This window comes from Pan troglodytes, chromosome 15 (genome assembly GCF_028858775.2).
Source record: "Pan troglodytes isolate AG18354 chromosome 15, NHGRI_mPanTro3-v2.0_pri, whole genome shotgun sequence".
Taxonomy (NCBI): domain Eukaryota; kingdom Metazoa; phylum Chordata; class Mammalia; order Primates; family Hominidae; genus Pan; species Pan troglodytes.
Genome location: NC_072413.2, coordinates 19,073,252 through 19,215,515, shown reverse-complemented (window position 1 = coordinate 19,215,515; position 142,264 = coordinate 19,073,252). Strand labels below are relative to the sequence as shown.

General features: G+C 44.5%; 5 protein-coding genes, 1 long non-coding RNA gene, 7 other non-coding genes and 2 pseudogenes across 19 annotated transcripts; 7 read left to right on the top strand and 8 right to left on the bottom strand.

Annotated features, from left to right (window-relative positions):
- Positions 1 to 6,206: 6,206 nt before the first annotated feature.
- On the bottom strand, positions 6,207 to 7,178 carry EDDM3B (epididymal protein 3B). The gene has a single exon (XM_016926903.3). The coding sequence runs from the start codon at positions 7,158 to 7,160 to the stop codon at positions 6,717 to 6,719; it is 444 nt and encodes a 147-aa protein (XP_016782392.2). The 5' UTR covers positions 7,161 to 7,178; the 3' UTR covers positions 6,207 to 6,716.
- Positions 7,179 to 28,787: 21,609 nt separating this feature from the next.
- On the bottom strand, positions 28,788 to 31,346 carry EDDM3A (epididymal protein 3A). Its single transcript, XM_001142179.6, has 2 exons — positions 31,241 to 31,346; positions 28,788 to 29,670 (listed from the first exon to the last, which is right to left on the bottom strand). The coding sequence occupies exon 2, from the start codon at positions 29,642 to 29,644 to the stop codon at positions 29,201 to 29,203; it is 444 nt and encodes a 147-aa protein (XP_001142179.3). The 5' UTR covers positions 29,645 to 29,670; positions 31,241 to 31,346; the 3' UTR covers positions 28,788 to 29,200.
- Positions 31,347 to 40,661: 9,315 nt separating this feature from the next.
- On the bottom strand, positions 40,662 to 41,564 carry LOC129136952 (epididymal secretory protein E3-alpha-like; annotated as a pseudogene).
- A 10,407-nt stretch (positions 41,565 to 51,971) lies between these two features.
- On the top strand, positions 51,972 to 56,048 carry LOC741597 (exportin-6-like; annotated as a pseudogene).
- An 18,062-nt stretch (positions 56,049 to 74,110) lies between these two features.
- On the bottom strand, positions 74,111 to 89,759 carry RNASE4 (ribonuclease A family member 4). Of its 4 annotated transcripts, none has more exons than XM_009427361.3 (2): positions 89,622 to 89,759; positions 74,111 to 75,351 (listed from the first exon to the last, which is right to left on the bottom strand). In XM_009427361.3, exon 2 carries the CDS (start codon positions 75,332 to 75,334, stop codon positions 74,891 to 74,893), a length of 444 nt encoding a protein of 147 aa, XP_009425636.1. In that variant the 5' UTR covers positions 75,335 to 75,351; positions 89,622 to 89,759; the 3' UTR covers positions 74,111 to 74,890. The 4 variants fall into 4 exon arrangements, with proteins under 4 accessions (XP_009425636.1, XP_063648809.1, XP_063648810.1 ...); XM_063792739.1 differs by lacking the exon at positions 89,622 to 89,759 and adding an exon at positions 85,533 to 85,621; XM_063792740.1 differs by lacking the exon at positions 89,622 to 89,759 and adding an exon at positions 85,514 to 85,598.
- Positions 80,506 to 89,753, bottom strand: ANG (angiogenin). Of its 4 annotated transcripts, none has more exons than XM_009427387.3 (2): positions 89,622 to 89,753; positions 80,506 to 81,145 (listed from the first exon to the last, which is right to left on the bottom strand). In XM_009427387.3, exon 2 carries the CDS (start codon positions 81,125 to 81,127, stop codon positions 80,684 to 80,686), a length of 444 nt encoding a protein of 147 aa, XP_009425662.1. In that variant the 5' UTR covers positions 81,128 to 81,145; positions 89,622 to 89,753; the 3' UTR covers positions 80,506 to 80,683. The 4 variants fall into 4 exon arrangements, with proteins under 4 accessions (XP_009425662.1, XP_009425661.1, XP_009425660.1 ...); XM_009427386.5 differs by lacking the exon at positions 89,622 to 89,753 and adding an exon at positions 85,533 to 85,620; XM_009427385.4 differs by lacking the exon at positions 89,622 to 89,753 and adding an exon at positions 85,514 to 85,616.
- A 533-nt stretch (positions 89,760 to 90,292) lies between the features above and the next one.
- On the bottom strand, positions 90,293 to 90,364 carry TRNAP-UGG (transfer RNA proline (anticodon UGG)). Its single transcript has one exon. It is a non-coding gene; the product is annotated as a tRNA-Pro (tRNA).
- A 654-nt stretch (positions 90,365 to 91,018) lies between these two features.
- Positions 91,019 to 91,107, bottom strand: TRNAY-GUA (transfer RNA tyrosine (anticodon GUA)). The gene is given in 2 exon segments: positions 91,019 to 91,054; positions 91,071 to 91,107. It is a non-coding gene; the product is annotated as a tRNA-Tyr (tRNA).
- Positions 91,108 to 92,606: 1,499 nt separating this feature from the next.
- TRNAT-UGU (transfer RNA threonine (anticodon UGU)) lies at positions 92,607 to 92,679 on the bottom strand. The gene has a single exon. It is a non-coding gene; the product is annotated as a tRNA-Thr (tRNA).
- Positions 92,680 to 107,557: 14,878 nt separating this feature from the next.
- LOC134808274 (uncharacterized) lies at positions 107,558 to 119,935 on the top strand. Its single transcript, XR_010150875.1, has 4 exons — positions 107,558 to 110,259; positions 113,970 to 115,749; positions 116,112 to 116,264; positions 116,543 to 119,935. It is a non-coding gene; the product is annotated as an uncharacterized LOC134808274 (long non-coding RNA).
- TRNAY-GUA (transfer RNA tyrosine (anticodon GUA)) lies at positions 111,103 to 111,196 on the top strand. The gene is made up of 2 exons: positions 111,103 to 111,139; positions 111,161 to 111,196. It is a non-coding gene; the product is annotated as a tRNA-Tyr (tRNA).
- Positions 114,341 to 114,434, top strand: TRNAY-GUA (transfer RNA tyrosine (anticodon GUA)). The gene is made up of 2 exons: positions 114,341 to 114,377; positions 114,399 to 114,434. It is a non-coding gene; the product is annotated as a tRNA-Tyr (tRNA).
- Positions 116,836 to 116,929, top strand: TRNAY-GUA (transfer RNA tyrosine (anticodon GUA)). The gene is made up of 2 exons: positions 116,836 to 116,872; positions 116,894 to 116,929. It is a non-coding gene; the product is annotated as a tRNA-Tyr (tRNA).
- A 1,322-nt stretch (positions 119,936 to 121,257) lies between the features above and the next one.
- Positions 121,258 to 121,351, top strand: TRNAY-GUA (transfer RNA tyrosine (anticodon GUA)). The gene is made up of 2 exons: positions 121,258 to 121,294; positions 121,316 to 121,351. It is a non-coding gene; the product is annotated as a tRNA-Tyr (tRNA).
- An 11,355-nt stretch (positions 121,352 to 132,706) lies between these two features.
- On the top strand, positions 132,707 to 133,702 carry OR6S1 (olfactory receptor family 6 subfamily S member 1). Its single transcript, XM_528694.3, has one exon. The coding sequence runs from the start codon at positions 132,707 to 132,709 to the stop codon at positions 133,700 to 133,702; it is 996 nt and encodes a 331-aa protein (XP_528694.2).
- Positions 133,703 to 142,264: the final 8,562 nt, after the last annotated feature.

The window sequence follows — 142,264 nt, the reverse complement described above, 5'->3', positions numbered from 1 at the left end:
CCAGCACTTTGGGAGGCCAATGTGGGCAGATCACCTGAGGTTAGGAGTTTGAGACCATCCTGGCCAACATGGTAAAACCCCGTCTCTACTAAAAATACAAAATTTAGTCAGGCATGGTGGTGGGCACCTGTAATCCCAGCTACTCGGGAGGCCGAGGCAGGAGAATCTCTTGAACCTGGCAGGTGGAGGTTGCAGTGAGACAAGGTTGCGCCACTGCACTCCAGCCTGGGCAACAAGAGTGAAAGTCTGTCTCAAAAATAAAATAAAATAAAAAATAAAAGATTTTTGTTGGGGCTTCAAAAGGAAAATATGGAAGGTTCTAGTAAGCTTTCTGTTGCTAATAGAAATGGGTAGATTGATTTCTTCCTGGCTGGAAGTTTCCCTGTATGGGGGTTTATGGAAGCTAATTTACACATCCCAGTGCTAAGGGGCTGTCTCGTTTCAAACAGGAAAATACCTTTGAAGGGGATCAATGGCAGCTGAATTTTCAAGAGGCTCCGGTTAAGTTTAAATAGCGTTTCTTTCTGCAGCTTCTGTCTGTTCAGACATTTTCAGTTTAAAATAATTTTCATGCCACTATAATCATAACAGATTTGTTACTTGATGCACAACAAATGGATATAGTAAGAAAACAGGGATTGAAAAAGAGAGAGTTTAATTTTCATAGGGCAGCCAAATGAGTAGATGGGAGGTAACCTACAATTTGGTTTTGGGTTTGGGGATAGGGTTTTTAAGGAAGTCTGGACAAGGGCCAAAATGTGAGGATTTCTGATTCATCAAGAAGTGAGAGGTGAAGTCATGGGACAGGGACATGAAGAAACTCAGCATTCATGTGCCAAGCCAGTTCCTTGGTAGGGGTCTTTAGACTGGTTAGCATTAGCTGTTGCACTGGAATTCAGGATCAGAAAAACACCTTAAGCAATTCTTAAGCAAAAAGGTTTCATGATTCTAGTATCGGAGATTCTACCTATAGGAACAATCAGGGAGTAGGTGGTCAGCATGCTACTTGGGAAATTAGAAGCTACAGGGAAGTGGGTTGAAGTGTACCAGCATGCTATGATTAATGTGCAATTCTGCCTAGAGCCTGGCTTGCAACACTCCATAACTCTGCAAGGGCAGTTTTGCCATATTGGTGGGCTGTGAATCCCTTCAATCTGTCATTAGAAAATTGCAAATTAAAACAATGGGATAATACTACACACCTACATGAATGACTAAAATGCAGTGAAAACTGACATCATCAAAGCCGGTAAGGATGCAAGCAGCAAAAATGCTAATTGACAGGACTTTGAACCTGGAGGCATATTTTGGGGTGACATATTCTTGTTTCCTATGAGACTTCAGTTAGGCTAGCTTGGATCTCATAACCATCGCTTGGCTCAGTAGAGGGGACTGCAGACCTTAGTGGACAGCCTCACCAATACTACACACAAAACAGGAAGGGTAGATACCTAAGGAGAGTCCATATACAGCCATCCAAATAAGGGGTGGACCACCGGGAAAGCCAGAGAAACAACACAAAGCTATTACTAATTGCCCTTAAATCTACTTTCCTCCTATACTATTTTGAACAACCATCTGCTAACCCTTTAATAAAAGCAAGTTTTAAAGAGTTACTTAAATGAGGTATTTGTGAGAACCTACTATAGGAGACCAGAATATGCCACCCCAAAATATGCTTCTTTAGTATGAATATTATTTTGAACTGCTTATTTTGAGAAGCAGTATACACAAGACAAGCTCTGAAAATAGAGTGCACGTTGCTGTTTTGTAAGGGACATTTGCGTTTATAAGGGAAATCTTCATTTGTAAGGATGTCTCCCTTTCTTCACCAGAAAGAGAAAGGTGACTCTAAATCAAAAGAAACCCTTATCAGCGGAGAAGGTACTGACTTAAATCTGCATGAGAAAGCTTTCCCTTGTTTACTGTACTTTTCCTGGTCATCCCCCTGTAAGTTGCTCCCCGACAGGCTTCTTCCTTTGCTTTAGCGGAAGGCATTTAAGCCCAAGTTCTAGCCACCTCTTTGAGTTGCTTTCTGAATTTCTCTCATGTATGCATGAGATGCACATGTTACTAAACTTCCATTTTTCTCTTGTTAATCTGACTTTTGTTTTGGTGGCCCCAGCCAAGAACCAAAGGGGTAGAAGGAAAATTTTTTCCTTCCCTACATACATTTTGAAGAGCGTTTGTCAACTGAGAAAAACAAACAGTATTGTTTCTTCTCATATGTATATTGATCCTACATGCAGAGCTACTGGTTTAATACTAGTCTCTTCTGAGTTTGGTTGGTAGAGATTGTCATCCCCAGGTGTCTGCTCCTCCCCAGGTGCACTCAAAAATTGCAAAGCTGAGGAACTTCCTTATACGCTGGCTACTAGAGTTATAGGAAAGTGTGCAGTCACTTAATAAATAATGTTGACACTTTGGTTTTTCTTTAATTGTTTCAAGGCCAGAGTCATTCCACATTGTAGGAATCTGAAGAACACAAGGTACTTTACTGTTTAGCATTTTCCCTGGCCCATACTGCTCCAGGGAGAATTGTATGAAGTAAACATTTCTTACTTTGCATCTCACTCCTGCAATTAGCAAACAGAATTTCTCGACCTACTTGTGAACCCAATTTTTTTTTTTTTTTTTTTTTTGAGGCTGGCTGGAGTGCAGTGGCACAATCCACTCAACCTGCTTGTGAACCAATTTTTTTTTTTTTTTTTTTTTTTTGAGGCTGGCTGGAGTGCAGTGGCGCAGTCTCAGCTTAATGCAACCTCCACCTCTGGGTTCAAGCGATTCCCCTGCCTCAGCCTCCTGAATAGTTGGGACTACAAGTGCGTGCCACCATGCCTGGCTAATGTTTTTCTTTGTATGTTAGTAGAGATGGAGTTTCACCATGTTGGCCAGGATGGTCTCAATCTCCTGACCTCATGATCCACCTGCTTCAGCCTACCAAAGTGCTGGAATTACAGGCATGAGCCACCGCACCTGGCCTTCCCAACACTTTTTTATCCCATTTATTTCCTCTTTCCTACAACAAAATTTAAGTCTTAAGCTCCATTCTTGAGCAGTATTGCAGTTTAAAGTCTTCCAACCCCTGTCCTGTCTCTACCATGTAAAAATGGTTATTTTCAGATAAAATTATTTGTGCTAATATATTCTACTTGAGGTGTTGTCCTTAGGAAATGTAATGCTTTAGTCCATCTAATATACATTGATCTTCTTGGAAACATTTTTCTTGTTTTTTGAGATAAGAGTCTCACTTTGTTGCCAGGGCTGGAGCACAGTGGCGTGATCTCAGCTCACTGTAACCTCTGCCTCCTTGGTTCAAGTGATTCTCATGCCTCAGCCTCCCAAGTAGCTGGAATTACGAGCATGGGCCACCACTCCTGGTTAATTTTCTTATTTTTAGTAGAGACAGGGTATCACCATGTTGGCCAGGCTGGTCTCGAACTTCTGACCTCAAGTGATCTGCCTGCCTCAACCTCCCAAAGTGCTGGAATTACAGGCATGAGCCACCTCACCTGGCCCTTAGAAACATTCTTTTTTTTTTTTTTGAGATGGAGTCTCGCACTGTCACCCAGGCTGGAGTGCAATGGCGTGATCTCGACTCACTGCAACCTCTGCCTTCCGGGTTCAAGCGAGTCTCCTGCCTAAGCCTCCTGAGTAGCTGGGATTACAGGCACCCGCCACCACACCCAGCTAATTTTTTGTATTTTTAGTAGAGATGGGTTTTACTATGTTGGCCAGGCTGGTCTCGAACTCCTGACCTCGTGATCTGCCCACCTTGGCCTCCCAAAGTGCTGGGATTACAGGCACCCGCCACCACACCCAGCTAATTTTTTGTATTTTTAGTAGAGATGGGTTTTACTATGTTAGCTAGGCTGGTCTCGAACTCCTGACCTCGTGATCTGCCCACCTTGGCCTCCCAAAGTGCTGGGATTACAGGCATGAGCCATCGTGCCTGGCAGAAACATTCTTAATGAATTGAGTCCAGTAGGGATATCTATAGGTCTGTGGTTGATAAAAGAGGAGTTCCTTTTTTTTTTAATCCTAGGCAGGTATAGCTTCCGTACAAATGTCAACAAAAAGAGTCAAACTCCATAAAATATTTAAAAAGGTTTACTATGAGCCAAATATGAGTGACCATGGCCCCAAGGCACAGTCTCAGGAGGACCGGAGAACATGTGCCAAAGGTGATTGGTTTACAGTTTGGTTGTATAGTTTTTAGGGAGATATATCAGTCAATACATGTGATGTATACATTAGTTCAGTCCAGAAAGGCAGGACAACTTGAAGCAACGGCTTACAGGAATTAGTTGAATTCAAAGATGTTCTGATTGGCAATTGTTTGAAAGAGTTGTTATTATCGAAAAGACCTAGACTCAATAGATAAAGGATGTCTGGGTTAAAATAAAGGGTTGTGGAGACAAGGTTCTTATTATGTAGATGAAGTCTCATAGGTGGCTACCCTTAGGGACAATAGATGGCAAGTGTTCCCTATTCAGACCTTTAAAAGGTGCTAGACTCTTAGTTAATCTCTTCAGGATTGGGAGGGCCTAGAAGGGGAAAGATCTGGTTATGTTAACAGACATTCCTTACAGATGCAACTCTTCCCCACAGAAGACGGCTTTGCAGGGCCATTTTTCAAAATAAGGCAAAAAATATTTTGGGATAAAATATTTTGATTTATTTATCTGTCATTTGATGTTATGGCAGAGTTGGGTTGGAAGGTAAGCCACATTAAATTACTTATTTTCACAGTGGTGACATGCTTTAGTTCCACTCAGATTTTGGGGTATTGGCAGAACTGACTGGGTATAAGACATGAATTGTACAGAGTTAAATAAAACCCACCTAATAATATTTTATGGTTTTCAGGGTGTGATGCTCCAAGCCCCTTAGGTAGGAATTTGGGCAAGAGAGAAAAAAAGGTCAGAATTCAGTCCTCACAGATGACAGCCTGCTGTATTTTTTGTTTGTTTATTTGTTTTTGTTTTTTGAGATGCTCTGGTTCTGACACCCAGGCTGGAGTGCAGCAGCACGATCTCAACTTACTGTAGCCTCTACCTCCCGGGTTCAAGTGATTCTCTTGCCTCAACCTCCCGAGTAGCTGAGATTACAGGTATGTGCCACCACACTCGGCTCATTTTTTGTATTTTTAGTAGAGACAAGGTTTCACCATGTTGGTCAGGCTGGTCTCAAATTCCTGACCTCAAATGGTAAACTCTTGACCTCAAACTCCTAACCACCCACCTCGGCCTCTCAAAGTGCTGGGATTACAAATGTGAGCTAACATACCCAGCATGTATTTTTATTTTATAAATCCCTATCTCTAGAGTTAGGGAGATCAAATGATTGATGAGCACTTGTTATGTTTGTTTATCAAAGTCAGAATGAAAGTACTAAGCCAAATAATGAGTTGAGAAAAGAAGCAATTTTCACTGAGCATCTACTATGAGCAAGAAACCATGCTACATGTTTTACACCCAGTGAGTTCTGCCAATGCCCCAAAATCTGAATGGAACTAAAGCATGTCACCACTGTGAAAATAAGCAATCTAACGACCCAGTTGTTGGAACTCTAAATTATTTTTAACCTTAAAGAAATGTGATTTGGGGGCTTCAGTCACATGCCAGGCCACTGTAACCAAGGCAGCTGTAACCGTGGTTTCTATGTTTATAGATTAAACCTTCTTTCTTACCTGCATTGTTCGGTGAAATGTTGTAAATTACTGAAGGGTACAGGGGAAGACTCCTTCCCTCTCCACTGCTGATCTTCATGATAGAGTAACTTCCCTCTCCTCTTAGAAAGACTTCATCGCTATCACATTAAGATGGAATGTTAAATACACTCTTTTAAATTGGAAAGGAAATGAAAACAAGCTATAAAGAAAAGAAAAGAAGACTTGGGGGACAAACTGTAACTGATTAATTTGTTGTAACTCTTAAACCAGCTGTTATAGAAATTGTTGTAATCCTGTTAAATTCTTTTGTCTTTTTCCTACATAAGCAAGAACTTAATTTTCAGCTTTGGAACACTGACTCCATTTCTGTGGAGTCTGTGTGTTACCGAATGGCCACTCCTAGCCTTTTGCTTGAATCAACTCTTTAAAACTGGATTCTGACACTTTTGATTATTTCAAATTGATGCTGCAATCAATGCCTACATCACAACTTGTCTTGAACTAAGCACACAATCATTCATACCCTCATCATATACACAAACATATTACATACATTAGATATGCACCCATAAAATGCACCTTCAATCCCTTGCACAGCATCAATCACATGCATAGTCTAGATCACACACACCCATATCAATCACACTATACTCACTCCGTGCACATAACATATATGAATGTCACACACATTGGAGTCATATAATTTATTTAGGGAAGGGAAGATTGTTCAGCTTGGGTATGTATCAAGAGAGTCAATATCAGGAAAGTCTTGGGTTAGTCAAGAACAGATGCCATATGAGCTGAATGTTGACAAAAGTATAAGAATAAATTAGGTAAATGAAGTCAAAAGTGTATTCCAGGCAGAGAAACAACACAGGCAAAGTTATGGTATCAAGAAATTATGCTATTCATAACTCTAAGTATTTGGAAAACATTGACAAATAAATGCAAGAGGGGAGTGGTAGGACTATAGATGGAGGCAGGGGCCGCTACTTAAAAGCACTGAATACTCTACCAATACCTGAGGATGTGCATAGACTTTCTAGTTGCTGATAGGTTCTACCATCTTTAGGTCTTCTATGCTATCAACATACCCGTCCATGCTACAATGGAATTCAATGTAGTTGAAGCTCCTGCTCTCTGTGTAGCTATTTTTGGAATTCTCCTGGTGACACTTGAGTACTTTGAGAGGATTCTGGACCCATACATACGCATTTCGGAAGCGATCCATCCAGTTGTCACTAGTGCATATATGCTCGATTTTGTACCATGAGATATAGATAAACATGTGAGAGCTCTTTTCTTTCAGAGCTTCATTTTCTCTCATGAGGACATCACATTTGTACTCTCTGAATTCTCGACTTGGACTTAAGTAGTGCTGTTTCATGAATTCTCTCCAAGAAACTTCTTTGCTCTGTACAAGCAGTGTGCATAGGATGCAAAGCAGGGCCAAGAGTGTGCCCCAGATCTTTAGAGACGATGCCATCTCAGTCACCGGGGCCACCTGCGTGTCCACGGAGAAGAGAAAGAAAAGCATTATCCAGACAATGCCCAGAGAGCTGAACTCCACCTTAAAATTCCTTCCCCACCAGGCAGGCACTTGGGTGCAATTTTACTATTTGGTTCCCCGATGAGAAGATGATAATTCTCATTAGAGAATAGAGTTTCTAAGAACTAAAAACACGCTTCAGCCTGTGTAAGCGAAACACATAATTAGAAAAAATAGATGAAGTTCATTTTGAGAATTCCAACCATCTCCTCTCATCCCTCTCTTACACCCAACCTGAGGAGCCAATCACCCTCCAGGTGGCTCCTTTTTACCGGACCAACTCTCAGGAGATCATGTGTCCAAAAGAGAATGATATTTTAAGGTTTATGTCCTTGAAGTGGAAAGGGTTGTCAGATTTTAGGGAAATGTAGAAAATGAGTAACTACTTGGGAAGTGGTTCCTAGGTAGGAAGGCTTCAATTCGCTAAAATGACAGCCTAGCCTGCAATTACTTCTTGCATGCTTCTCCAATTACTTAATGATGCTTCTCCAATCTTGACTTCCTTATAACACTTTCTCCAAAGCCTGAGTGGAACGTATGTTCATTACTAACTACCCATATTCCTTCTCAGGGGTCATTCCCCTAATTATCACTATTACAAATGATCTTGGTTTGTCAGAGCTGCCCTTTGAAAATGTCATCATAAAAGAACTCCAGTTTTGAGGTTTTTGTTTGTTTATTTATTTTTGAGACAGAGTCTCACTGTGTCACCCAGGCTGGAGTGCAGAGGCACAGTCTTGTCTCACTGCAACCTTCGCCTCCAGGGTTCAATAGATTCTCTGTCTCAGCCTCCCACGTAGTTGAGATTATAGGTGCCCGCCACCACACCCAGCTAATTTTTGTATTTTTTTTAGTAGAGACAATGTTTCGCCATGTTAGCCAGGCTAGTATCAAAATCCTGGCCTCAAGTGATCTACCCACCTCGGTTTCCCAAAGTGCTGGGATTCTCAGGCATGAGCCACAACACCCAACCAGAATTCCAGATTTGAAATATTCCTGTAATCAATCAAGTACCAAGACTAAAAGAGCCCCCACAGTGGCTTCTGTGGTGATAGCATGGAGTGTGGGGATCTTTTTGAAAGAGTCTACCGTTTAAACTAGTGCTCTGTCCTCATTTACCATGAGAAGTGTTCCCGCCCTTACTGAATCTCTAACCTGATTCACAACTCTGAGCATTGGTGTCCTCAGATGGACTTAATAATAGCTCCCTACAGACCTGCAAGAGTCTAATGAGACGCATGTATTTGAGAGCACTTCTAATGATGTCAAATGTCCACATCAGACACAGAACAAAGGGTCGGTACTTCCTATCTGTGGAACCCTGTCCTGATGATAAAGACCTACAGAGGATAGAAGAGCAGGATGTAAGCGGTTTTAATGCATTGTGTTTGAGAAGACTGGGGGTGAAGGAAGGGAGGGGCAGGGAAACCCTGTATCAGTGGGACTGAGGCTGACCAGAATTCACACCTTTGTTTTCCATGATTTGAATCCTTCTCCATTTTTTGCTATCTAAAAGTTCAATCAGCCTCCTTTCAGTGCTCCTGGCTGTCCCCCAAACATCCTCAGCAGAGCCCTTCTTACCCTACTCAGACTCCAAGTTCAGGTCACTGGTTATAGTTGGGATCAGTGTGTGGATCTGAAGAGCAGAGTCTGAGTCCTCCTTTCCTCAGGGCCCTGGAAATCTGCAGCAGTGGAGAAAGGAATAGCAGGGGGAGCTGCAGGGCTCCAGCTGATTGGTAGTGGAGGTGGTGATGGGGAATAGCCTTATTATGTGAACTTGTTCCTGTATCTTCTCATCTGGAACACTTGAGTTTATTCAGACAGTGGCCTCAAGCAAAGGCTACAAACATCAAAGGCTGACTCCAGGGCACAGAAGAAGTGCAAGACCCTAGAGTGAGGTGACCCCAGAAAGGGGTTATCTGGTGCTATCAGTAGACAACGAGAGACCTGGCTTCTGCACTCAATTTCTGACAAAGTGCTGGGAAGTCCCTGGAGGGTTATGCTATGTTACATAGAAACTTCTCTGAAGAAAGCCACTTATAACATTGTGAACTGTGGGACTTTCATTGAGAGGTGAAAGAGTATCTAGTGAAACTGGTGGCCAGATAGATACGATTAGGTAGCCAGTATCTGAAGTTTTACTAGGCAGTTTGTTATTGTCGATGAAAAGAGTCAGCTGGGTGTGGTGGCTCACGCCTGTAATCCCAGCACTTTGGGAGGCCAAGGCGGGAGGATCACCGGAGGTCAGGAGTTCAAGACCTACCTGGCCGAGGTGGTGAAACCCCATCTCTACTAAAAATACAAAAATTAGCTGGGCGTGGTGGGGGGCACCTGTAATCCCAGCTACTTGGGAGGCCGAGGCAGGTGAATTGCTTGAACCTGGGAGGCAGAGGTTGCAGTGAGCCAAGATCATGCCATTGCACTCCAGCCTGGGCAACAGGAGCAAAACACCATTTCAAAAGAAAAGAAAAGAGTCAAACTCTGTAAAATATTTGAAGAGATTTATTCTGAGCCAAATATGAGTGACCATGGCCTATGACACAGCTCTCAGGAGGTCCTGAGGACATGTGCCCAAGGTGGTTGGAGCACAGCTGGTTTTATACATTTTAGAGAGGCATGAAACATCAATCAAATACATTTAAGAAATACATTGGTTTGGTCCAGCAAGGCGGGACAACTCAAAGCTGATGGGGAGTGGGGGGCCTCCAGGCTATAGGTGAATTTAAACATTTTCTGGTTGACAACTAGTTTTGTCTAAAGACCTGAGATTGATAGAAAGGGAATATTCAGGTTAAAATAAAGATGGTAGAAACCAATTCTTTTGAAGTCTTATAGTGGCTGCCCTTAGAGACAATAGATGACAAATGTTTCCCTTTCAGATCTTAATTAATATCTTTAGGATTGGAAGGTCTGGAAGAAAAATATTTAGCTATGTTAATAGAGATTCTTTACAGATGCAAATTTTCCCCCACAAAGAACAGCTTTGCAGGGCAATTTCAAAATGTGGCAAAGAAACATGTTTTGGGGCAAAATACTTTTTCTTTTTTGTCTGGTAATGTTATGCCAGAGTCAGGTTGGAAAGTAAAACATGATATACAGGGTTAAATAAAACTCATCTGATGAGAATTGATGATTTGTAGGGCATGACTCCCCAGACCCCTTAGATAGGAATTTGGGCAAGATTAAAAAAATCAGAGTTTAGTCCTCATTAACAATAACCTTTGCTGACGCTGTAGTGCTTACTGCCTTAGTAAAATGTCAGGTAGCCTAGCCATAGTTTCCACAATGTTCCTACATATCACATCTGACTCTGAAGTATGCGTCACAAGGTGTTGACCTAGTTGTTTTTCAGGAACTCAAGACTCAGCCCTAAACTCAGCTCACGCTGGTCAAGACCACCAGCCCTTAAACTGAGTTTGTGTGAGCATCCCATGGGTGACCTTTCCATATCACATCTAGAATTTCCACCACGTTTCATACCAACTCCCCCTAAATTGGTATATGCAACAGATATTGTTCCAGTAACAGTAACCAAAGGTCTCACTTATGGATAATGTAAGATAATTGAATGTATTTTCTTTTTCTATTTATTTATTTATTTTGGAGACAGAATCTCCCTCTGTCACCCAGGCTGGAGTGCAGTGGAGCAATCTTGGCTCACTGCAACCTCCATTTCCCAGGCTCAAGTGAATCTCCTGCCTCAGCCTCCCAAGCAGCTGGGACTACAGGCGGGCACCCCCACACCCTGGTAGTTTTTTGTATTTTTGGTAGAGGCGAGGTTTCATCATGTTGGCCAGGCTGGTCTCGAACTCCTGACCTTAAGTGATCCGCCCGTTTCGGCCTCACAAAGTGCTGGGATTACAGACGTGAGCCATTGTACCTGGTCTTGAATGTATTTTCTATCAACATCTGCAAGGCCACTCCTACCTGAGCCACCTTGGTTGAGTTTGTCACTGGACCACCTAGCTATTAGAATGTCAGAATATTCCGTTTATATCCAGAACTTTTCTTCATACTTCAACTCCTGTCAAGCAATCATTGAATAATAGGGAATCATGTGCTGATAGACTCTGTGGGGCACGGGAGAGATTGTTCTTATGGAACTGAACTGGGGTCTGATCGTCCAGCACAGTAAGATCAAATATTCACACCAAGGTCTGCGGCAGGAGAAAGGAGGGAGTTTATTTTCAAAGCAGCAAGCAAGGAGAACCTTGTGGCTCACACTGAAGACCTGACCTCTCTGATGACTTCAGGTAAGGGTTTTTAAAGGCGGGAAAAGGCCGGGTTCGGTGGCTGATGCCTGTAATCCCAGCACTTTGGGAGGCCGAGGCAGGCGGATCACGAGGTCAGGAGATCGAGACCATCCCGGCTAATACGGTGAAACCCCGTCTCTACTAAAAATACAAAAAAATTAGCCAGGCGTGGTGGCGGGCGCCTGCAGTCCCAGCTACTGGGGAGGCTGAGGCAGGAGAATGGCGTGAACCTGGGGGGTGGAGCTTCCAGTGAGCCGAGATAGTGCCACTGCACTCCAGCCTGGGCGACAAAGTGAAACTCCGTCTCAAAAAAATAAATAAATAATTAAATAAAGGCGGGAATAAATTTCAGGAAAGCAAAAGTTACAGGCAAAATAGTAAACTAAAATGTGGAGATTACACATTAGTTTGGCTGAATAAGGCGAGGTATTGAAGCAGGGGCTCACAGGTCATAGGTAGATTCAAAGATCATCTGATTTGCAATTGGTTAAGGAGATGAAAGTTTGTTTAAGAATGGGGGCCAGCAGAACAGAATGTTAGCTTTGGATCATGGGTGTGACTTTCTCCAGGCCACTAGAAATAATTTAGATGAATGGTGGTGAGAGTTTAGTCCTCAGTTTCCCCCTTATCTGAGGTCTATGTGCCAGCAGATCTGTTTGTTGGGGGTCTGAGTTTCTGAAGAACTCAGGGATGTATGTTAAGATGCTATTTTTAGTTTCTGTAGGGAACCAAACATCCCCTGATTCTAACTTCCCTGGCTATTGTTTTAAGCTAGCATTACCTTCTTGCTTATCTAGTTCCTCTTTTTTCTTTTCAAGGCTAGCAAAGAAATTGAAGATTTTCGTTTATTTCCATGCTGGGTTGGGGAGGGTGCCCTGCTCGCCTCTAAGATAGATCCCTGCTCTGTCTTATTGCCTCAGAGCAGGTTCTATGCATCCTCCTACTCTCTAGGTCTTTTGATGATAGGGAAGAGATGAAGGAAACAATTCTGGGCATCTGGATTTGGATGACTTGAGAGGCGATTCTGAGGGAAAATCAGTCGTTTGTCATGTGCCCACACATCCAGAGCTCTTTCCAACAAGTGTGCATTATCTATTGAAGACTTAAATTCGAGTAGTGACTCAAGGAATGTAGAGAGAGGTGGGAAAGAGAAGCTACCTGAGCCAATGTTTGAAGAAGCAAGCTAAGAAAGAGCTCTATAGCTTTTCAAGACATCATATCTGATGATGTATTCTAGTACATCAGTGAGTAATTTTGAGAATTTTTAGAAGTAATGCATTTGAAAGTAGTTTTAAAACAATAAAATGTAACCAAATGCAGGCTTGGCTGCTTGCAAAACCAATAACAAGGACAAGATGCAGTGAAAAGAAAGAAGCTTTATTGCAGAGCTAGCACTGGGGAAGTGGCCATGGCTTGTGCCTTAAAGGAACCATTTCAAACTTTAGCCTGGGGAGAGGGGCTTACAAAGGGAACTTGCAGTGGGTGGCATGCAAGGAGTGGTGCTGGGTACAGGTCCATGCGTCTCGTTCTGGTGGTTATCTTGAGTCATGGTCCACCTGGAGCATGGGCTGGCATCATCCCCACAATGGCCGGGTTGTTGACTAACTGCTTTGAGGTAATCTCTGGAATTTTGCAGCTGGGTTTCCATGCCTGTAATCTGTCTCAAAATTAGTCCCTAGAACTTCTAAGTAAGCACATATTTAGATACAAGCCTACAGTCAGATAAATGTATGTGACGTAAGGGAGTGTACAGTGGGAAATGGCGGGGGAACAAAGACTCTTGGTATGTTTCAAAGCTATATATTAAGACTGAGGAGGGGAAAAAATTTCTGCAGTTTGCTTCAAGGTTATATCTTGAGACTAAAAAAAAGAGAGAAAAAAAGAAAAAAGTTTTAAAATGCATTTTCTTTCTTTCTTTCTTTCTTTTCTTTTTCTTTTTTTTTTTTTGAGGTGAGTTTTTGCTCTGTTGCCCAGGTTAGAGTGCAGTGGCACGATCTTGGCTCACTACAACCTCCACCTCCTGGATGCAAGTGATTCTCCTGCCTCAGCCTCCCAAGTAGCTGGGATTACAGGTGCCCTGCCACCATGCCCGGCTAATTTTTGTATTTTTAGTAGAGATGAGGTTTCACATGTTGGTCAAGCAGGCCTTGAACTCTTGACCTCAGGTGATCCACCTGCGTAGGCCTCCCAGAGTGCAAGGATTACAGGCCTGAGCACCGTGCCTGGCCTAAAATGCATTTTTGAAGTCCAGTTACTTGGTTACAGCTCCCTACTGTCAAATCCCATCCATTTCTATGTGAAGTGGTCAATGCAGGCGATCTGGCTACTGCCTGCTGAAAAGAGGCATAATTAGGAGGTAATGGGATGGAATCTGCTTACCTGGAGTTGGAAATATTCTTGAATTCCCAGATTGACAGTGGGAACTTGCTGGAGCATTTTGGTGTGGGGAACTAAGAGCTGCTGAGAAGTCTGTCTTGCATCCCCATACAGACAGCACAATAGCAATAAAATCCATAGCAGCTGAAGAAGACACTGAGTAGAAGGCCAATTAAGCGATGTATAAGTCTTCCATGCACTAGGGAGTTGACTAAAGCGTGCCATCACAAGGCCTTGGGATGAGGCATCTATGGTGGAAATATAGTTATTTAAGGCCTTCATAGCTAGGGTTACACTGTGGGAATAATCTGATACACACACACACACACACACACACACACACACACACACGCAAGACTCAGTCTTAGTTAATGCACATGTGCCACCTTGGGCTGCAGGCAGGATATCTAAGGCCATACAGTTCTTTAAGGCTGTCTAATCTGTGAGGTTTCTTCAGGGAGAAAGGTGATGGAAGAGTGAGTGTTATTAAAGGCAGCAGCCATATGCTTAGCTACGGCCTCTACTTGTAATTTTACATCTATGGCCGCCTCCTGGGGGGTAAAACCACAAGGGTGTCCATTTCTGATGACAATATCTGGCTTTTATGCTTTCCCAATTGGCAGGGAGAGGATCCAGATGGGACAGGATATGTCCCGGTAAGGGTGCCCCCAGTGGCATCTCCTGGTTCCATTATAAGGTAAGTAACGCAACCATGAGTGCCGCAGGCCCATAGCCAACCCCAGGTGGAGGGATGGGCCCCAGTATGAAGATGGGCATTATTCTGCTATCCTAGCCACATACCATCAGTTAGCTGGAGAGATTGGCTACATTGTTGAGGATGTAACCATCCCATATGGTGGGCTATGGTGTGCTTGACCCATTACTTGTATTTGTACTGCGGTCAGACATCCCATGCCATCACATACAACATATCCCAAGGTGGGGGTACTGTTAATCTATTCATAGAATAGGCAAATAAGGTGTCTCTGAGTTTCCTTGTAGGAGGGGAACCCACTGTGGGAGGTGCTATGATCATAGAAGGGGAATGGGTATGAACTCCTATACCAGGTATATAAATGACTCCAACTGCTCAGGTTGGTGGCTTGTATGCACCATGGCAAGCATGCAGTGCAGGAAAGGAGTAGTTCCCACAGACCCAGCAGTCTGTTTTATTTTGAAGAGAAGCCACTGTTTGTAATGCACTAGGTCAGCAAGAGCCTCTCTCCCATAGCGTGTCCCTTCGTGCAGATGCTTAAAATTGGGTAAACTAAGGCCTCAGGGAGTAAGATCATCCTGTAAGCATTTGTTTCCCAGAGAGAATTAGAATCTGTTTTATCAAACTCCAGGCCCTGGTGCATTTTTTATGTTGTTCAGTGTAATGAGGTTTGAAGTCTGATAAGTTCAAATGGGATATTAAGGCCTCCAATATTTTTGCTTCCCAAAACATCAGGCTGCCTGATGGCCTTTGGTTGTTTGCAAATTTTTTTTTAGACGGAGTTTTGCTCTTGTCGCCCAGGCTGGAGTTCAATGGTTCGATCTTGGCTCACTGCAACCTCTGCCTCCCAGGTTCAAGTGATTCTCCTGCCTCAGCCTCCTGAGTAGTCTGGATTACAGGCACCCGCCACCATGCCTGGATAATTTTTTTGGTATTTTTTAGTAGAGATGGGGTTTCACCATATTAGCCAGGCTCATCTCGAATTCCTGACCTCAGGTAATCCACCCACCTCAGTCTTCCAAAATACTGGGATTACAGGCATGAGCCACCTGCGCCTGACCGGTTGTTTGCAAATTATCTTTCTTGTGTCCGGGGCAGTGCATAACGGAGGTGTGGGCAGGCAAGGCAACTCCTTCTAATAGGGCCAGAATTTCCACTGGGTGCTTAATGTCCTTGTCTCCTGATGTCAAGAGGCCTCTTTCTTCCCAGATGGCTCCATGAGCATGTCCTTTCATGAAAGCGTAGCTGGAATCAGTGTAAATGTTTTCTTGCTTCCCCTGGGACAGTTTAAAGCTCTGGTAAGAGCAATTAACTCAGCCCTTTGTGTGGAGATAAGGGCATGGGCTTGTATTACCCTGTTGGTGGTCACCATGACATACCCAGATCTGTGTTGTCCATCTTTCATGAAACTGCTCCCCTAGGTTACAGTTCTCAATCTGGAGCATCCAGTGGCTGGTCTGACAGGTCCTGCCTGCTGGAATAGACTGCATGAACAATTTCTAAAATGTCATACTCTAACCTGGAATCAGGTTCAGTAGCTGGGAGCAGTGAGGAAGAGTTTAGAGCCATGGAGGTTTGCAAGGTGATATTTCAGTCATCCAAGAGGATGGCTTGGTATTTCCCCATTCACCCCACAGAGAGCCAGTAACCTCCCTTTTGTTCTAGCAAAGTCAACACCTGATGGGGCACAAAGACAGTGACCTGCTGTCCCAGGGTAAACTTCTCTGCTTTCTGTAGGTTTCACAAGTGACTGCCAATGCTTGAAGGCAAGGGTCCACCCTTTAGTCATTTGATTCAATTGTTTAGAAAAATAGAGTATTGGCTGTGGTGTGTCTTCAGCTTCTGGATTAGCACACCTAGACTGACCTGTGCTTTGTTTCTTATAAACGTAGAGTTTGAATGGCCTTTGGGATTCTGGCAATCCCAGCACTGGGGCTGATACTAGTTTTTCCTTGATGATATTAAATCTGTGTTGGCACTTGGCCGTCCAAGGCAGGGGCTCAGAGTCTAATCCCTTTAGGGTTTCATGAAGGGTCTTAGTCATCAGTCCAAAACTAGGACTCCAAATCCAACAGAAGCCAGCCATGCCTAAGAATCCTTGCAGTTGTCTCCTATTTTCAGGAGCTTTGATGGCTCCTCTTGCCTTTCTTTAACCTGAATCTGAGATAAGTTTACTTTTTGTTTACAGATTTGTAAACAGACACTTTGTATCCACTCTGGGCCAGGTGGTTTAGAACTAGGATGGTGTTAGACAAACATTTTTCCTGCTTGAGGCTATCTATAAGTAAGTCATCTACATAGTATAGCAGGACTCCGTCAAGTTTTGTTTTGAGACGGAGTCTCACTCTGTCACTCATGCTGGAGTGCAGTGGCGCAATCTCAGCTCACTGCAACCTCCACCTCCTGGGTTCAAGCGATTCTCCTGTCTCAGCCTCCCAAGTAGCTGGGATTACAAGCACACGCCACCACTCCCAGCTAATTTCTTGTATTTTTAGTAGAGACAGGTTTCAGCATGTTGGTCAGGCTGGTCTTGAACTCTTGACCTTGAGTGATCTACCTGTCTTGGCCTCCCAAAGTGCTGGGATTACAGGTGTGAGGCACCGTGCCTGGTCGTTCTTCTTGTTTTTTGAGACAAGGTCTTGCTCTGTCATCCAGGCTGGAGTAGTGGTATGATCATGGCTTACTGCAGCTTCAAACTCCTGGGCTCACATGACCCTCCCATCTCAACCTCCCAAGTAGTTGGGACTACAGGCATGTTCCACCATGCCAGGCAAATTTTTTGTTGTTGTTTTGAGAGAGTTTCACTCTTGTTGCCCAGGCTGGAGTGCAATGGCATGATCTCAGTTCACTGCAACCTCCGCCTCCCAGGTTCAAGTGATTCTCCTGCCTCAGCCTCCTGAGTAGCTGGGATTACAGGCATGCGCCACCACGCCCAGCTAATTTTGTATTTTTAGTAGAGATGGGGTTTCCCCATGTTGGTCAGGCTGGTCTCAAACTCCCAACCTCAGGTGATCTTCCTGCCTTGGCCTCCCAAAGTGCTGGGATTACAGGCATGACCCACTGCTCCTGGCCCAAGGCCAGTTTTTTAATTATTTGTAGAGACAGGGCCTCACTATGTTGCCCAGACAGGTCTTGAACTCCTGGGCTCAAGCAATCCTAGTGCTTCAGCCTCCCGAAGTGCTGGGATTACAGGCATAAACCACTATGGCCAGCAAGGAAGGTCACTTCGGTCTTTAGGTCCTGCCATTCAAAAGTAAACAATTGTTGGGATGCAGAAAAATGCATCCTTTAGATCCAACACTGAAAACCATCTGTAGTTTCCAGGTATAGCAGTAAAATATATGGGTTAGGTACCATTGGATGAATATCCTGGACTATTTCATTAATAGCTCTCAGGTCTTAAATCGATATTCATTGGAATGTGGCTTTCTTACAGGCAGGATGGGAGTGTTATATAGGAACTTATAACGACAGGTCAGTCCATTTTCCAGAAATTTTTGTAGGATAGATTTTATCTCTTCTGAGGCTTCCTTTTTTAATGGGTGATTTTTTTTTTCCAGGGCACTCCAGCCCCCTCTTTTATCTCCATGTGCACTGGCTGCATGTTTCTTGCTTTTCCTGAGACCCCCGTCTGCCCAAATGCAATATTCACTCTTTTGCAGACTTCTGGGGAAAAAGCTTTTTCCTTTTTCATCTCAGGGTGAGTGAGTAGCATCTATAGTCGCAGTGTCTGGTGGGACCTGCAGGTATAGTTGCTGTTTTTCTGGGGAAAAAGTTACTTGAGCACTTAATTTGCATAGTATGTCTTGTTCTAGCAGGAGAATCAGCCATTTTGGCATATAGAGAAGGCTGTGCCTTAGTTCCAGGTTTTCCAGTTTGCATTCTGAAGGTTGTAAGAAAGCCTTTTGTTGCCTTCCTCCTGCAACCCCTGTCACAGGCACAGTCATTTTGGTGCTCTTTGCCTCTGGGGTGTTAGGAACTGAGTAGGTCACTCCCTTTTTGACCAATAAATCAATTAGTTTGTTCCCCACTGTCAATTGCACCCAGGGCTTTTGTGAGGAAATTCCTCATTCTCTATCAGAGCTGTAGTCCTGGTTCCACCATCTGCTGGTGGGTCCTTTCCTTCGCGCTTTCCTCCTTTTTTGCGGCCCTTGGCTCCCTTCATTTTGGGGCAGTTAACCTTCCAGTGGCCCTCTTCCTTATGATAGGTGCATTGGTTGTGGCCCAAAGGCTTACCCTGACTTTTCTGGCATGGAGCCTTCTCTGCTCATTCCACATATATGGTGCCTGACTTGTATTTCTTGCCATTGTACACTGTGAAAGCAATGTCAACTAGCTGAGAAGGGGTAATTCCAGTGCAGCCTCTTTTCTTTTCTAGCTTTCTCTTTATAGCAGGGGCACTCTGCTGAATGAAAGTCTTATATACCAACCTCGAATTCTCAGGGTCTTCTGGTTTCATATCAGTGTATCTGCAGAAGGCTTGGTAAATGCATTCTAAGAATTCAGAGCGGTCCTTATTTGCCTTTGAATGACTGTCTGAACTTTATTGAAGCTCTTTTGGTTTGGCGCCCCCTCCTGATTCTGACCTGAATGCATGCTTGGTAGTGTTCCAGATGGGTCATGTCCCCATCTCAATTAGGATCTCAATTAGGGTTTGTACCTGGAATTGCCCCTGCAGGATCAGAGATATTGTTTGTCTCATGGAGGTGATGGGCCTCTTCATTTGCCTTCTCTATTACTAGTCTTCTTTCATCTGTGGTCAGAAGCATAATAAAAAAGACCAAACATCTGCCCAGGGGGGCTGGTGGGTAGCAAAGATGGATTCAAAGAGATTAGTCATTTTCTGGGGGTCTTCTCTATAAGGTGGTTTGGAGCTTTTCCAATTTAGCAAGTTGGATGTTGAAAATAGGCTGTAAGTCCAGTAATGTCTGACAGATGGCACTTCTATGTGTGAACCACCCATAGGCATCTGCCTAAGTGGGAATTGCCCTGCTCCAGTCACAGTATTGCCCTGTCCAAACAGAGTGCCCTGTTGCGTCTTGGAGGGACAGACCATTCCAACTCCCTCATCATATTGAGATGGGGCAGTAGCCCCTTCCTCCAAATTTGGAGCATCATGTGGTGATGGTGAGGCAGCCAAGTAGCTGTGGAGAAGGTGGTGCAGCAGCCATGGCGGCAGGAGCTGCTGGGGCAGCTGGGTTTAAAGCATTTAAAAGAAATCTTTATCCCTTTGTTCCTGCATCTGGCTATCTGGCTTATGAAAGACCCTCTTCTCATCTCTTTGTACAGCCAGCAGAAGCCCCCTGCCCCATCCTGAATCCTGATTTTGCAATAATATGAGAACTTGGAATAAGGCATTTCTTCCCATTTCCCAGATCTCTGACAAAATAATTCTAACTGAATTAAAGTCCAGTACAGGGTACTCCTGTTCAGAGGCCAAATTCATCACCCTATCTGTAAGAAGTCTAAACAGTATCGTAGGCCTGGTGAGGTGGCTCACGCCTGTAATCCCAGCACTTTGGGAGGCCAAGGTGGGCAGATCACCTGAGGTCAGGAGTTTGAGACCAGCCTGGCCAACATGGTGAAACCCCCATCTCTACTAAAAGAGATTAAAAAATTAGCCAGACATGGTGCCTCGTGCCTGTAATCCCAGCTACTCAGGAGGCTGAGGCAGGAGAATCTCTTGAACCCTGGAGACAGAGGTTGCAGTGAGCCAAGATTGTGCCACTGCGCTTCAGCCTGGGCAACAGAGTGAGACTCTGTCTCAAGAAACAAACAAACAAACAAAAAACAATATTGTAATAATGAGCTCCTAGCTATAAGCCCTCCAGGTAGCGAGAATGCGACTCAGGGGCTTCTAGAGGGCATTGAGACCTTGTTGCCCATTCTGGCTTGGTTCCTGTACCTGTACCACTTGACCCTGCTGAAACAGTGGTGACACCTTCTTGTCACCGCTTTGTTTCTTCTGCTCCTGTACTCGTCATCTCCCATAACTAGACTTCTAGAAGTTGGATGGATCTTCCTGACCTCACACAACCAATGTGAGTAAAACCACTCACAGTTCCAATAGGCACGATTGTGCAATTCCTGCCACACAGCAAAAACAGTCAGAGAGATCAGAGAATGAACTTCTTGGACAGATAGGGGGAGACTGGCAATAATATCCGCTACCACATCAACCTTGTCCCACGTTCAGCTGTTGCTGTGCTCAGTGCTCTGATAAAGGATGACTGAATGGCAACAAAGGGGGATGGCAAATCAGAGACAAAAAGGGGAACAAGGGTTGGAGCTGGGATTACTTAACGACTTACCCCAGGTGTTTTCAGCCTTGTTTTCACACAGACAGCATTGAGCACTGTAAGCAGGGTGACAGGCCCACTTAGATAACCTGCAGAAGAGTCCACACACTTCTTTTCCCCCACAAGGTCTGGCACAGCTGTAAGATATACTTTGGGGTCCTAGAAAGATGACTTAGTCAAAGTGGTAGAGATTGTCCCCCTCCAGGGCTAGGTCCCTGGATTGACCGGGGACTTATGCAGGTCACCTTGCAGAGAAAAGAAAGAAAGAGAAAGAAGGCTGGGCCTGGGGGCTCACATCTATAATCCCAGCACTTTGGGAGGCAGAGGTGGGCAGACCACCTGAATTCAGGAGTTTGAGACCAGCCTGGCCAACATAGTGAAACCCCATCTCTACTAAAAATACAGAAATTAGCCGGATGTGGTGGCACTCACCTATAGTCCCAGCTACTTGGGAGGCTTAGGCAGAAGAATTGCTTGAACCTGGGAGGCAGATGTTGCAGTGAGCCGAGATCACACCACTGCACTCCAGCCTGAGCAGCAGAGTGAGACTCTGGGGAAAAAAAAGAGAGAGAAAGAGAGAGATAGGTATGGGCCCAATGTAGATGCTGCACACTCACACAGTCACAGATTCAGACAGTGCACTCCCAGATAGATCCCAACTGAGAGGGGCTACATACAAATCCTGAACGCTTTTCTCAACCTCAGATGGCCCCACGAAGAGCCAAGTCCAAACAGAACAGAGCTCACATGGTGCCACGGATGGTGTACACACCCAAATGGCATCACAAGCAGCTAGGTCCAAACAGAACAGATCCCAAGTAGCATCACAGAAGAGGCAGAGGGGATCCAGGTGAACTCTGGTTGACTTAGCTAGTTCTGAAGTCCATTGACTTCTTTAGATGTCACTTTCCTTGTACCAGAGAAGGATAGTAGGTAGCAGACACTGTGACAGGGAGAGAAGGGAGGTTTCTCGAGACAAAGGTATCTCAGCAGCTTCAGGGAAATTTCCTAGTGCCCCAGCGATGGAGTCAGATAGCCATGAGCAGCTGGTATTCGTTAGTGTTTCTTGTCCCATCTCATAGCATGAACGGTTAAGCCCTGGCACATTTCTGCAGCCAATTGCCTCACTTGTTGGAAACCAGATCAACCGGCTCAGACCACTCAAAACACACAGTGTTTCCCGTATGGGCCACCAAATTTGTAACCAAATTCAGGCTCGGCTGCTTGCTGTTTGCAAAGCCAATAAGAAGGATGAGATGCAGTGAAAATAACCTTATTCCATAGCTGGCAGTTGGGGAATGGCCAAAGCTCATGCCTTAAAGGAACCATTTCAAATTTTAGACTGGAGAGAGGGACCCTAAAAGGAACTTGTAATGGGTGGCATGCAGGGAGTGGTGCTGGGTACAAGGTCTATGTGTCTTGTTCTGGTGGCTATATTGAGTCGTGGTCCACCTGGAGCATGGGCTGGCATCATCTTAACAATGGCCAGGTTGTTGACTAGCTGCCTTAAAGTAGCATCTGGAATTTTGCAACTGGGTTTCCATGCCTAGTTCTGCCTGAAAATTAGCCCCTGGAACTTCTAAGTAAGCACATAATTAGATACCAGCTTACAATTAGATAAATGTGTATAGTATAAGGGAGTGTATGGTGGGAAAGGGAGGGAAACAATCTTAAAGTATGTTTCAAGGCTATATATTAAGACTAAATAGGGAAAAAATAAACTTTTTTTCTTTTTATTCCCTGAACGCTTCAAAAATATATTCCAGAAAACTTGAGGGACTTTCACTGGGCTTATGCCTTACTCCCTGAACTTTGTTAAGCCTCCTGTGCTTTGGCACTCCTTTACAGAGTCCAGCCAGAATGTGATCACAATAATGCTTGAGCTTGGGCCTCTGCCCAGTGTTAACATTTTACCTGGGGCAGCTGTGGGCACTGCAACCTAAGATGACCTTACCCGGTTACTGGGGGAGTCAGCATGCAAACACTTGTCTCTGGCTTTTTTAAGACCATTTGTCACTCCTCAGAGAGTAAAAGTGTGTTTAACAAAGTTTGAACATTGGCTCAGGTAGGATTGTGGGATATAAGATATAGAAGAAAACAAATATAGAAAAGAACAAATTTTCCATTGGTTTTGGACCATCTCAACAGGTGACAATACTATTTTTCTTTTTTTTTTTTGTGATGGAGTCTCGCTCTGTTGCCAGGCTGGAGGGCAGTGGCACCATCTTGGCTCACTGCAACCTCTGCCTCCCGGGTTCAAGTAATTCTCCTGCCTCAGCCTCCCGAGTAGCTGGGACTACGGGCACATGCCGCCATGCCTGACTAATTTTTTTTTTTTTTTTTGTATTTTAATAGAGATGGGGTTTCACCATGTTGCCCAGGCTGGTCTCAAATTCCTGAGCTCAGGAAATTCGCCCTCCTTGGCCTCCCAAAGTGCTAGAATTAAGGCGTGAGCCACCGTGCCCAGCCGACAATACTATTTTTCAAATTTAACAGATCAGAAATAGAGAATAGAGATTGTACCCAAATGAGCCCCATGGGTTGCCCTGTGTCCTCGTCAATGCCTCCTCTAGGAAATTGTTGAAGGGAAAATTGTCCTGCTGGAGCTGAAGTGGCTCCCCGGCCAAATTGGAACCTCTGACAGGTGTGAGAAGGGGAAATCATTCCTGCATCTCATCATTCATGGCCTCTTGGTCCCTGGTGGGGACTATGACTCCGGTGCCAGTGGCCTGGCCATAGCTCCTTCACCAGGTGAAGGAGGGAGCACCGACAGCTCATTTAACTGATCTAGCAAAGTATCATCTTCCCTTTCCTATGACTCCAACAGTACAGGCTTAGTAACAGTCTCCTGTACCATAACTTTACATTTTTCTGTATCAGCTTATATTGCCAAAGCAACGCAAAACACTGTCCATAAGGGATTTCTTTCCACTTTTCTTCCTTGTTACAAAAGAGGTCTAGATGCCAGATGACATTATAACTAAGGAACCCATTTTTGGCCACTTTTCCCCCACATTCTGATGGATGAAGGGGCCAGGTTGTATTACAAAAGTAAATGTTTTTTTCTTTTAATGGGTTCTTAGGCAATGGATGCCCAATTTTGTGAAATGCAGCCTAACAGCCTGCCTGGGAGAACAAAATTAGCATTTTTCATATTAACCAAGGTAAAATTACAATTAACATACAAAAAAGACACAAACACCAGTTGCTCCACTCAATATCTGAGTGCCTTTGATCCACTCCATGTGGGGAGGGATGACCTCTAGCCAGCAATGCAGTGAATGGTCACTCGTGATGAAGAGGGAGCAGAAGGCCACCCTGAACTAGGCCACCAAGCTGCTGCTGGTTGGTCCGTTGGCACTCACCAAAAGCAACTGCGAGGCAGTGAGGATGGGTTCCCTGAGTCAGGCCTACTGAGCTTCAGCTAGTGATTCCTTTAGAATGCCCCCTGACACACAGGTAAATGGGACAAACAAGAACAATAATGAGACCTCACAAGTCAGAAATCAGATTTCAGAACTGAGACCAAGAGGCCCAGGAGTAGTTCCCCTGGACAGTGCCCTGTGGGCTCCTTCCAAGTGGGAAAGATGCCCTTGAGCAGGGAGGGCCCTTTGTATATGTGGAGGAGGGTCAATGGGACCTCCAAAGAGGTGACAAAACCTCTAAGAAGTCCAGCAGATCAGGAGAAGGAAATGGGGATGTTGCTTGTGCTTGGGAACACGCAGCAAAGATGTCTTTCATTTCCAGAAACCATTCCTCCCCTGCAAGCAAGCCTGAGCTGAAGGTTGGCAGTGCCATGCTGGCAAGAAAGATTCCAGAGACTTCAGTGGATCTCCAGGTTCACCGCAGTGGCAAGAAGGCATTAAACCAGAGACAAATGCCCATGAGGAGCCTCCAGGCTAGCTCTTGTTAGAAATTAGAAACAAGATTTGGCACTGCAAAAGGAATTGCAAATGGAAATTTTCTCAGCAAGGCAAATTTACTTCTACAGAAGGATGCAGCTTATGCCAGTTATGATTGCAAGAGCACACTGAGCGGAGTAGGGCAGGGGTTTTTATTCCTAATGCAATTGGTTCTTACTGCTGTGTCCTTTCTCCATTGGCTGGGGTTGGAACGCACAGTCTAAACTGACCCCACTGGCTAATGTTTGAAATTGAACACAGCTATCTAGGCAGGAAGGGGAAGGCTATCCCTTATGGCACAAGGCATGTCTAGGCTTTTCAGGGCATGTCAGTGTGTGGAAAGGGTTGTTTACAGCACGGGTAACTATAGAAACTAGAGAAACAAAGAACCAGAAGAACAGAGAATTAAAACCTTTTGAAGAGGAATTTATCATCTCTGACACTCTCCACTAAATTGTAACCACAATAGATTCATTGCCTGGTGCCCAGCAAGTCAACATACCAAATAATGGCGATAGAGGCAGAGAAATAGTGTAATATTCCTAGGCAGTCAAACAAGGGGATGGGAAGAAAACTCAAATTTGCCTCCCTCAGAGGTTTAAGGGTAGGGTTTGTAAGGGGTTTGGACCTGGCTGAAGTGTGGGGATTTTTGATTCATCAAGAAGTGAGGGATGCAGTCATGGGGACAGGGGGATGAAGAAACTGTAATCTTTTGCTGAGCCGATTCCTTGGTGGGGGTCTTTAGACTGGTTGACATCAGCTGCAACACTGAAATTCAAGATCTGAAACACCTTACAAAATTCTTGGCTGGGCATGATGGCTCTCACCTGTAATCCCAGCACATTGGGAGGCTGAGACGGGTGGATCACTTGAGATCAGGAGTTCAAGACCAGCTTGACCAATATGGTGAAACTCCATCTCTACTAAAAATACAAAAATTAGCCAGGCATAGTGGCAGACACCTGTAATTCCAGCTACTCAGGAGGCTGAGGCAGGAGAATCCCTCGAATCTGGGAGGCGGAGGTTGCAGTGAGCCGAGATCACACTACTGCACTCCAGCCTAAGCAACAGAGGGAGACTCCATCTCTAAATAAATAAATAAATAAATAAATAAATAAAATACTGGGAAAGGCAGAGAAACAACACAAAGCCAATATGCGAATTGCCTTTAAATGTATATCACTTTGTATAACACATTCAGCTGATATACAAAGCTAATATATTAATTGCCCTTAAATGCACTTTCCTCTTGTACTGTTTTGAACCACTATCTGCTAACCTTTTAGTAAAAGCAACTTTTAAAGAGTTACTTACATGAGGTACTTGTGAGAACCTATTTTAGGAGACCAGAATATGCCACCACAAAGTATGCTCTGTAGCGCAAAGATTATTTTGAACTGCTTATTTTGAGAAACAGGATACACAGGAAAGCTCTGAAAATAGAGTACACGTTACCCTTCTGCAAGGTAAATGTGCATTCATAAGGGAAACCTCCATTCTTATAGATGTCTCCTTCTCTGTGCCAGAAGGAGAAAGGTGACTCTAAATCACAAGAGACCCTTCTCAGTGGAGAAGGTACTCGACTCAAATCTACATGACAAACCTTTCCCTCATTTACTATAATTTTCCTGGTCATCTCCCCGTGACTTGCTCCCCACGGGCATTTTCCTTAGCTTTAGCTGAAGATGTCATTTAAGCCCAAGTTCTAGCCACCGCTTTGAGTTACTCTCTTTCTCTCATGTATACATGAGATACACATGTTACCACATTTCTGTTTGTTTTTCTCTTCTTAATCTGGCTTTTCTTATGGGGCCCCAGCTAAGATCCTAAAAGGGTAGAAGGAAAAATTTTTTCCCTCTCCTACACTATATTTTGAAGAGCATTTATCAAATGAGAAAAACAGTATTTTTTCCCCATATGTAAATTGATCATTGATGAAGAGCTACTAGTTTAATACTAGTCTCTTCTGAGTTTGGTTGGTGGAGATTGTCATCCCCAGGTGTCTGCTCCTCCCCAGGTGCACTCAAAAATTGCAAAGTTGAGGAACTGCCTTTGGTATATGATGACCAATCTAGATACACTGACTACTCATTGAGGCCAGAGTTCTAGGAAAGTGTGCAGTCACCTCATGAATAATGTTAATACTTTGGTCTTTTCCCTGATTGTTTCAAGGCCAGAGCCCTATGTTTCTATGAAGCAAACGTGTTTATTATCAGATAAAATCATTTGTGCTAATGTCTTCTACTTGATGTGTCATCCTTAGGAAATGTAATGCCTTAGCCTGTTTAACGTGCATTGACCTTCTTAGAAACATTCTTAAGGAATTAAGTCTAATAGAGACATCTGTAAGTGTGTGGTTGATGGAGGAGGTGTTCTTTTTCATCCTGGATGTGTATAGCTTTTATACAGATGACAGCCTGCTCTATTTTTGTATGAGAAATTTCCATCCCTAGCGTCAGGGACAGCAGATAATTGATGGGTTCTTATAGTGATTGTTTATCATAATCAAAATTAAAGTACAAAACCGGTGGGTGAATGGGAAAGGAAACAATTTTCACTGAGTACCTATTATAAGCCAGAAACCATGCCACGTGTTTTATACCCAGTCAGCTCTGCCTATACCCAGAAATCTGAGTGGAACTAAGCATGTCACACTGTTAAAATCTACAATTTCAAATCTAAGTTGTTGGAACTCTAAATTATTTGGAACCTTAAAGGAAAGTGATTATGGTGCTTGAGTCATGTACCAGGCAGCTGTAACTAAGGCAAGTGTATCTTGCCTTCTCTGATTAGAGATTAAGCCTGTTTCTTACCTGCATTTGTGAAGGGGTCCAGGGAAGACTCATCCCCTCTCAACTGCTGATGTTCATTATGGATTAACTCCCCTCTTCCCTTTCTCATGCAAAGACTTCATCGCTTTCACATTGTCTTTTTGTTTTGTTGTTGTTGTTTTGTTTTTGTTTGTTTGTTTTCACGACAGGGTCTGGCTTTGTCACCCAGGCTGGAGTGCAGTGGCACAATCTCGGCTCACTGCAACCTCTGCCTTCTGGGCTCAAGCCATCCTCCCACCTCAGCCTCCTCAGTAGCTGGGACTATAGGCACATGCCACCATGCCTGGCTAATTTTTGTTTCTCTTTTGTAGAGACAGGGTTTCGCCATGTTGCCCAGGCTGGTCTCAAACTCCTGAGCTCAAGCGATCCAACCATCTCGGCCTCTGGGCTTTCACACTGTCTGAAGATAGAAAGTTAAATACACTCTTTAGAGTTGGAGAGAATTGAAAAACAACTATAAATAGAACAAGTCATGTGGTGGGGGGACAAAAGTGTAACCAATTAATTTGTTGTAACTCTTGAACCAGTCTGGTATAGAAAATGTAATCCTTTCTCACTTCTTTCTCTTTTTCCTACATAAAAAAGAACTTAACTTTTAACTTTGGAGTACTGACCCCATTTCTCTGGAATCTGTGTGCCACAGAATGTCCATTCCCAGCCTTTCACTTTAGTAAACTCTTTTTTTTTTTTTTTTGAGATGGAGACGGAGTCTTGCTCTGTCGTCCAGGCTGGAGTGCAGTGGCGTGATCTCGGCTTACTGCAACTTCTGCCTCCCAGGTTCAGGAGATTCTCCTGCCTCAGCCTCCCATAGCTAGAACTACAGGTATGTGCCACCAAGCGTGGCAAATTTTTGTACTTTTAGTAGAGACAGGGCCTTACCATGTTGGCCAGGCTGGTCTCAAACTCCTGACCTCAGGTGACCCACCTGTTTCAGCCTCCCAAAGTGCTGAAATTATGGGCATGAGTCACAGTGCCCAGCCCACTCTTTAAAACTGGATTTTGACCCTTTTGATTATTTCAAATTGCTACCACGATGAGTGCTTACATCACTACTTGTCTCCAGTTTAGCACACAATCATTTATATCCACATGATATACATAAACATATCACATACATTAGACACAGACACATAAAGTGCACATTAAACCCCTTGCACAGCCATAGGCAAAAATAGCCTAGATCACCGATACCCATACCAATCACACGATACATACTCTGCACACATAACATATATAAGCGTCACATACGTTAGAATAATATATTTTATTTAAGAAAAGGAGGGTCGTTCAGCTTGGGTAGGTATAAAGAGAGTCAATATCAGGAAAGTCTTAGGTTAGTCGAGGACAGATGCCATATGAGCTGAATCTTGGAAAAAATGTGGGTGTAAATTAGGCAAATTAGGACAAAATTGTATTACAGATACAGAAACCACACAAAGATTTGGTATCAAGAAATCACGAGGTACATAAACTCTAAGTAGTTGGAAAACACTGACACATAAATGTAAGCGGGGAGTGGCAGGGGCTATTGATGGAGGCAGGGCCCACCACTTTGGAAGCACTGAATACTCTACCAATATCTGAGGATGTGCATAGACTTTCTAGTTGCTGATAGGTTCTATAATCCTCAGGTCTTCTATGTTATCAACATATCCATCTATGCCACAATGGAATTCAATGTAGCTGAAGCTTCTGCTCTCTGTGTACCTATTGTTGTACTTCTCCCAGTGACACTCGAGTACTTTGAGGGCACCTGGGGCCCATACATATGCATTTCTATATCGGTCGCTCCCCTTCTCATTGATGCATGCACGCTGAATTTTGAACCATAAGCTATAGATGAACATATGAAAGCTCTTGCCTTTCAGAGCCTCTTTTTCTCTCATGAGGACATCACATTTGTACTCTTTGAATTCTCGACTTGGACTTAAGTAATGAAGTTTTATGAATTCTCTCCAGTAAATGTTGTTACTGTATACACACAGCCTGCAAAGGATGCAAAGCAGGGCCGAGAGTATGCCCCAAATCTTTAGAGAGGATGTCATCTCAGTCACCAGGTCCACCTGCGTGTCTACAGGGAAGAGAAAGAAAAGCATTATCCAGACTATACTCAGAGAGCTGAGCTCCACCTTAAAATTCCTTTCCCTGCCAAGCAGGTACTTGGGCACTATATTGCTATTTGGTTCCATATTAGAAGATGATGATTCTCATTAAAGAATACAGTTTCTGGGCTGGGCACAGTGGCTTATACCCGTAATCCCAGCAGTTTGGGAGGCCAAGGTGGGTGTATCACCTGAGGTCAGGAGTTCGAGAAACACCGTGGCCAACATGGTGAAACCCCATCTCTACTAAAATACAAAAAGTAGCTGGACATGGTGGCTGTAGACCCAGCTACTCGAGAGGCTGAGGCAGGAGAATCGCTTGAACCTGGGAGGCGGAAGTTGCGGTGAGCCGACATCACACCTCTGCACTCCAGCCTGGGTGACAAAAGCAAAACTCCGTCTCAAAAAAAAAAAAAAAAAAAAAGAAAGAATACAGTTTCTAAGAACTAAAAATATGCTTTAGCCTGTGAGAGCCAAACACAAATTTGGAAAATATAGATAAAGTACCTTTTGAGAATTTCAAATATCTCCTGTCTACCCTGTCTTCTACCCAATTTGAGGAGCCAATCACTATCGAGCTCTCTTTTACCAAATAAGCTCTCAGGAGATCATGTGTCCAATAGAAAAATGACATTTTAAGCGTATTGTCTGCAAAGTGGAAAAGATTGTTGCATTTTAAGGGAATGTAGAAGATGAGTAACTACTTGGGAGGTGGTTCCTAGGCAGAAGGCATTGATTCTGGAAACCACAGCCCAGGCTGCAATTGCACTTCTCTGAAAAATGATGTTTTTCCAACCTTGACTTCCTTATAACACTTTCCCCAAAGTCTGGGTGAAATACGTGATCATTATTAACTATCGGCATCCCTTCTCAGAGGCCACTTCCCTAATTACTGCTATTACAAATGATCTTCATTTGTTAGAGCTTATTGACAATGCCATCATAAAAGGACATCAGTTTAGAACTGTTGCTGTAATCAATCAGGCACCAAAACTAAAACAGTCCCCCACAGAGCTACTGTGGTCACAGCATAGGATGTACGGTCGTTTGAAAAAGTTATCTCTTTACCAGCTATCTGTCCTCATTTGCCATGAGGAGTATTCCTGGCCCTACTGAACCTCTAGCCTGATTCATAGCTCTGAGTATCGGTGTCCTCAGATAGGCCTAATCACAGCTCCCTACAGACCTGCAAGAGTCTAATGAGATGCAAGCGTGTGAGAGCACTTCTAAAGATGTCACATGCCCACATCAGACACAGGGTTCCTCATCTGTGGAACCCTGTCCTGGTGATAAAGGCCTACACAAGATAGAAGAGTAGGATGCAAGCAGCTTTAATGCACTGTGCTTAGGAGGACTGGCGGTGAAGGAAGGGAGGGGCAGGGAAAAGCCTGTATCAGTGGGACTGAGGCTGACCAGAATTCAGACCTTTGTTTTCCATGATTTGGATCCTTCTCCATTGTTTGCTATCTAAAAGTTCAATCAGCCTCCTTCCAGTGCTCCTGGCTGTCCCCCGAGCAACCTCAGCAGAGCCCTTCTTACCCTACTCGGACTCTGAGTTCAGGTCACTGATTGTAGTGCGGATCAGCGTGTGGATCTGAAGAGAAGAGTCTGCGTCCTCCTCCTTTTCTCAGAGCCCTGGAAATCTACAGCAGTGGAGAAAGGAATAGCAGGGGGAGCTGCAGGGCTCCAGCTGATTGGTAGCGGAGGTGGTGATGGGGAACAGCCTTATTATGTGAACTTGTCCCTGTATCGTTTCATCTGGAACACTTGGGTTCACTCAAACAGTAGCCTCGAGCAAAGGCTACAAACATCAAAGGCTGAGCCCTGGGCACAAAATGATTGCGAGACCCTAGGTGACCCCAGAAAGGGGTTATCTGGTGTTATCAGGAGACAACTAGAGACTTAGCTCTGCTCGCAATTCTAACAAACTTCTGGGGAAGTCCCTGGAGGGTTATGCTATGTTACATGGGAACTTCACTGAGGAAAGCCACCTTTTTTTTTTTTTTTGAGACGGAGTCTCGCTCTGTTGCCCAGGCTGGAGTGCAGTAGCGAGATCTCGGCTCACTGCAAGCTCCGCCTCCCGGGTTCACCCCATTCTCTTGCCTCAGCCTCCTGAGTAGCTGGGATTATAGGCACCTGTCACCACGCCCAGCTAATTTTTTGTATTTTTAGTAGAGACGGGGTTTCACCGTGTTAGCCAGGATGGACTCAATCTCCTGACCTCATGATCTGCCTGCCTCAGCCTCCCAAAGTGCTGGGATTACAGGTGTGAGTCACTGTGCCTGGTCTTTTGCCTTTTTTTTTTTTTGACAGGGTCTTGCTCTGTTGCCCAGGCTGGAGTGCAGTCACACAAACACTGCTCCCTGCAGTCTCAACCTGCCAGCTCAAGCAATCCTCCCACCTCAGCCTCTTGAGTAGCTGGGACTATAGGCATGCAACACCATGCCTGGCTAGTTTTTTGTATTAATTTTTGTAGAGACAGGGTTTCACCATGTTGGCCAGGTTGGTCTTGAACTCCTGAGCCTAGCTAAGCCTCAACACATCAACCTCTAAAAGTGCTGGGATTACAGGCATGACCACTTGGTCAGGCCAGAAAATCACTTTTAATGTTGTGAATTGTGAGACCTTCATTGAGAGGTGAAAGAATATCTAGTGAAAACAGTGGCCAAATAGCTATGAATGATTAGGTAGCCAGTATCTGAAATTTCTCTACTCAGTTTTCTAATTATAACCTTTAGCTGTTTGGTGACACTGTACTGCTTACTATTAAAATGTCACATAGCCTAGCCATAGTTTCTACAATGCTACTATATGTAACATCTGACTGCGAAGTATAGGTCACAAGGTGCTGGCTAAGTTGTTTTTCAGGACCTCAAGATTCAGTCCTGAACTCAGCTCAAACTGACAAGACCACAACTTCTTCAACTGAGTTTGTGCAAGTGTTCAATGGTTACTTTTAACATCACAGCCAGAATTTTCCACCATATTTTCCATGCCAACTCCCCACAAATTGGCAAATGTGACCAATACTGGTTCATCAACACTAGTCAAAGTTACGATTTATGAATAAAGTAAGACTCTTGCAAATCTTTTCTAACAACACTTCCAAAGGCTGCTCCTAGCCAAACCACCTTAGTTGATTTTCTCACTGGGCCACCTTATTGTTGGAATGACAGAAGGTTCAGTTTATATCCAGAACTTATCTTCAAACCCCCACTCCTGTGAAGCAGTCCTTGAGTAATAGAAAATCATGTGCTGATAGACTGGATGGACGGGAGATAGTCTTAGAGCAGGTTCTGTGCATCCTTCTACTCTCTAGGTCTTTGGGGGACAGGGGAGAGCAAAACAGGAACAATTCTGGGCCTCTGAATTTGGATGATTTGAGAGGCGATTCTCAGGGAAAATCAGTTTTTTGTCATGTGCCCACACATCCAGAGCTCTTTCCAACAAATGTGCATTGTCTTCTATTGAAGACTTAAATTCAAGTAGTGACTCAATGCATGTAGAGAGGTGGGAGAGAGAAGCCACCTGAGCCAATGTATGAGCCAGTGTTTCTCAAATACTTGATATTCCACTTTTAATATGGAAAAAAAATATCATGGACTCCAAGCATACATCCATGAACTCTCCTATGAGCTTTTTGGATATAAACCCAAAGTCCTAAAGCTTTTTGGATATAAACCCAATTAGGAGGCCATCTAAACTAAACTGGGGAAAAGCATATTGTTATATTTACAGAAATTAGCCACTATGAATGCAGCCCAGGAAGGTAACCCAACCAGTATTTCTGGAAACCACCTAATGGGTCTACTTCCTAGGGTTGTCTACCAGCTTGTGTAACAGAAGCTCCTTGGGCAGTGACTTTTGATTTCGGTTTTTAAGGAGGTATTCCCCTTTAAATATAAATTTAAAATCACTTGAAAATTATGTTCATCCTTTATTGTCTTTGATTTTAATTATTTTCTGTTAATTCCTTGATATGTCCTTTTATTATTATTATTATTATTTTTGGAATGGAGTTTCACTCTTGTCGTCCAGGCATGATCTCAACTCACTGGAACCTCTGCCTCCTGGGTTCAAGTGATTCTCTTGCCTCAGCCTTCTGTGTAGTTGGGAGTACAGGTGCGCACCAACACATCCGGGTAATTTTTGTATTTTTAGTAGAAACAGGGTTTCGCCATGTTGGCCAGACTGATCTCAAACTCCTGACCTCAGGTGATCCACCCGCCTTGGCCTCTCAAAGTGCTGGGATTAAAGGCGTGAGCCACCGCGCCAAGCCAATATTTCTTTTGTTAGCCACTATTCAATTCTTAAATGTTTGTGAACTACTGTTTCACAAAACCATAAAAGTGACTTAGGTTCCTCATTCAGGGGATGACAACATCTATAGGTGTCTTAATCTGTGATCCACGGACTTCCAAGGGCTCCATGGATGGAATTCATAGGATCAGTGCAGTAGTGCAGTGCAGAAAATTACATCTCTATTTTCACTCACCCATATTGAAATGTAGGGGCTGGGCATAGTGGCTCACACCTGTAATCCCAACACTTGAGAAGGTCAAAGTGGGAGAATCACTTGAGCTCACGAGTTTGAGACCAGCCTGGGCAACACAGGGAGAAACCCTATCTCTACAGAAAATTAAAGCAATTAGTTGGGTGTGGTGGCACATGCCTGTAGTCCCAGCTACTTAGGAGGCTGAGGTGGGAGGATCACTTGAGGCCAGGAGTTGGAAACCAGCCTGGTCAACATAGTGATAACCTGACTCTACCAAAAAAAAAAAAAAAGAAAAAATTTTAAGGCCAGTAGTGGTAGCACGTGCCTGTAACCTCAGCTACTTGGGAAACGGAGGCAGGAAGATTGCTTGAGCTTAGAAGTTTAAGGCTGGACTGAGCTATGATAGCACCAGCCTGGGTGACTGAGTGAGACCCTGTCTCTCAAAAACAAAACAAAACAAACATAACAAAAACTAAAAAAACCCCCAAAACCCTAGCCCCATACTCCTTGAGACACAGATGAGAAGATGAATATAGGCATCAGGCCACACACCTATCGTGGTTACACGAGGATTCCCTTGGAGAGAGATAATGGTGGCTGTATTTTCACAATGCTATGCTTTAGTCAGTTAAGAGAAGTCCAGATAAGATTTCTTACACGAGGACCAGCAAGGTCTGTTGAGTATAAAGACTGGAGGAAATCAGACAACAAAAACTGAATACTTCCTCATACCTCTTCTCTCAGGTGGTATTGTTTAAGACTCAGCAGTGTGGTTCCCTCATATACTTTGACTGGTCCTGGGATTGCAGACTTAGCACTATCTGGTTTCCCATCTGCCCAGGATGGGAATCAGTACCCACCTCTTGTAGGAATTCTTCAGGGATGAGAGAGAAATTCTGAGCCAGTTGCTGCAACAATGCAGCTTGCAAGGTACGGGCTTGATCTGGGGACACTGTAATATTCACCCATCCTGGGGAAAAGGTAATATTTGCATTCAATTCAGTCAAGAGATGATGTCCCAAGAAATCGATAAGGTATTCAGGCATATGTAAGAAGTGATGCTTTAGGCAAGTCTGTCACAGTTGGAAATCTAGGGGTTGCAGGAATGGTTCTTTTAGGGTCTCCTCTAAAACTGCCTTCACTTTCATAGTTTCAGAAGACAATTTGAACAAGTGTGTGTTTAATACTGAGTAGGTGGCACTGGTATCTACTAGAAAGGCTAAAAGTTGATTTCTCAGCATCATAATGACCCAGGGCTCCACGTGGGAAATATGGAGGGTACTAGCTGGGTCAGAGGCTGCCCTCGGGCCCCATCATTTTTGATCCTTATTACAGAAGTTCTCAGCCCCAGATCCCTGAGATATTTCAGGCATTTGGTGAATTGGAAATTGATTTTCCCATTATTGGCCCCTTTGTGGTTTGGTCAGTCTTTTTTCCAATGGCCTTCCTGTCTGTAGTTGGCACATGGAGTTCAGTAAGTAGAGTGTTTCTACTTATAGGGAGCCTGGGTCCCAGGGGGTCCTAACTTATGTGGGGCTCCTATGGTGGGTCCGTGCCATGGTCCGAGGGTTCCTTAAGCAGCTGCTAGCAAGGTGGCTTGCTGCTACATGTTTTATAGTTCTCTTTGGTTCAGACCAGGTCTCTGCCGGTGAACACCCTTGTTTCTACTATTTGAGACAAAGATATGTCCAGTGCCCCTTCAACTTGTTGCAAATTTCACTGGATGTCAGGGACACTCTGGCTAATAAATGTCATGTTTATCATCTTTAAATTTTCTGAGGCCTTCGGACCAATATCAGTGTATTCCTTGAACACTTCAAAATGCAGTCCAGAAAACTTGAAGGGCTTTCATTGGGCTTATGCCTTACTTCCTGAACTTTCTTAAGGCTCATCTGCTTGGGCATGCCCTTTCAGAGTTCAGGTTTGAAAATTGGTCCAGGTAGGATTATGGGATATAGGATATAGAAGAAAATAATATAGAAGAGAACAAATTTTCCATTGGCTTTGGATCCTCTCAATAGGTAGCAATACTATTTTTCAAATTTAATAAATCGGAAATAGAGAATGGAGAGTGTACCCAAATGAGCCCCATGGGTTGCCCTGTGTCAGCGTCAACACCTCCTGTAGGTAATTATTGAAGGGAAAATCGTCCTGCTGGAGCTAAAGTGGTTCCCTGGCCAAATTAGGTCCTCTGACAGGTATGAGAAGAGGAGGCCATTCCTGCATCTCGTCATTCCTGGCCTCCTGGTCAAGTGCCGGTGGCCTGGCCATAGCTCCTTCACCAGGTGAAGGAGGGAGAGCCAACAGCAGTGAGCCGAGATTGCACCACTGCATTCCAGCCTCAGTGACAGAGCGAGACTCTGTTTAAAAACAAACAAACAAACAAACAAACAAAACAAAACAAAAAAACAGATTTCAGAACTGAAACCCAAAGAGCCCAGGAATAGTTCCACTGTACGTCCCTATGTGCTCCTTCCAATTGGTAAAAATGTCCTTGAGCAGGGCCCTTAGTGAAGGAGGGACAACAGGACCTCCAAAGAGGTGACAGGACCTCTAAGAAGGCCAGCAGATCAGGAGAAGGAAAAGAGGATGTTGGAACACTTACCAGAGATGTTTTCCCATTCTGGAAACCATTTCTCCCCTGCAAGTGATCCTGAGCTGAAAGTTGGCAGTGCCATGCTGGCAAAAACTCCAGCTACTTTGGTGAATCTCCACGTTTGCTACAGCAGCAAGAGAGCATCGAACCATGGACAAATGCCCATGAGGAGCCTCCAGGCTAGCCATCCACTAAACTTTAACCATAATAGATTCCTTGCCTTATGCCCAGCAAGTCAACATGCTGAGATAATGGTGATAGCAGCAGAGAAATAGTGTAATATTTTTATGACACCCAGACAAGGAGATGGGAGGAAAAGTCAAATCCACCTCTCCAAGAGGTTTAGGGTAGGGTTTGTGAGGGGTCTGGACAGCGGCTGAAGTGTAGGGATTTTTGATTCTTGAGAAGTGAGGAGTGCAGTCTTGGGACAGGGAGATGCCAAAGGTGCATTCTTCTGAGCCAGTTGCATGGTGGGAGTCTTCAGACTGGTTGGTGTCAGTCTTTCCACTGGAGTTCAGAATCTGAAATGCCTGAAGCAATTCTTGAGCAAAAAAGACCCACGATTCTTGTTTGTGAGTTTCTACCTATAGGAACAATGGGGGAGCAGGTGGTCAGCATGCTATGTGACTCTTGGTTAGTTAGCAGCTGCAGGGAAGCTGCTCCAAGTGGACCAGCATGCAATGATTAATGTGTAACTATAATTTTTCCTACTTTGATGAGCTGTTAATCCTTTCAGTGTATTATTATCATTAGAGAACGGCAAATTACACAATAGATGTGATAATACTACACATCTATTAGAATGGCTGAAATGCAATACAAACTGACATCACCAAAGCTGGTGAGGATGCAGAGCAACACAAATACTAATTGACAGGACTTTGTATCTGGGGCATATTTTAGGGTGCCATATATTTATATCCTACAAAAGAAGGTTCAGTTAGCCTAGCTTGGATCTCATGACAATTGCTTGGCTTAGTAGAAGGGACTGCAAGCCTTACTGGACAGCCTCACCTATAAGGTCCACAAAAGAGGAAGACAGGTCCCTAAGGAAATTAATATGCAGCTATCCAAATAAGGGATGGATATCAGGAAAGCTAGAGCTTATAAAGCTCTGATATTTATCCCTGATTTGGGTAGCTGCATATTCATTCATTTCTGTATCAGCTTCACATTCCACTGATATACAAACCTAATATACTAATTGCCCTTAAATGCACTTTCCTCCTATACTGTTTTGAATTACCATCTGCTTACCCTTTAGTAAAAGCAACTTTTAAAGAGCTACTTACATGAGAAATTTGTGAGAATCTACTATAGGAGATCAGAATATGCCACCACAAGGTATGCTCTGTAACGTAAAGATGATTTTGGACTGCTTATTTTGAGAAACAGTATACACAAGACAAGCTCTGAAAATAGAGTATGCATTGGCCTTTTGTAAGGGTAACGTGCATTCATAAGGGAAACCTCCATTCTTATGGATGTCTCCTTTTCTGTGCCAGATAGAGAAAGGTGACTCTAAATCACAAGAGACCCTTCTCAGTGGAGAAGATACTGACTTAAATCTGTATGACCAAACTTTCCCTCATTTACTATATTTTTCCTGGTCATCTCCCTATGACTTGCTCCCCACGTGCATTTTCCTTTGCTTTAGCTGAAGATAGCATTTAGCCATCTAAATAGCTGAAGATGGCACTCTAGCCACCTCTGTGAGATACTCTCTGAGTTTCTCCCATGTATACATGAGATACACATGTTACCACATTCTGTTTGTTTTTCTGTGAGTGTGTGGTTGATAGAGGAGGTGTTCTTTCTCATCCCGCGTGTGTATAGCTTACATACAGATGACAGCCTACTGTAGTTTTGCATTAGAAATCCTTGGCATGTACGAGGTCCCCAGTTCACTCTCCGGCACCTCTACCAGTTTTGGGCTGGGTGTGGTGGCTCACACCTGTAACCCCAGGACTTTGGGAAGCCGAGGCGGGCAGATCACTATCACTTGAGGTCAGGAGTTTGAGACCAGCCTGGCCAACATGGCGAAACCCCGTCTCTACTAAAAATACAAAAAAATTAGTGGGACCTGGTGGTGCGCACTTGTAATCCTGAGTTACTCGGAGGCTAAGGTAGGAGAATTGCTTGAACCCAGGAGGCAGAGGTTGCAGTGAGCCGAGATTGCACCATTGCACTCCAGCCTGGGCAACAAGGGCTAAACTCTGTCTCAAAAAAAAAAAAAAAAAAAAAAAAAAAAAAGAAAAAAGGAAAAAAAAAAAAAGGAAAGAAAAGAAAGAAATCCGCATCTGTAGGCCAGGCCTGGTGGCTCACGCCTATAATCCTAGCATTTTGGGAGTCCAAGGCAAGCAGATTCCCTGAGCTCAGGAGTTTGAGATCAGCCTCGGCAACATGGCAAAACCCTGTCTCTACTAAAAAATACAAAAAATTAGCCAGGCATGGTGGCTCACGCCTATAATCCCAGCTACTAGAGAGGCTGAAGCAGGAGAATCACTTGAACCCAGCAGGAGGAGATTACAGTGAGCTGAAATCGTGCCACTGCACTCCAGCCTGGGTGACAGAGTGAGACTCTGTCTTAAAAAAATAAATAAATAAAAAATAAAAGAAATCCCCATCTCCAGAGTCAGGGACAGAAATGGTTGATGGGCACTTGTTATGTTTGTTTATCAAAGTCAAAATTAAAGTAGAAAACCAAAGAGTAATATGAGAAAGGAAAGAATTTTTACTGAGCAACTACCATAAGCCAGGAACCATGCCACGTGTTTTATACCCAGTCAGCTCTGCCTTTACCCAAGAATCTGAGTGGAACTAAGCATGTTACCACCGTGAAAGTAATTCATTCAAAATGTAAGCTGTTGGAACTCTATATTATTTTGAACCTTAAAATGTGATGATGGGCGGAGCGTGGTGGCTCATGCCTGTAATCCCAGCACTTTGGGAGGCCGAGGTGGGAAAATCACCCGAGGTCGGGAGTCTGAGACCAGCCTGGCCAACATGGTGAAACCCAGTCTTCACTAAAAATGCAAAAATTAGCCGGGCATGGTGACACGCCCCTGTAATTCCAGCTACTCGGGAAGCTGTGGCAGGATAATCGCTTGAAACCTGGAGGTGGAGGATGCAGTGAACCAAGATCTGGCCACTGCACTCCAGCCTGGGTGACAGAGTGAGACTCTGTCTCAAAGAAAAAAAAAAAAAATTGATGATGGGGCCTGAGTCACATACTAGGCAGCTGTAATCAAGGCAGGTGTACCTTGGTTTCTCTGATTAGAGATTAAGACACTTTCTTACCTGCATTGTTGTGTGAAATGTAAAATGACTGAAGTGGGCCAGGGAAGACTCATTCCACTCCATGGCTGATCTTCATTATGGATGAACTCCCCTCTTCTGTTTTTGATGTAAAGACTTCATTGCTATCACATTGTCTTGAGATGGAATGTTAAATACACTCTTTTAAAATTGGAACAGAAATGAAGCACAGCTATGAATAAATGAAAACAAGTCATGAGGTTGGGGACAAATCTGTAACTAATTAATTTGTTGTAACTCTTGAACCAGCCTGGCATAGAAAATATTGTAATCCTTTTGAATTTCTTTGTCTTTTTCCTACATTAGCAAAAACTTAACTTTCTCTGGAGTCTGTGTGTCACAGAGTGGCCATTCCCATCTTTTCACTTTAATAAAATCATTAAAACTGGATTATGACCTTTTTGATTATATCAAATTGTCAACACAATCAGTGTCTACATCACAGTTTGTCTCCAGCTTAGCCTATAATCATTTACAACCTCATGATATACACAAACATATCCCATGCACAGACACAGTCACATAAAATATGCCGTAAACTCCTTGCACAGCATAAGTCACAGGCAAACATATCCTAGATCTCACACACCCATACCAATTACATGATACTTACTTTACGCACATCATATGTAGAATGTCACACATATTGGCATAATACGATTTATTTAGGGAAAGGAAGATCATCCACCTTGGGTAGGTTTAGAGTGAATATCAGGAAAAATCTTGGTTAGTAAAGATCAGATGCATTACGAGCTGAATCTTGACAAACATGTAGGAGTAAATTAGGTAAATGAAGACAAAAGTGTATTCCAGGCAGAGAAACAACACAGGCAAGGTTATGGTATCAAGAAATCATGCGTTTCATAATTCTAAGTTTTGGAAAACACGGATGCGTAAGTGCAAGTGGGGAGTGTCAGGGGCTATTGATGGAGGCAGGGGCCACCACTTGGGAAGCACTGAATACCAATCCCTGAGGATGTGCATAGACCTTCTGGTTGCTGATAGGCTCCACCATCCTCAGGTCTCCTATGCTATCAACATACCCATCCTTGCCACAGTGGAATTCAATGTAGTTGAAGCTCTCTGTGTAGCTATTGTTGTACTTCTCCCACTGACACTCGAGTACTTTGAGGGCACCCTGGGCCCATACATAGGCATATCTATATCGGTCATTCCCATTTCAATAATGCATATACAATCCATTTTGTGCCATAAGCTATAGATGGACATATGAGAGCTCTTGCGTTTCAGAGCTTCTTTTTCTCTCATGAGGACATCACATTTGTACTCTTCAAAATCTTGGCTTGGATCTAAATAGTGCAGGGTCATGAATTCTCTCCAGGAAACGTCCTTGCTGTGTACAAGTAGCCTGCAAAGAATGCAAAGCAGGGCCAAGGGACTGCCCCAGATCTTCAGAGAGGATGCCATTTCAGTCACCAGGGACACCTGCATGTCCACAGGGAAAAGAAAGAAAAGCATCATGTAGACAATGTCCAGAGAGCTGACCTTTATCTTAAAGTTCTGTTTCCTGCCAATGCAAGCACTCAGCACAATTTTACTATTTGGTTCCCTGATTAGAAGATAATTCTCATAAGAGAATAAAGTTTCTAAGAACTAAAAGTATGCTTCATCTTATGTGAGCCAAACACAAAGTTGGAAAAAAATAGATGAAGTTCATTTTGAGAATTTCAAACATCTCCTGTCTACTCTGTCATCCACCCAACCTGCACTGGGTAGAATCACCCAATCACCCTCCAGCTGGCTTCTTTTCATCGGATCAACTCTCAGGAAGTCATGCGTGCAATAGAAAATGGCATTTTAAGCTTTTTGTCTGCGAAGTGGAAAGGGCTGTAACTTTTTTTTGCACATTAAATATTAAAGTTTATTAAAAATTGCTCATATTGAAAAACAAAGACATCAATTATACCCACCCCCGCCAACACACAACACATACACAATCCAGACACGATTATGTTGCTAGTGTCAGCTCAAAATTATTAATCAAATACTGAAATGTAGATAAGTTCCAGAAAATAGCAAGCAGAGCCTAGAAAACATTTATAAAGCTCTTAGTTGTCATGGCAACAGATAAACTCTGGTATCTGAAATTGTAGAAATCAGAAGTTCAACATTCGTGTGACATTACTTTTCTATGGTTTGTCAAGGGATAAGAGGGAAACTTTTCCAATTAAGTTGTTCCAGGGCCTTCTTGAATTTAACAGATGGCTGTTGCAAAGACATTAATTGAGGTTGTAGGACAAGGGATACGTGGATATTTCCGTTCCCAAAAGAAGTGAGCAGATCTAAAGGCAGAGACTGACTTCCAGGTTAGGCAGCCTGCAGAGCTAGTGCTGATCCATCCTCCTCTATCATGCCCCCCATGAGAGCCATAAACACATGGATGCTGGAGGCAATGCTGTTTTTTGATTCCTGTTTTCATGCATTGCTCACAAGCTGCAGATGCATGCCATGGGCACTGTTGCCTGCCCTCCCCCTCTCCTTGCTCTCCAGGACTGTGCCTTTGCTAATGTACCAGTCAGGATGCTTTTTCTTCCTTTCTTCCTGTCTGGGTCTTCGTCAGCATCTTCTGAGTAATGAGGCTGCTGCTGGGCGGCTCCAGAGACTCCACTTTGGTTCCATCTGGCTGGGGAGGTCTCACAATCATGGCAGATGGCAAAGAGGAGAAAGTTACATCTTATGTGGATGACAGCAGGCAAAAAGAGCAGGGCTGTCACATTTTAGACGAGTGTAGAAGATGAGTGACTACTAGGCAGGTGGTTCTTAGGCAGGAAGGCTTTGATTCTCTGAAATCACAGCCCAGGCTACAATTACACTGACTCTGCAAAATGATGCTTCTCCAATATCTTGACTTCCTTATAACACTTCTCCCAAAGCCTGGGTGGAACATATGATTACTACTAACTACCCGTATTCCTTCTCAGGGGCCATTCCCCTAATTATCACTATTACAAGTGATCTTCATTTGTCAGAGCTGCTTATTGACGATGCCATCGTAAAAGGACACCAGTTTAGAAATATAGCTGTAATCAATTAGGCAAAAAGACTAAAAAAGTCCCCACCGGAGCTACTGTGGTCACAGCCTAGGATGTATGGTTGTTTGAAAAAGTTACCTCTTTAAACCAGCTCTCTGTCCTCATTTGCCATGAGGAGTGTTCCTGGCCCTACTGAACCTCTAACCTGATTCACAGCTCTGAGCATCGGTGTCCTCACCGATGTAGGGCCTAATAACAGCTCCCTACAGACCTGTGAGAGTCTAATGAGATGCACGTATGCGAGAGCACTTCTAACAATGTCAAATGCCCACCTCAGACACAGAACAAAGGGTCGGCGCTTCCTATCTGTGGAACCCTGTCCTGGTGATAAAGACCTACACATGTTAGGAGAGTAGGATGCAAGCAGCTTTAATGCATTGTGGTTGAGGTGACTGGGGGTGAAGGAAGGGAGGGGCAGGGAAAAGCTTCTATCAGTGGGAATGAGGCTGACTGGAATTCAGGCCTTAGTTTTCCATGATTTGGATCCTTCTCCATTCTTTGCTATCTAAAAGCTCAATCAGGCCGGGGGCAGTGGCTCACACCTGTAATCCCTGCACTTTGGGAGGCCGAGGCAGGTGGATCACTTGAGGTCAGGAGTTTGAGACCAGCTTGGCCAACATAGCGAAACCCCATCTCTACTAAAAATACAAAAAAATTAGCCTGGCATGGTGGCGTGTGCCTGTAACCCCAGCTACTCAGGAGGCTGAGGCAGGAGAGTCACTTGAACTCGGGAGGCGAAGGTTGTAGTGAGCCAAGATAGTGCCACTGCACTCAAGCCTGGGTGACAAAGCAAGACTCCATCTCAAAAAATTAATACTAGGCCGGGCGTGGTGGCTCACACCTGTAATCCCAGCACTTTGGGAGGCCAAAGTGGGTGGATCACTTGAGGTCAGGAGTTCGAGACCAGCCTGACCAACATGGTGAAACCCCATCTCTACTAAAAATACAAAATTACCTGGGCGTGGTGGCATGCACCTGTAATCCCAGCTACTAGGGAGGGTGAGGCAGGAGAATTGCTTGAACCTGGGAGGCAGCAGTTGCAGTGAGCCAAGATTGTGCCACTGCACTCCAGCCTGGGCAACAAGAGCAAAACTCTGTCTAAAAAAAGAAAAAAAATTAATACTAACAAATAAATAAAAATAAAAGTTCAATCAGCCTCCTGCCAGTGCTCCTAGTCATCCCCCGAGGGTCCTCAGCAAAGCAGTTCTTACCCTACTCAGACTCTGAGTTCAGGTCACTGGTTATAGTGGGGTTCAATGTGTAGATCTGAAGAGCAGAGTCTGCATCCTCCTCCTTTTCTCAGAGCCCAGCAAATCTGCAGCAGTGGAGAAAGGAATGGCAGGGGGAGATTCAGCGCTTGAGTTGATTGGTAGCAGAGGTGGTGATGGGAAACAGCCTTATTATGTGAGCCTGTTCTTGTATAGTGTCATCTGGAACACTTGGGTTCACTCAGACAGTGGCTTTGAGCAAAGGCCACAAACATCAAAGACTGGCTTCAGGGCACAAAAGAACTGAAAGACCCTAGGTGACCCTGGAAAGGGGTTATCTGGCACTAACAGGAGACAACAAGAGACGTGCCTCCTGCATTTAATTTCTGACAAGCTTCTGGGAAGTCTCTGGATGACTAGGCTACATTACATGGGAACTTCACTGAGGAAAACCACATTTAACATTGTGAACTGTAGGGCCTTCATTGAGAGTGAAAGAATGTCTAATGAAACCAATAGCCTGGTAGCTATGAATGATTAGGTAGCCAGTATCTGAAGTTTTTCTAGTCAGCTTATAACTATGACCCTTAGCTGTTTGCTGACGCTGTAGTGCTTACCATTAAAATGTCACGTAGCCTAGCCATAGTTTCCACAATGTTCCTATATATAACGTCTGACTGTGAAGTATGGGTCACAAGGTACTGGCTGAGTTGTTTTTCAGGAACTCAAGATTCAGTCCTGAACTGAGCTCAAACCAGACAAGACCACCTGCCCATGTGAGCGTCCAAGGGGTCACCTTTCCACGTCACAGCCCAGATTTTTCACCATATGTTTTGTAACAACTACCCTAGAATTGGCAAATGTGACCAATAGTGGTTCATTAAAACTAGTCAAAGGTGCAATTTATGAATAAAGCAAGATACTTGCATATGTTTTCTATCAACACCTCCAAGGGCTGCCCCTAGCCAAGCCATCTTGGTTGATTTTCTCACTGGACCACCTCGTTGTTGGAATATCAGAATGTTTACAACCAGAACTTATCTTCAAAGTGCAGCTCTCAAGCAATCCTTGAATAATAGGGAATCATGTGCTGATAGACTGGATGGAAGGAGGATAGTATTAGAGCAGGTTCTGTGCATCTTTCTATTCTCTAGTCTTTGGGGCACAGGGGAGAGCAAAAAGGGAACAATCCTGGGCATCTGAATTTGGATGACTTGAGAGGCAATTCTGTGGGAAAATCAGTTGTTTGTCATGTGCGCACACATCCAGAGCTCTTTTCAACAAGTGTGCACTATTTATTGAAGACTTAAATTCAAGTAATGACTCAATGAATGTAGAGAGAGGTAGGAGAGAGAAGCCACCTGAGCCAATGTGTGAAGAAGCAAGCTAAGAAAGAGATCTATGTGAAAGTAGTTTTTAAGCAATATAGCATTATGCTTATCTCTACTGCTGATAACATTATATGGTTATACTACCTCAGCCATGTCAACTAGTTAATCTAGTGTTTCTCAAATAAGTGATATTCCACTTTCCCACTTTCCTTTTATTTTATTTTATTTTATTTTTTTTGAGACAAGGTCCAGGATCTCCCTGTCTCATCCAGGCTGGAGTGCAGTACAGTGGCATGATCTCAGCTCACTGCAATCTCTACCTCCTGGGCTCAAGCAATTCTCCCACCTCAGCCTCCCGAGTAGCTGGGACCACAAGCATGCACCGGTCATACCCAGCTAATTTTTTAATTTTTTGTAGAGATGAGGTTTTGCCCAGTATTGTCTCGAACTCCTGAGCTCAAGCAATCCACCCACCTCAGACTCCCAAAGTGTTGGGATTACAGGAGTGAGCCACTGCACCCGGCCAGATATTCTACTTTCAATGTGGAAAAAAATTTATTGTGGACTCCAAGGGATACGTCCATGAACTCTCCTATGAGCTAAACCCAAAGTCCTAAAGCCTTTTGGATATAAAACCAATTAGGAAGTAAGCTAAACTATGCTAAGGGGAACAGTATTCTATTATATTTGCAGAAATTAGCCACTGCCAATGCAGCCCAGAAAGGTAGGTTAGCCAGTATTTCTGGAAACTGCTTAATGGGTCTACTTCCTAGAGCTGTCTACCAGTTTCTGCAACAGGAGTTCCTTGGGTAGTGACTTCTGATTTGAGTTATTTTTTTTTTATTTTTTTTAATTTTTTTGAGACGAGTCTCGCTCTGTCGCCCAGGCTGGAGTGCAGTGGCGCGATCTCGGCTCACTGCAAGCTCTGCCTCCCGGGTTCACACCATTCTCCTGCCTCAGCCTCCCGAGTAGCTGGGACAACAGGCGCCCGCCACCATGCCCGGCTAATTTTTTCTATTTTTAGTAGAGACGGGGTTTTACTGTGTTAGACAGGATGGTCTCAATCTCCTGACCTCGTGATCCGCCCGCCTCGGCCTCCCAAAGTGCTGGGATTATAGGCATGAGCCACTGCGCCCGGCTGATTTGAGTTATTAAGGAGATATTCCTCTTTGAGTATAAATTTCAAATTACTTGTTAATCACATTTGTTCTTTAAACATTGCTTTTGATTTGAACTGCTTTCTATTAATTCCTCGGTATTTTATTTTGTTAACCACTATTCGATTCTTAAATTTAGGTGTACTACTGTTTCACAAAACCATAATAGTGACTTAGGTTTCTTTATGCAGAGGATGAACACGTCTATGGGTGTTTTAACCTGTAATCCATGAGATTTGAAAGCCTCTATGGGTAGAATTCATAGGATCCATGCCGTGGTGCAGGGCAGAAAATTACATCTTTTCATTCACCCATATTGAAATTTAGCAATTATTTTACCAATGAATGTAGAAAAAATGGAAATCATAGACTTTTTATATCCATTTATATTTGTTGCCAATATCTCAAAATATTATTTCACATTGATCACTGCCTCAAAATTATAGTAGTAATTAGACCTAAATTTAGGTCTTAGTACTTAATGCATTAATAAACACATACAATACTATACTATCTCATACACTTTAAATGTTTGCTATTTGATTTCCTTTGAAATCCCATGTATTTTATTTTTTGCATTTAATTATATTTTTCAGAGAACAAGTATTATTGTTCTCTTTTTCTCAGTTGTTATTGTTCTCAATAACTGTTTGGCTTCATCAGAATGCTGAAGGGGTGCATGACACAGAAAAGGTGAACACCCTTCTCCTAGGGGATGGCAGAGTAACACAATGAAAGAAGTCTGATTCCTAAATAACTTGCACTGCTTAGAGAGGAACTCTCAAGTGAGAGGAAAATAAAATATTTTGCTTTTAAACTACTGAGCTGTTTTTGCAGCTCAGCCTTATCCTAAGTAACCCCATTGTGATTATCTTGATAGCAGTGTTAAATATTTTCTTTTACTGTTAATGATATTATAATTCAACTCTGTCTTAACTATTTTAACCAGAAATGGAATATAAATATTTCAAAGAAAAAAAAGACAACACACTAGTTTGTTTTTGTTAGGCTTTGGGTGAATTTCTAAAGTACCAGTAAAGCTGCATTCAGGCAGAAATGCACTTATGCCCTCATAATTCTCTAACCCCCAAGGCCAGCTCTAATATTGTCTCTCCATCTTTCTCTCTCTCTCTCTTTCTTTCCTTCTCATTCTCTATGTCTCTCCCTTGCTCTGTTTCTCACACTTGCTCTCAGGAGACCAAACAGTTTGGAGGAACTTAAGGAAAGGACATGACCACAGACCTTCTCTGTAAGTTAGATATTGACAGAATACCAAGAATGATCATGATAGAACAATAGGGAACAACAAAGCTCACCTGATTGGGTCAGGTGTATTAAACACATATATATCTGATCAGTTAGCCACCTTATACTAGAACGTGAAGAACCCAGTGAAAATGCTCAAGTGTCCTTTTCGGATTCAATCAGGACACTATGTACAAGTCTTGGCTATGTTACAATTAAAAGTAAGAGTGAAAGGAGTGACTTTGAAAAGGAAAAGTGGTGGTGTCTGGGACACAATTGGGGGATAAATGTGTCAATAGAATATGGGCAGAGGGCATAGAGACAGGAATAGAAAATAAATTCCACCACAAGTGAAATAATGTGTCCAGCAAGGATTACTTCTTTTAATTACTCTAGGAAAACACATTCTGTTCCTCTATTCTCACACAACGCTTCTGACACCAGATGCATGGGTTTTTTCCACATCAAGCAATTCTCCAACTCTCCAAACATTAGCTTGGTGCCCTAAAATTTAACCCAATTCTGACTTTATCCACTTGGAGTTAGCATTGGATCTCACAAGTTAAGAGCTCAGTCCCATAAGATGCCTCCTACTTTAGATGCCACTGGCAAGTCTGGGCCTCCAGTACTTCTGACCAACCAGCTATAAATTGGAGGTTCCAACCACTCCTTCCTTAGATTTGATAATTTGCTACAATGGCTCATAGAACTCAGCAAATCACTTTATTTACATTTATCCGTTTATTATCATGAGCACAACTCACAAACAGCCAGATGGAAGTGGTTCATAGGGCTAGGTATGGGAGGGGAAAGGTGTGGAGCTTCTGTGGCCTCTGGGCATGCCACCATCCCAACACCTCTATGTATTCAGCAACCATCCCAACACCTCTATGTATTCAGCAATCTGGAAGCTCCTCAGATTGTATGTCCGAGAGTTTTTATGGAGCTTGATCTCCAGTCCCTGCCCCCTTTCTAAATGTCAGTGGGTTGGCTGAAAGTGTCAACCTTCTAATCCCTGGTCTTTCTGTTGCCAGCCCCATCCTGAGGTCATGTAGGGGCCCCACCTTAAGTTACCTCATTAGCATAATCTCAGGCATGATCAAAGGGTCTCATTATGAAAAACAAGACACTCCTACTTAAGCCAAAATAGCCTGCTTCAAAGATGAATAGCCTCATCCTTTGCTTTGTTCAATATTTAACCATATACTTGCTTAAGAGATCCAGGGGGCAATCTTGAAATAAACCAAGTAAGAAATTGAGATTGTAGAGTCCTCCTTCTCAGAAAAATCACTGAGTAGTTAATCCATAACCTGGTTGCAGTCATGGTGATGCCAGCCAGACCTCCAGGTAGTTGATTACTGAAGATAGTCGTCAGAATGAGACACACAGCCCTGCATCCTGCACCACTCCTGCTCATAGTTTCCATGCCTCCTTTTCCTTTAAAATCCCTTTGGCTACCCTAAACATTTGACATAGTCTTTGAGGCACTAGTCCACCACCTCCTCAGGTTGCCATCTCTTGAATAAACCTGCTTTTCCTTCCACCAACCCTTGTCTCTTGAGTTTTGCTTTCAAGTGGTGAGCAGCTGAATCTGAGTTTTGTAGGATACAGTAAATTCCTTTTCAAAGTTTAGCCTGTTAACTTCCTTTAAAATTCAAGAGGGAGAAAAATTGTTAAGTTCAATGAGCTCTGTGTTCCTCTTCAAAGAACCAATATGTCAGTATGTTCAGCTTCCCTGTTCTTTGTTCTCCATCTTAAAGTTTAACTTCCTCGTTCTTTACACCTCCTTGCCTCTAGTTTCAGTAAACAACCCCCTCCTAGCCTCTATCACCTGTTCTGTCCTTAGGCATCCTTAGTCACCTGTTCTGTAACTGTCCTTCTTCTGAAACTCATCACCCCGCCACTCCGGCTGGTACCCTCGCTCTCTTTAAAATAGCCAATCGGAATTAGCTTAGACTGTGTGGTCCAACCCTAGCCAATAGGGGAAAGACACAGCAGTAGGGACTAGCTGCGGGGTTAGGAATAAGACCCCCTTCCCTTCCCCTTTCCGTTCCCCTTCCCCTTCCCCTTCCTCTTCCCCTCCCTTGTCCGGTGTGCTCTCACCATTGCTCCATCTGCGAGATGCCCCCTTCTACAGAAGTAAATTGGCTTGCTGTGAAAACTTTTGCCTGAGTGCTATTTTCACCCTGCGGCACCGAGCATTTACTTCCAACAAATTTGGGGGCCCGCCGGGGATCCCATTCTCCTCTGGGGAAAAGTCTCTGATCACCGCTCGTGAGGAGACGCATCCCGCTGCCTCACTGCGGCAGCCTCAGGGGTAAGGAATCGAGACCCACCCAGCGTGAAGAATAAACTCGGACTCTCAGCAAAGCGGGAAGAAAAGGACTACAAATAAATACCACGGCAACCAGGTAACTCTGTGCACAGACCAAGATAAGAAAAGCTGCGGGGGCGGTGAAGTATTTCCTTGGTGGTAGTGACTAAGATAAAAAAAGCCATGGGGGTGGTGAAGTATTTCTTGGTTGGGACACACCAAGGTAACAAATGCTGCAGGGGTGGTAAAGTATTTCCTTGGTGGTGGGGACATCCTGGAGGTTGAAAGTGTGTGGCTGAGATACACAACTGAGTGCAGAGCGAGTGCAGAGTCCAGATCTGGTTCTGCCTTGACCTCATACAGCTTAAAGGTGGCTTGCCCATTGTGGGGTTTATACCGACCTGCTCTAGTGGAGAGATTGAGCCCTACAGACTCGCCAGGTTGCAAGAAATCTCTAGTAAGAGAGATTGAGCCCTGCAGACTCAGGGAAAAACACTTTCTCCAGGATGGCAAATACAGCAAGTAAGACAAAAGATAGGAAAGACCATGATCATGATAATATCCCTGTGGTAGTCCCCTAGGCCTAATGTTAGAATATTGGAAGGGTAATGGAAGGACCCAACACAAGAAAATGATAAAATAGTGCTGTTTTATTTGGACTAAAGTACCTTCCTGTCCCCCAACCAGCTGCCACCCCAGACTCTTCCCTAAACCTAAAAAAAGGAGCTTAAACAACTCTTAGATGACCCTTATGGAGTGGCAGATCAAATTGATCAGTTTTAGAACCCCGGTTATATACTTGGGCTGAGTTAATGTCTATCTTAGGCATCTTATTCGCAGGAGAAAAAAGGAGCGTGATACACGGGGCCGCCATGACCATTCGGGAACATGAACACCCTCCCAGTCAGAATGTCCCAGCGACTGAACAAAATTCTCAGCCCAGGATCCTTAATGGGATAACAACAATACAGCCCATTGAGAAAATATGAAAGACCTTAGGGAGATGGTAATAAAAGGAATTCAAGAATCAGTGCCCTGTGCCCAAAATCTTACCAAGGCCTTTAATATAAAACAGAGAAAAGATGAGGGACCAATAGAATTTTTAGAAAGGCTTAAAGAGCAAATGAGAAAATACGCTGGCCTAGAATCAGAAGACGCTCTTGGGCAGGGAATGTTTAGAACTTCATTTTGTCACTAAGAGTTGGCCAGGTATTAACAAGAAATTACAAAAGACAGAGAACTGGAAAGATAGACCTATAGAAGAGCTTCTGAGAGAAACCCAGAAGGTATATGTAAGAAGGGATGAAGAAAAACAAAAGCAGAAGGTGAAAATTCTGCTGTCCACCAAACAACAAAGTACCCAGGGGGTCAGAACCTATAAAGAACCCACTCTCCAGGCAACATAAAGGGTACGAAAGAGTAAAGCTGGGAGACTCAAAGGTAGAGAGAAAAAAAAATCTTAGAGGAGACAGAAGTGAAATATAAAAAACAATCAGCTAGTATCAAATTTATGTTAATTCTGGAAACAGGGACAAATCTATTAGAAAGAGATTTAACGCTAAAACTAGGCTTAGGTCTCCAGATCAATCATGGAAAATTCCTCCCCCTCCCTAAACTTGCTCACCACCACAGACAAAGAACACATTCATCCCGAGGTATGGCCAAAAGACGGGAATTGAAAGTTACAGATTCCTCTGATTCATGTTAAATTAAAAACCCCTGGGGAAGTAGTAAAGCGAAAGCAATACCCTATTCCTTCAAAAGCCAGGGTAAATTTAAAACCTCTGATTGAAGGTCTTCTCCGTGATGGGCTTCTTGAACCCTGTATGTCTTCCTATAACACTCCAGTGCTGCCTGTAAAAAGGCAGATGGCTCATACCGGTTAGGGCAAGACCTTAGAGCTATTAATCAGACACTCCAAACTACACAGTCTGTTGTTCCCAATCCTAATACTATTATCAGTAGGATCCCATACAGCCACCAGTGGTTTACAGTAGCAGATTTAAAAATGCTGTGGTCGGGGGCGGCCGTGCGGTACGAGCGAGCGGCTCCAGGGCGGGCGCGCTCAGGGATGCTCTAGGGGGCGGCGGCAGCAGCCGTGTGGGCTGAGGCGGCGAGGACAGCGCGGGCCCCTGGGCCTCTCCCCTGAGCCGGCTGCCCCGGCAGCGCAGCCAAGGCCCCGTCAGCCTCTGCCCCTTCAGCCTCCGGGCCGAGCCCGCCGCCACCTCTGCCCGCGGAGGCCGGGGAGCCCCCGCCTGCGCCCGCAGCCTCCCCCGCGCAGGGTTCGGGCCGGGCGGGGGTCCCGAGCTGCTGCCCTCCTCGCCAGCAATCGAGCCCCATTTCCTGCTTTTTCAGTTTCCTTGTGGAGGGGCCGGTGGGTCTAGATGACTTGTCTCAGGGGCCCCCGATGAGGCGACCCAGGCAGCCCTGCCCTTTTTAGAGGATCCCCTCAGGGCTCGGTGGGGAAGGGGTTGTCTTTGCATGGGTAGGGGACTTCCCTAGTCTGCCGGGACCATGACCTGAACTGGGCGAGTGGGAAGTGTCCAAAGCCCAAGAACCAGCTCATCTGAGCCGCCCCCTCCCCAGCCAGCATGGCATCTGAAGAAGCCTCTCTCAGGGCATTGGAAAGGCTGAAGACAGAACTTTTTCACGATGGTACGACCAATGAAAGAAAACGTGAGATAGAGGAGCTTCTTAATAACTTTGCCCAGCAAATAGGAGCCTGGAGATTCTTCCTGTACTTTCTCTCCAGCACTAGGAATGGCTATGTAATGATGTACAGTTTAACAGTTTTTGAGAATCTGATCAATAAAATGTGGCTTGGGGTCCCATCTCAGGATGAGATGGAAATCCACAGCTGACTGCCCAAACTCCTTTTGGCTCACCATAAAACCTTACCTTACTTTATCCAGAGCAAGCTCTGCAAAGTTATTGTTGATATTGGACGTCAGGATTGGCCCATGTTCTACCATGACTGTTTTACTAACATTTTGCAGTTGAACCAATCCCCTGTGACAACCCCCCTTGGGCCGATCATGTTGAAGACAACTTCAGAGGAGCTGGCTTGTCCCCATGAGGACCTCAGTGTGACTTGGAAGGAGGAGTTGCAGAAGCTGCTACTGGACCAGGTGCAGACAGTGCTTGGGCTGCTGACCGGTATCTTGGAGACTGTCTGGGACAAAGACAGTGTTACTGCTGCCACTCCACTACCCTCCCCGACCTCAGGAGAAAGTGGTGACTTAACTGAGTAACCTGTTGCAGAGTCCTAGTTCAGCCAAACTGTTGAATCAGCCAATTCCCATCCTTGATGTGGTGAGTGAGTATATCTGTTCCCTGGCCTTGGAGTGCCTGGCCCATCTCTTCAGTTGGATTCCTCTGTCTGCCGGCATCACCCCATCCCTCCTTACCACCACCTTCCACTTTGCGTGATTTGGCTGTGACATCCGTGCCAGAAAGATGGCGTCAGTTAACGGCAGCAGCCAGAACTGTGTCTCGGTTCAGGAGCGGAGCCGGCTGGGGGTCCCGGCCATGCCCTGCATCAATGAACTCACTTCCAAGAGCTGTGTGCCGATGGAATTCGAGGAGTATTTGCTGCTTATGTTCCAGCAGACTTTCTACCTCCTGCAGAAAATCACCAAGGATAACAATGCCCACACAGTGAAGAGCAGGCTAGAAGAGCTCGATGAGAGCTTTATTGAGAAGTTTACTGACTTTCTTTGGCTCTTTGTGAGTGTTCACCTAAGAAGAATCGAGTCTTACTCCCAGTTCCCTGTGGTGGAGTTTTTGACACTTTTGTTCAAGTACACATTTCATCAGCCTACTCATGAAGGTTAATTCTCTTGTTTGGATACTGGACACTCTTTTTGGACTATCTGACAAATAAAATTAAAAGTCATCTTGAAGACAAGGAAGCAGTTCTCAACAGGTACGAAGATGCCCTGGTGCTCCTCCCCACAGAGGTGTTGAATCAAATCCAGTTCAGATACAACCAGGCCAGCTGGAGGAGTTGGATGACGAGACTGTGGATGACGACCAGCAGATGGAGTGACAGCGGTACTTACGGCAGAGCTTGGAGGTGGCGGTCAAAGCGATGGAGCTCCTGCCCACGCACACGTTGTCCACACTGTTCCCAGTTCTTCAGGGCAATTTAGAAGTTTATTTGGGATTACAGCAATTTATAGTTACTTCAGTGTCAGGACACAGGTTGAACATCATGGCAGAGAACGACTGCTGGTGGCTGCACTGCTCCCTGAGAGACTTGAGCTCCCTGCTGCAGGCCATGGGCCACCTGGCTGGGTACTTTATTGAGGATGTGTTTGCTGCATGGTTCAATGATGCCCTCACAGTTGTGGAGAGGTTGGTCAAAGTCACTCTGTATGGATCTCAGATAAAGTTGTACAACATTGAGCCAGGTGCGGTGGCTCACGCCTGTAATCCCAGCACTTTGGGAGGCCGAGGTGGGTGGATCACAAGGTCAGGAGACTGAGACCATCCTGGATAACATGGTGAAACCCTGTCTCTACTAAAAACACAAAAAATTAGCTGGGCACGGTGGCACGTGCCTGTAGTCCCAGCTATTCGGGAGGCTGAGGCAGGAGAATCACTTCAACCAGGGAGGGAGAAGTTGCAGTGAGCTGAGAACGTGCCACTGCACTCCAGCCTGGGCAAGAGAGCAAGACTCCGTCTCAAAAAAGAAAAAAAAATTGTGCAACATTGAAACTGATGTGCCATCAGTATTGAAACCTGACCTCATTGATGTACGTGCTCAGTCCCTGGCTGCGCTGCAGGCTTACTCTCACTGGTTAGTGCAGTATTGCAGCGAAGCTCACCAGCAGAACACACAGCAGTTCGTGACACTCATCCCTACTACCATGAACGCAATCACACCTCTAATCAGCACCAAGTTCTCGAAGCAGCAAAGTCTACAGTCTACACCTTTTATCTAACTCTGTCTCTCCTTCTGTTCCTATACCCATTTATTAGAAAATCTAAATATGACACAGAGTTAGACCCATAAATCTTTCCGCTTTATAAAACTGTTATTTCATGTTCCTTTTTACTTGTAGCCCACATGCATTCAAATACAACTTTACTTTTTTAGTTATATAAGTTCCACATGCTCACTGTGAAAAAGCAAAATACTGTTCAGATTTCCAGACTAAAAAGTTGTGATACCTTTGAAACATTTTCCTTCACGCGGTACACACAGTTGGGCATTGGTTGTGCAGGCACACCTCGTTTTGTTTGGATCTGGGCAAATAAATTGAAAATATTAATTCAAATAATGGAACTCATTTCACTGCACATATCATTAAGAAATTAGCCCAAGCACTAGACATAACGTGGGAATACCATACTCCTTGGCACCCACCTTCATCGGGAAGAGTAGAAAGAATAAATCAAACCCTGAAGAGTCACTTAACCAAATTAGTCTTAGAGACTCAGTTGCCGTGGACTAAATGCCTTCCCATTGCCTTGCTAGGAATCTGAACCACTCCTCAAAAAGATGTTGGCCTATCCCCATATGAGATGCTATATGGGTTGCCCTATTTACACTCCACTGCTGACATTTCCACCTTCGAAACAAAAGATCAGTTTCTCAGACATTATATACTTGATTTATCTTCCACTTTCTCTTCCCTTAGAACTAAAGGTCTTTTAGCACAGGCACCATCCCTGGAGTTCCCAGTACATCGACATCAGCCTGGGGATCATGTCCTCAGCAAAAACTAGAAGGAGGAAAAGCTCGAACTGGCCTGGGAAGGACCTTATCTAGTGCTCCTAACTACTGAAACCGCAGTCCAGACAGCAGAAAAAGGATGGACCTATCACACCCAAGTCAAGAAAGTGCCGCCCCCTCCAGAGTCGTGGGCCATAGTCCCAGGGGAAAACCCTACCAAACTAAAGCTAAGAAATTTTTTTTTTTTTGAGACAGAGTCTTGCTCTGTTGCCCAGGCTGGAGTGCAGTGGTGCGATCTTCACTCACTGCAACCTCCACCTCCCGGGTTCGAGCAATTCTCCCGCCTCAGCCTTCCGAGTAGCTGGGATTACAGGCGTGTACCACTACGCCTGTATAATTTTTGTACTTTTAGTAGAGACGGGGTTTCACCATGTTGGCCAGGCTGGTCTTGAACTCCTGACCTCAAACGATCCACCCACCTCGACCTCCCAAAGTGCTGGGATTACAGGCATGAGCCAAGCTAAGAAAAATTTAACTCTCTTATTACTCCTTCTTCTTTCCTCACTCTATTGCTGACCACCTCATTATTAATGTAACAAAGTCAATTTCACCTCAAACTATTACATTTGATGCTTGCCTTGTTATACCTTGTGGAGATTTGTCAAGTTAAAGACAGCTCTCCACTTCAGAAAAGTACCTCTGTCCTTCCCGGCTCTCCTCAGACTGGACATTAGTGAATGGGGATCATTTAGTCTGGAGAGATTTCAATAAAGACCCCAGTATCAGCTGGGAGTCTTGCCCCTGCAAGACAGAGCTTTTATGCCGCAGTTGGTCCAACATTCTGTGGACCACTAAAGAGCAAGGATGAGCTGCCCCAACCAGTGGTTGTAATTTCCTAAAGTCATATATTCATTTTACTAAAGGAACAGCTTCACCTAGCTGTCAGCTGAACCGTGCAATCCAATATAGGTTATTATCTCAAACCCTCAAAGCTCTTCCCCTTCTCTAAGCCAGTTCCCTTCTTTAAGCCGGTTTTATGGTGTGGGGGCTGAGGTTTCAGGAACAGACCCTATCAGATCCTTTGAAATACACTTCATTGATCCTCTGCCGCCTACACCTTCCCTTAAGCCTTCTTCCAAAAGCTCTCACAACAAAACTGTTGTTCTCCTCCATCTAATGACAAGACCAAGGTAGTTATTATAGAAGTTAAAGACCTAAAACAAACTTTGGCAATTGAGACAGAATATCAAGATGCTAATGCCTGGTTGGAATGGATCAAACATTCCATCCACACTTTAAACAAAAGCAATTGTTATGCTTGTGCGCACGGCAGACCAGAGGCCCAGATTGTCCCCTTTCCATTAGGATAGTCCTTTAGTCTACTAGGCATGGGCTGTATGGTTACTTTTTTCCAGGATTACACAGCCTGGGGTAAAAAGTCGTGTCAAGCTCTCTCTGCTGTATCCTGAAGTTCAATACCCTGCAGGTCAGCCCCCAAGGTCCATCCAGCTTCTGTCTCCTGACACTAAGTTCACTTCGTATCTCTCACTACAGGGAGGAAACTTAGCATTACTTGGAGACCTAAAAGGATGCAGTGAGCTTAAGACTTTCCAAGAGCTTACCAATCAGTCAGCCCTTGTTCATCCCCAAGCATATGTATGGTGGTATTGTGGTGGACCTTTACTGGACTCTCTGCCAAGTAACTGGAGCAGCACTTGTTCTCTAGTTTAATTGGCTATCCCTTTCACCCTAGCATTTCATCAACCAGAGAGAGGAAAAATACAACATCATAAAACAAGGGAAGCTCCTTATGGGTCTTTCAACTCCCACATTTATTTAGATGCAATTGGAGTCCCATGAGGAGTACCAGATAAATTTAAAGATCAAGATTAAATAGGTGCAGGATTTGAGTCAAGATTAAATAGCTGCAGGATTTTGTGGGTGACAATTAATAAAAACATAGATTGGATAAATTACATCTATTATAATTAGCAGTGGTTTATTAATTACACCAGGGATGCTGTCAAAGGGATAGCAGAACAATTGGGGCCCACTAGCCAGATGGCCTGGGAAAACAGAATGGCCCTAGATATGATATTAGCTGGAAAAGGCAGTGTTGATGTTATGATTAAAACTCAGGGCTGTACCTTTATCCCAAACAACACTGCCCCCACTGGGAGCATAACAAGGGTCTTACAAGGACTTACCGCTTTATCCAATGAATTAGTTAAAAATTCTGGAGTCAATAACCCTTTCTCAGGATGGCTAGAAAGGTGGTTCAGTAGATGGAAAAGATCATAGCCTCAATTCTTACTTCTCTTGCAGCCGTAATAGGTGTACTCATTCTTGTTGGGTATTGTGTCATACCATGCATCCGTGGGGTAGTGCAAAGAAACAGCACCTACTAAAACCTCCCTTAACTTTCCTCCACCTTATTCAGAAAAGCTTTTTTCTTTTAGAGGATCAAGTCAAGCAGCAAAGCCAAGACACGTTAAAAAGGTTTGAAGAGGAAGGCCTATGAAAATTGAAACGGGGGGATTGTAGGATACAGTAAATTCCTCTTCAGAGTTTAGCCTGTTAACTTCCTTTAAAATTCAAGAGGGTGGCTGGGCGTGGTGGCTCATGCCTGTAATCCCAGCACTTTGGGAGGCCGAGGCAGGCAGAACATGAGGTCAGGAGATTGAGACCATCCTGGCTAACATGGTGAAACCCTGTCTCTACTAAAAAATAAAAAAAAATCAGCCGGGCGTGGTGGCGGGTGCCTGTAATCCCAGCTACTCAGGAGGCTGAGGCAGGAGAATGGCGTGAACCCAGGAGGCGGAGCTTGCAGTGAGCCTAGATTGCACCACTGCACTCCAGCCTGGGCGACAGAGAGCGAGACTCCGTCTCAAAAAAAAAAAAAAAAAAAAAAAAAAAAAAAAAATTCAAGAGGGAGAAAAAAATCATTTAAGTATAATGAGTTCTGAGTTCCTCTTCAAAGAACAAATACGTCAGTATGTTCAGCTTCCCTGTTCTTTGTTCTCCATTTTGAAGTTTAACTTCCTTGTTCTTTATGCCCCCTTGCCTCTAGTTTCAGTAAACAACCCCCTCCTAGCCTCTATCACCTGTTCTGTCCTTAGGCATCCTTACTCTCCTGTTCTGTAACTGTCCTTCCTGCTGAAACTACTCACCCCACCACTCCAGCTCATACACTCACTCTCTTTAAAATTTCCAACTGGAATTAGCTTAGACTGTGTGGTCCAACCCTAGCCAATAGGGGAAAGACACAGCAGTAGGGACTAGCTGCATTAGGAATAAGACACCCTTCTCCTCCCTTGTCTGGTGTGCTCTCACCATTGCTCCATCTGAGAGATGCACCCTTCTATAGAAGTAAATTGCTTTGCTGAGAAAATTTTTGCCTGAGTGCTATTTTCACTCTGTGGCACCGAGCACTTACTTCCAACAGTTTGGTTACATTTTCTATCACCCAGCGTGGGGCTATATGTCTCTACTGGTCTAGCGTGCCTGGTTTCCGATGGATGGAGCAATTGGCTGTGGCATCATGCCAGGGCTTACTCATTCATGCTACCAGGCAGAGCAACAACTTCTCATGAGGATTAGCTGCTCGTGGCTAGCTGACCCCCCAGCTGGGATTCTAGGGTTGTCCCAGCAGCTGCCAAGAACATCTTTTCCCTCCTTCCCCCTCTGTGGCATCAGCTGCCTGCAATGCTTTATTAGTATAAGGAAAATGATAGTTGAGGAAGTTGACAGGATTCAAGACTGGGTAAATCAAACCAGTTTGCATGCTAGAAATCCTCTGTCTCTGCCATTTGGGCTTTATGCCATTTGGACCTGACATAGGTCTTTTGCAGTATCAGTTAGTCTAAGATTTATTAACTTCCCAGCCTCCTTCTACAGGAATTGGTTCAGGAGTACTCTGTGTTGATCTGTGTGTTTGTGTTCTTTTGATCTCTCCCCTGAGAATGGGCAACTTGACTTCCATTCCATCTAAGTGGCCACTGGGCTGTATATTGGCTTATTGGAAAGCTTATAGCTATGAACTCATAACAAAAAAGATAATGATTTTTTTTCATTGTAACACTGTTTGGCCTATGTATGTGTTGGAATCTGAAAAATGGTGGCTACTGAACAGTGATTTACATTAGTACACCTTATTACAGTTGGCGTTATTTTGCCTGAGATCTGGGAAATGAAATGAGATTCCATGTGTTTAAGCATTTATTACATAACAAAGACTCAGCACATGAGGGGTCTATGTGAATGATGTAGAGAAAAGGGAAAAAGAGATTTCTCTTTCCAGATAGTAAGACCCAAAAGGAAGAGGATATTGATGATATGGGCCTCATAAATATCTTAAATTTCCCCTCCCATGTGGTACTGGGGGCACCAGCCCTCCCAGGATCACCAAATGTAGCCCAGGACCCGGAGGGGCCAAGGTGTCAGCTCCTCTCCCCAGGATGGGGAAGGAATAGAAATGGCTGCTCCACTTGCAGATTTTACTTGGGACCCCAACAATGGAGGAATGGCCCTGTCCAGTCATTATAAAAAGCATGTGTTGGCAGGGTTAAAGAGAGGAATGTAAAAGAGCTTCAATAAAGCCAGGGCAGTTCTCCCAAAGGCAGATGAGAACCCCTGTGAATTTCTGGAGTGCATTTACCAGGTTTACCACAAGTGTATGGACTATGATCCAGAAGCTCCTGAGAATATGAGAATGGTAAACGTGACTTTCATCCAATATTAAACGAAAACTGCAGAAACTGGAGGGGGTATTTGGAATAAACCTTTCCCAACTGCTGGACATTGCCTTCAGAGTATATAATGCCAGGAAGGCCAAAAAGCTAAAGCAAGCCATGATATACTTGGAATCAGTGGAAAGAATGTATATCCGAAAAGGAAAAACCAGGCACAGGGAGGTGGCCAGAACAAAACTCTAGGTAATGATCAGTCTGCCCCCTGCAAGGAGGAAGGTCATTGGAAATCTGAGTGCCCCAAATTAAAGAAAAGACAGGGAAACCAGAAGAAGGGAGACACAGTGACAGAGAAGAAACATACCGGCTGATGGTAAAGCAGGACTGTAGCTCAGATAGTGAAGGAGGCCCAAATCTTTTGGAGCAGGTTGTAATTTCCCCACAGGAACCTCAGGTACGATTGACAATGGGGAACAAATTGATTGACTTTTTAATCAATACTGGTGTGACTTATTCAGGCAGAAACACTAAAGAAACTGAAAGTACTAGGAAAACAGTGCCTGTGTTGGTTGTCGCTGGCAAGATGCAGCAAAAAGCCTTTCTCCAGACCCTGGAGAGTCTGGAGACTGCTGGATACAGAGATCTGGAGCTCAGACAGTTTCCTCCATATGCTGGAATACCAAATTCCTTTGCTGGAGTGAGATTTGCTTTGTAAACTAAATTGCCATGTGACTTTTTCTCCAGAAAAACAACAACTTCATCTGCAGGTCCTGCCAGAGCAAGCTTTGCAGCTGCAGATGCTGCTCACACACCCCGAGGAAGAAAAAGAATGACCCCTGCCAGCAATCTGTGAGCAAGTAAGTAGTCATGAGGGCAGATGGGACCACAGGTAGTGCTGAAAATACACAGCCTGTGTGCACAGAAATAAATGAAGGGGCCAAGGTATTCCCCAAACACAGTGCCCTCTAAAAAGAGAGGCTTTAGAGGGGATACAACCTATATTACAGAAGTTTCTAAAAAATGGACAAATATGTCCTTACAGATCTCCATACAATGCCCCTATCCTGACTGTTAAAAACCCACACTCAAATGAATATTGATTTGTACAAGATTTGGGAACCATGAATGACATTGTTCAAGACATTCACCCAACTATGCCCATCCTTTACACCTTACTAACTGATAAACCAGGGCAGTATGGGTAGTTTTTGGTATTAGACTTAAAAGATACTTTTTTTTTTTTTTTTTGCATCCTGATTGAAGAGAGGGACCAGATGCTGTTCAACTTTGAGTGGCAAGACCTGGAAACAAAAAACACCTTCCAATATTGTTAGGCTGTATTTTCTTAAGGTTTTAAAAACTCACCCACCATCTTTGGCAAAATATTGGCAAAGGGCTTCAGAGATTTTCGACTAGATGATGGGGTTCTGCTAAAATACTTGGATGACTTGTTAATCGCAAGCCAAGACTATGAGAGGTGCCTATCTAACACTATCTTAATCTTAAATTATTTGATATAATACGGACATAACTTGTCACCTCAGAAAGCTCAGATTTGTAAACAAGAAGTGACCTATCTTGGGTTCTGACTTAAAAAAAGGAAAGCAGAGCTTGATGTCCGACCAGAAGCAGGTGATAGCAGCAATAAAGCCCCCTGGGAACGGAAGACACTGGGGGGGGTTTTAGGTGTGGCAGGTTTCTGCTGAATCTGAATCCCTAATTTTGGACTCATAGTCAAACCTCTCTACAAGGCTCTAAAGGGATTAGATTCAGGAGCCCTAAACTGGATGGCTGAATGCCTTCAGGCATTTGATACCATCAAAAAAAAAAAAAAAAAAAAAAAAATTAGTGTCAGCTCCAGCATTAGAACTGCCCAATTCTTGAAAGCTATTTAGACTCTATATCCATGAAAACCAGGGCACAGGACAGGAAATACTAATTCAACTACGTGGGAATTCCCCACAACCCATAGCCTACTTTCCCAAACAACTGGAGCAGATTACCAGAGGATGGCCACCTTGTCTTCAGGCCGTGGCAGCTATGTGTGACATCTTACAGGAAGCAGAAAAATTCACCCTAGGACAGCCCATTACTGCATTTGTGCCTTATCAAGTGTTAACCTTATTGTAACAAAAGGGAGGTTACTGGATGACAGCGGGGCATATGGGCAAATACCAAGCCAGCCTATTAGATAACAGAAATGTTTTCTGCAAACCACCACAGTCTTGAATCCTGCCACCTTGCTCCCAGCCACTGAGTCCAACTATGAACTGGAGCATAATTGTTTAGAAATTCTTGATGCAGTCTATTCCAGCAGACCAGATCTGTCAGATCATCTGATGGCCACTCCGGACTGGGAGCTATACACTGACTGAAGCAGTTTCGCAGAAGGAGGACAACGCCAGGCCAGGTATGCTCCAGTGACCCTAGACAAAGTAGTAGAAGCCTATGTCCCCACTGCTGGTACTTCAGCACAAAAAGCTGAATGGATCGCTCTCATCAGGGCCTTAAAACAGTCTCAAGAGAAATGGGTAAACATTTACACCTACTCCAAGTATGCCTTCTTGGTAGTGTATGCCCGTGGGGTCATTCAGAAAGAAAGGGGATTCTTAACCTCAAGAAATAAAGACATTAAACACCTGCTGGAAATTTTAGCTTTGTTAGAGGCGGTTGTTCTGCCAACTCAAGTTGCTATTATGCACTGCCAAGGCCACCAAAAGGATGACTCCCCAATAACCAAAGGGAATCAAGTGGCTGATAAAGCTGCAAAGCAGGCCACTCAAGAAACATATTTACTTGGGACCTTAATACTCCATTTAGACTTGTCAGAATTTAAACTCCACTACACTGAATGAAATAAAGAATGCACACATGAGTGGACATTGACCAACACAGACCCTCTTTCCTCATGGAAAGCTAACACTCATGGGATATTACTCTCTGAGGCCCTGGTATACCCTGTCCTGAAAGACCTGCATGAGGGGACACACTATGGCAGAGATGGACTGGCTCACCTGGTGTAGCCATATCTCAAAGGGCCACACCTTCAAAAGATCATTCAAAAGATTATATAAGCATGTTATCTATGTGCCCCAAATGATCCAAGCACTGCATGGAACTCTTCCCAGAGGAGGGTATAATACAAAGGAATATGACCATTCGAGGACTGGCAGGTTGATTTCACCCAGATGCCCAAAACATTGGGAATTATAAGTGCCTACTAGTGTTTGTAGACACATTTTCTGGAAAGGTTGAAGCTTACCCGAGCAAGAGATTGAAGCCTATCCAAACAAGTCTGAGATAGCTGCAGAAGTAGCTAAGGCTCTGCTAAAAGAAATCATTCCTCGATTTGGACTTCCTTACTCCATACCAAGCAACAATAATCCTTCTTTAATTTCTGAGATCACACAAAGGATAAGCCAAGCATTACAGATCAAATGGAAATGACACTCTTTCTGGAGGCCACAATCAACTGGAAAGACTGAAAAGATGATCCACATGCTAAAAAACAAAAACAAAAACAAAAACAAAACAAAACAAACAAACAAAAAAAAACAAAAAAAACCCCTGGCAAAACTCTATCGGGAAACAGATTTAAAATGGTAAAGGGTTTTACCTATTGCCCTGTTATGGATTGGGGTAGCACCCTGAAGTGGGCTTAAATTAAGCCTTTTTGAAATTGTGTGTGGGAGACCCTTCTGAACTTCTTGGCCAGGGACCCCACCCTTGGACTTAATAAATTAATGAAGAATTAAACAATATGTACAACAACTAAGACATAAATCTCTAACCCTGCACAAGTTTGTTCTTTTTGTTCTTTCCAGTTTTATGTGTCTTACAAAAAAGCCCCTTCACCCTTTTCATCCAGGGATAAAGTGCTGCTAAAATCTTGGTAAAAACAAGGACTGGACCAACAACAGCCAACCAAAAAGTGGACAGGTCATTATGATGTTTTATTAACTACTCATTCATCTGTTAAGCTGGCTGGAGTCAAACCATGCATACATCACATTTGGGTAAAAATTGCCCCTCCCCGACCTGACACAGCAGACAATCAACCTGGTTGGACTTGTGAGCCAACTGGAGAACTGAAGCTACTGCTTAAGAACAATCTTTTTGTAGTATAGGATTAAATTTCTGTTAGTCTTTATCGTAATGAGTAAACTTTTTTGACATCTGCTAAAACTAGTCTATTTCTACAGTGGGCATAACATTATGCAGATAGTCTACACTAAGATGCTTGCTGGGTATGTGGATTGCTACCCATCTCTAGCACTTCTGGGCTACTTTAGTGAGTATCACTCCTGCAGGGGACTGATTAGATACATTTACAAACCTATATGAAAAACTGTTCATGGGAAAATCAGGACCTTGGTACCTTAAGGTAATATTTTTTTAAAATGGCCTGGCATTAATATAACGCTTCAGAACCCAGATCCTGGAAAACTCTTCATTATAACCGGACTATCCAAAGGACCTCTGAGTATGCAATCCCTCTCTTAAAGAAGTTTTCCTAGATGGCCCCCAAGATTTTGGCTACTAATAACCATTAGACGGTAGGTGAGTTTTAATCAAATTTGGGACGATTACCTCTGGATGATCTCCACTATTAGTCACTTAACCCAAATTGCCCCTTCATGTTGGGAACAAAGGAATCACTCTTAGAATCATTGGCCGAATGTTACTAAAAATGTGGATAGGATGCCTCTACATCAATATGAACATTCTTTAGTGCTATATTAGACAAACTTGTTTACCACTGATTGGACACAGACCCAAAATTTGGTGGCTGGTCCCCAGTGGAACTCAATAGTTATGTGGAACTAATCTTCGGCCATGTCTACCTGATGGATGGATAGGGCAGTGCACGTTAGGACCCCCATAGGTCCGGGGCTGATTAACAAAAACCACCAGGCAGCCTGCACACTTTCCAGATGTGTTACACCAATGGACCAGGCTGGTTTTCCCTTCGTACGACCATCTCCTGTCCCTTGTTTAAAAGCATCATCTGGCATATTGAGGCACTTACAAATTATAGCAAGTGCTGAAAGACACATTTAAGGGCATCTCATTAGTAACCTCTGAAATGACTATGATGGGAAAAGTAGTCTTGCAAAACCACATGGCCCTTGATGTACTCACAGCTGTTGGGAGGGACCTTGACCGATAATTGAAACTAAATGTTTTGTATATATCCTAGGTAATTTGCGAAACATCTCCTTAGCCCTTCAAGACATGCACAGACAAATCAATGTTATGTCTGACCCCGCAATGTCCCTAAACCAGTGGTTATCTTCATGGTTTGGATACGGACCTACTTGGTGGAAAAAACTGCTAGTAGTTCCAGCTATGATTATAGGAATAGGTATATTCTCTATGGGTTATACTCTTGTTGCACCATATGTGTGATATTGCAAGATCGCATTTTCCTTAATTGGAAAGGCTCCTAACTCCCAGGTCAATGATGCTGTAAAAAATCACTTCCGTAAGTCGAGGAATGCATGAATACTTCCAACTCCAGGTAAATAAATTCCATTCTTCAGCTCCCTAGTGATGCCCTCATTCAGCAGGAAGTAGCTAGAAAGAAATTGACACCTGATCTCCCATAGAAATGAAACAGGAATTGGCGGTGGGGAGTTTGTAACTGGAATAATCAGCCTGCTTCAAAAATGAATAGCCTCACCCTTTGCTTTATTCAGTATCTAGCCATATCCTTGCTTAAGAAACCCAGGGGCTAATCTTGAAATAAGCCGGGCATGAATTTGAGATTGTGGAATCCTACATTCTCAGAAAAATCACTGAGGGGGGTTAATCCGTAAGCTAGTTGCAGTCATGGTGATGCCAGCCAGACCTCCAGGTGATCCGTTACTGAAGATAGCCATCAGAGTAAGACATGCAAACCTGCACCCTGCACCACTCCTGCTCATAGTTTCCATGCCTCCTACTTCTTAAAATCCCTTTAGCTAGCCTAAAATTTTGAAATAGTCTTTGAGGTGCTAGTCCACCATCTCCTCAGGTTGCTGGCTCTTGAATAAACCTGCTTTTCCTGCACCAGCTCTTGTCTTGCAAGCCTTGCTTTTGAGCAGTGAGCAGTGATCAGCTGACCCTTAGTTTGGTTACACTATCACTCAGGAAATTCCAAGCATTTTAGAAGCTCTGTGGCAGGAACCAGGAACTAAGTTCAAATTTATTTTTTATTATACCACAGGTCCCAACTCCCATGACTACCTGGATGGTGACAAAGACGAATTATCTTTTCATCCTTCTTTCTCACTCTAAATATACACAGACATGCTATTAGGAGGGAAAACTTTCCCTCTACCAACTTTGGTTCAGTGGGTGGGAGCCTGTGAATTAACTATAGACAGGTTAGCAGGGGGAAAGAAAACAAGTTGTATTCATAACTTGTGGAAGCATTCAGATGAAGAGGCTTGATGAAGAGCTAGAGATAGAAGTTTAGTTATCAACTCATAGGGGAAAAGAAGGAGGGAGAAATGGCTTCTATAGGAAAACAAATGACTTTTGGGAAAGACAAATAGAAGCTTTGGATAAAGTTTTACACAATTTTCTTGGAATATCTCCTGTCTGGGTGAAGTCATCCTCACATGGTTAACAAGAATCCTGGACAAAAATATAATTATAAGTAAGTGTTAATCAGGCTACACTTTGACCCACTTCCTTGTAACCAAAAATCACGAACACTAGCTACTGACAATTTGCATTCTCATTGTTCCCATAGATAAGATCTTTGACATTAGAATCATAAGGCTTTTGTTTAAGAATTGTTTATGCAGATCCTGAATTCCGGCAGAACAGCTGACATCACCAACTTTAAAGAGCCCAACAGATGAACTGATCAGCATGAGAATACTGTTTTTTCATCTCTCTGTCCCATGACTTCACTCTGCATTCTTCAACCAATTAGTGATCTCTTATTTCCACCTACTCCAAATCCTTAAAAACTCCAGCCTCAAACTCTTTGAGGAAATGGATTTGAGGTTTCCTTCCATCTTTTGGTTCAGCAGCCCTGCAATTAAACCTCTTTCTCTGCTGCAACCCAGTGTCTTGGCATATTGACATGCTGTGCACATCAGGCAAAAGACCTATTACCATTACATGAGGACCCCTCTGGAGGGAGATAATGGTGGGGGCATTTCTGGGAGGCTCTGCTTTAGTCAGGTGAGAGAAGTTCAGGTAAGATTTCTTTCTGTATCTGCTGTAATTCAAATGTTTTCAGTTTTGTCAGTTTTGCCCTTAAACATGTGCACGCGCACACACACACACACACACACTCACACTTCCCTTCTTAAGCAGCTAGCATCTTCATGTATCTCTGCTCCTGTCATGTGCGTCCGTGTGAAGAGACCACCAAACGGGCTTTGTGTGAGCAATAAAGCTTTTTAATCACCTGGGTGCAGGCAGACTGAGTCCCAAAAAGGAGTCAGCAAAGGGAGATGGGGTGGGGCAGTTTTATAAGATTTAGGTAGGTAGTGGAAAATTACAGTCAAAGTGGGTTATTCTCTTGCGGGCAGGGGCAGGGGTTACAAGGTGCTCAGTGGGGAGGTTCTGAGACTCATTGTCTAGGAGGAGGAATGTCACAAGGTTAATTGATCAGTTAAGGTGGGGCAGGAACAAATCACAATGGTGGAATGTCATCAGTTAAGGCAGGAACTGGCTATTTTCACTTCTTTTGTGGTTCTTCAGTTGCTTCAGGCCATCTGGATGTATACGTGCAGGCTTGGGCTCAGAGGTCTGACATTTCTTGTCTTCTTATATTAATAAGAAAAACAAAACAAAATAGTGGTGAGGTGTTGGAGCGGCAAAAATTTTGGGGGGTGGTATGGAGAGATAATGGGCAATGTTTCTCAGGGCTGCTTCAAGCGGGATTAGGGGCAGCATGGGAACCTATAGTGGGAGAAATTAAACTGGAGAAAGATTTGGGCATCAAGGGTGATATTGTGGGGTTGTTAGAAGGAGCATTTGTCATACAGAATGATTGATGATGGCCTGAATGCAGTTTTGTATGAATTGAGAAACTGAACGGAAGACACAAGGTCTAAATAAGAGAAGGAGAAAAGCATGTATTAAGGGACTAAAAATTGGGAGGGCCCAGGACATCCAATTAGAGAGTGCCTAAGGGGGTTCAGCATAATTATTTGCTTGGTTGGTGAGTTTTTGGGTTCTATCCTTGAGTTTTTTTTATGTTGTCATATACTAGGCCAGAGTGATTTAGGTAGAAACAGCACTCTTCATTTAAAAATATACAGAGTCCCCCTTTTTCAGCAGTGAGTAAGTCAAGGGCATGATCCTGTTTTCTTATATTAATAATAAGAAAAACAAAACAAAATAGTAGTGAAGTATTGGTGTCATGAGGGGAACAGGAAGCTATTGGGTCCCATTTGCAAATTGATTTTTGGGGGTAAGGAAAACTAGTGTGCATGTGCCTGTCTCATTAACAGGTAGACACATGCAGGTGGAGGAGCCACAGGGGAAGAAGAGACCTTGTGTAAGGAGAAACTGGAAATGTAAAGTGAAAAGATGAGAAGGAGAAAAACTGGCCATGAGGGACAGAAGTTGAAACGCCAGCTGCTTGTTTAGCTACCTTATTAGCATAAGCATTGCCCTGAGCGATGGGATCTGATGCCCTTTGTTGGCCTTTGCAGTGAATGGCCTCAGTTTTCTTGGAAGTAGAGCAGCTTTAAGAAGAGTTTTTGTTAAGGAGGCATTAATGATGGAGGACCCTTGTGTAGTGAGGAAACCTCTTTCTGCCCATATAACAGCACGGTGGTAAAGGTTGTAGAAGGCATACCTGGAATCGGTATAGATATTGACACATAGTTCCTTTGCAAGTATGAGGGCTCGAGTTAAGGCAATGAGTTCAGCTTGTTGAGAGGTAGCAGAAGGGGGCAGGCCCATAGCCTCAATGATAGATGTGGAAGACACTATAGCATAGCCTGCCTTTGCCAGTGATTGGCAATTGGACCTGGAAGAACTACCATCAATAAACCAAGTGTGGTCTGGGTAGGGAACAGGAAAGAGGAAAATATGGGGAAAAGGGGAGAATGCCACGTGGATTAGAGGGATACAGTCATGGGGCTCAGATGCAGTATCAGGAATAAGATGAGAGGCTGGATTGAAGTCTTGGACTAGGAACAATGGTAATTGTGGGAGACTCAACAAATGGTGAGTACAGTTGAAGGAGCCGGGGCACAGAAAGTATACGTGTCAAGTGTGAGGAGGAGAATAGATTTTGAAAGTTACAGGAACAGTAGAGAGTAAGTGGAGCATAGCTTGTAATTTTGAGGGCTTCCAGAAGTATTAAAGCTGTGGCTGCCGCTGCATGCACACATGAGGGCCACCCCAGAATTGGGAGGTCAAGTTGTTTTGATAGAAAGGCAGCAGGTCACGGGCCTGGCTCCTGTGTGAGGACTCTGGCAGCACAGCCTTGTATTTCAGCTGTGTGTAAGGAAAAAGAATGGGACGAGTCGGGGAGTGCTAGTGTGGAAGCGGTCTCCAGGGCCTTTTTGAGAGAGTGAAAAGAAGAATGGGGAAAAGACTTAGGGTCTATGGGATCAGTTAAGTTGCCCTTTCTGAGCTTGTAAAGTGGTTTCGTTAGGATAGCGACGCCTGATATCCAGAGTCGGAAATATCCAACAGTGCCTAAGAAGGAAAGGAGTTGTTGTTTGGTGGTGGGGACTGGGGTTTGAGAGATCAGCTGGACACAATCAGCAAGGAGAGCACATGTGTTTTCATGAAGAATTATGCCGAGATAGGTAACAGATGAGGAAGAAATTTGGGCTTTGGAGGGGGATACATGATATCCTTTTGAGAACAGATGTTGGAGGAACAGGACGGTGTCCTGTTGAGAAGATTTGTAGGAGGGGCTATAAAGTAGAAGGTCATCAAAATATTGAATAAGGTGAGAAGCAGATGGACAGAAAGAAAGTAGATCATGAGAAAGGGCTTGACTGAAGTAATGGGGGCTGTCCCTGAAGCCTTGTGGCAGTACAGCCCAGGTAAGTTGCTGAGGCTGATGGGTGTCAGGATCAGTCCAGGTAAAACAAAGAGAGGCTGGGATGAGAGGTGCAGGGGAATAGTGAAAAAAGCATCTTTAAGATCAAGAACAGAATAGTGAGCTGTGGAGGAATTTATTGAGGACAAAAGGGTGTACGGGTTGGGCACCACAGAGTGGATAGGCAAAACAATTTGGCTGATAAGGCGCAGATCCTGAACTAACCTGTAAGACTTGTCCAGTTTTTGGACAAGTAAAATGGGAGAATTGTAAGGAGAGCTTGTAGGCTTTAAAAGGCCATGCTGTAACAGGCAAGTGATAACAGGCTTTAGTCCCCTCAAAGCCTGTTGTGGGATGGCATACTGGCGTTGAGAGGGGTAAGGGTGATTAGGTTTTAAAGGGATGGTAAGGGGTGCATGATCGGTCACCAAGGAGGGAGCACAGGTATCCTATACTTGTGGATTAAGGTAGGGAGACAGAACAGGAGTATGTGAACTGGGGAAAAGGGTGGCAATGAGGTGTGACTGTAGCCCAGGAATAGTCAGGGAAGCAGATAATTTAGTTAAAATGTCTCAACCTAATAAGGGAGGTGGGCAGGTGGGGATAACTAAAAATGAGTGCATAAAAAATGTTGTCCAAGTTGGCACCAGAGTTGGGGAGTTTTAAAAGCCTGGCCATCAATATGCACAACAGTTATGGAGGCAAGAGAAACAGGCCCTTGAAAAGAAGGTAATGTGGAGTGGGTGGCCTCCATATTGATCAAGAAGGGGATGGACTTACCCTCCACTGTAAGAGTTACCGAAAGCATCTGTGATGGTCCAGGAGGCTTCTGAGATAATTGAGCAGCGTCAGTCTTCAGCCACTAAGCCAAGAAGATCTGGGAAGGAGTCAGTCAGAGAGCCTTGGGCCAGAATTCCAGGGGCTCTGGGAGTGGCAGCTGGGCGAGTTGGACAGTCCGGTTTCCAGTGGGGTCCCGCACAGATGGGACATGGCTTAGGAGGAATCCCAGGCTGCAGGCATTCCTTGGCCCAGTGGCCAGATTTCTAGCACTTGAAGCAAAATCCTGGGGGAGGAGGTCCTGGAGGAACACCTGGCCACTGCAGTTCAGGCATTTTGAAGTTCTTCTGTGCTGGAGATCTGGCTGGGGCTTCTCTCACAGTGGAGGCAAGTAATTGCAACTCAGAAATACGTTGCCACTTGGCTGCCTCTTCTCTATTATTGTACACCTTGAAGGCGAGGTTAATTAAGTCCTGTTGTGGGGTTTGAGGGCCAGAATCTAATTTTTGGAGCTTTTTTAATGTCAGGAGTGGATTGACTAATAAAATGCATATTGAGAATAAGACAGCCTTCTGGCCTCTCTGGGTCTAGGACAGTAAAGTGTCTAAGGGTTGTTGCCAAATGGGCCATGAACTGGGCTGAGTTTATATATTTGATTAAAAAGAAAAAAGCCTAAATGCTAACTCATTTGGGAGAGGTTGGATAAAGAAAAAGGAGCATTAACCTTGACTATACCTTCAGCTCCAGCCACCTCTTTAAGAGGAAATTTTTGGGCAGGTTGGGGAGAGCTAGTCATGGAATGAAACTGTAAGCCGGACCGGGTGTGAGGAGGGGAGGTGATAAAAGGATTATAGGGTGGGGGAGCGGAGGCTGAGGAAGAATCTGGACCTGGCTTGGCCTGGCTGGTGAGCAGCAGCCTGGGGAGGAGGGAAGAGGTCAGATGGATCTGTAGAAAAGGAGAATTCAAAGGACTCAGAGCTTAGGGTGGAGACTGAAGAAACAGACAGGAGAGAAAGAAGAAAGATTTGGGACAAGTCACATTGGGAGCAGAGACTAGGGAGGGACTGATGTGTAAAAGAATGCCTGGATGTCAGGCACCTCAGACTATTTCCCCATTTTTCGACAAAAATCATCTAGATCTTGTAAGATGGAGAAATCAAAAGGGCCGTTTTCTGGCCATTTGGAACCATTGTTGGGTTTGTACTGGGGCCAAACGGTATTGCAGAAGAAAATAAGGCATTTAGGTTTTAGGTCAGGTGTGAGTTGAAGAGGTTTTAAGTTCTTAAGAACACAGGCTAAGGGAGAAGAAGGGGGAATGCAGGGTGGAAGGTTGCCCATAGTGAAGAAGTAAGTTTAAAGAGAAAGGTAGAGACACAGCGAAGGGGGTGGTGAGCAGCCCTGGGCTATAACGTGGACGATCAGCCAAAGCAGGCATCCCGCAATTGACTTGCCATCAAGGGAATGTGGGTGAATGACCAAGGCAGGTGTCCCCACAGTGATCAGACACCAATGGAATGTGGGTGAATGATCAGGGCAGGCATCCCCACGATGATCAGACACCAAGGGAAGACTGTCTTCCCGAGTCCGTGACTGGTGTCGGAGTTTTGGGTCCATGGATAAAATGTGTCTCCTTTGTCTCTACTAGAGAGGAAAGAGAACTGGAATTGGAAGGACAGGGAAATTGAAGGGTAGCAAGAGAGGCTGGAGAAGACAGTGAAAAGACCGCTTACCCAATTTGAAATGGGTGAGATGTTCCTTGGGCTGGTTGGTCTGAGGACCTGAGGTTGTAGGTGGATCTCCTCATGGAGTGAGGGCAAGGACAGGGGACCAGTCTCCTGAAGGAGTCCCCCTGTCCCGGGTCTTCGGCACTAAATGCCACACACGTCCATGTGAAGAGACCACCAAACAGGCTTTGTGTGAGCAATAAAGCTTTTTAATCACCTGGGTGCAGGCAGACTGAGTCCAAAAAAGGAGTCAGCAAAGGGAGATAGGGGTGGGGCAGTTTTATAGGATTTGGGTTGGTAGTGGAAAATTACAGTCAAAGTGGGTTATCCTCTTGCGGGCAGGGGCGGGAGTCACAAGGTGCTCTGGTGGGGAGCTCCTGAGTCTCATTGTCCGGGAGAAGGAATGTCACAAGGCTAATTGATCAGTTAAGGTGGGGCAGGAACAAATCACAGTGGTGGAATGTCATCAGTTAAAGCAGGAACTGGCTATTTTCACTTCTTTTGTGGTTCTTCAGTTGTTTCAGGCCATCTGGATGTATATGTGCAGGCTTGGGATCAGAGGCCTGACAGCTCCCTAATTTGCTTCTAAATATTCTAAGGGAGAAGGAAGAGCTGTGAGAATTGTCTTTGAGAGGAATCATTCTCTCTGGAGTAAATGAGACAAATCTTCTGTGTTGTGGTCATGGATCTGATAGTTATTAGTCTTTGACCAGAGTTTATGAGGTTATTAAGGTGCATGCATGTTTATAAACTAGAGAAGAATTTAAAAATCGGAGAAAAAGAAATAATACCATAGCACAGTCTTCTCAGGTACCTTCAGTTTAAGTCCTTTATTACAAGGAAAACATAAAAAATCTTTCAATCAGTAAGAGCACATAAGTCTTAATGATCTAGTACATTTTTTAGTACTTTGACTTACTAGGGTGATTCAAAGTTTCAGGAAAAAGAAAATTCCCAGTATCATTTTCTTAATCTTATTCAACCCAAACATAAGAATGCCAAAAAATACAGAGCTCACATTTTGCTGGCATACATTTCCAAATTTTTAATGCCTCCCTGACAGGTGAATTTTAAGGATAAAAAAAGCAGACACTTTCAAAACATTCCTTGTGATGAAGTAGAAAAAGCCCTGGATAAGTGGCCAGCTACACTGGATTTTTGTCTCAATTCTTCCATTAACTTTATAGTCTTCAGCAAATCCCTTAACTTTGAGCTTCTATATGTAGTGACATCATTATAAGTGCTGTGGTATTAAAATGTGATAAACATAGATGAAAGCATTTTGAAATGTTTGAAATACTACATAAATATACATAATAACTAAATTCCACAGGATAGGATCTGAGAGAGCTAAGCTGACCAGTATTATAAAAGGAAGCTTATTACAGAAAAGCCCAGCCTCATTCATTATAGGTTTATGTCTCCATTTCTCTTTGGTGCAATGTATTTAATAGAATGAGTTATATAGAGAAAAAGAGTAAGAAATGAGCTGAGGAGACAGAGCCTGGGACAGCTCAAATGCATTACTCACTGCTATTTAAGGAGTTAAGTGTAAGGTCAACCACTCGCGATAATCCCTACACGGTGGCATCTAACCGTCAAAGTGCACAGGCACCTGTGGGTTACCCTCACAGGCAATGACAACACGTCTAGTGCTCGCCATGGCCCGATATCTGCAGTTGGGTGCCCTGGAACTTCCTGTGTCCCTGCAATCTGTGACCTTCACTACACCCTCATGGCAGTTCATCTTGCCGTTCTTGCATTGGATATTGGTGGTGCTGCAGATACTACGAATGTTCCAGATATCTTCATGGATGAAGGTGTTGAAGCGCTTGCAGTGATACAAAGTCATCTTCCGTCTTTGCATCATCAAGTTGCAGTAGCGATCACTGCCACCTGTCTCCTCAGGGTGCACGTGTTGCCGCAGGAATCGCTGGTACATGCCATCCTGGCCATAGGAGGGCTGGACCAGCCCCAGCCCCAGCAGGGTCAGCAGCAAAAGCAGAAGCAATGAATGGGTCCTCTGCAGAGCCATCAGTATCTTAGAGGTGCCTAGAAAAGAAAGCAAGGGGCAGGAGAAATAAGGTAAGAACTGGGCACTGGAAAAAGGTGTTGAGAATAGTAAGCTGGCATCCTGACTCCATAGTCTCCTCTTTCCTCCTTCTTATATGCACCATCTCCCCACTCATCTCTGCTACTTTTCCCACCCTTGCTTCCTCAAGAGTGAGTAGTTTGCAAACATGATCTTTTCTGAAAGCAAGACCTTTCTCATTTACAGAGAGAAGTTGCTGTAGCCAGTACAATGACACAGGGCAGGGACTGACTGCGTGGCTGCCAGGCTTGTGTGGTCAGAGTATAAAAAGAGAGAAAAAGGTGAACCTACATGAAACTGCAGTTGTGTGTCTCTTGGGGGAATTCCGTAGGTGTATGATCTTTGGGGAGTGTTTGGTTCCCGGGAGGCTCCAATTCCCGACAGTTTGGATGGACTCAGGATAAGTCACAGAAAGTTTACAAACTACTTTTAATACCTTACATCTGGGAATCTAGGTGGAGGAAGAGGACAGAGGAATATTTAGGCTTTGCCTTTCCTCTCATATGACTTGTTTTTCTTTGTCATTAATTTTATTATTTTTCTTTTCTTTTTGGTCATGTGGCTATTATTCTAATTTGATTTAAAATCTATTCTAATTCTAGAATAATATATGTTATACATTAATTTAAAATGTATTATTCTAATTCTAATGTAAAATCAGGTCCTTTTGGAAATCCTTTTACTTCTATTTAAAAAAAAAAAGCAAAACCAGAGTACCCAGATACAGTTCTTAGAAGACAGTTGATAATAGCTACTGTTTGAATGAACTAATAAGTGAAATGAGTAAGCTAATGAACAAATGCAATTAAATGGATAGAGTAAAGGTGTTTCCCAGGCTTATGAAATTGACTAATAAGAGAAGCTAAGAAATGTTTAAAAAATAAATTTAAACAGCACAATATCCTCAAAAGAAAACTTGGATTGTGTCTTCTTCTCCTTGCTGTTTCTATGAATAACCTAAAAAATCTAGGCCATGGAGATACATTGCTTTGTCTTGCATCTATTCTTGATGTTCCTCCTGTCTTGTCAATAGTTGTTGGTAGCTGTCTGTCTTCTCTGGTTGCAGCATCATTGTGTTGTCACCTCTTGGCAATGAAAAATAAGCATATATTTTATAGCATTAAAAAAAAGCCAGAGCAGCAACAAAAAAAGCATTGCCATGTAGTTTCAGAACATTCATTGCTTTCGTTGACAGATTAAAGAAAGGAATCCAGGCCTATCTTAGTCTACACCCTGTGGTCTTTCCACTATCCTCTACTGCCTCTCTCATCCCACGCCCCAAATATTCAGGATATCAAAGACATTTATGCTCAGAATTGCTACTTCCCAGCAGCAGAGTTTAATCAAGATTGGAGGTGGACTCACTCACCAACTGACTAGCCAGATGCTGCCATCTGGCCGTCACTCCTGGAATTGATGTGAATTGTAAATCGGCTTGATTCTTGCAGTGTAGCAGGGCTGATTCACTACAGCAAAGAAAAATCATCCCTGATTCAATAGGAAGTGAGCAACGCAAATTAGCAAGGGCAATGTTTTGAGAGTCAGGCAGCCCAACTCTGTATGTGCCGTCCAAGGACTGACCCCAGTTGAGCTCCTAGTTTGATGTATATGGGTACTATTGTCTTTTGATTTCAAATTCTCCTTCGTAATGGTGGATCACACTGTGTGAATGACTGAAATGGCTTCCAAACGACCTGTACCTTACTTTGTTCTGCTGAAAGGCTACCTTTTCATTATTGATAATGAAAGCAGTATCAAACATGGATATTGTTCTTTTAAATGCCATCTCCTATATCCATAGCCATCTTTTGCCTTTGCACATAAAGATATCAAGCTGTATGTCATATCTGTGTGCCTGCAGCTGTAGATGTGAGATACAGTGTTAGGAAGAGAGGGAAGTAAAGAGATTGTGGGAGGAAGGGCAGATGTTTGATTTCCTTTTTGCCCCAAGAACAATGCATACAACTTCTGAAGGTATACTTAGTACTTGGATTATAGCTTCAGCAGATCAATATACTTTGGTTTGCTTTTCCGGTGGCACCTCGAGTTTCCATGGTTTTATCTACTTTCTCTCATCCTGATTCTTTGTGACCAAAAATATGGTTTAGCAAGATAACTAGCTACAGAGAAAACCTCACCTATGCATGCGAGAGCAGACCCAGGACGTCAGCTTTTCTACACTACTCAAGTAAACAAGACATAGAGAAATATTTGAGGACAGCAGGCCAGTGTGGATACCAATGGGTGCATCTCAAAGCTGTAGCTACAAGAGAAAATTGAATGATCTCCACATCATCCCAACACACACTTTTGGGTCAGGATTTTCCCCAAACGCTTTCTCCATTGCACCACCCTGACTCACAGTAAGAACTTCTTTTGACACTGTGGTCTAAAAGACTGAGGCTGTGACCATGAGAAAATTACTTAATCTCTCTCAGCAGATTTCCTCATAAGCAAAATGAGCATGTAATACCTACCTCTTAGGGATGTTATGAAAAGAAAATCAATCTAAGTGCCTATAACAAGGCCTAGCACATGGTAAATGCTCAGTAAATGTTGGCAATTGCTGCATTTTTTTTTTTTACCACTTCCATTTTTCTTGGTTTCCTCTGCTTCTGTCAATCTGGATAAAATAATGAATGACTACAGAGTTGCATATATTATTGACTCCTCTTTATTTCGTAGAGCTAACTGTATTCTCAAGATATTGGAAGTCTGTTTTTAAACTATAAAATATCTCAGCTACTAGATTCCTAGAAAAATTTTTCTTCTCCAAATTGCATGGAATTTTCTTCCTTGCATGTCACTATTCTTCAAAGCACTTAGCATTTTGGAGTGTTCCTTCTTTTTCCTTGCAAAGCCAACAATCACAGCTGACCAGTACTTCAATTCTTCAATTGATTCACTCAGGATAAAATGACCTGCCTGTGACTTGACATTTTATTTTAAACAGCTTGTGGTTGTGATAGAACAAGAGGCCCAGACCAAAAAGGACTAGGAATGCTTGCTCAGCTGCCAGTACCATCGGCAGGTCAGGAAACACCCCCATCCCACTGCCATGTGATTTCCTATGAAACAGCCATTTCCCTGAACACCAGAGCAAACTATGGGATGACAATGCTCCAAGCAGATGTTTGGAGAAGATGTGAGTTTTCACAGCTTATGATGTGATCAATATAATAACGGTCCATGCCTTTCACTTGCCCTATCAAGGCCCTGAGTGGCAGCAATGATCTTGAGTAACTTTGCCTCACCTCAAGGAAATAGCACTGGTTGGAGAACTTGAGAAAAGGGCCCAAATAGTTTACCAGAAACTGGGACTTTCTCATTTCCTGAGAGGTTTTTGAGATTTGGTAATATGGCAAATTTTCTAGTGACAGAGGTTTGGAATACTTTTTCCTATTTTCTTAAGGAATGACAGTGTTTTCAGTTTTGAAATAGACTAACCCAGGTTGCACATACCAGCAACCTACTTCTCAAACCCATTCCTAAATTTGAATACTTTCAGTGAGGCTGGGCTCTCCTAGGTGGTACCTGGACAATGTTCTATAACCTGAGTATTGGGGAGCCACGGCTTTTGGCCCATTTCAGGGCAATACCAGGAGCAGGAGAAGCCACCATAGGGAATACTGAGACCACAATAATTATGTGTTCACAAGGCAGTGAAACTGGCGATTTATAACTAATTTATTGGCAACCACTTTCTAAATAAAATATCCAAGTACCTGTTAACAGAAATTAGTTAACAGGAAGCTAACCACTGAGTCTGTAGATTGAACAGTGTATTTTACAAAGAGTGTGTTAACCTAAGTTATGTTAACTTAAAAACAAATCTTGAGAATTGAGGAAGAATAAGGGATAAACTGGGATAAACTGGGATCTTTCTTTCTTTTTTTTTTTTGAGATGGAGTCTCGCTCTGTCGCCCAGGCTGGAGTGCAGTGGCGTGATCTCGGCTCACTGCAACCTCCGCCTCCCGGGTTCAAGCGATTCTCCTGCCTCAGCCTCCCGAGTAGCTGGGACTATAGGTGTGTGCCACCATGCCCAGCTAATTTTCACATTTTTAGTAGAGACAAGGTTTCACCATGTTGTCCAGGATGGTCTTGATCTCTTGACCTCGTGATCTGTCCGCCTCAGCTTCCCAAAGTGCTGGATTACAGGCGTGAGCCACAGCGCCTGGCCGGAATCTTCTATAACTTCCCCAAAACATCACACTTGCCAGACATTAGTTGATAAAGTAAAAGATTACAGAGGAAATAATGTAATTGGTTTTTGAATTTTATATAAAATAACCATGACAAGAGAATATCCTGGGGGCATTCCATTCAAACATCAAAATTATCTCTCGCTTAAGACAAAAGGTGGCTACCCTGAATGAATTTTGGTATTCATGCTGGATTACATATGTGTATATGTGTGTGTGTCTGTGTAAGAGTGAGAGAAACTATAATAATCTGTTGGTATGTTGGTACTTGGTCCTTGGAAACTTCTCTCCAAGGTCTCATATTTGTAGAAGTAATATTAGCTTATTATTTGACAGAAAAAATAATTTGCCTATCTTGGAAATTCTGCTTAGTAGCTACGAGCCCTGGAATTTTTCCATCTCTCTCTGTAGATCAACATACCATACTTTCCTTCACAGAGAAGTAAAGTCTACCTCCCTAATGACTTGTAAAAACTGACTGATAAGGAAAAAGTGGCCCGGCTCAGTGGCTCATGCCTGTAATCCCAGCACTTTGGGAGGCCAAGGTGGGCGGATCTCCCGAGGTCAGGAGTTCAAGACCAACCTGGCCAAAACGGTGAAACCCTGTCTCTACTAAAAACACAAAAATTAGCCAGGTGTGGTGGTGCATGCCTGTAATCTCAGCTATTTGGGAGGCTGAGGCAGGAGAATCACTTGAACCCAGGAGGCAGAGGTTGCGGTGAGCCGAGATTGTGCCATTGCACTTAAGCCTGGGCGACAGAGTGAGACTCCATCTCAAAAAAAAAAAAAAAAAAAAAAAAACGAAAAGAAAAGAAAAAGGCATTTCTATCCTATGCAGTCCTCTCAGGGAGCAGCCAAGTAGAGAAAATGGGGGAAAGATCAATATGCCCAGAATCAGTGAGAAGACTCTGATTCTTACTGATATCAAGACATTTTTATTTATTAAACATGTTGTCAAACAGAAAACAAAAGGTCCAGGTAGCTCTTTCTTTGGGCCCTTGGCAATGAATGTTGCCACCACTGTTCTGGGTGCAGAGGGGAAATGGAAGGCAAGGACAGCAGAGCCAGCACTTGACCAGTGGCCCGCTGGTTACGGACGACGGAAAATTGACTGATCCAAGTGGACAGGTAAGCCATTTTCACAAGCAACAACAACGTTTCTGAACCCCGCTGTGGCTCGGTACTGGCATGGAGGCCAGGGGGACCCTCCATGTAGCTTGCAAGTGGTGACCTGGAAAGAAGACTTGCTTATTCTTAGGTTTTCTCTGTGAGGGTTTCCATTCTTGTTTTCACAGATGGCCTTGATGCTGCGCTTGTTGCCATGAATAAATGTGTTGATGTCTTTGCAGGGTGAGGTCAGGCCCCGTCTCCTCATGATGCTTTCACAGTATCTGTGATCCCGGCCCTGTGGTTTGGCATCATAGTGCTGGGTCAGGAAGTGTGTGTACCTGGAGTTATCCTGAGCCAGGGTCGGTGGGGTCAGACCCAGACCCAGCACGAAGACCAACAACAAAACGCCCAGGCCCATCACCATCTCTTCCAACACAGGCTCCTGCCGAGGGCAAAAGGAGGTGTGGTAGACACAAGAACAGCATCACCAAATTAGGCTAAAAGGACAGGAGCTTTGCTCTCTGACACGGCATCATGAATCAGATCTTTTCCACCACCAAATTTTATATTCTATTTTCCCTTCCTCATTAACCTCACACTTCGTCAATCCCGTCCTGCGGAACGTCTATTTAATAGTTTCCTGAGCACAACCTCTAGCTCCAACCATTCTTCCCCATCCCTTAGAATCACTGAGTATTTCTCTATCAGTCGTAACATTACAAAATCCACTCTCACTCTTTAATTCATGTATTTATTAATTGGATAACGAACATTACATAGGTCTCTACTGGGTACCAGGGACTGTGCTAGGTCCTGAGGCACATTAAGACATACCAAATGACGGCCGGGCGCGGTGGCTCACGCCTGGAATCCCAGCACTTTGGGAGGCCAAGGCGGGCGGATCACGAGGTCAGGAGATCGAGACCATCCTGGCCAACACGGTGAAACCCCGTCTCTACCAAAAATACAAAAAATTAGCCAGGAGTGGTGGCGGGCGCCTGTAGTCCCAGCTACTCTGGAGGCTGAGGCAGGAGAATGGCGTGAACCCGGGAGGCGGAGCTTGCAGTGAGCCGAGATCGCGCCACTGCACTCCAGCCTTGGCGACAGAGCGAGACTCCGTCTCGGAAAAAAAAATAAATAAAAAATAAAAAAATGCCTCCCTAATAGGAAATGAGGCATCCATGGGGAAAAGATGGGGGCTTCAATGTACTGAGATGAGATAGTAATACAGGAGGTGAGAGCTAAGAAGAGAGTTTTAGGGGAGTGGTCTCTAACATTTTTGGCACCAGGGATCATTTTTGTGAAAGACAGTATTTCCATGGATGGGTGGGGGATGGTTTCAGGATGAAGTTGTTCTGGCTCAGATAGATCATCAAGCATTAGTTAGATTCTCATAAAGAGTGCACAATCTGGATCCCGCACATGCGCAGTTCACAATAGGCGTCCAGCTCCTTTGAGAATCTAATGCTGCCTGCTGATCTGGCAGGAGGCAGAGCTCAGGCGGACAGGCCACAGACCGGGATTTGGGGACCTCTGTTTTAGGGAACCCTGAGCCCAGGGAAGGAGTCAACCATAAAATTGTTTACGACAGGCTTCTAGCTAATTAGTCAGCTAATGTGAAGAAAGCAGTTGAAAGCAGTTGTATCCTGAGTTGAAGGGAAGCAGACCTACCTCCCCAAGAAGTAGGTGGTTCTTGTTCGTTTATGAGTAACTCACTGAATTTATGACTGGCTATGATTTCTTGGTAGTCATCACACATACTGAGAAATTCTCACAAAGGGAGAAAAATCTCATCTTCAAATTGTATTACATTCTTAAGTGTAATACAATTCTTATGACCCCAAATGTAAAAATAAATGGTACATTTTCAAAGACATTAAGTTAATTATTAATTTTTTATTTTGTGCTTCTCTTGTGTGTAAGTCAATGAACATCTTCGTATCAAATAGTTCTGTAGCCCTTGCAGGAAGCACCAATGTTGTACAAGTTGTGGGGATATTGCTGTTTACAGAAGGGAGTCTGAGCTTAAAAAAGGCCATGGGTCCTGACACTAGGCCTGTGGTGTGGCTAGCCTGTTCTGAGAGCAAGACTGTGGATCTAGAAAGACACAGGACCCCAATGTTCTATGGTTACATGGGAAGACATGTGACTGGGTGAGCAAAGTGGGCTCTCTTTCTAACTTGCATTTGGTGTTGATTCCATTACAAATTATTATCTATGAACTTAATGCAAACATTTCCAGCTGCTATTTACTCCATTATTGTGGAATGAAAAAATTCCTTAGCATATTATTTGGTATTCTTCAGCAGTGCATCAAATTTGTCTGCACCAACATTTGTCTATACTTGAGAGAGTTGCTATCTCTAAAAGTCTGAAATTCCATGCTGAAAGTGTGTTCTTGGGAGTTTATCAAGAAAGAGGTACATGATTGCAGAATGGAGAGCCAGCCCTAAAGGAGTAACAAGTATTCACTCATGCAGCTGCTCCAGTATAGCTGCTGGGCTGCCAAGCCACCCACTTGCCACGTTCTTCATATTTACATCATGCTTTTCAGTCTCCTGGGTGTGTTTCCTGTTTCTAGTTTTTTGGAAGATCTTATTAAAGTTTTATTGATTTGTAATCAATTAAGTCTCTTGCTCTGTAATGAACAAATACTGACTTCTAATGTCAAAGGTCTGCCTTACATAGTCAACATCCTTCTGCCGGGTGCCAGAATCCCGGAATTCAAAAATCAGGAAACGGAACCAGAGCTGCTAGTACCTAAAAGAGTCGTTAGGTGGCAGTGGTGGATAGGAATGTTACTAATGTCTTCTCTAGGAAATACCGTACTTGGAGGAGGTGCCAATGCTGTATAACTTGTGGGGATATTGCTGTTCACAGAAGGGAGTATGAGCTGGTGAGCCTGTTTAGAATCTCTGTCCAAACTCGCTCTGCATTAGATATTAAGACCAAGGACACCTCACTAGATAAAACTGCCAAAGTAAAAGCCACAAAGTTCAGAATCTACCCATAAGGATATCACAAAATAAAGACCCACCTGTTCTCAGGTTTCACGGGTGCCATTTCCAAACATGCCATTACCCACGTGATCGTGGATGAACAATGAACTATTTACTTGTTAGTGTTTCTTACTGGTGTATATTCCACAGAACTCATATTATTCACCTTGAATCAACATGCTTGCCTTATTATAACCCTTAATATTTTTTAAGTAATTGACTTCATTTTTCTCTCCAGGCCTGGGTTTGTTCATCAAGAAAATAAAAGAGTTGCTAGCTCTAAAAATCTGAAGTTTCATGGTTCTCATTAAACATAATAGAGGCTTTGCTAGTTTCAATAGCAAAGGTCCAGTGACCCTCAGTTACAGAGACAAATTTTGTATAAGTTTAGTTGGGGGCCTGTAATCTTGATTCCCTAAGACATCCAGGAACCAAATCTCAGCAAGCGTACACCAAAACCACCAATATCTAACATCTGCTCCCTCACTCAAAACTTTCTCAATATATTCAACTCTAAATTCCTCAAAAAGCAAGGTAAAATGGAATTGGGAGAAAACCAGTAAGAGACAGATTATTTGTGGTGTAAAAGTGAATCTGCCTAAGCCAAGGGTGCAAAGCCTCACATCTGGTGGCAAAAGTCCTATAGATATATCCTTCTGTACCCAAACACGTAACTGTCTGTCAGCTTTTTGTCAGTGGAATTAGTCCCAGCTGTTCTCTGTCCTTTTTTTCTTTTCTTTTCTTTCTTTTTTTTTTTTTTTGAGACAGAGTCTTGTTCTATCGCCCAGGCTAGATTGCAGTGGTGCTATCTTGGCTCACTGCAACCTCCACCTCCCAGGTTCAGGCAATTCTCCTGCCTCAGCCTCCCAAAGTAGCTGGGATTACAGGCGCCCACCACCACGCTTGGCTAATTTTGTGTATTTGGTAGAGACGGGGTTTCGCCATGTCAGCCAGGCTGGTCTCAAACTCCTGACCTCAGGTGATCCGCCTACCTCGGCTTCCCAAAGTGCAGGGATTACAGGTGTGAGCCACCACACCTGGCCCCAACTGTTCTTTAGAGTAACTTTATCTTCTGTATCAAATGAATCTGTTAGTATTCACAAGAATTAATATTCTCTCCCTCTCCCCACAGGCAATGTTCAGTATTCAAAAGATTCATCAAATTTTACACACCAGGGAGTTAACTTGACAGTTTATGATGAGTAACTATAGTTATCATTTTCGTCAATGTGGCTTCACACTTTTATATATCCTAGGGCAAAATCCCCCAAAGTAAGAGCCTAACACCCAAGGCATATTCATCCCTTTATTGCTTTTCCTTCCTTCTTCCCTTCAACCTGCCAGTGAGCCTTCTTTTGATCTTGGGATGTGTTCCACTTTGTTTTGAAAGAGCATCCAAAACTTTTCTAAGAAGAGAAATTAGCAGGGAAGGTTAGAAGGAAACAATGCTAAAAACATACTTTCTGTTTCTTTCCTTGTTAAGCCACGTGTAATGCCTGTAACAGGGGTGGACGACGGGGGAGGACTCCCGATGGCCTTCAGCAAATGGCTCCCCCAGGCCTTTGGGGATTTTATCACAATTTAGAAATCCCTCCTAAACTTCCACTTGCTCCCAGTCTCACTAATTTCTCTTTATCCACATATAGGCCATCCCAAAAGAAACCTGTTTTCATTTTAAACTTTAGAATCGGATCCATTTTCTTTTTAATTCATGAGCTTGAGCCTGGAGGCTTTAAAGGGAGGAAAATGGTTTCATTAAAATGGATGGATGGCTAGAAATAATATATAAAACAAATTGAACAATAGATTACCCAGGAGGAAGAATCTTACAAAAATCTGGCAGTTTCCCTTCAATGGGAGATGGGTTCCAGCTGTTTGTTCCTGGAGATGGGTTCCAGTTGTGTGAACCTGGAGGCCTCTCCAGGTTCTGATTATATAGTGTTCCTAATATATAGTGTCCCAGTCCTGGCAGGGACATGAAAACCAAGGACACTGCTCTTGAACAAACAAGGAGGGTCATTCACCTTTGGGCTGGGCATGATTGGGTTAGATATTAACCCACCTGAATGGATTACAGATTTGTTCTGGAAGACAAAGTTTGAGAAACATGGCCTTCTGTCCAAAAGTTGCCTTTTTCTGTTGTCTGTGGTGCTTACTCTTGTCCATGGCAGGACTGAGGTTTCCCTATTCACACATAATAGTCTGGATCCATAAGATAGCATCTCTGATCTCCCTGGGCCAACTCCAAGAACTGCCTTGGAAGATGTCACAGAGTAAGATATGGTCTTCCAGTAGGATGCTTTTCCACTGTACTATTTATCGTTTATCATATCACATTCTATTTATCGTATCACATCATTTGGTTTCATGAACGGATGCTAAGCACGTTATTCCATCGATTTCATACAGCCAGGAAAGCACTTCCAGAGAAGGTTGTGTGACAGCTATTAGTACACTGCCCCTCCCCCTACACTCAACTTCCCAGCTTCTAACCGCCGGAAGCAGGCTTGCCATGTTTCCTGGGTTTCTCCTTCTTCCATCTTTACCTGTCCACAAGAGACTAACCCTGAACATTCAATCTTCTGATCCTTGTAACGTAGTTGCAAAATTGCTTATCTCTGTCATCAAAGCAGGGCTGTAGATCCATTGCTTGCGTAAAAACAGTGGGCCAAAGGTCACCAGGATCACTTTATAGATCTCATAGTTTCCAATATCAGACAGCAGCAGGGTACCAACTGTTTCACAGACCCCCAGCATTTGCCCACAGTGGTGTTGGATCTAGGACAGTGTTATCTTTTTAAAAATCCTCCATCCTTTGTTGTCACCCACCTACCTGCCAAGTATTCAGTCTGGCTGCACTTGAGAAGGTGTCAAGAAAAGACAGGCTGCCTGCTAGTAAAACAAATGCACTTGAAATCACAATAATTATAATATTCAGTGCAATCTTTCATTTTGTGAAGCTCTCACATACATGACTACATTCAACCAACACCAGGACCGTGTGAGGTAGGCATTATGTAAATATGCTCTGCTCATGAGGAAACTCCAAGAACAAACAGCAGATGAATGGTGGAGTCAGACTTTGAACCCTTCATAAGCAAGGAGAAAACTGACCTGTCTTTCCAGGCTTAGCTCAAGCAACACCACCTCTGAGTCCCGAAAAGCGGTACCCTGCCACAGCATACAACCCATATGCGCCTGCACACACACAGCCCCATGGCCTGAAGCACCAATTCAAGCATCGACTCACACAAACAGAGCAGCCTCTGATTTTAGAGTTCTGCAGTAGTGCTGGGGTGGGGCAACCAGCAGCCTCTGAATATAGTTAGGTCCCTTCTCTGCCTCTGGGCCTTCACTGGACAACCTTTGGAGGATACACAATCTGCCCACAATGCAAAAAGACAGTTTTTTGTTTTTCTTTTAAACTTGGCACAAGGAAGTTTTGTTGAAACAAAAAGTAGGGTTTGGGGGAAAAATTACTATTTCATTAGAATGCATCTAAGCACTTAGTCATTTGTGTTTAAAATACAACAAGGAATTATATTCTATGATTAAGGAACATCACATCTTTGTCAGTAATTTTAATACAAATGAAGGAATTGCCAATTGCAAAAAACCTCATATATTTTTTAAATGTTCAGACAGCTTTAACTTGAAAGTCATTCCCCTTTCCTGGAGATTTTTTTCTCTCTCTCCCTCAAGCCAATAATGTCCCTGCACACAGACACGGGATGCACGGGTCCTGTTTCCAAGGACCCTAGTGTTAGAGCACTTTCCTCCTTCATACAGAGTATATATGTATCATTCTGTCTCTAGGACTAATTATAAAATTAGATGATGGGAAGAATGGACTAAATAATTTCTATATTTCTTTATTATTCTAACACTTTAGGTCTATAAGCATGAACTTATTCAATAACGGAAGTAACAGGTAAAGAAGGAAAAGCACACGTGGCAAGAAGAACCACGTCTCCAGGAAGAGGCAACAGTACTGATTGAAGGACAGTGGGGACAAAGTCCTGCTGACATGCCTGTATTTCCAAACAAAGACAAAAATTAAACATTTGCTTTTCAACCAACTCTGGGCTTTGTGCCCACTCACTCTTTGTTCCCGTTCCCTCTTTCCCAAGTATTTCATGGCATTCTTCCGGGAATAACTGTTTACAGAGAATTACAGAGAATCTGCTTAAATACAGATTCAATAAAAACTCCTAAAGAAAGGTTTCACTGACTTTCATTGGTCCACTTTTTTATCCAGCTACTTTAATTTGAGTCACAGTGACCAATGCTTCCAACAATAACTTGACAAACCTCTTATTCTTGCCTGCTTAGAACCTGATTATCTGTTTTCAACAATAGCTAAAGCCATTCCTCTTTTCCTGGAATGATTTTTTCCATCCTCTCTGCCAAACGATAGTTCATCTCCACATTACTAGAGTGCCTCATGTCCTGTTACTAACATCGTACCACTCCATGGAGTCATAGAACAAGAGTGGGAGGGGCCTCTGAGACTCTGTCCACCCCTCATATTAAAGAAGAGGCAACTGAGGAACAGAGAAAGAGACATGTATTGCCCAAGGAACTCATGGCATTCGCGGGCCTAGAAGCTTTCCAATGCACCACACAATTTTTTTTTTTTTTTGAGACGGAGTCTTGCTCTGTCACCCAGGCTAGAGTGCAGTGACGCAATCTCTGTTCACTGTAACCTCCGCCTCCCAGGTTCAAGCGATTCTCCTGTCTCAGCCTCCCAAGTAGCTGGGATTACAGGCGCTCACCACCGTGCCCGGCTAATTTTTGTATTTTTAGTAGAGATGAGGTTTCACCATCTTGGCCAGGGTGGTCTCGAACTCCTGATCTCGTGATGCACCCACCTCCGCCTCCCAAAGTGCTGGGATTACAGGCATGAGCCACCGTGCCGGGCCCACACAACTTTTATATTCCATACTAGTACTTTCTAGACAATCAGAGCTAACTTTAAAGGGGCCACTGAAAGTTGCTGTTCGAAGGAAACCTACATTGACTATTACCATAAATTCAAAAATTATTTTACTCTGCTTGTCATCAGTAAAAGAATTGCTTGAATTGAAGCATATGTAATAAACCTATCCTCTTGCAAAACTTGTTAGTGGCTCTGTGGTTAAGTAAGTCTTGAATACCTGAGGCTGCTTCTGGGAAGGTGGTCCTTGCTGCAGATAATGATGTCCCTTGGGTTTCTATTGATTACATTATGACTTGATTATAAGATTCTTACTGTCACGAGGGAGGGTCTTGGCTCATTTGAGATTTCCCTAGCCCCCTGAGTGGTGCTGAAATTGTTTTAATAAAGATGTTGCGCTTTACTCATGTGCTGCTATTAGCATTTGACGTGCTGTCTCAGAGCGAGAAAACGGAGGATCCCAAACTTCCAGTAGGAAGGCTTAGAGAAGAGGCTGCTGGCAAGTGTCTCTAAGAATTGCACAACACTGGCTGAGGGTGGGTTAAGGGTGAGGAGGCAGAGGAAACAGAAAACACCGATCCCCAAATGTTAGTTACGCTTGCAAAAAACTAAGGCCTGCTTCAAAAATCTGGTGATTAGCCTGAATAACTAGCAAAGCTTTCTTAGTTGTGGGCAAGTGCAGGCCTCCTAGGGCTTCCCTTAGGTTCAGCGATTCTGTGGTCCCCCTCCAAGCCTACTAATCAATAGAAGCTGGCATCTCTGCCCAGCTGCGCAAAGTGAAACCCTGAGTGGGAATGTAAAGTCGTTAACTCATACAAATACTGGGCTTTCACGTCCCTCCCCATTCCTCCCTCTCCAGCCCCGTCCCGCAAACTCCTCCCCAAGGAGTCCCAAGCTGCCTCTACTAGGAAAGGACTCCCCAGCCTAAACGCCCCTTATGAAGCTACCAGAGAGGAGGAGGAGGAGCAGGAGTGTGAACCTACCTCGGCCTCAGAACAAGTCCGCAGAAACGGGCAGGACAATGGAAAGAAGTTTTGTTTCTCACCCGCTTCTTCCTCCCTAGTACGATGATGGGGAGCCGGTAGAAAACGCAAAGATGTTCTTTTGAATCCCGCTTTGCATCTAGGTGGGGTTGGCGTCCTTGTGTGAGTGTGTGTACACGGACGGAGATGGGGGCGTAGTGAGGTGTGGCGGGTCGGCGTGCGAGCCTCTGCGTAGTTGGGACCGCGCCCCGCTTCTCCGAGGAGGCCCCTCCCGCCTGGATCAGCCCTTGGAGCTGGCGCCGCAGCAGCACCCGCCCCAGGGGCCGCAGGGGCAGCCCAGGCAAAGAACGAGCCTGGGATCCGCGCTCCTTCCTCAGCTGGAACCCAACGGGCAGCAGCCGCGAGAGCACTGCCTCCACGGAGGGCAGATGGCGGGAAACTGGCTTCTGCTCCCAATTGCCAGGCGGCCCTTCAGAGACTACCCCTGGCTGAGCGTCCAGGAACCCATGAAGCTTGGTCTTTACACTGGTCGACAGCACCATCTGCCACGTACTTATTCGGTGCTGCTTTCTTTGGCAGGACAGCCCATCGCGAGACAGTTTGTGTTTCGAATTTAACGGAGACTTTTTTTCAGCAGTTGCCAAAAGGGGGTGGAAAAACTATAATCCTGAGGGCTCGTCCGGGATTTGAACCCGGGACCTCTCGCACCCAAAGCGAGAATCATACCCCTAGACCAACGAGCCACTGTATTTGAACGTTCCTTCCTATCACTCTGAATTTCTCTTTTCCGCCTGCTGTTCTGAAGGTTTTTTGTTTTGTTTCTTTTCCTCTGTTGTGACATTTCCCTTTGACCTTATTTAGTTATTCCTTCCATCTTTACCAAGTTTCAAGTGTGGCTTATTCTCTGGCTTATTCTCCTCGATCCAGATGCAGGATGGGGTGAAGGAAGGCAGTTTTTTAGACTTTAGGTCACATGCTTGTGTCTCACTGAGCCCGGGGAGCGATTTAAGCCCGCTAGGGCCTGGAGGGAACCTGGAGGGGGCTGAAATAGAGATCGAGGGCCAGAGCTGAGCTCGGTTGCAAGGCTGTAGGGCACTGAGCCCCAGGACAGACGCGCGATACGTATATATCTGCCGGCCTTTGGACTTAACGTAGAAGCCAAAATATAACACACTTCGGTAAGACAACAGTGCCTTCCCCCAACGGTTGGACGATTCGGGCCTACTATCTTTCAGAAAGGTAACCAACTTTTCAAGACGCGATTAACGCAGCCCACCTCGCGGCTAAGCTGTTTCCTTCGGACAAGGGTGAGAGACAGAAACAGATTTGATCACGTCAAGATACAGAGATTTTTTGCACAAACGAAGAGCAACCGTAAACCCCAAAACATCAGCTTTTCCTTCGAGCCGGAATCGAACCAGCGACCTAAGGATGACGACACATTAAGTACTACAGTCCTCCGCTCTACCAGCTGAGCTATCGAAGGAAGCACGGAAACAAAGCTCCTAAAAATCCCTACTCAAGACATCCTTAACCAGAGACGGGAAAGAAAGAAATCTCTTTATATCCGGAAAGTGATTACTGCAGAGTCACAGAGCCAGCTTGTAAGACAGTCCTGCGTCCGAGGTTCTGAGGACAACCTTTCTAAATCTGGATTCCCCTGCCTCACTGAGGGGCTCCCAAGCAGAGCAGGCGCCCCTGAAACTCGGGCATACCGAGGCTGCACATCCTCTGGGCGCCCGAGGGCTGTTGGCCTCACTGGGCGCGGACCCAGGGGCCTCGCGAGCATGGATGCGTGTGTTTGTGTGTAGGGCGGGGACCGGCACCTGGGCGTCGGAGAACTGGGGGCTGAGGCGGTGGGACGCACACAATTCTGACTGCGCAACTGTGAACGCCGGAGAAGGCGGGCCTCCAGGCTTAGACCCGGGCTCCCTGGTGTCCTCACTTCCTGCGCTTCCCTCCCAATCTCGGCTCTTCCGCTTACACGTCCACAGACACGGGAGGGAGAGGGTGTAGAATGGAGCAGTGGTCCCCAACATTTTTGGCACCAGGGACCGGTTTCGTGGAAGACAGTTTTTCCACGGACCGCGGGGGCAGAGGGAAGACTTGGGGGATGGTTTCGGGATGAAACTGTTCCACCTCAGATCATCAGGCATCCCTCAGATTCTCATAAGGAGTGCAGTTTAGATCCCTGGCATGCGCAGTTCCCAATAGGGTTCGCGCTCCTGTGAGATTCTAATGCCACCACTGATCTCACAGGAGGCGGAGCTCAGGCGGTACTGGTAGCTAGCCCGGAGTTCACCTCCTGCTGTACAGCCGGGTTCCTAACAGGCCATGGACAGGTGCGCGGCCCAAGGGTTGGGAACCCCTGAAATAGAGGACATCTGGGCAAACCCAATGTTTCTGTGTGAATTCGCTTTTGGAGATAATATTTTTAGCTCATTCAAAAGGAAGGCCACATTTCTCTGCGTTAAAATCAAATTTAGTGACCCAAGTCTCGCCCCTAAAGTCGGGCCCTTAATTTCCCAAAACCCCACTGGCACATGAAACCTTGCCTCACAACGTGCATCTCTCTTCTGGACGCCTGGCCGGAGCGGCCATTGCTGGCTCTTCCCGTTTCAGAAGTGGAACCTTGATCTCTACTCCAAATATGCCCAGACCCGGGGCTTGAGAATAGCTTAAAGGGCTATTGTCTCGCCTAGCTGTCCCCATTTCCCGCCCGGCAGTCAGCAGGGCTCTCGCCGCCAGTCCGCAAGCAGGGGCTGACGGTGATTTCCACCGCCTGTGTAATGGATTCCGCCGCATTCCAGGAGCTAAAGCAGCATTACTACTGGAACCTAAAGGAAACGTTCTGCTGAGCTAGTGTTTGGAAGCTCTGAACAGAAGCAAGAAGCTATAATTTGCCACATTTTCTGAGACTTAGTTCAGAAAGACTAGGAGGGGAGTTTTTCAAAAACCATCCGGAATCAAGAAGGTAGTTTCTTAAGGCCCCAGCGAGATTTGAACTCGCGACCCCTGGTTTACAAGACCAGTGCTCTAACCCCTGAGCTATAGGGCCTCACGCAGTAACCACCTCTTCCTTTCACAGAAAAGGAAAAGATTTGCAGGGCTTCTGCCAGCATCTGAGCATAGAAACTAAGTAAAACCTGGATGTCCTTTCAATCCATTTCCCGACTACTAGAATTCGGTTCACAGACTCAGTGTTCTTGCTGGGGATGGTACAAAGTGAAGGCCAGTGAGAGGGACCACTACTATCCTAAGATTGGAGAAATCTGCCCAACGCGACACAGTCTAACACAGAAAGATTCTCCACTCCCTCACTTCAGACTGAAAATTAAGAAGGGAAAACCGGCAGAGGAAGGAGCTCACCACAGGTCTCACTTGAAACTGCTGACATCCGCATTTTGTTTCCTGCTTGACTCAGGACTTCGTACCAGCAACTGTCTGCCTCCAGAGACCTTTCTCACAGCTGCGAGTCTCAGTGCCAGAGCAGGCATTCGTTAATTTGCAGTTTAATTCATTCCTTCATTCAACAAACACTGCATTCCAGTTCTGTACTAGGCTCTGCACTAAGAATTAGGGATCCAGATATGATCTTTATCCTGAAGTCACTGTCACAGTTTTGTGGAACAAAAGAACTTTAGTTTTCATGAAGGAAAACAATGAAAAGTAGCTGTGCCAGGTGTGAAGGGGCGTTGGCCATGCCAAGGTCCACACATTTACAAAGTGAACCATCCGGGGGTGTCTTCAAGAGGGCATTGGCCTGAGCTGCACTATGAAGGGAGGTTAAGACTTAGAGAAAAATGGGAGCAGGGTGGTCCCTGGTAGAATAAAATTACGAGCAAAGTCCAAGAGAAAGACTGAGACATTCAAGGGAACACTGGCTGGGGCAGCAGGTGAGAAGATTAGTAGAAGAAAATAGAAATTCACCAAACATTGATGAGTTTGCGGAATTAATTGAAGGGACGAGCAACCAGAGTCAGAAACACCAGTGACTGGCCATGGTGAAGATGCTCAAACATAAAGCTGCAAAAAGGTAATCGTTATGGGACTGGAAAGGAAGGGATGAGTGAGAGCGTTACAGGGCAGGGCGATTCTGCTGAACCTAGGTATGAAGTGAAATCAAGAGGAAAGAGAGGGGACTCTCAAAGGTGTCTTGAAGAGGCAAGATAACACCTGCAGAAAAAAGGAAGCCTACTTCTTCAGGGTATCTGGAGAGGGCGGAGGGGTGATGCTAGGATTTAGGTAAGCTGAATATGAAGTGAAGGTGGAGCAGTTCATGGGAATTGCATGATAGCCAGAATAGTCTCGTGTCTAGAGTTTCATGAATTGATAAATGAATTAATCAAATTACATAAGTCATCCATTGAGTTAGAGACTCTACGAGTTATGCACTCTTGAAGGAAAAGAATACAGAGAAAACAGCTGAGACTAGAACATAAGTTTTGAATAGCCCTGTTATAGGCATATGTTATGTTAGTGTGTGTCCAACATCTTTTAAAAATTCTCCTTACATGTGGATATTTCACATATTATAAGTAAGTCTGTCCTAGAACACTTGCTTTCCCAGCTTACAGCTGAGAATGGGCATGTGACCTGGGCTCCACCAATCAGATGCATCGCCCAGGAAGCTTTCCATTTAGAAACATAAAACAGGAGTACAGGATACCATAAGGAAAACCCATGTTTTTCCAAATATGGTATCAGTGTCAAGTTTTTGGGTATGGGTTTTCTTAAATCCATATACTGCTGTTTTTCTTTAGTTCTGGAAAACTCTCAGTCATTGTGTTAGTTTGCTAGGGCTTCCATAATAAAATACCACAGACTGGGTGACTTAAACAACTGAAATTCATTTTCTCACAGTCCTGGAGGTAAAAAATCCAAGACCAAGGTGTTGGCAGGTTTGGTTCCTTCTGAGGCCTCTCTCCTTCACTTAGAGATGGCTGGCCTCTTGCTGCCGCCTCACATAGCTGTCCTTCTGTGGGTCCACACCCTTAGCTCCTCTCTTTGTGTCTAAATTTACTCCCCTTACAGGTACACCAGGTTGGATTGGGGCCCACCCTAATGGCCTCATTTTAACTTAATCATCTCTTTAAACGCCGTATCTCCAAATACAGTTACATTCTGGGATACTAGGGATTAGGGCTTCAACATATAAATTTGGGGGAGATACATTTTAACTAATAGTAGCCATTACCTTCTCCTATATTTTTTATATATTTTTTAAATTTTTTTTTAGGCTAGTCAAGTGAAGCAGTGGGAGTGGAGAAGGAACAAAGAGACCTGTAACTGCTTGTGATCAATTAGTTGTAAACACCACTGCACTCAGACCAGCCAGCCTCCTATATTGTTTTTACTCCATTTTTTTCTCTCTTTTTAGAACTGAAATTAAACATCTATTAGAGCTTCCTACCTTATCTTCCATTTATTTTAACCTCTCTTCCATATACATATACATATATATACACATATATACATATATATACACATATATACATATATACACATATATACATATATATACACAAATATATATACATATATATATATTTGGTCTTTTTTTCTATGTTGCATTCTGGATAACATTTTCTTACCTTTAATACTAATCAGTAATTCTCTCTATAGCTCTGTTTAATCAGCTGTTAGATATGCCCATTAAGTCATTTATTTTGGTTAAAATGTAATTTCCCATTCTAGAAGTTCTAGTTGATTGTTTTTCAAAACTACTAGGCCAAATTTTTTTATTTCCTGTTTTTTGCAGATATTTTCCAGCTTGTTTCTTATTTCCTTAAGCACAGTAATTACAGTTGTTTTAATATATATAACTGATAATCCTAATATCTGAATTTTATGCCGTTGTTTTGTCAACTCATGTTGTTTTGTTTTCTTGTAAAACTTGGTCATCTTTGAATGTGTACTGCTCAGTGTCTTTGCAAAATTACATGCAGTGAGTTTTTGAGGACAAGATGAAGGTTATCTTCTTTTAAAAATATATATATGACTTTTTTTTCTCCCAGGCACTTGGCACTCTATCAGCCCAAGAAGATCCTAAACAAAGTTAATGGCCAGGCATTCTCTGGATCTCCAAGATACGTAAACCCAAGGTGCAAATCAGAATGCTGACCTGTGGTCCCAGCTTCTCAGAAAAACTCCTCACACTTTCTATTTTCCTTTGCTAAGCTCAATTTTTTTCTGCTGAGCTCCACAACAATTACTAGAAGTAGGAGAACAGACATAAGTGTACTTCTTATTTGCCCTTACCTTAGGGGAATAGCTCTTTGGAGTCCCAACTTAATATTGGGAGGGTGTCTTACTAGTCTTCCTACCTCTGGTGGGTGCTGTGTCTTGATGTCTGATCCTCTTGTTTCTCCCACCCAAACAGGCTACCAAAATTATATAGCCCAGCATTTCAGGAATTAACAAATGACTTTTTTTTTTTTTTTTTTTTTGAGATACAGTCTCGCTCTGTTGCCCAGGCTGAAGTGCAGTGGTGCAATCTCAGCTGACTGCAACCTCCACCTCCCAGATTCAAGCAATTCTCCTGCCTCAGCCTCCCGAGTAGCTGGGATTACAAGTGCGTGCCACTACACCCGGCTGATTTTTGTATTTTTAGTAGAGACGGGGTTTCACCATGTTGGCCAGGCTGGTCTCAAACTCCTGACCTCACGTGATCCAACCCGCCTGGACCTCCCAAAGTTCTGGGATTACAGGAGTGAGCCACCGCGCCTGGCCTATCACAAATGCCTTTAGGGCTACAAAGGTCAATGCAGAGATAACTTACCTTAACTCTCTGAATTCCACCTTTCCCTTGGTTTCTGGCCTATTAGTTGCTTACTACCATATCAGCACTTTAATGCTTCTAAGGAGATTTGATAAAAGTATTTATTTATCACTTTGGGAGGCCGAGGCGGGCGGATCAAGAGGTCCGAAGATCCAGACGATCCTGGCTAACACGGTGAAACCCCGTCTCTACTAAAAAATACAAAAAATTAGCCAGGCGTGGTGGCAGGGGCGTGTAGTCCCAGCTACTCCGGAGGCTGAGGCAGGAGAATGGCCTGAACCCGGGAGGCGGAGCTTGCAGTGAGCCCAGATTGCGCCACTGCACTCCAGCCTGGGCGACAGAGCGAGACTCCGTCTCAAAAAAAAAAAAAACAACAAAAAAAACCTATTTATTTATTTTATTTATTTCTGTTTAGAGATGGGATTTCACCATGTCGCCCAGGCTAGTCTTGAACTGGACTCAAGTAGTCCTCCTGCCTCGGCTTCCCAACGTGCTGGGATAACAGGCGTGAGCTACTGCACCCAGCTGAGATTTGGTAAAAATCTTATGCAATATTTTTAATAATTTTTATTTCAAGAAGGATTGGTCTAAATTAATTAGCCTGCCAATACTAGAAAGGAAATGGCAGTTGTGGGAGCTATAACATCAATCATAGTCCACCACACGGACTGAGAAGCAGAGAAAACAGTACTCCAGAGAAAGCTTAAGGGGGAGAATGCCAAAGCACAAAATGAAAGAGCGGTGACGGCTGGAATAGGAACCTGCTCTTTCTAGTTATAGCATCCTTTCCAGAAGACATCGCTGGAAAAGGACAAGATGGTTTGGTGGTGCGGCCAATTAGTCTTAGCAGTTTGGTAGTGTGGTTGAATGGTCAAAGGCACTGAATTTAGGCTCCAGTCTCTTTGGGGACGTGGGTTTAAATCCCACTGCTGCAAGGGTCTTTTGTTCCTACATCAGTAATAATTATTCAGTGTGTCTTCACTAGGGGATTGACCTAATGTCAAACCCAACGTGATTTTTCTCACTGCCTAGCACTGGGCTGGGGGAATGGAGCCGCTGAACGAATGACTCACAGCCTACCTGCAGGGAGCTCTTAATTCAATTGAACACCCAGACCACTAAGAGATGTACTCCCAACTTCTGTTTGAAAGGGAGCTGGTAAGACCTTGCCAAATAAATGACATTTGAGCTGGAATCTTGAAATAATTTTGAAGGTACAGTATGTGTTCTGTGAAAGAGAAGGATAAGGTAGGGTACAGAATAGAGGGGAGCAGGGAGTGAAGTGAGCCTTTGTTTCATTTGCTCCTAAGTGTTAACCAGAAGAAATCTGAGCAGTTGCACACAGAATGTAAAATATCCCTACGTCCCTGCTGCTGACTGCCTCTGGGAACACCCTGCGTTTCCTACAGGATGTTGTCTCTGGTTTCTTTACCTACCGGTGATCTCCTGCTACAACCCCTTCCCTCACCCACCATTTTTCCTTCAGTGTCTGTCCCTCTAGGTCTGTCACTAGGACAGTAAAAAAGATGGGTTAAGCAGGACATAAATCACCAAGGGAGGCAACTAGTCACCAGCTCAGGGAGGTGATATTTCAGAAGATTCAATGCTCAGGCTTGAGCCAACCACAGAAGACCACCCTCGCTGCCACCTAGACCACAAAGAGTCCAAATATGAGTTTGAAGTCAGAATTTGAGCTCTTTAAGGAGCAACCTTACTTTCTAGCCTTTGAGTGCAGTGCCCTTCCTGCCCCATGTGATAGCTTTGGTACCCAGGAGGAGCACTGGGCAGGATTTGGGGTCTCTCACATCCAAGTTTGAATCCAGGCATTGTCCCTACCTCAAGGCTTTGGGAAGGAGGCGACAGCTCATGTTAGCAGGTGGTGATGGAATCTGATTGGCCGGTGCCTTAAGTAGGCAAGTGATAAGTTTATCCATGTGGCTCTTTACTGTAGTCATCCCTGCTGTAGAGGGCTGTCCTGCGTATTGCAGGATGCTTAGCGGAACCCCTGGCCTTTCCTCACTACATGTCAGTAGTAATATGCCCTCCCTACCCAGCTGTGACATCAAAAATGTCTCTAGCCACTGCCAAAAGTCCCCTAGGAGGCCAAGCCATCTCTGGAGATGACTATCTCCCAGTGTGTAGCTTGTCTCTTACAGTGTCTTTACCAAGGCAGAGGTTTCTTAATTTTAATGAAGTTCATTTAATTGTGTTTTTCTTTTGTGAGTCATACTTTCAGTGTTGTATCTAAGAAAACTTTCCCCAGCACAAGTTGACAAAGATTTTATTATAAAAATTTTTAAGTTGTGGGTTTTATTGGTAGGCCTATGATCTACTTGAGGTTCATTTTTATATGTAGAGCAATGTAGGAATCAAGAATCTTTTCTTAATTAGCCGGGCATGGTGGCATGCAACAGTAGTCCCAGCTACTTGGGAGGCTGAGGCAGGAGAATCGCTTGAACCCAGGAGGGGGAAGTTGCAGTGAACCAAGATTACACCACTGCACTTCAGCCTGGGCAACAGAGTGAGACTCCGTCTCAAAAAAAAAAAATTTGTTGTTGTGATTTTTCTAAAGTTTGCTGAGAAAACTACCTTTCTCCACTGAATTGCCCTTGAAGCTTTGGCAATAGTCAATTAACAATATGTATGTGGTTTTATCTCTGTACTCCTGCTCTATTGATCTATTGTTTTAAATTTCTTAATGCCAGTATGACACTGTCTTAATTATAGCAGTTTTATAATAAATACAATAAAATATAAATAAGTCGGGCAGAGTGAGTCTTCCAACTTTGCTTTTTCCAAAGATGTTTTGGGCATGCTGTCTTTGAATTTGCATATGAATTTTGTAATTAGCCTGTCAATTTCTTTAAAAAAAAAACAAACCCTGTTGGGATTTTTATTGTAATTAGATTAAATCTATAAATAAATTTAGGGATAACTAATATCTTAACAATATTGAGTCTGTTCATGCACAAATATGAAATGTCTCTTGATGTATTTAGGTTTCCTTTCATTTCTCTTAGCATTTTTTTTCAGTGTACAAGTCTTGGACATATTTTATTCCTAAGTATTTTATATTTAATTACTCTGTTGTAAATTGTATTGCTTTTTAAAATGTCAATTTTCACTATTACTAGTACACACAATTATACATATGTATATACAATTTATAAAATAATTATGCCAAGCCTGGCCAACATAGCAAAGCTCCATTTCTACAAAAAATGTTTTTAAAAAATTATCCAGGTGAGGCTGGGCGTGGTGGCTCACACCTTTAATCCCAGGAGTCCATTCAGTCGGTTGTGGGTGCTTAAAATTAGTTTGGCTTAAAAATCATTCATTTTCAACCCTCAGAGGCTAACTTGAGGTACATATTCTAAAAGTATTAGCTTCTTTGTGACAGAGCTTATAGAAAAGATGGGACAGAGATGCTGCTCCCAGCACCAGCATAATTGCCTAATGGGTTCATCTTGCCCCTGCCCAGAAAAGCTGATTTACTGAGACAGTGTTATTGCAATGAAGAGTTTAGTAAATGCAGAGCCAACTAAATGGAAGAATGGAAGACTGGAGCTTTGTTATTACTTCTATCAGCCTCCCCGAAAATTCAGAGGCTAGGGTTTTTCTTTTTTTGAGACGGAGTCTTGCTCTGTCACCCAGGCTGGAGTGCAGAGGCGCGATCTCGGCTCACTGCAATCTCCGCCTCCCGGGCTCATGCCATTCTCCTGCCTCAGCCTCCCGAGTAGCTGGGACTACAGATCCCCGCCACCACGCCCGGCACATTTTTTGTATTTTTAGTAGAGACGGGATTTCACTGTTTTAGCCAGGATGGTCTCGAACTCCTGACCTCGTGATCCGCCTGCCTCTGCCTCCCAAAGTGCTGGGATTACAGGCGTGAGCCACCGCGTCCAGTCGAGGCTAGGGTTTTTCAAGGATAGTTGTGAGACAGCCAGGTGGAAGGGGGTCCCCGCAGACTCCCCGACCAGCCTGTGCACTGGGACGAATGCGCACTGGGGTGGAACCTCGGGAAGTTAGTGCCATTCGCAGCGAGGAGGAGCCTGGCCCCATCTCTTCCTGGGAGGAGCCTGGGATTTGAAAGCCTGGGCGGCAAGTGCTCTAGCAGGGACTCTGGCCCAGCAGAGTCCCCCTTTTCTTCCTTTTTCACCCAATAAAACCCTGTCTTACTCACCATTCCAATTGTCTGCGAGCCTGAATTTTCGTGGCCGTGGGACAAAGAACCCTGTCTTGAGCTCAACTAAAGAAAAGTCCCGCAACATTTGGGCAGGCAGGGGAATGCTGATTAGTTAGGTCAGAGATAAAATCATAGGGAGTCGGAGCTTGCCTTCTTTCACTGAGTCAGTTCCTGAGAGGGGGCCAGTTTACCGATCTCGGTGACGCCAGCTGATCCATTCGGAATGCAGAGTCTGAAAAATACCTAGAACAGCAATCTTAGATTTTTACAATAATAATGTTATCTATAGGAGCAATTGAGGAGGTTAGGATCTTGTGGCCTCTGGCTATATGACTCCTGAGCCATAATTTCTAATACTGTGGGCTAAGTTGTTGCTTTTACAAAGGAGGTCTGACCCCCAAGCAAGGAGGGGGTTTGCTTCATGAAGGGGCTGTTGTCATGTTTGTCTGAAAGTTAAACTACAAACTAAATTCCTCCCGTGGTTTGCTTGGCATACGCCCAGAAATGAGCAAAGGAAGCTTGGAGGTTAGAATCAAGATCGAGTTGGTAGCCGGGCATGGTGGCTGACGCCTGTAATCCCAGCACTTTGGGAGGCCAAGGCGGGCAGATCACTTGAGGTCAATAGGTGGAGACCAGCCTGGCCAACATGGTGAACACCCATCTCTACTAAAAAATACAAAAATTAGCCGGGCGTGGTGGTGCACGCCTGTAATCCTAGATACTCGGGAGGCTGAGGCAGGAGAAACGCTTGAACCCGGGAGGCGGAGGTTGCAGCGAGCCGAGGTTGCGCCACTGCACTCCAGCCTGGGCAACAGAGCAAGACTCCGTCTCGGAAAAAAAAAAAAGATGGAGTTGGTTACATCAGACTTCTTTCACTGTTATAATTTTTGTAAAGGTGGTTTCACCGGCTGCATTCTTCCCATAGCTTCTACTGAGAAACTGGGGAGATTGCTGGCGGTGGGGAATCTGGGTCTAGCGAAGGTCTCAGGCAGTCTGCACTGATACTAATTTTCCAGGTCAGGAGAGACAAAGTAGTCATAGTGGGCCCATGTTTCCCCAGTGTGTCAAGCCAAAAGGTTAAAATAATAGGCACTATGGACTTAAAGAAATCAAAATTAATTTTGTCCCAAACCAAATTGAGAACCGTAGCCTGGAACACAAACAGTGCAAACTGAGAATGTGTCCCAGAGTGGGTTACATGAGGCACGGTATTTACATGTTTTTTCTAAATAAAAAATCAAAGAAGGGGGCAGTGAAGCAAAGGTGACATTTTTACAATTTTGACTGAAGTTTAGTGATGGTATTCACAGACAAACCAAAAGTGTGGTTAACATATATAGGGATAGGGTAACAAGTAAAGGAGTATGTACACGTCTTAGGATTTGGAGGGGAATGACTGATGTTATCTTGCTGTTAGAAAAAGGAAAATTCAAATAAAATGTTAACATGGGCCCACAATGGCTGCAGTTGGGCATATGGGTAATAAAACCCAGGCCTATAAACTAAAGCTAATCTCTTGCCTGTGTAACTGGAGTTTGTTAAATATTTCACTGACAGGGACTGGTCATGAACCTGTTTGTGAGATGTAGAACAAAGACAGAATGGAATTAGTCACCCTTCCTCCACCAGACTCTAAGATGCTTAACCTTTCTCCCTACTCACTCAACTGTATATCTACCTTATGTATGGCATCACTGAGCACTCATCAGAATCACAAGAATGTAACCATTGTTTCATTAACCACTTCTCCCTCCTGTGCCACACACATCCCCGTTAGAAAATTTAAGTATACTGTGCCTCATGTAAACTACTTTAGGACCTATTGTAAGTCTATTCTAAGTCTGTGTTCTCAGGCATAACTCCTCAAATTTGGCTGAGAATAAATCTAACCATGACTTCTTTAAGTTCAAGTGCCTGTTATGTCACTTTTCAGTTGACACTGCCTTTGTGCTTCATCTGCTAGGCAAGGTTACAATCAGTAGACATCAGTGAAAACATTTGACATGGCTGGGTGTGGTGGCTCGCGGCTATAATCCCAGAACTTTGGGAAGCAGACGTAGGTGGTTACCTGAGGTCAGGAGTTTGAGACCAGCTTGCCCAACATGGCAAAACCCTGACTCTGCTAAAAAAAAAAAAAAAAAAAAAAAAAAGTAGCCAGACATGGTGGTGTGTGCCTATAGTCCCAGCTACTTGGGAGGCTGAGGCAGGAGGATCACTTGAACCTAGGAGGCAGCAGGTTGCAGTGAGCCGAAATCATGCCGCTGCACTCCAGCCTGGGCAACAGAGCAAGACTCTGTCTCAAAAAAAAAAAAAAAAAAAGACAAAAAAAGACAAACTTTAGCCTTTCAGGCTAGAGTTCAGCTTTAGTTCATAGGTCGAGTTTCTATTACCTATATGCTCAACCTGCAGCCATCTTGGGCCACTTTTAAACACTGTTCTTTCAGATTTTCCTTTTTCTGACAAATGCCATGCAGGAAAAATCAGGAGGGGGATGGAGGCAAGGGCTTTGTCCAGACAACATTTATGCAGATTGTATTCCTAGTCTGGCCTGAGGCCTTGTCTTCTTGTATGATGACTTTGGGAGGAGGGTTGCAATTGCTTGAGCCTAGAGACAAATATCTATTCCTTTTTCCTTCTGTTAGTTTTCTTGGTTGTGGATCAACAAAATGAAGATGTCTCCTAGAAGAGTAAAATAGTAAGGTCAGCAAGTCAAGGGTTAATGCGCCAGGCTGTAACAAAGGTGTGAGTTCTAGCCTCACTGGAGCTCCAGTTGCTTCAGTTTTTATGCGCTGGGATGTATTTACCAAGCTCAGATAACTTCACTGGTGAATTTTAATAAATGTTTCAGGAATAATGACAATTCTACACAACTTCTTGCAGCAAAACGGGAGAGGAGATAATAATTCTCAACTCTTTACATGAGGACAGTGTATTCTGATATTAAAAACAAAGATACTTCAAAAGAAAGAAAACTACAGGTCAGTGTCTCTTAAGAACATGGAAGCCAAAAAGTTTAACATAACTTCAGCGAGTTGAATCCAACAGTATATAAAATAATGATACATCAGAATCAAGGGGGATTTATCCCAGAAAAGCAAATTTGGTTTGATATTCAAAATTAATCAATGTAATTTATTATATTAACAAACTATATTATATTAAAAAGAAAAACATGATTATATCAAAAGATGTAGACAAAACATTTGTCAAAATTTCACATTCGTTTATTTATTGCTTACTTATATTTTTAGAGATGAGGGTTTCCGTCTGTCCCCCAAGCTGAAGGGCAGTGGCACAACCATAGCTCACTACAGCCTCAACTTCTTAGGCTCAAGAGATCTTCCTGCCTCAGCCTCCTGAGTAGCTGGGACTACCAGTGTGTGCCACCATGCCCTGATAATATCTTTTTCTTTATTTTTGTTTTTTTTTTTTCTTTGAGATGGAGTTTCGCTCTTTGTTGCCCAGGCTGGAGTGCAGAGGTGCGATCTCACTGCAACCTCCGCCTCCCAAATTCAAGTGATTCTCCTGCCTCAGCCTCCCGAGTAGCTGGGATTACAGGCTCCCACCACCACACCTGGCTAATTTTTTTGTATTTTTAGTAGAGATGGGGTTTCACCATGTTGGCCGGGCTGGTCTGGAACTGCTGACCTCAGGTGATCCTCCCGCCTTGGCCTCCCAAAGTGCTGGGATTACAGGCGTGAGCCACTGCGCCTGGCGCCCTGATAATGTTTTAAAATTTTTCATAAAGACGGGTTCTCACTTTGTTGCCCACGTTGGTCTTGCACTCCTGGGCTAAAGTGATCCTCTCATCTTGGTTTTCCAAAGCGCTGAGATTATAGACATGAGCCACCAATGCCCGCTACACATTCGCTTCTCATATAAACTCAGCGAATTAGAAATTGAAGGGCCTTTTCTCAATCTGATAAAGGGCACCTATGAAAAACTTTCAGCTAACAATATACTTAATGATGAAAGACTGAATGATTTCCCTGTGAGATTAGGACAAGCAAGGACATCTGCTTTCATCACTATCATCAGCAATGTGTGGAGATTCTTGAACAGTAACGCAAAAAAATAAAAATGGAAGCCATCCATGTTTAAATGAAGAAGTAAAACTGTTTTATTCCGGGCTGGGCACAGTAGCTCACGCCTGTAATCCCAGCACTTTGGGAGGCCGAGGCAGGCAGATCACCTGAGGTCAGGAGTTCGAGATCAGCCTGACCAACATGGAGAAACCCCAAGTCTCTACTAAAAATACAAAATTAGCCAGGCATGGCGGCACATGCCTGTAATCCCAGCTACTTGGGAGGCTGAGGCAGGCGAATTGCTTGAACCTGGGAGGTGGAGGTTGCAGTAAGCCAAGATTGTGCCATTGCACTCCAGCCTGGGCAACAAGAGCGCAGGGTTCTCTTCCAAGGCAAGTTCCAACCAACCCAACACATATTGGACCTCTGGCATTCCAGGGACTTGGTGTCCTCCATTTGCAGAAAGTCCAGTGACCCAGCTCTAACTTTGTGTACTCTTTGAGAGATCAGCTGATAGAGTGGAGGACTGTACACATCTGTGGACATCCTTAGGTTGCTGGTTCAATTCCTGCTTGAGGGGAGTGTCTGAGTCTTTTGTACACACACCAGTGCTCCCTGGCTGCACCTCTGCCTGGTCAAACGCCCTGCTGTCGCCACACTCTCCCAGGCAAAACCCAGCAAAGCCTTATCCAGATTACCTAGCTTGCCATGCCTGTGCTGTTGCCAGTACACTTCAGTGCAAAGTGCCCCTTACTTCTTCTTTGTGACCCAGCCAATCCCCCATCCGAACCCTTACCATCTCAGGGCTGCTTCATTTTTATTCACAGGGTGCTTTTGGACCTAAGCACTGCTGGGGAATCTGGCAACACAGCTGGATTCATCTGTGACCAAGCTCTCCTGACCAGGTTGGCAAACCCTGGAAGGCCAAGCTCCCAGGAGACCATCAAGCATTCAGGACAACAGTGTAGGGTCGAGGACAACCATGATACCATCCGTGAACTCACCCTCTCCCCCTCATTTCCTTCTTGGGCTATTACTACCTCACCTCTGTCTCTATCTCATTCTCTCTCTCTCTTTCACAATTTCTCTCTCTGTCTGTGTATATTTCTCTCTGTCTGTCTCTGCCCCTTCTCCCTAGCACTCTGTGTCTCTCTCATTCTCCTTTGCCGGAAATGTATAGACTCATACAGACAGAAAATGCGCATCCTTGCTATGTTGTGTCTACTTGGGGAGACAGCAGCCACCCTGAGAATTTTCTAAGGCAAAGAACCTCCATTGGCAAGGTCAGGTTGCCCCATGGGATGAGGACATGGTGTGTCTACCCACTCACCCCTGTCCTAAATCCCTCAAGCCTCACCTTTCCTGAGTCTTCACATCTTTTTATTTTGCTACAGCTGGGCTTGGCTCCTGCTGGAAGAGTAAGAATACCTAACACTCACCGCTTAGTTCAAAGATGTCAAAAACACCTGCCACTTAGGAGGCTGTGAGAGCAGGAAGGAAGTACAAAATGGCAGGCCTGAAAAGAGCTTCAGTGACTTGGGAGAGTTGGGGATTGTTGGTCTATGACAGGAAACAGAAGTGAAACTTGAGTGACATCTGTCATCATACAGCGGCACACAAATTCACCTCCTTAGAAAGGCCACTGCCTGGTGGGTCTGAGCAGTTTGGACCTTTTGCACTAGGATCTAGCAGCACAGTTGGGCTCTCCTACCTCTGAGAAAAATATGCTGAAGCCCAGTCAGAGAGAATGGAGCAGAAAATGGACTGGGCTTTCACCAACCAGTGGAGCTTCACATCTGTGGAGATGTAGTGGGTTTTGTGGGTATGGGGCAGAGAAGAAAGCCAATGAGTGTCCCTTGGTCTCATCCCAAGATCTCAGAAAAATGTGCATCAGACACTTGGTGTACAGATGCAACCTATCACAGAGAGCACTCTAAGCCCAGTGGTCCATGGGAGCATGGCCCTCTGAAGCCCTTTGAGGACTGGGTCCCTGCCCTCCCCTACCCTCTATGGCCACAAGAACTGCTTCATTGTGGGTCTCAAACTGGAGACTGTATGTGTCTTCTTCTTCTGGAAAGCAGCAGACGGTCTCCCCCAACACTGCCTATTCCCCTCACGTTCCCCCGGCTGTGTCAATCTTTCCCACTTCTCACTGCTAGTGGAAAGGAGCCAAGCTGTGGATTCACCAGTGCTCTGAGACGACTGTATGGCTGTGGAGCTGCAGAGAGACCCCAGTCTCCAATGACACCAAAAACAGAGACCAGTGAACAGGGACCAAAGGTAGCACCTTAGGTCTTCATTAGATATGTTCCTGATGGGACATGGAGGCACAGGTCCTCTGAAACCTCAGTTTGGTGTTTTGAGGGCAAAAGCAGAAGGGGGCCAGGTAGTGGGCTATGGTGACCAGCACAAGCGAGGGTGAACCCCAGATGCCCACTTTTCCAGTCTGGGACATGACAGAGTAGCAAGGGGTGTTCATGCATCTGACTCTCACCTTTGGCCATTCAGACCCACTTAGCATAAGACAGGGAGTGGACTTAAACTCAATGGACGCTAGGTCCCTTGGGGTGGCTTGCTGTACCCCCACTAGGTGTTCAGCTGGGGGGTGGGTGTCTCCGTGGTCTTGGGGTGGTGGGCATACACCAGATGGGATCTGAAACCTTTGCCAAAGACGTGGTGTCAGGAGAAACTCACACCTCTGTCCTCTACCACCATTTTTTTGTTTGTTTATTTATTTATTTTTTTCCAAGAAACCCACAGAACCTTACTGATATGGTTTGGCTGTGTCCCCACCCAAATCTCAACTTGAATTGTATCTCCCAAAATTCCAACGTGTTGTGGGAGGGACCCAGGCGGAGGTAATTGAATCATGGGGGCCAGTCTTTCCTGTGCTATTCTCGTGAATAAGTCTCACGAGATCTGATGGGTTTATCAGGTGTTTCTGCTCTGCTTCTCTTTCATTTTCTCCTGCCACTGTCATGTAAGAAGTGCCTTTTGCCTCCCACCATGATTCTGAGGCCTCCCCAGCCATGTGGAATTGTAAGTCCAATTAAACCTCTTTTCCATCCCAGTCTGGGTTATGTCTTTATCAGCAGCGTGAAAATGGACTAATACAGTAAATTGGTACCAGTAGAGTGCGGCATTGCTGAAAAGATACCCAAAAATGCGGAAGTGCCTTTGGAACTGGGTAACAGGCATAGATTGGAACAGTTTGGAGGGTTCAGAAGAAGACACGGAAATGTGGGAAAGTTTGGAACTTCTTAGAGACTTGTTGAATGACTTTACCCAAAATGCTGATAGTGATATGGATAATAAAATGCAGGCTGAGGTGGTCTCAGATGGAGATAAGGAACTTGTTGGGAACTGGAGCAAAGATTATTCTTGTTATGTTTTAGCAAAGAAATTAACAGCATTTTGCCTCTGCCCTAAAGATTTGTGGAACTTTGAACTTGAGTAAGATGATTTAGGGTATCTGGCAGAAGAAATTTCTAAGCAGCAAAGCATTCAAGAGGTGACTTGGGTATGTTAAAGGCATTCAGTTTTTTTTTTTTTTTTTTTTTTTGAGACAGAGTCTTGCTCTGTCGCCCAGGCTGGAGTGCAGTGGCACGATATCGGCTCACTGCAAGTTCTGCCTCCTGGGTTCACACCATTCTCCTGTCTCAGCCTTCCGAGTAGCTGGAACTACAGGCGACGGCCACCACGCCCGGCAAATTTTTTTTTGGTATTTTTAGTAGAGACGGGGTTTCACCGTGTTAGCCTTGATCTCCTGACCTTGTGATCCACCCGCCTCAGCCTCCTAAAGTGCTGGGATTACAGGCGTGAGCCAACATGCCCGGCGGTGTTCAGTTTTATATAGGAAGCAGAACATAAAAGTTTGGAAAATTTGCAGCCTGACTATGTGATAGAAAAGAAAAACCCAAACCCATTTTCTGGTGAGAAATTCAAACTGGCTGCAGAAATTTGCATAAGTAGCAAGGAGCCTAATGTTAACCAAGACCGTGGGGAAAATGTCTCCAGGCCATGTCAGAGACCACCACGGCAGCCCCTCCCATCCATCACAGGCCCAGAAGCCCAGGAGGAAAAAGTGGTTTCATGGGCCGGGCCCAGGGTCCTAGTGCTGTGTGCAGCCTAGGAACTCCGTGCTCTGTGTCCCAGCTGCTCCACCTGTGGCTGAAAGGGGCTAACATACAGCTTGGGCTGTAGCTTCAGAGGGGAAGCCCCAAGCCTTGGCAGCTTCCACGTGGTGTTGAGCCTGCAGGTGCACAGAAGTCAAGAATTGAGGCTTGGGAACCTCCTCCTAGATTTCAGAAGATGTATGGAAACGCTTGGATGCCCAGGCAAAAGCTTGCTGCAGGGGTGGGGCCCTCATGGAGAACCTCTGCTAGGACAATGTGAAAGGGAAATGTGTGGTCAGAGCCCCCACACAGAGTCCCTACTGGGGCATTGCCTAGTGGAGCTGTGAGAAGAGGGCCACTATCCTCCAGACCCCAGAATGGTAGATCCACTGACAGCTTGCACCGTGCACCTGGAAAAGCTGCAGACCCTCAAGGCCAGCCCAGGAAAGCAGCTCGGAGAGAGGCTGTATCCTGCAAAGACACAGGGGTGGAGCTGCCTAAGACCATGGGAATCCACCTCTTGCATCAGTGTGACCTGGATGTGAGACCTGAAGTCAAAGGAGATCATTTTGAAGCTTTAAAATTTGACAGCCCCGCTGGATTTCGGACTTGCACGGGCTCTGTAACTCCTTCGTTTTGGCAAATTTCTCCCATTTGGAATGGCTGTATTTATCCAATACCTGTACCGCTATTGTGTCTAGGAAGTAACGAGCTTGCTTTTGATTTTACAGGCTCATAGGCAGAAGGGACTTTCCTTGTCTTAGATAAGACTTTGGACTGTGGACTTTTGGGTTAACGCTGAAATGAGTTAAGACTTTGGGGGACTGTTGGGAAGACATAATTGGTTTTCAAATGTGAGGACGTGAGATTTAGAGAGGCCAGGGGCGGAATGATATGGTTTGGCTGTGTCCCTACCCAAATCTCAACTTGAATTGTATCTCCCAAAATTCCCACGTGTTGTGAGAGGGACCAGGGGGAGATAATTGAATCACGGGGGCCAGTTTTTCCAGTGCTATTCTCAGGATAGTGAATAAGTCTCACAAGATCTGATGGGTTTACCAGGGGTTTCTGCTTTTGCTTCTCTCTTATTTTCTCCTGCCTCTGCCATGTAAGAAGTGCCTTGGACAGGAGCGGTGGCTCACGCCTGTAATACCAGCACTTTGGGAGGCCGAGGAGGGTGGATCACCTAAGGTCGGGAGTTCAAGACCAGCCTGGCCAACATGGAGCAACCCCAAGTCTTTACTAAAAATACAAAATTAGCCGGGCATGGCGGTGCATACCTGTAATCCTAGCTACTCCGGAGGCTGAGGCGGCAGAATCGCTTGAACCTGGGAGGCGGAGGTTGCGGTGAGCTGAGATCGCGCCATTGCACTCCAGCCTGGGCAACAAGAGTGAAACTCCATCTCAAAAAAAAAAAAAGAAGAAGAAGAAGAAGAAGAAGAAGAAGAAGAAGAAGAACAACAACAACAACAACAAGAAGAGCCTTTCACCTCCAGCCATGATTCTGAGGCCCCCCTAGGCATGTGCAACTGTGAGTCCAATTAAACCTCTTTTTCATCCCAGTCTCGGGTATGTCTTTATCCGCAGCATGAAAACGGACTAATATACTTGCCCTACTTCAGAAAGAGGAAGCCTCTGGGGGAGAAAAAAAAAAAGAGTTCTTGGTCAGTTTGCAGAGGGGGGAAGCCAAGCCCCAGGTGGGCGCTGGGGAGGAAGGAGGGTATCACAGTGCATCTGCAAGCCCTGGGCGAGTTCTTCTCACCTAGTCCCATTTGTTCTCTCTCTCACTTCTAGCACACTTGAATGCGCCAAAAAGCAAGCATAGGACACTGTAGGGGAAAGGGCGGAGGCACATCGGGAGAAGAGGCATGTGTATGTTGGCCGGGAAGGGAGTAGGAAGGCCAGAGTTTTAGGAAAGGGCTGCTTAAGGACTTCCAGCAGACCCTGAAGCTGGTCTGCGGATAGCGGCCGCCCACCCAGAAGCTTTCCGAGTTCTTCTTTCCTCCTCCTGCAACCCCTGTCCCACAGGATCCACGCATCCACCTCGCCCATCCCTCTGACCGAGCCCTCTCACCCTCTTGTTTTCTTTCGCTGAGGGCTGTCATCCTCACTTGTAAAAAGGGAGATGCACAGGTGGAGGAAGGCCACAGGCGAGAGCCTCCCGTCCTGGATTGTGGCTATCAGCGCTCTGGGACGCGAGGAAAACACACTCGGAGGATTTGCTCCACCCTGAGAGGTGCGAGGTGGCAACCAGCGCAAGGTTCTCTTCTAAGGCGGGTTCCAATCAACTCTAAGTGTGTTGACTCCAGCGTTCCAAGGACTTGGCTTCCTCCATTTGCGGAAAGTCCAGTGACCCAGCTCTTGTAGCGCGCACCCTTCGATAGCTCAGCTGGTAGAGCGGAGGACTGTAGATTGTACAGACATTTGCGGACATCCTTAGGTCGCTGGTTCGATTCCGGCTCGAAGGAAGTGCCTGATACTTTTGCATGCAATGCCACCTGGTGCCTGGTCAAACGCCCTGCAGCCTCCAACTAGTATCCACCCACACCCTCCCAGTCAAAACCCAGAGAAACCTTTCCTGATCACCTGGTTTCCACACCTGCGCTGTGGCCAGCAAACACGCCCGTAAGCCCACTCATTCTCCCCACAGTCCAGGGACAGGTACTCTTCAACGCAAAGGGCCCCTTGCTTCTGCTTTGTGACCCAGTCAGCCCCTCTCCCCAACCCCCTTCGCACCCCCACCATCCAGAGCTCTTTCACTTTTATCCACAGATTGCTCTGGGTGCTGAGGGCCACGGACTCTAGCAACATTGTGTGCTCACCATTGATAGATCTCTCGATCTATTAAACCAGTGGGCCCACCATCAACTCCTAGAAGATCAAGCCTGCTGGAAGAGAAAAGGGTCAGAGACAACTGTGACATCCTCAGGAAAACAAACAAACAAAAAATGCTCTCTATGCTGTCTCTCTCTCATCTCCTTCTCCAGGTCTCTAGCAATGCTTTTCTATCTGAGCATTCTCTTTCTCTCTCTCTCTGTTTTTCTCTGACTCTAGTTCTCTCATTATCTTTTGCTTGTAATGTATAGATGTATACAGACAGAAAATGTTCATTTCTGTTTTGTTTTGTCTATTTGTGGGAGAGAGCTGCCGCCCTGAGATTTTCTTAATAAATAGGGCTTCCACTGGCTCCATAACATTTTCCTTCAGGTTGAGAACAAAAATGTGCCCCCTTCCCACATACACCAAGCCTCACATTTCCTGAGCCTTCACACTTTTAATGTTGCTACAGTAAACTTTGGGCTCCTGCTGGAAGAAGAAAGATACCTTCCATTCAGTTCAAAGTCTGCAAAAACACCTATACCAAGTGTCTTACTGGTTGTGAAGGTGTGAGAGAGGGAAAGAGAGTATAAAAGGGCAGACTTGGAAAGAACTTCAGTGACCCGGGAGGGTTGGGGGCTGTTGGGTCCATGGCAGGGAGCAGAATTGAAGCTTGGGTGGCAGCTGCCACCTTGCAGAGGTACACAAGTTCACCTCCTTAGGCCACTGGCTTGTTGCATCGGAGCAGCATGCTCACTTTTATGTGGGGGCTCTGCAGGCACAGCTGGAAGGTTGCGCCTTCTACAAGAGGAAGATGGCTGGCACAATCTGAGAGCATGAAGCAGGAAATGGGCTTGACTTTCACCAATTGGGCTTCACCTCTGGGAAGATGAAGTGGGTTCATCAAAGTATGAGCCAGAGAGGAACCACAATGAGTGTCCCCTGGTCCCATCCTATGCTCTGGGAAAAAAAAAAAAATCTTCAGACACTTGATATACAGATGAAAATTATCACAGAGAGCACTGCAAGCAAAACAGTGATGGAAATTTGGTTCTCAGAGGCCTTCTGGGAATCCGGTGACCACTCTCCCCTACCCAATGGGCATAACTGCTTTTTCACTCTGCGTCTCAAACTAGAGACTACACATGTCTTCCCGTCCTAGAAAGCAGCTCCTGTTCTCCCCCTACGGCCTATTCCCTACCTCTTCTCTGTTGTATCAGCCTTTCCTGCTTCCCACTGCTGATGGAAAGGGGCAGAGCTGTGGACTCACCAGTGCCCCAGCAACATTCTGTAGCTCTGCAGCCCCAGAGAGACCCAGCCTCGAATGACATTGCTGCAGAGATCAGCAAACAGAAACCAAAGTAGAACCATTGGTCTATACTGGATATGTCCTTGATAAGATGTGGCGGTACCAGGTTTTTTGGAATCTAGGCTTGGTGCTTTGAGGGAAAAAACAGGTGGGCCATTGAGTGGTGTTTGGTCATCAGCAAAAGTGTGGGTGATCCCTGACCGTGACTTTTCCCCTATAAACTCAATAAAGGGTGGGTCTTTTGGGTTCAGCTTGCTGTGCCACCAGTACCTGTCTCACTGTTTGTGTGGGTGATGAGTGGTCTTGGGATAGTGGACACACACCGTATGGGATATGAACCCTTTGTAACAATTTGGGGCCTAGGTAAGGGGTCCAAAGCTCATCTGGTGTCCTCTATCAGCCCCTTTTTCTTTCCAGGGGCCCCTACTTTAGAAAGCAGCAGCCTCTGGGAAAGGATTCTTGGTCAGTAGCAGAGGATTGGATCGAAGCTTTTATGCTGGCCTTTGGGGTTAGAGGTAATGGGTATCACATGGTGAACTGTGAGCCCCTGGCCCTACTCTCTCCCCACATATCTTTTTTTTTTTTTTTTTTAATTGTCTCTGTCGCCCAGGCTGGAGTGCAGTGGCAAGATCACAGCTTACTGTAGCCTCGAACACCTGGGCTCAGATGATCCTCCCACCTCAGCCTGCTGAGTGGCCAGGACCACAGGTGCAGGCCACCACACCCGGATACTTTTTAAAAGTTTTTCTGTAGAGATGGCTTCTCCCTATGTTGCCCAGGCTGATCTCGAACTCCTGCGCTCAAGCGCCCCTTTCGCCTCGGCCCGCTCAATTGTTGGGATTGCGGTGCGAGCCACCATACCTGGCCTCCACCTATCCTCCTGCATTTCCTCCCTCTCTTCCCATTACGCCTCAATACTCCAAAAAGTGAGCATAGGACACTGTGGGTAGAAGGGCCGAGCACATCGAGAGGAGTGTGTTTGAGGTGGTGGGAAGTAGAGGACAGGCTGTTAGGGCAGTGCCCCCTTATGGTCTTCCATCAGACCCTGACGCTAGGCTGGGGTTGGAAGCTGCTTACACCACGCCCATGCTGGTTCTCCTCTTTTCCTCCTCCAGTGTCCTCTCCTCCACTGGACCCACCCATCAGTCTCACCAACCCCTCTGCCCTCGCCGTCTTACCTCATTTTCCCTCTGGCCACTAAGGGCTGTCATCTTCACACGCAGAAAGAGCGATGCAGAGGGAGAGGAAGGCCACAGGTGAGAGCTCCTCCTCGTGGATCGTGGCTATCAGCGCCCCAGAGACGCCAGGCACCCCCCCGGCCCAGAGGATTTGCTCTGTCCGGAAAGGGGCGCAGTGGAGACCGGCGCAGAGTTCTCTTCCAAGTCGGGTTCCAATTAACTCAACGAGTATTGGATCTCCGGTGGTCCAGGGACTTGGCTTCCTCCATGTGCAGAAAGTCCAGTGACCCAGCCTTAACAACGTGCATCCTTCGATAGCTCAGCTGGTAGAGCGGAGGACTGTAGACTGCGGAAACGTTTGTGGACATCCTTAGGTCGCTGGTTCGATTCCGGCTCGAAGGAAGTGCCTGACTCTTTTGCGCACAATGCTGCCTGGCTCCACCTGTTCCTGGTCAAAGACCTTGCAGCCTTCCAGTCATAACTACACTTTCCCCAGGAAAACCCAGCAAAATCCTGCCTTTCCTGATCACAGGCCTGGGAGCCTATTCATTCTTCCCCGAATCCTCGTAGTCTTCAGCGCAAAACAGTGCCCCTTGCCTTGTGACCCAGCCAGACCCCAATTCGTGCCCCCACCATCCTACGCCTTTCCACTTGTATTTACAAACTGCCCACCCATCCCCCTGTCCCAGACCCGTCAAGCTTCATCTTTCCTGAGCCTTCACAAGTTTTTATGTTGCTGCAGCCAAGTTTGGTTACTGCTGGAAAAGTAAGGATATCTAATACTCAGTTCAAAGTCTGCAAAAACACCTGCACCAAGTGCCCTGCCTACTTGGGAGGGTAAGGGAAAGGGAAAGGGAGTACCAAAGAAGTGCAGACTTCAAAACAGCTTCAGTGATCCTGGAGAGTTAGGGGCTATTGGGTCCACGGCAGGGAGCAGACATAAAGCTTGAGTGACAGCTGCCATTATACAGAGGCACATGAATTTGCCTCCTTAGACAGGCCACTGCCTCGTGGGTCTAAGCAGTTCGGAGCATTTGCTCTGGGACCTAGAGGCACACTTGGGTTCTCCTACTCCCAAGAAAAATGTGCTGAGGCCCAGTCAGAGAGAATGGAGTCAGAAATGGACTGGGCTTTATCAATCAAGTGAAGCTTCAACTCCGGGGAGTTGGAGTGGGTTTGGTGGGTATGTGGCAGAGAAGAAAGCCAATGAGCATCCTTTCGTCTCATCACATAATCTTGGAAAAATCTTCCAGATGTTTGATGTAAAGATGTAACCTATCAGAGAGTACTCCAAACTGAATGGCCCAGGAAAGCATGGCCTTCTGAAGCCTGCTTAGGACTGGCTTGCCGCATCTACTACCTGCTGGGTCCACATGAACTGTTTAATTGTGCCTCTCAAACTGGATACTGCACATATTACTGCACATATCTTTTTCACATGGAAAGCAGCTCCTGGTATCCCGCCACCACCTATTCTCCCCCACGTCACCCCGACTGTGTCAACCTTTCTTCTTTGGTGTCACCAGTGCTCTGGGATGCTTCTATGGCTCTGGAGGCACAGAGAGACCCCAGCTCCAATGACACCAAAGGCAAAGACCAGCTAACAAAGAGGGACCAAAGGTAGCACCTCAGGCCTTCATTGGATATATTCCTGATGGGGCGTGGAGTCACCAGAGCCCTTGGAACCTTTGCTCAGTGCTTTGGGGAAAAACCAGAGGTGAGCCAACAAATGGGTTTGGTGGCTGGCACAAGTGAAGGTGAGCCCAGGTGCCCACTCTTCCCAGCTGTGCCATGGCAGAGAGTAGCAGGATATCTGTGAGGATCTGATCCTCACTCTCGGAGATCCACACCCACTTGCCATAAGACAGGAAGTGGACATAAACTCAATGGAGGCTAGGTCCCGTGGGTGTGGCTTCCTGTCCTCCTCCAGGTGTTCTGCTGCAGAGAGGGTGCCTCAGTGGTCTCAGAGTGGTGGGCACACACCAGATGGGATCTGAAACTTTTGTCAAAGATGTGGGTTCAGGATAAGGAGTCCAAAGCTCACACTTCTGTCCTCTACCTGGCTTCTTGTTTTTCAAGGAAACCCACAGAACTTTGCCCTTCTTCAGAAATCGGCAGCTTCTGATTGGAATTCTCGGCCTGTTTGCAGAAGAGGGTATCTCACATGTGCCTCTGCAAGCCTGGGAGAGATTTCCTCACCTCACTTCCCAGTGCACCTCAATGCACCAAAATGTGAGCATAGACTACTATGAGGAGAAGGGCGGGGCACCTGGGGAGGAGGGCCCTGTGTGTGTGGTAGGGGAGGGAGTAGAGAGGCCAGACTATTATGGAAGCGCCCATTAGAGACCTGCACCAGACCCTGAGGTTGGGTTGGAGTTGTCAGCTGCCTATCCAGCGCCCATTAGGGTTCTCCTCTTTTCCTTCTCCAGCGTTCTCTCCCCGACTAGACCCACCCAACCACCTCGCCAATCCCTGTGCCCTCGCTGACTCACCTTCTCATTTTCTCTCAGGCCACTGGGGGCTGTCACCCTCACCTGTAGAAAGGTGGATGCTCAGGGAGAGGAAGGCTGTCACAGATGAGAGCTCCTCCTCGTGGATGGTGGCTGTCAGAGCCCGAGAGACACCAGGCATCCTCGCCCAGAGGATTTGCTCCGCCCTGAAAGGGGCGTGGCGTCAAGCGGCGCAGGGTTCTCTTCCAAGGTGGGTCCCAACCAACCCAACGCGTATTGGACCTCAAGCATTCCAGGGATGTGGCTCCCTCTGTTTGCAGAAAGTCCAATGAACCAGCTTTGACAGCATGCACCCTTCGATAGCTCAGCTGGTAGAGCGGAGGACTGTAGATTGTATAGACATTTGCGGACATCCTTAGGTCGCTGGTTCGATTCCGGCTCGAAGGAAGTGCGTGATGCTTTTGGTTAAAAGCCCTGCAGCTTCCAAGTAGTAACCACACTCTCCCGGGCAAAACACCCACGAAGTCTTTCCTGATCACCTAGCTTCCCACGCCTTGCTTCTGCTTTGTGACCCCACTAATCCCTCTATTCATGCTGCCCCCTACTTCCCCACCCTGTGCTCCTTCGCTTTTCTTCACAGACTGCTCTCGAGCTTGAGCATCTCCACTGGCTGTGACAAAACCGCTGTGCTCACCTTTGACAGAGCTCTCCTGACCAGGTGGGCAAAGCCTGGAAGGTCAAGTTCCCTGGAGAACGTCAAGCTTACTTGACAAGGGTGTAAAGTGGGGATAACCATGGTATCTTCCGTGAAAACTCACCCTCTCACTCTCATCCATCTCAGGCTCTTTATCACTGCATTGAGATCTGACAGTCTCATGTTTGTCTCTGTCTCATTCTCTTTCACCGTTTCTCTGTCTCTGTATATTTCTCTTTGTCTCTGTGTCTCTGCCTCCCTCTCTCTCTCCCCTGAGCCCTCAGCCTGCCCCTCTCATTCTCCTTGGCTGGAAATGTATAGACCTATACGGGCATAAAGAAAATGTCCATTCCCACTTTGCTGTGTCTACTTTGGGGAGACAGCTGTCACCCTGAGAATTTCCTAATCCTAAGAACTTCCATTAGCAAGGTCAGGTTGCCCTTTAGGTTGAGGACAAGGTGAGTCTATCCCCTATCCCCATAGCTTTCCCCAAATCCCTCAAGCCTCACTTTTTCTGAGCCTTCACAACTTTTCATGCTGCTACAGCCGAGTTTGGCCCCTGCTGGAAAAGAAAGGACCTAATATTCAGTTCAAAGCCAGCAAAAACACCTGTGTTGAGTGCCCTGCTACTTGAGAGGGTAAGGGAGATGGAAGGGGAGTACAAAAGTGCAGGCTCGAAAAGAGCTTCAGTGATCCTGGAGAGTTAGAGGCTGTTGGGTCCGTGGCAGGGAGCAGAAGTAAAGCTTGAGTGACAGCTATCATTATACAGAGGCACACCAATTCGCTGCCTTAGGCCACTGCCTGGTGGGTCTGAGCAGTTTGGAGCTTTGGGACTAGAGGCACAGTTGGACTCTACCCTCACCCCAAAGGAAAATGTGCTGAGGCCTAATCAGAGAGAATGAAGTAGGAAATGGACTTGGGTTTTCTCCAACGAACAGGGGTTTCACCTCCAGGGAGATGGAGTGGGTTCTGTGGGTATGGGGCAGAGAAGAAAGCCAACAAGCGTTCCTTGGTCTCATCTCACCATCTCAGAAAAAATCTCCAGAGATTTGATGCACACATCCAACCTATCACAGAGAGCACTCCAAGCCAAATGGCCCATGGGAACGTGGCCCTCTGAAACCCTCTGGGGACTGGGACACCTGCCTCCACTACCTGCTGTGGCCACAAGAGCTGTTTCATTGCAGGTCTCAAACTGAAGACTACACATGTCTTTCTCTCTTGGGAAGCAGCTCCTGATCTCCCTCCACCTCCCTATTTCCCCCAATGTTCCCCTGGCTTTGTCAGCCTTTCCTGCTTCTCATTGCTAACAGAAGGAGGCCAAGCTGTGGCATCGCCAGTGCCCAGGATGATTCTATGGCTTTGGAGCCACAGAGAGATCCCTGCCTCCAACGACACCAAAGGCAGAGACTAGCGAACACAGATGAAATGTAGTACCTTTGTCCCTTATTGGATAAGTTCATGATGGGATATAGAGACCCCCAGGTTCTTCGGAACCTCTGTTTAGTGTTTTGGTGGGAAAATCAGAGGTGAGCCAGTGAATGGGCTTTGGTGGCCAGCACAAGCAAGGTTGAAACCTGGGTACCAACTCTTCCTGTTTGAGCCATGACAGAGTAGCTGGGTTCTGTGAGCATCTGACCCTTGCCCTCAGAGATCCAGACCCACTTGCCATAAGACAGGGAGTGGACTTAAACTCAATGGTGGCCAGGTTCCTTGGATGTGGCTTGCTGCACCTCCAGTAGGTGTTCAGCTGGGGGGTGGGTGTCCCAGTGGTCTTGGGGTAGTGGTGTTGCGGGAAGTCAGGGACCCCAAACGGAGGGACCGGCTGAAGCCATGAGAGAAGAATGTGGATTGTGAAGATTTTATGGACATTTATTAGTTCCCCAAATTAACACTTTTGTAATTTCTTATGCCTGTCTTTACTGCAATCTCTAAACAAAAATTGTAAAGATTTCATGAACACTTATCACTTCCCCAATCAATACCCCTGTGCTTTCCTATGCCTGTCTTTACTTTAATCTCTTAATCCTGTCAGCTGAGGAGGATGTATGTCACCTCAGGACCCTGTAATAATTGCATTAACTGCACAAATTGTACAGCATGTGTGTTTGAGCAATATGAAATGTGGGCACCCTGAAAAAAGAACAGGATAACAGCAATGTTCAGGGAATAAGAGAGATAACCTTAAACTCTGACCGCCGGTGAGCCGGGCAGAACAGAGCCATATTTCTCTTCTTTCAAAAGCAAATGGGAGAAATATCGCTGAATTCCTTTTCTCAGCATGGAACGTCCCTGAGAAAGAGAATGCGCCCCTAGGGGTAGGTCTCTGAACTGGCCCCCCCGGGGCATACTTGTCTTTTATGGTCGAGATTGCAGAGGTAAAATAAACTCCAGTCTCCCATAGCGCTCCCAGGCTTATTAGGAAGAGGAAATTCCCGCCTAATAAACTTTGGTCAGACTGGTTGATCACAAAACCCTGTCTCCTGATAAGATGTTATCAATGACAATGGTGCCAAAACTTCATTAGCAATTTTAATTTCACTTCGGTCCTGTGGTCCTGTGATCTCGCCCTGTCTCCACTTGCCTTGTGATATTCTATTACCCTGTTAAGTACTTGATGTCTGTCACCGACACCTATTTGTATCTCCCTCCCCTTTTGAAACTCCCTAATAAAAACTTGCTGGTTTTTGTGGCTTGTGGGGCATCACGGATCCTACCAATGTGTGATGTCTCCCCCGGACGCCCAGCTTTAAAATTTCTCTCTTTTGTACTCTGTCCTTTTATTTCTGAAGCCAGTCGACGCTTAGGAAAATAGAAAAGAACCTACGTGATTATCGGGGCAGGTCCCCCGATATAGTGGCACACACCAGATAAGATCTAAAACATTGTCAAACACATGGGGTCAGGGTAAGCAGTCCAACACTGACACTTCTGTCTTCTACTTCACCCACCCCCTATTTTTTTTTTTTTTTTTTTTTTTTATGACAGGGTCTCTTCTGTCACCCAGGCTAGAGTTCAGGGGCATAATCATAGCTCACTGTAGCCTTGAACTCCTGGCCTCAAGCAATCCTCCCACCTCAGCCTCCCAAGTAGCTGGGACTACAGGCTTGTGCTACCACACCCAGCTAATTTTTGTAATTTTTGTAAAGATAAGGTTTTGCCGTGTTGCTCAGGCTGGTCCTTGCACCTTTGCTTTTTCAGAGCCCACAGAGCCTTGTCCTACTTCTAAAAGTTGCAACTGGCAAAATATTTCTGGTCGGTTTGCAGAGGAGGGAAGCCAACCACCAGATTGGCCCCGAGGGAGGAGGGGTATCACATGTGCCTCTGCAATCCCTGGGAGGGGTCTCCTCACCTAATTCTACTTGTTCTTTCCCTCACTTCCCAGTACACCTCAACGGGCCAATAAGTGAACTTAGGATACTGTGGGTAGAAGGCAGAAAGCGCATCGGGAGGAAGAACGGGGGTGGGGGATGAGGGGGTGGGAGAGCAGTGGAAGGTGTAGGGAGGTCAGAGTGTTAGGGAAGGGCCTCATTACCGGCCACCACCAGACCCTGCGGCTCGGCTGGGGTTGGAAGCCTTCTACCAGTGTCCATTCCAGGTCTCCTCCTTTCTCCTCCAGCAACCCTTCCCTCACCGGACCCCCGCACCCTGCATCCACCTCGCCAACCCCTCTGCCTCTCACCCTCTCACTTTTTTTTTTTTTTTTTTTTTGCCACTGAGGTCTGTCATCCTCACCTGTAGAAAGGGGGATGCACAGGAGGAAGAAGATAGCAAGTGAGAGCACACTCCCACCACTACCCCCACGCCCCCTACCCGGTTCGCCCCTCATGGGTCGTTGTTATCGATGCCAGGGGAAGCCAGTCAACCACACCCGGGGGAAGCCAGTCAACCACACCCGGGGGAAGCCAGTCAACCACACCCAGAGGATTTTGTTCCGCCGCAAAAGGAGCGCGGTGGCGATCGGCGCAGGGTTATCTCTCCAAGGCGAGTTCCAACCAACTTAAAGCTTATTGGACGACTAGAGTTGCAAGGAGTCTTGCATTTGCTGAAAGATCAATGACCCAACCACAGAAACGTGCGCCCTTCGATAGCTCAGCTGGTAGAGCGGAGGACTGTAGCCTGTGGAAACATTTGCGGACATCCTTAGGTCGCTGGTTCGATTCCGGCTCGAAGGAGGTGCTGTATTCTTTTGCATACGCACGCACCAAAACTACGTGGCTGCATCTCTGCCTGGTCAAAGGCTTTGCCAGCCAGCATCCACACTCTCCCAGGCGAAACCTAGCAAGGCCTTTCCGGATTACCCCGCTTCCCACAGCCTATGCTGTGGCCTTGGGAGTCTGCTCATTCTTCAAGTCATTGCTTTCTCTACTATCTTCAAATTTTTTATATAATCTGGGATTTTTATCTCCAAGTCATTGATTTTTATGGCCATTAGGTGACACTATAACTGATATTCTTATGAAACTAGATGAAATATTTGAATAAAATGTTAGAAAATTGAATTCATGTATATTAAAACAATGTCTTAACAATTATTTACATTTACGTATAAGTTCTATTTCTTTCCTTGCTCACAAATTTTTTGCATCTCACTGTTTCGTGATTTTATTTTTTATTTTCAGGAGTTCAACCTTGAGTAATTCCTTTAGAATGCATCCATGGATCTTAATGAAGATATAAGTTCTAGAACACCCCCCAACCAAGTGCCCTCAATGTAAACTCTCTTTTGACTGCTATTTATGCTGAAAATAGAATTGGAGGTATTATGGGCTGAACTGTGTCTTTACAAAATTTAATATGCTAAAGCCCCAATCACCATACACCAGAATGTGACTATAGGATAGCACCTTTAACATGGTGATTAAGTTAGAGGCTGTTAGGGTGTGCCATAATCCAATCTGACTAATACCCTTATAAGAAGAAAAAATCTGGACACAGAGAGACACCAGAGATGTATGCAAATAAAGGGTGAACTGTGTAAGGACAGAGAGAAGGTAGCCATCTGCAAGCCAAAGAGAGGTCTCAGAAACCAGTAGCTTGATCTTGGGCTTCAAACCTCTAGAACTGTAAGAAAATGAATTCCTGTTGTTAAAGCTACCCTGTCTGTGGTATTTTATGATGTTAGCCCTAGAAAACCAATATACTAGGCTCAAAATCATTTTCCCTCTTACTCCTGAAGATAACTGACATTGTTCTTATTACACAGAGTTTTCATTGATGATGAAACTGATTTTTCTTATTTTATGGATAATTTTTTTTCTTTTACATTTCAGGAAGCGTTTAAGCTTTTGTCTTTATTCTTGGACTTTGGAGACATCACCAAGGTGTATATAGTTGTGGGTATTTTTATGTTTAATACTGTTCACTGCATGGTCTCCCAAATTTCAGAAGTGTCTTTCTTTAGTTCAGACAACTTATTTATTCTTTCTTTATTTTATCTCCTCCATTTTTGTTATTTTCTGAAGTTCCTATTAGATATATGTTGAGCATCCTGGATTTAACTTCCATGTCTCTTAATATTTCTCTCATATATTTCATCTCTTAGTTCTATATTCTAGAAGATTGTCTTCAGCCAAGCCTCTTATATACGGTCACGTGTCACTTAACAACAAGGATATGGTTTAAGAAATGCATCATCAGGCTTTTTCATTATGTGCAAACATAGTGGAGTATACTTACACAAACTAAGGTGGTATAGTCGACTACACAGCTAGTCTATATGGTGTAGCTTATTACTTCTAGGCTATAAACCCATACAGCATGTTACTATACTGAGTATTATAGGCAATTGTAAAACAAGGTTAAGTATTTGTGTGTATCTAAACATAGAAAAGCCACAGATAAAAAATGGGGCCGGGCGCAGTGGCTTACACCTGTAATCCCAGCACTTTGGGAGGTCAAGGCAGGCAGATCAGCTGAGGTCAGGAGTTGGAAAGCAGCCTGACCAACATGGAGAAACCCTGTCTCTACTAAAAACACAAAAATTAGTCAGGCGTGGTGGTGCATGCCTGTAATCCCAGCTACTCGAGGGGCTGAGGCAGGAGAATCGCTTGAACCCAGAGGCAGAGTTTGTGGTGAGCCGAGATCATGCCGTTGCACTCCAGCCTGGGCAACGAGCAAAACTCCGTCTCAAAAAAAAAAAGTTTATTTAATTTTTTTCTTCAATAATAAATTAGCCTTAGTTTATTGTAACTTTTTCTTTATAAACTTTTTAATTTTTAAAGCTTTTTTACTCTTTTGTAATAGCACTTAGCTTAAAACACACACTGTATATTTATACAAAAATATTTTCTTTATGTCCTTATTCTATAAACTTTTTTATTTAAAATTTTTTTATTTTATTTTACTTTTTAAGCTTTTTTGTTAAAAAACTAAGACACACACATTAGCCTAGACCCTCACAGGGTCAAGATTGTCAATATCACTATATCACTGTCTTTCACCTCCATATCTTGCCCCACTGGTAGGTTTTTTGTTTGTTTGTTTGTTTGTTTTGTTTTTTTTTTTTTTTTTGAGACTGAGTTTTGCTCTTGTTGCCCAGGCTGGAGTGCAATGGCATGATCTCAGCTCATTGCAGCCTCAGCCTCCCGAGTTCAAGCCATTCTCCTGCCTCAGCCTCCCGAGTAGCTGGGATTACAGGCATGCGCCATCAAGCCAGGCTAATTTTGTATTTTTAGTAGAGATGGGGTTTCTCCATGTTGGTCAGGCTGGTCTCGAACTCCTGACCTCAGGTGATCTGCCCACCTTGGCCACCCAAAGTTCTGGGATTACAGGCATGAGCCACCGTGCCTGGCCACCACTGGTAGGTCTTTGGGGGCAATAAGACGCATAGAAATGTTATCTCCTATGAGAACAATGCTTTCTGAAATACCTCCTGAAGGACCTGCCTGAGACTATTTTACAGTTAACATTTTAAAAATATATAAGTAGAAAAAGTGCACTCTAAAATAAACAAAAAATATGGTATAGTAAATACTAGGCAATAGGAATTTTTCAGCTCCATTATAATCTTATGGGACCACTGTTGTAAACGCAGTTTGTCATTGATGGAAACATTGTTACGCAGGGCATGACTATGATTGATATGTGTGTATATATTATTTTAATTTTGATGATATCATTATTAATTTAAAGAACTCTTTGGTTCTTAGAAGTTCCTTTTTCATAACATCTATTCCTGGTTTGTTCATATTTACATTATTTTATTAATATAAATTTGGAAATGTAAAGATTGTTTCCATTATTTAAGTATCTGTTTCCTCTAAGGTCACTCATTCTATTTGTTCATTTTTATCCTTCTCATTAACACTATGGTTATACTCAAGGACTGGTAATATTTGCATGTCAATTCAAATAGATGGATTGAGGACTGTGGAGCAAATTTCTCCTGTTTGTATTTTAGACTTGTGTTTGTTTCTCTCTTTTTAAAAACTCGATTCCCTCCGGCCGCGGTGGCTCACGCCTGTAATCCCAGCACTTCGGGAGGCCGAGGCGGGCAGATCACAAGGTCAGCAGATCGAGACCATCCTGGCTAACACGGTGAAACCCTGTCTCTACTAAAAATACAAAAAATTAGCTGGGTGTGGTGGCGGGCACCTGTGGTCCCAGCTGCTTGGGAGGCTGAGGCAGGAGAGTGGCGTGAACCTGGGAGGCGGAGCTTGCAGTGAGCCGAGATTGCGCCACTGCACTCCAGCCTGGGCGACAGAGTGAGACTCCGTCTAAAAAACAGAAAAAATTCGATTCCGTCTGCTATTTTTTCCTCCTAATAGTTCCTTTGCAATAGACTGAATGGCCATGTCCCCTTAAATTCATATAATGAATTTAACCCCAATGTGATGGTATTTGGAAATGGGACCTTTGGAAAATCATTAGCATATAAGGCTGGAGCCCTCATGAACGAAATTAGCCTCCTTATAAGAAGAGGCCACAGAGCTAGCTAGCTCTTTTTCTTCCATGTGAGGGCACAGAAAGAAGACTGCCCTCTATAAACCAGAAAGAGCCCCACCAAGAACCCCATCATGCTGGCTCTGGGATATCAAATTTCCAGCCTCTAGAATGGTGAGAAACAAATGTTTGTTGTTTACCTATTTACGGTAATTTGTTATAGCAGCCTGAACAAAGACATCCTCTTACTACGAGACTTGGTAATAGCACTCTGTCTTGTTTTCCTATGTGTTAAAAAATAAAAAGAAAAAGGAAGAAAAGGAAAAAAGGTTAAGTTTTATATTAAAGAATTTGTCATAATGAAAAAGATAGGTTCTGAAATCTGTTAACTCAATCAAATCTCCATAGGCCCGGCACGGTAGCTCATGTCTGTGGTACCAGCATTTTGGGAGGCTGAGGCAGTGGATCACTTGAGGTCAGGAGATTGAGACCAGCCTGGCCAACATGGCGAAACCCCCTCTCTACTAAAAATACAAAAATTAGCCGGTCGTGGTGGCTCATGCCTGTAATCCCAGCTACTCACGAGGCTGAGGCAGGAGAATCGCTTGAACCCGGGAGGCGGAGGCTGCAGTGAGCCGAGACAGCGCCACTGCACTGCAGCCTGGGTGACAGAGGGAGACTCAACCTCAAAAAACAAAACAAAACAAAACAAAACAAAACAAAAACTTATTCTAGACTGTGATTCTGTGTATATGTGTGTTTCTATATTGCCTCCACTCCTTTTGAACCAGAAGGCAGGTTGTTGCTGAGAAAGTTAAGTTCCTCTTGGAGTTGGTAGTTCATTATAGTTTTACATTTTCTGGCTCTGAGTAGCCCACATGGTGTTTGACATTCTCCAGTGGCTGGCTGGTTAATTTTGTGGAACTAGAGTTTCCATATTCAGGGAAGTATTTCACACCTTTATTAATTTTTAACTGAGAAAATCGTATTCTAAAAATGTAGAGTTTTCTTGAAATAGACGCTTGATTTTCACTACATATTTCTGAGGCTTTTTATTATGAAACATTTCAAACGTATTAAAAATAGAGAGAATAGTATAATGAATCACAGTTATAGCTGACATATAGCTCCATGAATTACCAGTTCATGGCCAAGAAAGTTTTATCTATAGCCCTCACTTTATGTTGAAGAAAATTCCAGATATCATTTCATTTTACTTTAGCTCATTTTTATTTACAAAGTGTCAATTAGATTTTTTGATACAATTTCCATTACAATAGGATTTTTACTAGTAAGGAAAATTGAAGCAAAAGGGATATCAAACAATGATTAAAGCAGACATGTAATTCAAGAATGTTGCAACTCATTCATTCAACAGATGTGTCATTCTAGTAGTCTTCTTGGTTTATACATTTTTCTTTTGTTCTTTATTTTCTGACAGGGAAAGTTTTCCAGGGGAAAAGAAGAAACAAGGTGCAGAACTGTAAGAAAGTGTCAAGTAAATAAATAAACATTTTGTTATTTCCTTGTTTATACACAAAAAACACTGGAAGGAGGCCAATGAACTAATGAAAATGGTTAATTAGGCAAGGGGGATGGGGTGAATAGGAATGTGGGGGACTAGATCTTTTCAATTTATACATTTTTATTTTTGAACCATGTGAGTATGCTTTAAAAATAAATACAATTTTTTCTTCTAACATGGTTTACTTTCATTAAAAAAAAACTAGGAAATTCCTATGATCAAGTTAGTTTGAAAGTATTATAAGTGGCCGGTTGCGGTGGCTGATGCCTGTAATCCCAGCACTTTGGGAGGCCGAGGCGGACGGATCACTTGAGGCCAGGAGTTGAGACCGGCCTGGTCAACATGGTGAAACCCTGTCTCTACTAAAACTCCAAAAATTAGCTGGGCGTGGTGGCAGACACCTATAATCCCAGCAACTCGGGAGGCTGAGGCAGGAGAATCACTTGAACCCGGAAGACGGAGGTAGCAGTGAGCCGAAAACGTTCCACTGCACTCTAGCCTGGGCGGCAACAGAGCAAAAACACTGTATCAAAAAAAAAAAAAAAAGAAAAAGTATTATAAGCTAAATACCAAAGCCAATGTCAACTGGGCAAATAGAGTTTTTTGTTTTGTTTTGTTTTTGATACGGAGTCTTGTTCTGGAGTGTAGTGGCGCTATCTTGGCTCACTGCAACCTCCACCTTCCAGGCTCAAGCTATCCTCCCACCTCAGTCTCCCTAGTACTTGGGAATACAGGTGGGTACCACCAGGCCCAGCTAATTTTTGTATTTTTAGTAGAGATGAGGTTTCGCCATATTGGCCAGGCTGGTCTCGAACTCCTGGCCTCTGGTGATCCACCAGCCTTGGCCTCCCAAAGTGCTGGGATTACAGGCCTGAGCCACTGTGCCCAGCCTGTGTGTGTGTTTGTTTTAAACAAATTGTCTGTCTTTGATCTAATCTATTTCTGCAGTTTCCTTAGTCCTTAAGATTTGATTAAGGTTTAAAAACGTGTGGCTTGGCCGGGCGCAGTGGCTCATGCCTGTAATCCCAGCGCTTTGGGAGGCTGAGGCGGGTGGATCACCTGAGATCAGGAGTTCAAGACCAGCCTGGCCAACATGGTGAAACCCCGTCTCTACTAAAAATACAAAAATTAGCCGGGTGTGGTGGCAGGCGCCTGTAGTCCCAGCTACTCAGGAGGCTGAGGCAGGAGAATTGCTTGAACCCGGGAGGTGAAGGTTGTGGTGAACCGAGATCGCACCACTGCACTCCAGCCTGGGTGACAGGGCAAGACTCTGTCTCAAAAAAAAAAAAAAAAGTGTGGCTTAAATGTGCTTTACTAGTTCTTAGACTTCATGGGTCTCTTTTTCAGACCCCGCCTTCCCTCAGCTTAACAAACAGGAGTTGCAGTTTCTAGTTTAGTTTGTTGTTGTTTGGCTTAGCTCAGCCAGTTTCTCCCAGTCTTTGCTCTCACTCCTTTAGAATCTAGTGATGACACTTCTCATGCTTCATTCCCTTTAGATATTTTCTTTTTTCTAGAAAGAAGTATGTCTAGAAAGGATGTAATTTAGCTAAACTAGTTCCCAGGAGCCCTGTGCACTCCTCCTCTAGTTCAAAACTTAATTGGTGCTCATCTGACAAGGGCAGCTGCTCCTCAAGTCTGGGGTTCAGAGCAGTCTAGTTCACATGCCATTTGTCAAGCACCTACTATGTGCCAGGCACTGTGATTGGTGCTAGAAATACAGAGATGAAAATATTCCTGCCGTAGGAATTTAAAGTCTAGCAGGGGATACAGACAGAAAAGCAACGTTATAATACAACGGACTAAATATTAAGACTGAGATCAACAGAACCTGCCATACCTCAGGTGGGAGAGTGAGTAGGGTGGTAAGACTAAGGATGGGGGGTAGGGGAAGCTGTCTCAGAAGACCGGATGTGCACTAGACTCAACTGAGTCTTAGGACATGAATAGGAACAGTCAAGATTTTAGTCAGGGCCATAGAATGGACACAAATGGAAAAAATGTGATCAATGGCCCAGAATTCTGAATAATGCTTTGGGTATGTGGAACATATATATTACCACTAGGAGATAAGCAGCAAGGCTGGGAGAAGCAGTAGAATTAGCTAGAGATGAAACTGGGAAATTTCCCTTATCTTGTCAAGCTCATGGGACTCCCATCATTTCCTAACCCCAAAGCCAGGGGAGGGATTCCCAATATCATTTTAAGTCATCAGGGAGAAAACAGAATGTCTGTGTTACTTGGGATGTAAACATCTCCCCTGGGTGTCATGCAGGAGAAGGGTGGGTGATGGTCATAGCCTTCTGTGGTTGATCAAGCTCTATCCTCTTCTTCATTCTCATCGTTAACGTTCCTAAATTTTTGCAGTGACCTGGTTTGATGTAGTTGACAGACAAATGCAGAAATATTCCCAATCAGCCTTTCTTGAGCAAAGGGTAAGCTTTTTTTTTTTTTTTTAACAGAGTCTAGGAAATTTCCATTGAATGGCAAATCTCCCCTGGGTCTTTTAGGATTTTTTTTTTCTTTCTCTACGGTCTTACTTTCTCACCACCTGGTTAACCTCTCTCCAAAAAGCACTGCTGCTAGCTGGGCTCCTGATGTCCAGACTAATTCTGATGCCCAGATTAGTTCTCATCTGAAGATATCTCCATTGGAAACTAAAGTTATGTGTGAAGGATCCCACCCTTCAGTAGAGAGATTAGTTAGAAACCAGAGACTTCAGCCTTCTCCCTCCCTGCCCTCAGGCTAATACCAGGAGTCAGGGAAAGTAGGCATCTAAAAGAAGAAAACTGATGCTTTGTACAAAAGTTCTATTAGCAAAAAAAAGTGAAGACATGGCTTTAAGTGGAACATTTTTCCACAACTAGAGATGAAACGAACTACATAAGTGGGCTAAGTCTTTTCAAAAATAGGAGGTAAATGGTGTAACCCCTCCATATGTACCCCTTGCCTTCTAGCCCCATGTTGTTTTTGTAGTAACACTTCTTGTGAGATAATTGTCTTTCACTTGTGAGATAATTGAGATAATTGTCTTTCACTTGAATTATGCCTGTGGAAATCTAAGACAGTGGTCACATTGCGGAAGGCATTCTTTCTACAGGGAGGGAAGGGTGGGTCCTGATGGCTTGCTCATGGCCATAAGAAAGGCAGCATGACACATCCTCCTCAGGATTAGAAAGCCCCCTTGTTCACAAGGCAGAATGACAACATGAGAGGAAAGCCCAGGAGAAGAAGGAGATTATCCAATTTCTCCTTGTTTTCCCAAGTGCTTTGCCCATCCTCCCCAACTCCAAGGATGTGAGCCTATTGTCAGCCTTACGGTACAGGGTGTGGGAAGGACTCTCAGATGGAACAGGACCTTGAATCATAAAAAGGGGAAACATTTTTTTTCAGGGTGACCCCCACCCTCGTGGAAACAACAAGGACATTCAGGAGGAGGTAGGAGGAATCCCTTCCATATTCAGAGTTGGTAACTCAGCTTCCTGTCACTTAAGATATAGTTTAGGTTCAGCTCAATGGTGGATTTTCACAGGGAGCAACAGAGTGCCAGACGGAGTCCCCTTTGGGGTGACCAGTCTCATCTGTTTATATTCCACCCATTATGTTCTGTGCTGTAGCCCAAAGGTACTGTGTTCACACACTGCTCTTTTCCACTGAAGATGCCTCCTTCTCTCTATCAAATGCATACTCATTTTCTAGTACTTATTTCAGGCATTGCCTGTCTCCAGAATACTGCCTGTCTCTCTGAGTTTCAGTTTGGTTCCTTTTCTGTTTCCCTTTGGTACCCTATACTTCCCTGCAACATTCTACCTGTCACACATCTTAATTTTTCTGTCATTCTTAGTGGGCAGTGAGCTACATGAGGGTAGTGACAATGTCTTCTATCTCTAAATCTCCAAGTACAGCAGCATCTGGTACATAACAAATATGAAGCAAAAGTCGAATGACTTTACTGACAACAGGCAATTTCTATAGAAGCTGGAGGGAGGGGAGACTGAATGCATCCTCAGGGAGAAAGATCACAGAACTGCTTTATCCTAGAAAAAAGCTCCAGATATTTTCCTGTCTGGACCTGTGGGACCCACAGGAGAGAAATTGTAAGTAAAGAGTCTAATGCTTGCTGAGAATAAAGACTGTTGGGATGTGCTAGAGAACAATAAGGTTGGCTGGGGATGGTGGCTAACACCAGTAATCCTAGCACTTTGGGAGGCTGAGGAGAGGCAGATCACTTGAGGCCAGGAGTTCAAGACCAGCCAGGCCACCATGGCAAAACCCTGTCTCTACTAAAAATACAAAAATTACCCAGGTGTGGTGGCATGTGCCTGTAGTCCCAGCTGCTTAGGAGGCTGAGGCAGGAAAATCGCTTGAACTCAGGAGGTGGGGTTGCAGTGAGCCAAGATTGTGCCACTGCATTCCAGCCTGGGCAACAGAGTGAGACTCCACCTCAGCAACAACAACAAAAGAGAACAATAGGGCTGATAGAGAACCAAGGGTCTTAAGATCAGTTCTTATGTTTTGCATGGCTAAAGGTATAAGAATTAAAGAAAGAGGAAAGAAACATGAAAGGTGGCTTGCCAGTCAAGACAGGTTTATTTTAGAGAGAAAACAAACCTGAGAGGAACTGCTGGCCAAGCTAGGTCAGAGGCACACTCTCTTACAGACTAGGAGTTTTTAAGGATTCAGGGTGGGAGAGTTTATCAGAGGCTTGGACTGCTTCTGTGTCTCTTTGTTGTGCTTATCTGGGAGGGAGAGTTTTGTGTCTGTTCCCATAATCTTTCTGTAGCTGCAGGCATACTCCCATTCAGCTTCCCTATCTTAGTGCACCTGAAGGGAAAGAAAGGTGCTTATTAAGGCCCATCATTTTACTGGGGCCCGTTGTATGATGGCGAAGTTTGGCGGTTACCCAAAAGAATCTCCCCTCACCTCCCTCTGTGCCCGAGCTGTCTTATCTGTGTTTTACTGTCTGCTCTTTCTGGCTGCCTGTAGTTAGAAGAGAAGTGATTTCTTTGAAATGCATGAGGCTAGAAAGGGAGCTGAAACTTAAAGTGGCAGTGTTTGTCCAAGACGATGGTGCTCCTGCTCTGTCAAAAGGGAGTAAGGATTCTCCTGATACCTGAGGCATTTTAAAACAAGCTTTCTGGATATAATGGACTTGATTTTTCTAACTGGTGGTGGTCCTCAGAACTGGGAGGACTTGAAGCAAAGAATAAGAATCAAAGAATAAGGACATAATTTTTTATTAATAGTTGCGGTCAGAAATTCATAATTTTGGCTCTGACAAACATCTGACGGGGTTTCATCATGTTGGCCAGGCTTGTCTCAAACTCCTGGCCTCAAGTGATCCGCCCGCCTCGGTCTCCCAAAAGCTGGGATTACAGGCATGAGCCACTGCATCCTGCCAGAAAGGGTAATTTTATATAATTTCATTAGGTATACTAATGGCCTAGATTCCTGTGACTCATTGTACAGTTGGACAGTTAAAGTACAAATTGATAATCTTCCAAGAGTAATGGCAAGCCAAGCCTAGATTCTGGTGTCCTAACTTATAGCCAGGGGATTTCTCTGCCACATAATTTTTAAGTTAAGTACTAGACACTCTTAAATTCTTTGCACTATTATATCATTTGCTCCTTACAGCATTTCACAACTGAGGAGCACAGAGAGGGTAAGTAACCTTGCCAAGGCTACTCAGCCAGTAAGTGGAGATGCAGGAATTTAAAACTAGGTAGTCTGACTCAAGTTCTGATCCCGGTTGAATGGTAATCATATTCTTCACAAAATCCTTTTTCAGATATTTTTGCCCAACTCAGATGCTCAGTGATATTGTTATTACAATAATGAGGTGTCATTATTTAAGATCTGAGAACAGGAGATGTGAAGATGGAGGAGATGGAGACTCCTGGCATTTTCATACCTAAGTTTTGTTACCCTTTAGAGAAAATCTTCTCCAGTGCTAAAATCAATCAGATGATGACCTTAAGTGCTTCAGATCTTAACAGGAGCTGCAATTGGATAAACTGGGGATATGAGTCCCATATCATGACGAAGTAAGTTTCAGGACTGTAAGCAGAGGACCTGCTCTTACCAGGATCATGTTTTTGTTGTTGGACAGGTGGAAAAGACAATGAGTCCTGATGGGAACCACAGTAGTGATCCAACAGAGTTCGTCTTGGCAGGGTTCCCAAATCTCAACAGCGCAAGAGTGGAATTATTTTCTGTGTTTCTTCTTGTCTGTCTCCTGATTCTGACAGGCAATGTGTTGATTGTGGGGGTGGTAAGGGCTGATACTCGACTACAGACCCCCATGTACTTCTTTCTGGGTAACCTGTCCTGCCTAGAGATTCTGCTCACTTCTGTCATCATTCCAAAGATGCTGAGCAATTTCCTCTCAAGGCAACACACTATTTCCTTTGCTGCATGTATCACCCAATTCTATTTCTACTTCTTTCTCGGGGCCTCCGAGTTCTTACTGTTGGCTGTCATGTCTGCGGATCGCTACCTGGCCATCTGTCATCCTCTGCGCTACCCCTTGCTCATGAGTGGGGCTGTGTGCTTTCGTGTGGCCTTGGCCTGCTGGGTGGGGGGACTCGTCCCTGTGCTTGGTCCCACAGTGGCTGTGGCCTTGCTTCCTTTCTGTAAGCAGGGTGCTGTGGTGCAGCACTTCTTCTGCGACAGTGGCCCACTGCTCCGCCTGGCATGCACCAATACCAAGAAGCTGGAGGAGACTGACTTTGTCCTGGCCTCCCTCGTCATTGTATCTTCCTTGCTCATCACTGCTGTGTCCTATGGCCTCATTGTGCTGGCTGTCCTGAGCATCCCCTCTGCTTCAGGCCATCAGAAGGCCTTCTCTACCTGTACCTCCCATTTGATAGTGGTGACCCTCTTCTATGGAAGTGCCATTTTTCTCTATGTGCGGCCATCGCAGAGTGGTTCTGTGGACACTAACTGGGCAGTGACAGTAATAACGACATTTGTGACACCACTGCTGAATCCATTCATCTATGCCTTACATAATGAGCAAGTCAAGGAAGCTTTGAAGGACATGTTTAGGAAGGTAGTGGCAGGCTTTTTAGGGAATCTTTTACTTGATAAATGTCTCAGTGAGAAAGCAGTAAGGTAAAAGTGAAGAGTCTAGTAACTAGTCTTTTTTTTTTTTTTTTTTTTTTGAGAGAGAGAGAAAGTCTCACTCTGTAGCCCAGGCTGGACTGCAGTGGCGTGATCTCAGCTCACTGCAACCTCCACCTCCTGGGTTCAAGCAATTCTCCTGCCTCAGCCTCCTGAGTAGCTGGGATTACATGTGCCCACCACCACACCTGGCTAATTTTTGTATTTTTAGTAGAGATGGGGTTTCACTCGATGACCAGGCTAGTCTCAAACTCCTGGCCTCAAGTGATCCACCCACCTCAGCCTCCCGAAGTGCTGGGATTACAGGTGTGAGCCACCACACCTGGTCTTGTTGTCATTTTTAAAAATCATATTTTAAAATCCAAACATTCTCATTATCATGCTCCTTTCCGTCTTCATTATGGATATCACCAAAAGACTGAATTCTGGAACTGCTAATGAATTCTCAGGTCATCAATCCACCTTCTTCTCTTTCAGGCAAAATTTCTTGATCCTAGATCATACCTAATAATAATAATACTACTTATTATTGATATATCGTGATCAATATCATCGCCACTTCCTAAGACCTTCTAACCTGTGAGTCTTAACCTATGGGTCCATGGTCATGTAGGGAATCTAAGGATGGGTTTCAGAAAATTTATATGCCCAATAGGTATCTAAATTTTATGTGCTTGAATATATATGCATTTGTCTGAGAAGAGGGACTGTAGCTTTAATTCAACATTTGAATCCATTTGTGTACTCTCCTCAAAAGCTAAAAACTGATTGCGAGTCTAAGTAGAGCCTTCCAACTGTTTATGCAAGTCAAGAATTTTAAGAAAAACTTCCTTATAGATATAAAATGAAATAAAAATAGATTATCTGTATATTTTTGAACATGCTTGTTAGAAAAATTTACATTTACTGCTAGAGGAAAAAGAGGTGAAGCAAATTTAATAAAGGGACTTAATTACTTCTCTGTGGTAATTCCAGGTGCCGTTGGGAAAGCAGATCAGTGAGGGATTTCATGAGTAATAGCATTTACTGTATTCTTCCAGTGTGCACTTTAGTACAATGATAAAGACATCTCCACTCGTTTTGTCATTGGATTATGTTTCATTCATTTGCTCATCTTTTTACATTCTTGTATCTGTTGTGTTAAATCTTCTTTTGTTTTTAGTAAAATAAGGCGCTTTAATATTAAAGAGTTAAGAATGCCACATAGGCTGGACACGGTGGCTCACGCCTGTAATCCTAGCACTTTGCAAGGCCGAGACAGGCCGATCACCTGAGGTCAGGAGGTCGTAGACCAGTCTGGCCAACATGGCGAAACCCCGCCTCTACAAAAACACAAAAATTAGCCGGGCATGGTGGCGGGTGCCTATAATCCCAGCTACCAAAAAGGGTAATTTTATATAATTTCATTATATAAGGAGGCATTATATAAGGAGGCAGGAGAATCACTGAACCCAGGGGGCGGAGGTTTGCAGCGAGCCAAGATGGTGCCACTTCACTCCAGCCTGGGCCAAAGAGCAAAACTCCATCTAAAAAAAAAAGAATGCCAAATGCCAAATATTGTTGTATCTACCAAGAACCAAACTTTGTAGTAAATTTTGTCTAGTTTACTGGACATTTGAAAAGGGATTCCTATTCATGGAAATCCCTTTGGAAATCTTAGAAACAAATATTTATTTATTTATTTATTTATTTATTTATTCATTCATTCATTCAGCAAAGGTCTGTGAAGAATCTTTGTTGAACACTGTGATATGCGAATATATACAAAGATGAACAAGAATAAATTGTTTCTAACCTCAAGCAGCTTGAACTTAAGAGTTTAGAACTAAGGGACAGATAATAATTTAAGGGAATGTGGATGATAAGGAGATTTACAAAAGGACATTGGAGATCTTATAAAAATTGGTTTACTCTTCCCAGTGCATTTTCTTGTTAGAGAAATTTTCACAGAGGTCATCATTCATTAAACAGGATTTGTTACATTAGAGTGTGTTTGTGTACATAGGAACAATGTACAAAACATGTAAATATCAAGGTATCGACAGCATACTAAACTCAAAATAGTGCTGCAAAACTGGCAAAGTGCGTATTAGCATCAAAAGAGTTAGCCATAAGCTTCAGTGGGCATGGAAAATAGAAATGTTTTTATCTAGTTCTATTCATAATGCATGCAAACACACTAGATAATTTTATTCCAAAATATTTCTGAGTACTAAAGGAATGGAAAGAATGATTTGAAGGTAAAAATAACTCTTCTGTAGTGATCTAGAAGTGTTGCCCAGAAAGGAGATGAAATATTGCCTTAAAAATTACCTAGTTTCATGAAACATAAAAATCTGAAGTCTATTCCAGCCACTGGCCAAGGAAAGGAATTCATGCAACAATTTACAGCATTTCTTGAAGTAATTGCCACATATTATGGCAATAAAGCATGTTAAACCATCCGTTTTCAACATGTGTTTCATTGTGAAAAATAACTTTGGGCTCAATTTAATTCAATAAAATTTGTTGAATACTGTGTTCTAGGAAGTAAGTTGGTATGTTAGAGGTACAAATATTGGCCCCTGCCATCAAGGAATTCATAGACTTTTGGGGTAGACATAATACATATGAATATATAAATATATAATTTTTTTTCTGTTTTTGAGATGGAGTCTTGCTCTGTTGCCCGGGCTGGAAACCAATGGCGTGATCTCAGCTCGCTGCAACCTCTGCCTCCCGGGTTCAAGCGATTCTCCTGCCTCAGCCTCCTGAGTAGCTGGGATTATAGGCACGTGCCACCACACCGGGCTAATTTTGTATTTTTAGCAGAGACGGGGTTTATCCTTGTTGGTCAGGCTGGTCTGGAACTCCCGACCTCAGGTGATCTGCTCGCTTCACCCTCCCCAAAGTGCTGGGATTACAAGCGTGAGCCACCGCGCCCAGCTTCGAATTTCTATAAAGGTACCATGACAAGCGTCTTTATTCAAACTATTATATGAAATACATTTGCCTGAAATTTTGGTGCGATGGTATGTGTAGATTGAGTGCGCATGTGAATGTGTGCATGCATATAACAGTGATACAAACTTGTGTGTCCATGAAAGTTTGTGATTAAATAAAAGAATAAATAAAAATCTGTTTACTGATACTTATTTCTAAGCTTTCCTTTCTAAGATCTTACCTTCATTGACATGAAATTTGTATTTTGTTTTTAAACATACAGTTAAGACAGAATATACTTACTTTAGAAGAAGAAGAAAATGCTTCTGTTTGCATCATTTTACATATAAAACTCTTAATAAGGCCAGGTGCAGTGGCTCATGCCTACAATCCCAGCACGCTGGGAAGCCAACAAGGGGGATTGCTTGAGCCTGGGATTTCGAGGCTGCAGTCAGCCAAGATCGCATCACTGCACTCCAGTCTGGGCCAAAGGGTGAGACCTTGTCTCAAAAATTAAATAAATAAATAAAGCTCTTAATGACATCATTGATAATGACAATAATGCTAAACTCAGCAAGCATATGTTACTCTTTATACTTACCTCAGCAGAGTTTGGCACAACTGATCTTGTCCTCTTATTTGAAACAGTCAATGTGTTCTTTGTTATTTATTTATTTTATTTCAATTGTTTTGGGGGAACAGGTAGTTTTTGGTTACATGAAGTTCTTTAGCGGTGATTTCTGAGATTTTGGTGCACCCATCACCCGAGCAGTGTATACTGTAGGCAATATGGAGTCTTTTATCTTTTAGTGCCCTCCCACCATTTCCCCAAGTTCCCAAAGTCCATTATTTCCTCCTTATGCCTTTGCATTCTCATAGCTTAGCTCTCATTTGTAAGTGAGAACATACAATATTTCGTTTTCCATTCCTGAGTTATTTCACTTACAATAATGGTCTCCAACTCCATCCAATGCCATTATTTTGTTTCTTTTTATGGCTGAGTAGTATTCCATGGTGTATATGTACCACTTTATTTTTGTTTTTTTGAGCCGGAGTCTCACTCTGACACCCACGCAGGAGTGCAGTGGCACGTTCTTGGCTCACTGTAACCTCTGCCTCCTGGATTCAAATGATTCTCCTGCCTCAGCCTCCCGAGTAGCTGGGATTACAGGCATGCACCACCATAGCCGGTTAGTAGAGACAGGGTTTCACCATGTTGGCCAGGCTGGTCTCGAACTCCTGGCCTCAAGTGATCCACCCACCTCCATCTCCCAAAGTGCTGGAATTACAGGCGTGAGTCACCATGCCTGGCCAATATAGCACATTTTCTTTATCCACTCATTTGTTGATGGACATTTATGTTGCTTCCATATTTTTGCAATTGCAAATTGTGCTGCTGTAAATAAACATGTGTATGCAAGTGTCTTTTTCATATAATGCCTTCTATTCCTTTGGGTAGATACTCAGTCATGGGATTGGTGGATTGAATGGTAGTTCTATTTTCAGTTCTTTAAGGAATCTCCATATTGTTTTCCATAGTGGTTGTACTAGTTCTTTAAGGAATCTCCATATTGTTTTCCACAGTGGTTGTACTAGTTTACATTCCCACCAGCAGTGTACAAAATGTTCCTTTTTTACCACATCCACCCCAACATCTATTATTTTTTGATTTTTTAATTATAGCCATTCTTGCAGGAGCAAGGTGGTATCTCATTGTGGTTTTAATTTGCATTTCCCTGATAATTAGTGATGTTGAGTATTTTTTCATGTTTATTGGCCACTTGTATATCTCCTTTTGAGAAATGTCTATTCATGTCCTTTGCCCACTTTTTCATGGGATTATTTGCTTTTTTCTTGCTGATTTGTTTTATTTATTTCCTTGTAGATTCTGGATATTTGAATCCTGTGTTGGATGCATAGTTCGTGAATATTTTCTCTCACTCTGTGGGTTGTCTTTTACTCTGCTGATTATTTCTTTTGCTATGCAGAAGCTTTTTAGTTTAATTAGGTCTCATTTATTTTTGTTTTTGCTGCATTTGCTTTTGGGTTCTTGGTAATGAATTATTTGCCTAAGTCAATGTTTAGAAGAGTTTTTCTGATGCTATCTTCTAGAATTTTTATGATTTCAGGTCTTTGATCTAAGTCTTTGATCCATCTTGAGTTGATTTTTGTATAAGGTGAGAGATGAGAATCCAATATCATTCTTTTACGTATGGCTTGCCAATTATCCCAGCACCATTTGTTGAATAGGGTGTCCTTTCCCCACTTTATGTTTTTGTATGCTTTGTCAAAGATTAGTTGACTGTAAGTAGTTGGTTTTTTTTCTGGGTTCTCTATTCTGTTACATTGGTCTACATGTTTTGTTTTGTTTTACTGGTACCATGCTGTTTTGGTAACTGTAGCCTTGCAGTATAGTTTGAAGACAGGTAATGTGATGCCTCCAGATTTGTTCTTTACACTTAACTTTGCTTGGGGGCTATGCAGGCTCTTTTTTTGGATTCATGTGAATTTTAGGGTTTTTTTTTCTAGTTCTGTGAAGAATGACGATGGTATTTTTATGGGAATTGTATTGAATCTGTAGATTGCTTTTGGCAGTATGGTCATTTTCACAATATAGATTCTATCCATCCATGAGCATGGGATGTGTTTTCATTTGTTTTTGTCATCTATGATTTCTTTCAGCAGTGTTTTGTAATTTTCCTTGTAGAGATCTTTCACCTCCTTGGTTAAGTATATTGCTAACTATTTTATTTTTTATTTTTGAAGCTGTTGTAAAAGGGATTGAGTTCTTCATTTGATTCTCAGCTTGGTCGTTGTTGCTGTGTAGCAGTGCTACTGACTGTGTATGTTGTATTGTATCCTGAAACTTTCCTGAATTCAATTGATGACATCCAGGAGCTTTTTGGATGAGTCTTTAGGGTTTTCTCGGTATTCGATCATATTGAAAAGAGCCGTGCACATTCCTCAGCCCCGGGCTCAAAACAAACAAGCCCAGTACAAACACCACCAGGAAAGTCTCCGATAAGGGGACAGATGAGGGGACAGCCGTTCAAAGTTTTACTGAAAGAGCGGGAACCAAAAGAATTCCTTTATTCCCCTGTAATTTTCAGGCTATAAAAAAGCAAACACTCGCATTGTTCGGGGCCCTCTTGTATGCGGTGAAATGGAGGGACCAGGTTCGAACTTGTAGTAAAGATCCTTGCCACTTGGCTTTGACTCTGGACTCTGGTGGTCTTCTTTGGGGGAACAAACGGTCTGGGCATAACATCTGGGGGCTCGTCCGGGATTCCCCAAGCCCACCAGACCCCTGGTCAACGGATCTGCTAGGATCGATCTACTGATAGGTGAGCTGGCTCGTCTCCGTTTGTCTGTCCGTGTCTGTTCTGAATCCGAATCTGTGACTCGCGAGGTCTGAAACTGGAGCTGGCACAGTCCTGGCGGACACGCTATAGGACAGCCAGCGGAGACCGGTGGGAGACGTCCCCTGGCTCCCATCTGATCTATATTGCGACCTGAGCTGCCCCGGTTTGGCGGGCAGCAGCCGTATCTGAGCTGCCCGGTTGGGCGGGCAGCAGCTGTCTCTGATCTGAGCTGCCCCGGTTTGGCGGGCAGCATCTGTCTCTGATCTGAGCTGCCCCGGTTTGGCGGGCAGCAGCCGTATCTGAGCTGCCTGGTTGGGCGGGCAGCAGCTGTCTCTAATCTGGGCTGCCCCAGCGCGACCGCGATCCAGGCAGCTGACTCTGACCCGGGCTTCCAGTGCGCGCTTGCGATCTGAACTGCCCCGGTTTGGCGGGCAGCAGCCGTATCTGAGCTGCCCGGTTGGGCGGGCAGCTGCTGTCTCTAATCTGGGCTGCCCCAGCACGACCGCGATCCAGGCAGCTGACTCTGACTCGGGCTTCCGGTGCGCGCTTGCGATCTGAACTGCCCCGGTTTGGCGGGCAGCGGCCGTATCTGAGCTGCCCGGTTGGGCGGGCAGCAGCTGTCTCTAATCTGGGCTGCCCCAGCGTGACCGCGATCCAGGCAGCTGACTCTGACCCAGGCTTCCGGTGCGCGCTTGCGATCTGAGCTGCCCCGGTTTGGCGGGCAGCAGCTGCCTCTGACCAGGGCTGCCAAAGTGCGCCTGCGATTAGATATCACTAATAAGTAAGTCAGATCAGATTTCCTTTACAGGGATTCAAACCCACATTCCTTTACAGGAAGAGACTACAAATTATTACAGGATGGGTAATACCCAGAGCACTCCTCTATCTCTCCTTACGAGTAATTTCAAAGAAGTTAGAGCAAGGGGCCATGATCTTGGTATAGAAATCAGGAAAGGAAAGCTAATTACTCTGTGTCGCTCTGAATGGCCTGCCTTTGATGTGGGGTGGCCGCCCGAAGGGACCTTCCGACTTGCTGTCATCACTAGGGTAAAGTCCAAGATTTTCCTACCTGGGCGTGCGGGCCACTGAGATCATACCCCATATATCCTCATATGGCAGGACCTTGTTGAGAACCCGCCTCCTTGGCTGTCCCCTTTCCAATTGGCCTCTGAACCCTGTAAGGCACTAGTTGCTCGACCACTAAAATCCAAGCAACCAACTGCCCCCACCATCCTGTTTTACCTGACAGCGGGGACCCACTGTTCACAGAACCCCCTCCGTACCCCTCCGGGCCCCAGGCCCCAGCCCCCCTGGCTGAGCTGCGGGAGGGAGCAGGCGGACGGGAGGCGGCCGGCACTCACGGGCCCGCTGAAAGGGAAAGTAACTTTGAAGGGCCGGTGGGGAGGACGCGAGGGCGCACTTCGCGGACCAGCCCCCCTCAGCTGCCTGACTCCACGGTGGCTTTACCCCTTCGGGAAATAGGACCCCCGGATGACACAGGAATCCCCAGGCTCCAGTACTGGCCATTCTCCACCAGTGATCTGTATAACTGGAAAACTGAGAGTGCTCGGTTTTCAGACAACCCCAAAGATTTACTGGCTTTACTAGATAGTGTCATGTTCACCCACCAGCCCACTTGGGATGATTGTCAGCAGCTCCTCCGAATTTTGTTCACCACGGAAGAGCGAGAGAGAATATAGATAGAAGCTAGAAAGCTGGTCCCGGGGGACGACGGTCAACCGACTGCCAACCCTGACCTCATAAACGCAACCTTTCCTCTGACCAGGCCGGCGTGGGACTACAACACGGCAGAAGGTAGGGGACGGCTACACCTTTATCGCCAGACTCTAATGGCAGGTCTCCGGGCAGCTGCTCGCAAGCCCACTAATTTGGCTAAAGTATATTCTATTCTGCAGGGAAAGACAGAGAGCCCAGCTACCTACTTAGAAAGATTAATGGAAGCTTTTAGACAGTACACCCCCATAGATCCAGAGGCTCCAGGAAGTCAGGCAGCTATTGTAATGTCTTTCGTAAATCAGGCAGCCCCAGATATTAAGAGAAAACTCCAGAAATTAGAAGACTTGGAGGGAAAGCGGATTCAGGACCTCCTTCAGATAGCCCAGCGGGTTTACAATAACAGAGATACTCCAGAGGAAAAGCAATTTAAGGCCACTGAAAAAATGACCAAGATCCTGGCAGCAGTGGTACAGAAAGAGCATCTACAGCCAGAGTACACCCAACCTAGGTGGCCCCCCCAGCATGATAATCTGAGC

Coding starts and splice junctions, on each gene's coding strand:
- OR6S1 (XM_528694.3), top strand. CDS start 132,707: ATGAGTCCTGATGGGAACCACAGTAGTGATCCAACAGAGTTCGTCTTG.
- RNASE4 (XM_009427361.3), bottom strand. CDS start 75,334: ATGGCTCTGCAGAGGACCCATTCATTGCTTCTGCTTTTGCTGCTGACC.
- EDDM3B (XM_016926903.3), bottom strand. CDS start 7,160: ATGGCATCGTCTCTAAAGATCTGGGGCACACTCTTGGCCCTGCTTTGC.
- EDDM3A (XM_001142179.6), bottom strand. CDS start 29,644: ATGACATCCTCTCTAAAGATTTGGGGCATACTCTCGGCCCTGCTTTGC.
- ANG (XM_009427387.3), bottom strand. CDS start 81,127: ATGGTGATGGGCCTGGGCGTTTTGTTGTTGGTCTTCGTGCTGGGTCTG.